The following is a 104900-nucleotide window of genomic DNA, read 5'->3' as shown; positions in this document are numbered from 1 at the left end:
TTATGAACATGACCTTGTAAAAGTTCGTGGCGTTTATAGAATATTTTCTTGTAGACACATTACAATTATCGGATACGAAAATTGTTATTTGACTTTGACGAACAGCTAAATAATTACATATTTTTACTTTAATTGCGTTTATAAGATAGAACTAAGAATTAAGATTTAAGAATATCACCTATCATGACAAAACAATGTAACACTTGAAAAGTTAAGGCGGTGTTGTGTTTCATTGATTCAATTCTGGGTATTTTTAAAAATGGAGCATAATTGAGCAATCCGAAAGATGAAATTAGTTTTGGGAGGGTAATCAAAAGTTAAGTAAGATGCAAGTGACATTTTTATAAACATATATTTCAATGTGTTTGGAAGTACTGCATGCAATTTTCACATAATAACGAGTCACAATGTTTCTTGCAACGTATTTTACGAACGTGAAATTTAAAATCACATTCATAACTTATAACAAAATGAAATTTAACAGAAGAACTGAACATTGTCTGTAACATAAAGTTTATGTAATAATCAAATGCAATCTTCCGTGTTTGGATTTTCTGACCTCCTATGAATAGCAAGTAAGAGTTCTGTTTTCTTTGACATCTTTTGGTAACTTGTATGTGGCTGTTCTGTTTGTTGATGTGAGTGTGGAAGTCATCAATCTAGTCTGCATGTAGTGCTGTGATTGTGTCATCTACGTAGCAGAACCAAAAGGTAGTATATGTTTGTATGTCATGAGCGCCCGTTCCTCTATAGATTGCATTACAATTTCAGCAGCTACATTAGAAACGGGTGAGCCCATTGCTGTTCCATGTAATTGTTTATAGTGTACCTTTGTACTGGAAGTAAGTCGAGGGAGGTATGGGCGCCAAATTGACTTTATTCTAAACTTATTAAATACAAACATACTAAATTATACATGGCAAACTTTATATACTTCTGAGACAAATCTAAAAATATATGCGAAACTTTTCATATACGTTCGAAACTTTGTATCGTATCGTCAAAATTTATAGCGTTCCAATTTTCATATACGGTATGGCGAACTTTTTACATTGTGTTCCAATTTTCATATACGGTATGGTGAACTTTTTACATCGTATTCCAATTTTCATATACGGTATGGTGAACTTTTTACATCGTATTCCAATTTTCATATACGGTATGGCGAACTTTTTACATCGTATGCCAATTTTCATATACGGTATGGCGAACTTTATATCGTATGCCAATTTTCATATACGGTATGGCGAACTTTTACATTGTGTTCCAATTTTCATATACGGTATGGTGAACTTTTTACAAATCGCAATTCATATACGGTATGGCGAACTTTACATCGTGTTCCAATTTTCATATACGGTATGGCGAACTTTTTACATAGCGTTCCAATTTTCATATACGGTATGGCGAACATTTTTTATAGTATTCCAATTTTCATATACGGTATGGCGAACTTTTTATATCGTATTCCAATTTTCCTATACGGTATGGCGAACTTTTTACATCGTGTTGCATAATGCTTTGCGATCCCACTCTGGATTTCATATGAATTTAAATATATTAGTGCCCAGGTCCCAGATTTTTAGAGAAGTGTGTTTTGATTTTGACGCCGCCATATTGACAAATGTTTGCATTCGACATCGTGCTATCTTACGGTGGCCCACAGCGGCAATGCAGATATATAAGTTAGGAATAGAAATCAAAGCATTTTGCATGAAATGTTTTATTATTCATGATATATATTAGTGGAGCAGTAAATATATATTCATTGAGCAGATATATTTATAAAGTACGCAGATATATATTTTCAGTACGCAGATATAATTTCAGCACAGATATATAATTTCAGTACACAGCGTATATATATTATCAGTGCGCAGATATATATTTCAAAAGCATATATTTTGTAGTGCGATATATATCAGATTTTCAGTGCGGATATATATTTAGTACGCAGATATACATTTATGGATAAATTGATATTGTTATAAAATGAAAACATTAAACAAAATGGAAACATTAAACAAAATGAAACATTAAACATTTAACTATGCTCTTATATTCGAATCCTCTAGTAAAATAATATTCAATCAGAGTCTCACTGTTTTACATTGTTTGTATCAGAATCATGCGAAGGAATGTCAACCATATTGGCAATATTTTGTAAATGCAAATTTCTCGCAGTTTCTCTTGTTGCTGAAACGTTTCTTTTTTGTATATATTCACAGTTCACACTATAAATATATGTTTGCGGAGTAAAATATGTGTCTGCTTGTCTGCTTGCCATATAATATATATCCGCACTGAAAATCTGATATATATCTGCGCACTACAAATATATGTCTGCGCACTACAATATATATCTGCGCACTGAAAATATATATCTGCGCACTGATAATATATATCTACGCTGTGTACTGAAATTATATATCTGTGCACTGAAATTATATATCTGCGTACTGAAATATATATCTGCGTACTGGAAAATATATATCTGCGTATTTATAAATATATCTGCTCAATGAATATATATTTACTGCCCACTAATATATATCATGAATAATAAAACATTTCATGCAAAATACTTTGATTTCTATTCCTAACTTATTATCCGCATTGCCGCTGTGGGCCACCGTACTATCTCGACTTTAAACTTAATAATTCAATCAAAATAAACTCTCACTACATGGCTGAAAATACTGGAAACTTTCGGGCTGCTTTATCAAATCTTGCTCAGGAGCGCAATCTTCTGGATAATTTCTGATGATAGAAATACTTGACAATTTCGCTGCTTTAGAAGAATCATATCATTTTACATTTGTTGTTACGTCGTATCTGTTAATTAAAGCATTCAAGATAGCAAAAGCGTTTTGATTGTTGCTTAATAAGTTGTTTTATTTCAATGTATTTACTCGGAAACAAGAGTTTCCAATGTTTCAAATGTATTCCCTAACATAGATGGCAAACTTATTTTTGTTGGCAAACTTAATTTTGTTGTAATAGTCGACATTGTTTGACAAATTGTTGAAATTAGTCCGGCATACTACGTATATTATTACATGAATATTACAGAGCAATCTTACACATAGTTACTGTGTGACTTGATATATACTTCAATTGCATTGACATGCATTATCAGGGCGGATTATTATCTGGGGTGGCAGGAACTTTTCATTTCAAAAGCAATTATATATTTTATACCACCACCATTTTCAATCGAGTATTACCATGTGCGTTTTCATGAAAACATTAAAGTTGAACATTACTAAGTGCATGCTCAGACAAAAATCATACAAATTTTTTTTACAAAGGTAATAACATTTTCTTTATGCAAGTGGTTCACTCTTCTAAAAATTCGTAAAACATTGTTAATGGCATTCACAACATGCATGTACGTGAACTTTGTCAAATAAGTTGTTGTTTTGACTTGCTAAAGCTGCAATATAGGCAAACTGATCTTCAGTTAAATTTAGTGTTGTTTCAGGCAATACAACCACACCAGCTACATTTTCAATTTCATCACGTGCTTCTATTTCATGATTCAACTTCATTGCTTGATAGTACATTGTCTAAAGTTGAGTTGCTGTGGTTGCACATCTTACAATGCTTTCTGACCAAAGTTGCAAAGGCGATAGCCCTCCTTCAGTACTGATTCCATGGTGATTCCATTGATTAACAAACTCGTGTAAGGACTGATTAATGACTGATACAAAACAAGCTGTAGTGCAAGAAGATGTACCTCATTGGCAGGATCAAGAAGACCTGAATGTTCCATCATTTTAAATTGATCAATATAAGCCTTTAGAACACCAGTAGTAACATCTCTATGAAGCCTTTCAACTCGTTGGTTGTGAACTGAAGCACCTGTGATGATACTTCCTGTTTGTTCCACGGCACTCCAACATCATTCGAGCAGCACCCACGTTTTCAAGTCCTTGATCACATCTCACTCTTGAAGGTAATCCATAAACGACATGCATCTTGGAATAATTCTAAAACTGTGTTTGCTTTGTTGTTAGTAGCACAGCTTAAATATGGTATCAACCTGGAGTAGCATCAATGGATGTATGAACCACCATTCGCCAGTGAATCATTTTATGGTTCCCGTCGATGTGCCACAGAGCATTTGCACAACCCACATTGTAATTTCTTCTGCGAATTGCTCCCCGCCAACGAAGTGCTGTTCCAACTGGATCCAATTCACGTATTAATGTCCTCACACGTGACCGTTAGACCCTTATATTTCGGCTCCTCAGTGCACCTACCATACGTGTTTGTCCTATTCCTGGAGTAACACTCATAATCTCTTGCATCGTTTCTCTAAGTTCAATGTCACCTATGGTTGACCAAGATTCTTCTACATAAATTTGAAACTCTACATCGTTGTAATGTTTGTTGAGATACCCAATAATTCGATTCTAGTTCTCCGTTAAAAGTGCAATTCCTTTAGACATTCTACTAATTCTTAGATATTTCGAGTCGCGGTTGACCTCTTGTGCCTGTGTATCTCTATGGCAATTGTAGGTTGGAGTATAAGGTATCTGATTCTGAAGGTCGTTGATAAGGTTCTGAAAGAAACTCTGAAGTCGACTTAAATAGAAGGATAACTGGTGCATGTCATTATAAAACTCGCCATATCAAAATCATCCATAAGATTTAATGCTCTGTTTCAACGTGAATACAGTGTCAAATATGGCGGCGTCAAAATCAAAACAATACACTTTCTAAAACCTGGGACCTGGGCACTAATATATTTAAATCTATATGAAATCCAGAGTGGATCGCAAAGCATATGCAACACGATGAAAAGCGCTATACCGTATAAGGAAATACGATGTCGCAATCCTGTGCATACGTACATGGCCAAGAAAGAATAATGCACGCATTGTACCTATTGTAAATGTTTTCAGCATCATAATTGCGCCTGTCAAATAAACTGAGAAAGAATTTACATACTTCACAAGGATTACACCAAAAATGATTGAAAATAAGAGTAAAATAATGGTCGTTGAAATTGATAAGAGAATTATAGTTTTATTTCATTGTGTATTATAGACACTGCTTCTGCCTACAAGAATGAAGAAGACATCGGAAAAGCTTGAAAACATTGTTACCAAAATATCTTAAGAGATCTGACATATTCATAACTAGCAAGCTTGGTGAGTGTCGAAAATATTGTCAATGATCGAAATATTTCTCTCCATTGGGAAAGAAATACCCTTGACGCGCTGGTCGCTTGTAGCACTTGTGATGTACATATTGCTGTTGTGTGGCGATCTGAGAGACTGAGAATATTAAAATATTCAGAAATCAACCGAAAAATAGGTGTATAATGTTTGTAAGTATTAGGACTATATAATGCGTTATTACTGTGGAGTGTACGGAATACAATCTCAGTATAATGGCTAACTCAGACCGCCACACCCGGACCAGTTTGAGATATTTTTCAGCCTCACATTTTGTTGGTCTGTCTAGGACAATTTGTGATGTCGTGTTTTTTCGTGATACAAAATTTTCAAGGCTTTTTCATTTTGCGAGCGGATGCAGATGTATGAAGTTTTGATATAGCGAATCAGTTGAATTATTTTCTCCTATAGGCAATTTTCAATTTGCATGTTATGTCATAGCAAAACCGCTCTGCATTAAGTCAGTTTTTTGCAGTAATTGGTGAAGAGAGGACACGTATTCCTTAATAGACAAGACAGTAAGCGTAAATAATTGCAGGATCTAGCTACAACAATAATCGTAAAACGGGAAGACGGTTTTTACTTCTGTACGGTAACTGCTCGATGGAAATTCCAATCTGAAGACAGTTTGTTGTAACCATATTTTTATATTTAAAGCTCTAAATGATCAAGGTCTTGATACTGCGTACAGTGCGTGTTTACGAGCAATAAACTTCGGATGAATATTTAGATTTATATCTGATTCATTGGCCTGGAGCAGCGCAACTTAAACGCGAGGATCAATGTTGTAATCAATTAGAAGAATGGTGAAGTGAATATAAAATTTATTCGACCAAATTATCCAGCAAGATCCTGCATACGTACATGGCCAAGAAAGAATAATGCATGCATTGTACCTATTGTAAATGTTTTCAGCATCATAATTGCGCCTGTCAAATAAACTGAGAAAGAATTTACATACTTCACAAGGATTACACCAAAAATGATTGAAAATAAGTAGAGTAAAATAATGGTCGAAATTGAGAGTATTTTATTTCATTGTGTATTATAGACACTGCTTCTGCCTACAAGAATGAAGAAGACATCGGAAAAAGCTTGAAAACATTGTTACGAAAATATACCAAAGATCTGACATATTCATAACTAGCAAGCTTGGTGAGTGTCGAAAATATTGTCAATGATCGAAATATCTCTCCATTGGGAAAGAATGTACCCTGACGCGCTGGTCGCTTGTAGCACTTGTGATGTACATATTGCTGTCGGTGTGGCGATCTGAGAGACTGAGAATATTAAAATATTCAGAAATCAACCGAAAAATAGGTGTATAATGTTTTAAAGGGTTATATCACGAATTTTAGCCCCTTTTTATGAGCTTAATTGAAAATTTGGATTATTTGGAAGAACTATGACATGTCGCTGACTTAAACAGATAAATATAAGGTTAATTTTGCCTCCAAAATCGGGTACTATTTGCGAATTTTTTACGACGCCATATTGATTACTTGTGACGTAGATAGTTGAACACGTCTGTTTCCGTCAATATAATATTATATTATAGAAGGATTTTGTTGTCGTTTTTCTTGTCTTAAAACAAATAATGACAGTTTTTTCAATAAAATATTAAAACAAGTTTTCCGGAAAGTATGGCCTCAAATCAGTGCTCAGATAATTCCATTGATGTCTGAATGCGTATCTGATTGGAGCTCGGAATCCGTGGTTTGTCGAGCATTAAACGACTTCGCATATGACGATGAACCGCAGCGGAGATGGTGATGGTGCATACTCCAGATGATCCCGAATTCTCCCTTACATTAGAACAACGAAGTGATGGCGTAATTCCACTGGTGAATGGTGTTGTTGTTTTCTCTCCTGTTTGTAATATACATATAAAGTTACTTTATAAACCAGAATGCTCACACGTTTGGTGTAATTGTCAATGCTGTCATACCGATTTGTTAGAAGGCGCATTAGAGTACAGATGCTGTAAGGAAATTGGACCAGCTTTGCAGAAAATGACATTCGATGGCAGCATTGAGAAAAATCATGCATAACACAGCATGCCAAATTTGGGCCTTTAGTTCATGAGGCTGTCCTTGAAAACGTCGGGCCACTATTGAGAGATAGGAATGACGTGCTTATCGCCAAGAATCATAAATATGGATTGTAATTGTATGAGAAACAATGTTATAATCAACATTGTTTCATCAACAATAATTAGTCCAACCTTTTATTTACTTCAGGTACTTGAGATGTGGCATACAGATGGTTGATGAGATGGTTTTGTGGGTCATGGGATGGGAGAATACTGGCCTTTACCTGCTTGTGTTTACCACTCTTTATTCGGAAAGCATATCCAAGTGGTAACACAACAGGTTACATACCATCAGAGGGGCAATGATGGAATAGTCTTGTGCACTGTAGAGACTGTTGACCTCTTTGCTGAGTTTGGAATGGTCAGGAAATATGCCTAGATGAAAACCAAATAGGAGATACATGGATGCACTATATAAGTTGACATGCAGTTTAATGGTTTGAAACAGAAAATAAAAACAAATTGGGTGCAACTACTGAGAGGTTAAGCTGAAAGAATTAATGAAAGAATATCTTTTCTTCAATGTCAGTCTGGGAAAAAAGACAAAAGAAAAAAAAAAAAATATATGGAATTAAATCTCAGCATAAATGTAAAATGGAAAATAGCAAGCCGTTCAAATGGCGAATCATTTGCTTCCCAGTGCATACTTAAACATGCTCAGCTTCATCACTAGTAGATGGTAACTTCCTCATTGAGAGAGAACATGTTTCCTTCAGCGATGGCTTATGGATAGTATGTCGAATAATCTACAAACTTATATCGAATTTATATATGACAAAAGAAAAATTAACATAAACAAGCGTAAACTTACTTGTTCGCCGATCGGTTGTCCTGTAATGGTTCAGGAATCAGCCACGTCAATGGTTGGGAAAGCATCTTTCTTCAACCTTGTTTTGAGCTTGACTTACACGCTCAAATTTAGGTCAAAACAAAGAATCTTCAAAATGCGCAGAACACAGACACGAGGTAGAGGAAGCCTCAAACCCAGTCTGTTTACAAAATTTTACCCATTTTCTATGTATTTGCGGCTCTGTTTCTTTTTTAGGAAACAGATGCATCGACATTCCTTCGGTTTTTGAATCATTGGCGCAACTAATTTGATTAGGTCCGCCAGCAACACAATTTCCGCGTTTATAAAGATTACTAGTAGAACACGCCATGTTGACATATGTGTTCAACTTTCTACGTCACATGTCATTAGCATACCGATGAAAAGTTCGCAAAAAATGCTGAAAGTCGTGACTTTGAACGTCCGTAAAATCACTTTCACCAATCCAATTTCAATTATAATTGCAGATTTAAATCACTGAAACAAGGTCTTTCAATTTAGCTAATAAAAAAGGGGCTAAAATTCGTGATATAACCACTTTAAGTATTAGGACTATATAATGCGTTATTACTGTGAAGTGTACGGAATACAATCTCAGTATAATGCTAACTCAGACCACCACACCCGGACCAGTTTGAGATATTTTTCAGCTTCACATTTTGTTGGTCTGTGGCTGACAATTTGTGATGTCGTGTTTTTTTCGTGATACATAATTTTTCAGCAAGGCTTTTTCATTTTGCGAGCGGATGCAGATGTATGAAGTTTTGATATAGCGAATCAGTTGAATTATTTTTCTCCTATAGGCAATTTTCAATTTGCATGTTATGTCATAGCAAAACCGCTCTGCATTAAGTCAGTTTTTTGCAGTAATTGGTGAAGAGAGGACACGTATTCCTTAATAGACAAGACAGTAAGCGTAAATAATTGCAAGGATCTAGCTACAACAATAATCGTAAAACGGGAAGACGGTTTTTTACTTCTGTACGGTAACTGCTCGATGGAAATTCCAATCTGAAGACAGTTTGTTGTAAACCATATTTTATATTTGTTTAAAGCTCCAAAGGATCAAGGTCTTGATACTGCGTACAGTGCGTGTTTAAGAGCAATAGAAAACTTCGGATACGAATATTTAGATTTATATCTGATTCATTGGCCTGGAGCAGCGCAACTTAAACGCGAGGATCAATGTTGTAATCAATTAGAAGAATGGTGAAGTGAATATAAAATTTATTCGACCAAATTATCCAGCAAGATCCTGTGCATACGCATGGCCAAGAAAGAATAATGCATGCATTGTACCTATTGTAAATGTTTTCAGCATCATAATTGCGCCTGTCAAATAAACTGAAAAGAATTTACATACTTCACAAGGATTACACCCAAAATGATTGAAAATAAGTAGAGTAAAATAATGGTCGTTGAAATTGATAAGAGAATTATAGTTTTTATTTCATTGTGTATTATAGACACTGCTTCTGCCTACAAGAATGAAGAAGACATCGGAAAAGCTTGAAAACATTGTTACCAAAATATGGTCTTAAAAGATCTGACATATTCATAACTAGCAAGCTTGGTGAGTGTCGAAAATATTGTCAATGATCGAAATATTTCTCCATTGGGAAAGAAATGTACCCTGACGCGCTGGTCGCTTGTAGCACTTGTGATGCATATTGCCGGTGTGGCGATCTGAGAGACTGAGAATATTAAAATATTCAGAAATCAACCAAAAATAGGTGTATAATGTTTGTAAGTATTAGGACTATATAATGCGTTATTACTGTGGAGTGTATGGAATACAATCGCCAACCCGGACCAGTTTGAGTTCCCAGTTGTCTGTGGTTTTTTTTTTGTGATACAAAATTTTTCAGCAAGGCTTTTTTTCATTTTGCGAGCGGATGCAGATGTATGAAGTTTTGATATAGCGAATCAGTTGAATTATTTTCCTATAGGCAATTTTCAATTTGCGTGTTATGTCATAGCAAAACCGCTCTGCATTAAGTCTGTTTTTGCAGTAATTGGCGAAGAGAGGACACGTATTCCTAATAGACAAGACAGTAAGCGTAAATAATTGTGAAGGATCTACAATAACTGTAAAACGGGAAGACGGTTTTTACTTCTGTACGGTAACTGCTCGATGGAAATTCCAATCTGAAGACAGTTTGTTGTAACCATATTTTTATATTTGTTTAAAGCTCTAAAATGATCAAGGTCTTGATACTGCGTACAGTGCGTGTTTACGAGCAATAGAAAACTTCGGATACGAATATTTAGATTTATATCTGATTCATTGGCCTGGAGCAGCGCAACTTAAACGCGAGGATCAATGTTGTAATCAATTAGAAGAATGGTGAAGTGAATATAAAATTTATTCGACCAAATTATCCAGCAAGATCCTGTGCATACGTACATGGCCAAGAAAGAATAATGCATGCATTGTACCTATTGTAAATGTTTTCTGCATCATAATTGCGCCTGTCAAATAAACTGAGAAAGAATTTACATACTTCACAAGGATTACACCAAAAATGATTGAAAATAAGTAGAGTAAAATAATGGTCGTTGAAATTGATAAGAGAATTATAGTTTTTATTTCATTGTGTATTATAGACACTGCTTCTGCCTACAAGAATGAAGAAGACATCGGAAAAAGCTTGAAAACATTGTTACGAAAATATGGTCTTAAAAGATCTGACATATTCATAACTAGCAAGCTTGGTGAGTGTCGAAAATATTGTCAATGATCGAAATATTTCTCTCTCCATTGGGAAAGAAATGTACCCTGACGCGCTGGTCGCTTGTAGCACTTGTGATGTACATATTGCTGTCGGTGTGGCGATCTGAGAGACTGAGAATATTAAAATATTCAGAAATCAACCGAAAAAATAGGTGTATAATGTTTTAAAGTGGTTATATCAATGAATTTAGCCCCCTTTTATGAGCTTAATTGAAAATTTGGATTATTTGAAGAACTATGACATGTTGCTGGACTTAAACAGATAAATATAAGTTGCTTAATTTTGCCTCCAAAATCGGGTACTATTTATGAATTTTTACGACGCCATATTGATACTTGTGACGCAGATAGTTGAACACGTCTGTTTCCGTCAATATAATATTATATTATAGAAGGTGATTTTGTTGTCGTTTTTCTTGTCTTAAAAACAAATAATGACAGTTTTTTCAATAAAATATTAAAAAACAAGTTTTCCGGAAAGTATGGCCCAAATCAGTGCTCAGATAATTCGAATTCGATGTCTGAATGCGTATCTGATTGGAGCTTCTAATCTGTGGGTTGTTGTCGAGCATTTAAACGACTTCGCATATGACGATGAACCGCTAGCAGGAGATGGTGATGAAGTGCATACTCCAGATGACTCTGAATTCCTCCCCTGCGACATTAGAACAACGAAGTGATGGCGTAATTCCAATTTGGTGAATGGTGTTGTTGTTTTCTCCTGTTTGTAAATATACATAAAGTTACTTATATAAAACCAGAATGCTCATACGTTTAGGTGTAATTGTCAATGCTGTCATACCGATTTGTTAGAAGGCGCATTAGAGTACAGATAAGGAAATTGGACCAGCTTTGCAGAAAGACATTCTGATGGCAGCATTGAGAAAATATCATGCATGTCACAGCATGCCAAATTTGGGCCTTTAGTTCATGAGGCTGTCCTGAAACGTCGGGCCACTATTGAGAATGGACGCGACGCCGCCATACTAAGCAATCATTAAATATGTAAGATTGTAATTGATGAGAAACAATGTTATAATCAACATTGTTTCATCAAAATAATTAGTCCAACCTTTTATTTACTTCAGGTACTTGAGAGCTGTGGCATACAGATGGTTGATGAGATGGTTTTGTGGGTCTATGGGATGGGAGAATACTGGCCTTTACCTGCTTGTGTTTACCACTTTTATTCGGAAAGCATATCCAAGTGGTAACACAACAGGTTACATACCATCAGAGGGCAATGATGAATAGTCTTGTGCACTGTAGAGACTGTTGACCTTCGAGTTTGGAATGGTCAGAAATATGCCTAGATGAAAACCAAATAGGAGATACATGGATGCACTATATAAGTTGACATGCAGTTTAATGGTTTGAAACAAGAGTAAACAATAAAACAAATTGCGCAACTACTGAGAGGTTAAGCTGAAAGAATTAATGAAAGAATATCTTTCTTCAATGTCAGTCTGGGAAAAAAGACAAAAGAAAAAATATATGGAATTAAATCATAGCATAAATGTAAAAATGGAAAATAGCAAGCCGTTCAAATGGCGAATCATTTGCTTCCCCAGTGCATACTTTAAACATGCCTCAGCTTCATCACTAGTAGATGGTACTTCCTCATTGAAAGAGAGAACATGTTTCCTTCAGCGATGGCTTATGGAGAGAATGTCGAATAATCTACAAACTTATATCGAATTTTACATATGACAAAAGAAAGTTTAATATAAAACAATGCGTAAATCTTATGGTCTTCGCTTTCGATCGGTTATTTCTGTCCTGTAATGGTTCAGGAATCCCAGCCACGTCAATGGTTGGGAAAGCATCTTTTCTTCAACCTTGTTTTGAGCTTGACTTACACGCTCAAATTTAGTCAAAACAGAATCTTAAATGCGAACACAGGTAGAGGAAGCCTCAAAACCCGGTCTATGTTTACGCACAAAATTTACCCATTTTCTATGTATTTGCGGCTCTGTTTCTTTTTAGGAAACAGATGCATCGACATCTTTCGGTTTTTGAATCATTGGCGCAACTAATTTGATTAGGTCCGCCAGCAACACAGCGTTTTCTCCGCGTTTCTATAAAGATTACTATGAACACGCCATGTTGACATATGTGTTCAACTTCTACGTCACAAGTCATTAGCATACCGATGAAAAGTTCGCAAAAATTTCCGCTGAAAGTCGACTTTGAACGTCCGTAAAATCACTTTCACCAATCCAATTTCAATTATAATTGCAGATTTAAAATCACTGAAACAAGGTCTTTCATTTAGCTAATAAAAGGGGCAAATTCGTGATATAACCACTTTAAGTATTAGGACTATATAATGCGTTATTACTGTGAAGTGTACGGAATACAATCTCAGTATAATGGCTAACTCAGACCACCACACCCGGACCAGTTTGAGATATTTTTTCAGCTTCACATTTTGTTGGTCTGTCAAGGACAATTTGTGATGTCGTGTTTTTTTCGTGATACATAATTTTTCAGCAAGGCTTTTTCATTTTGCGAGCGGATGCAGATGTATGAAGTTTTGATATAGCGAATCAGTTGAATTATTTTTTTCTCCTATAGGCAATTTCAATTTGCATGTTATGTCATAGCAAAACCGCTCTGCATTAAGTCAGTTTTTTGCAGTAATTGGCGAAGAGAGGACACGTATTCCTTAATAGACAAGACAGTAAGCGTAAATAATTGCAAGGATCTAGCTACAACAATAATCGTAAAACGGGAAGACGGTTTTTTACTTCTGTACGGTAACTGCTCGATGGAAATTCAATCTGAAGACAGTTTTGTTGTAACCATATTTTTATATTTGTTTAAAGCTCCAAAGGATCAAGGTCTTGATACTGCGTACAGTGCGTGTTTAAGAGCAATAGAAAACTTCGGATACGAATATTTGGATTATATCTGATTCATTGGCCTGAGCAGCGCAACTTAAACGCGAGGATCAATGTTGTAATCAATTAGAAGAAGTGAAGTGAATATAAAATTTATTCGACCAAATTATCCAGCAAGATCCTGTGCATGTACATGGCCAAGAAAGAATAATGCATGCATTGTACTTCTATTGTGTTTTTCGCATCATAATTGCGCCTGTCAAATAAACTGAGAAAGAATTTACATACTTCAAGGATTACACCAAAAATGATTGAAAAATAAGTAGAGTAAAATAATGGTCGTTGAAATTGATAAGAGAATTATAGTTTTTATTTCATTGTGTATTATAGACACTGCTTCTGCCTACAAGAATGAAGAAGACATCGGAAAAAGCTTGAAAACATTGTTACCAATCCATTAAGTAAAATTACCTTTTAAGCATTTCATTTTACCATTAAGTTCATTTTTCGATACTCCTAATAACTCTTTCACATTGTAGTTGGAAAGAAATGCTTTCGTACAAGCTCTATCCAGGTTCACTTTAATTACTGCGACCAGTGGCACGCATATTCATGAAATGAAAACGAAGAACATGGAGACGATCAAGACACTTCTTACCATCGCTCAAACGGATGGTAATTACATCGGGAAGTCTTGGCTCGAGGTAGAGAGAATCATCTTGCTATATATTATGGTTGGTGTCTACGACTGAAAATATGATCGATTGTTTTTTCATCAAAGGAAAAAGTCTAGGTCTTGTCTGTAGTCTTATCTTCACGATATTGCTACAGTCTTTACCTTTCATTTTTCCAAGTGCTTTGTTGACCGTATTTCATACCCTTCATCAGAGAATCGTATCACAAATGTACATCTGTAATAAATATACATAAGAAAATGAAGTTTTTTCTCAAGATATTTTTTATTTGAAGATATTTTCTACGTATGTATTTAACGTTTATGTTCGTCTTGTTGAACACTCGTTTTCGTTGCTCAAATGCTCGTTCCGCTCGGCGCATATTTTACTTTTCCTAAAGTCATTGTTTTCATTCTAGATACTGAAATGCATTTCCCAACTTGAATTGGCTCAACTTATCGGTACTGGTGTGAAAACGCGATACCTTCACACGGCGTCCAGCGGTGTTACTAATTCACCCACAGCATTCATCGCAAACAACAAGACATCTTATGATATAACCTCAGGTTGCTTATAACATTGTTGTGACGCTCGTAAATGTCAAATACTAACGTTGGGTGCTTTTCTTTGTTTGTATTTCTATGAAGGTCGGATGCCTGTTGCCGCTGACTCGAAAAGCGGCTGGCTCACAGGAAGCCATTTGGGAGACCGCTGCACAAAGTGTTGTCGTTGCAGTTGACTGGTAACGTTTACTTTAATGATAGCTATGTGGATTGTCTTTTGTGACCTATCTCCCACCCCAGGGGCGAAGCTAGAACTTTAATGCAGGGGAGAGGTGAATATTCATATATGGTCATACATTCCGCTGTGACCAACTAATTTCTTTTCAAATTAAAATAGCTTTTAAACCAAATCAGTCAAGCAAAACTAAATATTCACCCTCCCATCCAGCGTTCTTGCTTCTTCCCTTCCCCTGCCAGAAATTTAAAATTGTCTTCAAGGTAGAGTTGGGCTTGTAACAGCAAGAAATGTTGATGGATGATTCTCTATGTAGACATGTTCATTATCCGTGTTAGCAGAGTCCTGAGAAGGACTGTTATTGTTATTGTTGACTGACGTTTTGACATCCTTAGCGGTAGTCATCTTCAGGCTTAAGTGAACCAGAGAACCTTGAATATAAACATGAAAATAAATTTTAAAGAACTCCTGCACTGTCTTTGCGTTATGTTCTCTCAGCAGAATATCTTCATCTCAACTTCTTCATTGTGTTTTATTACGTTTAGAGTTTTCACGGGATCAGTGAAACTGGATGGTGATGCTATCGGTAGGTTTGCATGTATACATTAAAATGCATCTTACATAAGATTTTTATACATCTAACTTGACCATAATTCACTGACCATTCTTTATCCCAAGTACCCAATTCCCAAGTACCCAAATTTCTAGTATCCAAATTCCTGTTCCCAAATACCAAATCCCAAGTATCCAAATCCCAAGTATCCCAAATCCCCAGTATCCCAAATCCCCAGTATGCAAATCCCCAGTTCTCAAATCCCAAGTATCGTTATCTCCTGTATCCAAATCTCAAAATGTTTTCGTTTTTCTCCTAAGTCGATTTCGTGGAAGGTTTACGTCAAGTCTCGGAAGTTCAGCTTTCCAATCCTACAATGATACGTATGTTTAGTCTGCAGAAGATCGTAGAGATTGCTTATTACAATATTGTTCGTATTCGGCTGCAATGGTCACGAATATGGGCTGTGTTGGGAGATCATTATAACAAGGTTAGCAATTATTAACGACTAAGACTGTATCTTGATATTATGGTTAATAACATCACGTTGTTATGATGTACTCAGGTATAGTAACAAGATAATCATTGTCTTCAATGTTCTATGAACTACACTATCAGATCAATTGTGAACTATGATGATATTTTAAAACACAGTTCTAGTTTCTTTCATATCTCAAGTATAAAAACAATATAATCAATGCCTTCATCTCCAATGTTCTACCAACTATAGTACTTCTCCATCTTAGATAATTCATGTGTCATTTTAATGTGGTTGTAACTCTAATAAAGAAGTTGCGTTCTTCTTTGCGACAATTATCCATGAAGTTCTTGGAAAAGGGGGAATTGCCAAATTTCCGATTTCAAAAGGATTTTCTCCGACCCTTCGAACACATAATGAAGAAAAACAGGTAAGTTTATGCAGGAGTCAATTCTGTCAGAAAATGTAAATTTTCTTGCAGCTTGAAAATCTTTCTCTCAAATAAACAAAATTTGTGGCAGACTTTGTAGATTCTTTTCCAAGTTATAATTTTACGACGAATTTTACAAAGGACGTCTTTCGATCAATCGCTCTGTCTTGTCTCTTATAATTGGAAGGATTTGATTAAAATTCTTTCTTCAATATCTTTATGAACTTGGCAACAAGGACTGCAATTTTCAGTCTACGATTTGCTTGAATCAACAACTGGATTTTTCACATTTTAGTTCTTCCACAATTCGAGATATGGTCGTACGATGTGTCACACAAATGGTTCATTCGCAAGCCGCAAACATCAAATCTGGTTGGAAAAATGTTTTCTCCGTTTTTCATTTGGCTGCGTCCGATCATGATGAAGGAATCGTGGAACTCGCTTTTCAAACAACAGGTTTGTAGTTTAAGGAAGGAGATTTTTCTTCTAATCTTACCGCCGACCTGTCTGTTGTTCTCTTGGGTGAGGTTCTTGTATCGGTGCAAATTTTAAAATTTTAAAATAAAAATGATTGCATATGTTTGAAGAAATGATGGTGAATCCGTTTCCAAGCATGAACGACTTAGACATCTGTAAAATATTGAATTAAATTCAAATTGAATTTGAATATCGCTTAAGTAAATGTGTTTCTCGGATGTGACGGAGAACTTCGTTTATTTTGCAACAAGAATTTTATGTGTTCGTTCTTTTCCATGGTAATTCAGCCATATTCGTATAAGTTTTCAAGGTAAACTTTTATTTACCATAAAGTCGATGGATTATCTTCTCATGATTCATGAATGATAATTAAACGAGAGTTAATGGAGAAATGAAATAAATGTATGAAACAGTTTTAGTTGATGCAAATTACGTGTCAAAAGGCAAAGTTTTAAACTTTTCTAGCCCTGTTTCTCTACTGTTTCAACGTCACTTGTAAATCAAAGCTTTGACAGATTCATTTATCCCACAAGATTATCAGTGTATAAATTTCACATCCCCATTCTCTCTTTCAGCCACGATTTTGAGAAATATTTCTCCGCGACCATCGACTCTTTCCAAGATGCCGTCAAGTGTCTCTCGGAATTCGCATGCAACGCAAGTTTCCCGGACACGAGTATGGAAGCAATAAGACTGATACGAAATTGCGCCAAATTTCTTTCCGAAAATCCTGTAGTACGACAATTGCAAATCTACTTTCTTTTCACCTTTGAAATTTATTTGAAATTTTGCAAAATCACATCAAAGCTAACCACTTTGGATCAAATCAAATCCTAATTATCTATTTCAATCGCTTTTTCGTGTAGCATTTTTCAATGGCGTCTGTTTTCTTTTCTTATATAAACAGATATTTAAAGACTACGGAGTAGAGAATGCTGGGATATCAGAGCAGGACAGAATCTGTGTGAAAGGCTGGTTTCCAGTCCTTTGAACTTTCGTGTATCATCAACCGATGTAAACTAGATGTCAGAACAAGGTATGGTGGAAATATTGAGTTGTTTGTACTGTATAGATTAGTATGCATTGTATAATTTGAATGTGAGCTATTTTCCATCCATCAACTAGAGGCCTAACCGTGATGTTTGAAATCATGAAAACATACGGGAACACGTTTCTCCAACATTGGTGGCGTGATGTGTTTAAAGTCTTGTTTCGAATTTTCGACAACATGAAACTACCAGACAGACAGATAGATTGGCAGGAGGTTAGAAAACTGTCATTATTTTGCTCTTATTATATGGCAAGCGTCACTTCCGGCTAAATGGCGCGCTTTGATTCGCTGAGAAACATTTTTCCGGTCCATTATTCTCCGAAATCGACCACGTTTCAAAACGCGTAATTTATAATATGTCGTTATTTTGGTCTTATTGTCTATGATTGCCATAAACACACATTATATCGCAAAAAGTCAACTTACATACACGACTATCCAGTTCCACATGGAATAATATTCATTTCATGTGTTCATGTCTATCCACCTTCATTCCTCAATCACTCATCCATTTCAATTGTGTATCCACTCCATTGAACTAAAATACATGGAACGCTACCTGTAATAGAAAACCGTAGTATTTTTTGAAGCCAATTTACACCCAGACACGCGGGTGTAGTTCAATCAATTTTCACTGCGCGAGAGAACTCAAAACACTAAACACGCGTGTGTCTGGATGTAAGATTTGGCTTCAATTATTTGCTTCATGTAGCGTTCCATGTATTTTAGTTCAATGATCCCCTCATATCTTCCTCTATTTCTTATTCACCTTTATCCACTTTCATTCTAGAGTCTCTACTTCATTCTCTATCCATTCTTATCCTCTTGCATTCCCTATTCACACACCGATTTCATTTTGTGTAAACGATTTGTACCAGTATGGAAGTTTTGAAACACTCGTTTGTGAAAGTTACCCACCTGTAAAGAATGCTTTTGCCTTTAAAACCGGAGGGAGTAGTTTTAAACTACGGGAAGGTCGTTTCCTTTACATAGAATAAAGTCCGTGTATAAGGTGTTGTATTTCCTCGTTATAAAATGAGACATCAGCTGAGGTTGTTTTGAAATTTGTGATGTTTCTTTATAGAAATCAGAATGGATGACAACAACTTGTAATCACGCTCAATCTGCTATCATCGATGTTTTACTCAGTATTTTGATATTCTTGCTGAAATTTTTCTTGATGATATGTATGGCCATCTAGAGTGGTGTGTCAAACAAGGTAAGCTTGAAATTACGCAACGTGTTTGTGCTTGGCATATGCCTTGGTGATTGGTTCGTTGTGTCAGAACCAATCACCAAGTGATTGTCCTGCTTTGTTCGTTCATTCAATACATGTCCTGCCTTTCTCGTTCATTCAATATGTCCTGCTTTGCTCGTTAATTGGTGATGTCCTGCTTTGCTCGTTCATTCAATACATGTCTTTAGATAACGAGCAGTTAGCGAGGTCTGGTACCAATTGTTTGGAAAATCTCGTCATATCCATTGGCAACACGTTCTCCGAAGACGTCTGGGAAAAGACATATCAATGTGTAAAAAACGATATTTGAATCAACCGTACCTCACGAACTATTGAAATGGTGGAGTCCACCCACACCTGATGTCACTCCTCCGTCATCACCACTCAAGATAAGTTACACTTAGGGCCTGATTATACGGAGGCGAGCTGGCCCGGATAGCGAGCTAGCCCCGATGATTTCAAGGGATTGAAAAGAGCCAAAACTTCAAGGTTAAAAATTACAAATGTTTGCGAAGCACCACACGTCATTCTGGTTGTAATTCTCAAATTATGGCAAGTTGGTTGTTTTAATTTTAAATGTTTTGCGTAGTTATTAAATCAGAATTTTGTGAAATTGCTTGAGAAAATTTATCTGATAATAAGTATTGAATCGTTTCTTTAAAATTTCACTGTAAAATTTCAGACAAATTTTCATAACTATTCTGTTTGTTTTATGTATTTATTACCTTTAAAATTGACGTATATTGTAGATAATGTTACCTGTTGACCTGGAGGATGATATCGTGCCCAAATATCTGGAAGGTAAATAAAAAGTTTTTGAATTCTTTTAAAGGAAAATGTTGCTTCAATTGTCTCCATGATTGTAGGATTGGAAAATATTTCATGGTAAGCTAAAGCTCGCATATTAAAAAAGCTCATTTGAACCAAAAGCTCATATGAAGCAAATGTTCGCATATTACAATATAGCTCGTGTGAATCTTTAACTCGTATGGACAAACAGCTTGTATTCTTTGAGTAACAAGTGAAAATTTTTCCGTATTATTTTTTAGACGAGGACGAACAAGATGGTCAGCAATCGTCAAAAGGTTTGAATGAAACAGAGGAGGAAATGCCTCAAGAAACAGTTGAAGAAACAAAAGAACAAGACAGCATCAGTTTACATAGTACGCCTAGTTTACGATTTGAACCTGTCGAAGAACACGAACCAGGTAACTATGTGTTAGAAATCGAGATTAATAATTTGTTGTCACAGCCTGCTGCCATTTACGTGTTTAATTTATTTAATTTGTTTAATTTACTTTTATTTTATTTATTTATTTATTTATTTTTGGTTTATTGGAAAGGCGTAGAAAAACGTATAATTGATATATGCGTTTGAAAAACTCAATCTGAAGTAAACAGCGACGTCATGTAACATTTCCTGAAACTGCTTATGTTCTAAAAATTTACATTTTTTGCAATGTTTGAAACAATAATGTTGTTAATTGTTGCTAATAGAACTAATAATGTTACTAATTTGTAATTATTACTACTTCTCCTTTTAACACTTATTTTTCATAAAAAATGGCACTAACTTAAGGAACTCGTTTTTGCTTTATTTTTTGGCATTCGTTGCTTATTTTATTTTATTTTAGAAGACCTCTAATAAGATAAATTAGCCCTTTGTTTGACATATTCAAAGTTCGATTTTTACCGACAAATGAAAAATCGTCTGTGCGTGAATACGGAAATGTTCAACAAACACCCGAGTGTCATTTTTAAATTTTTTCATGTATCTACTTTAACGTCGTAAAATCATCTCATTATTTTAGTTGTGCAGACGGAGAGGATGCTGTTCAATTCATTGATCATTAAGTGTGTCGTTCAATTGGAACTTATCCAAATGATCGACAATGTCGTCTTTTTCCCAAGCACCAGCAAGCGAGAAGATGAAGATACTATGGCTGAATTACAGGTCAGTTATAATTGCGGTCATTGTAGGTAATACTGAGATAAATTGCTTTGTCGTAATGTTGTTATACCAGAGTTCCCCTTGGTGGCATAACAAAGTTCTTAGCTGAAGTACAGAATATGTAATATACAGAAAAGTCACTTGTGTCGGAACCATTGATGTTTTTATCCTCAAGCATATTGTGCCGCGCATATCGACTGGCATTATTCCAGCAAGATTGTTTATTGTTTCCAAACACTAAAATGAACCGACGTCATTTCTTATATTGAAATATTTTAATTTCATTACGAAGTAATGACGTCATGTAATTGTAGTGTTTGGAAACAAATGAAAAACCCTAAATATATCTTGCTGGAATAATGGCGGCCATGAGGACGCAGTGCACACTTGAGGCCCTTCTCTATAATTATTATTCTGTGGTTGTAGGGCTGGGGTGGTCACAAAGTCATATATGCATCTCTTAATCTGTAGAGAACAATTGATTTCACTGGAAGTTAATACAAAAAACATGAGTATATGAACCTCCCTATTTATCGAGTTCACATTTGGTACCTCTTTCTTTAGACACGTAAAAAATTTCAATAACTATCCTCAAGAGACTTTATAGAATAAACGATTTCCTTGGGTTGAATTCCTTAAAGTTCGTTATGTGTTGTATGCAGGCTTGTAAGATCCTCTTTCACCTGATTGGTCAAACTGATTCTCTAAATCACCTACAATGGTGTAATAAATCATCTTTCACTTGATTGGTCAAATTGATTCTCTAAATCACCTACAATGGTGTAATAAATCATCTTTCACTTGATTGGTCAAACTGATTCTCTAAATCACCTACAATGATTTAGTAAATCTTTCACCTGGTTGGTCAAACTGATTCTCTAAATCACCTACAATGGTGTAATAAATCATCTTTCACTTGATTGGTCAAACTGATTCTCTAAATCACCTACAACGGTGTAGTAAATCCTCTTTCACCTGATTGGTCAAACTGATTCTCTAAATCACCTACAATGATTTAGTAAATCCTCTTTTACCTGGTTGGTCAAACTGATTCTCTAAATCACCTACAATGATTTAGTAAATCCTCTTTCACCTGATTGGTCAAACTGATTCTCTAAATCACCTACAATGTTGTAGTAAATCCTCTTTTACCTGGTTGGTCAAACTGATTCTCTAAATCACCTAGAATGATTTAGTAAATCCTCTTTTACCTGATTGGTCAAACTGATTCTCTAAATCACCTACAATGGTGTAGTAAATCCTCTTTTACCTGGTTGGTCAAACTGATTCTCTAAATCACCTACAATGGTGTAGTAAATCCTCTTTCACCTGGTTGGTCAAACTGATTCTCTAAATCACCTACAATGATGTAGTAAATCCTCTTTCACCTGATTTGTCAAACTGATTCACAAAATCGCCGGGATTGATGTAAAAATAGACAAATTGCAATTTTTACGAATTTTACTTTCCTTCGCGAAATACCAAAAGAAATCATAGAACTGAGCTATGTGATCACCGGAGTGCTATCGTGGTGATTACACTATTATATACACAATTGGAGTCGGACTATTTACTTAAAAAATAGCCATTTAAATACCATATGTAGCTACAACCGTGTTTTTCCAGAGAGTGATTGTCAACCATGATCCAATCAAATGCGCTCTTTGAGAGTTTTGCATCTTGGTTTTTGACGTTTATTTAACAAGAGCTGAACTTTCATACAATTTCATGTCTTGACATTGTTATAAGTAGCAACGATACACTGTAGTCAGAGTTGTTTACTTTCAATAATCGTACATGTCTCATTATAATTATTGACTTAGTTTTCATTATTTCAGTGTCTCAACACTCCTCGACGAACCGGTAAACGAAAACACGACGGAATGTTTCCACATCTTACATCTAACCAACTGTTTTTGTTTTGCGAAGTGCTGGAGAACTCGTATAAGTTTGCTAAAGGCTTCAATTTTAACAGCAAGCTGAGGACGGCGCTTTGGAAAGCTGGTAAACGCTTCATTAATATATTGTACCATTTGACACGAGCGACACATTTTTGTACAATTTCTATTCGAATTGGAAATTAATACACGAGTAAAAACATCACATTCAAAACGTTCAAGCAAAAAGGCAAATTTGTGGCTGTCCTTCCTATTAGGGCACTCACTCCAAAAGCTGTACATGTCCGTATACCTAGACACCCACATGCAGCGTGACCAAGTTTGTTTACCAGATTTGGTCGTATAAGCTTAAATTGTCCTCCCCCCCTTTTCTGAATGTTGCATCTACATAAAACAGGAGGAAAATTCTAAGGTCATTAGACTAAGTCTTGTGAAAGTAAGAAACATTTGCTTTTATGGTTTTTTTTCTAATAAATAAAGATAAAAGAGGCAAATTCAAAAGAGGAGAATGAAAAAACTTGATCCAGGTTTTATAGGACAGGGAGTAAAGATGCCTCAGATTTTGCTGGACTTCCATCAAAACTTGAATCAGAATCCTCGGTGTCATAGGCTTGATGAGGACACTTTGATGTTGTCCATGTTTCTTCTCCTTTACGTTTAAGCGGGGTCCTCGATTGCTCGTACTCTGATAGCGTAATAAAAACCAAAGGATAATCCGTTCCCCTTTTATTTGGGGTTCTTCTTATCAAGGCAAAATAATTTGAGCAAATGAAAGTACCTTGTGCACCAGGCTTCGGGTTAAAGTCATCCGCTCTGCTGTTTGCAATTGTTTTCACCAAATTTCAGCAAGTGCTTGATCTTTGGGCCACTTATGAAAACTAAATTTTCTACATGAGACCTCTTAACTTGGTAATAGGGATAGCTTATATCATTATCGCAATATCCAACTGCACAACGCGCATTTTTTACCATTTTGGCTATGACTGCTCACGGCTACTCGGCTAGTTTAGGGTTTAGTTCGTTTGACTTGGCTTATGAGATCCGCACATTTGCGAACCCAAGAACATCGCTCAAACGACGGTCAAGTTGTTCAAAAACAAATGTTTTCTTTAACTTTCCGCTTTTGATTACCACAAAATTGGACTCACGTGTATAAAATTGCAAATAATAGTTTGACTATTAAAATGGATGAGTTTGAGAAATATTTTTGAAAGAAATGGCCAATATGTATATTGTATAAGGGTAATTTTTGCGCATTTATTAGTAATTTATATGGACGCCATGCGTGACCGCGCGCTCGGCGCAATGTTTTTGCACCCCCTGCAACATGGCTGCGATAACCTTGAAAAGGTCTATTATGAAGGATCACGGTGGTCTATTTTTACAATTTGAAGATAAATAAAAAAATCATGTTTCAACTAGGATTTTGTGATTAAATCTTTCAATTTTTTGTTCTCAATGTAAGAGGCCAAGTGCTGCAAGTAAATAGTTGGCTTTCACTCGTTATTTTTTTAAATGGATACTAAAATATTTCAGTTTCTAAAGAAAAATTACAACATAATAATCTATTTTAAAAGCGTTCATTGAATTTCTAAAGAAAAATCTCGCTAAGTAATTGCATGAAGCATAAAAACTTGTGCGATCAACAAAAAAGCAAGAGACACCAAGTAACAGGAGTCAAATTGGAAAAGAAAAATTTTAAACTGCGACGTTATTTCAAACTGAATCAAAGGTTTTACCAAAATCAAAGGAGACCACTCGAACAAAATCTGTATTCTCGTTCAACCATTTTAACCAAAGTTACCGACGTTTGTAGCCCATGCAACTTAACTAACATATATTACTGAAAGTACTTAACAAAAACGGAAAATGCCAAATGAGAAATTAATTTAACCTAGTGCAGAGAAGCCTAACCTCATCAAAGGAGCCTTTGTTAAAAGATATTATATCTTTCTTAAATGAAGTACGATTACTCAATGTTTCCTGTTTCTAGTTTGTTATTTGCATTTTATTTGATGGAGAAACTTTTCCTTTTTGTTTCAATGCAATAAACCATATTTAATCATTAGTACTTTGCTTGAAGTTTTCTCTTGTGCCAAAGAAGACAAGTACCTCTAAAGTTTGAACGCTTCTACCAAGGTATTTATAAAAACAACTAATATTTGAAATACCATCGATCAATTTTCTAAAAGCGATTGTCCCTCAAGTTTAGTCACGCTATGAAAATTTCAGAACTTTATGATCATTTATTTCTTTGGAAACCTATTGTTTTCATTGAGAGTCTTTCACTGATTATCAGAAAGTTTAATAAAATCAATTGTGTTTTTTTAATGTACACCGTGAATGTTTATCGACATCAAAACAATGTTCTAAAGCTATTCATCCGACATCACTATTTACTTAATAAAAACTTAAACAGAGAAAAAACAACTTAAACTGTGTTTGCATTAGCCTGTACAAACGTGCGTATCTGAGCTACATGAATTATATCAATCAAAGATAATTTGCAAATGAATCATGAATACATGTTAGAGAAAAATTTTAAACTTTCTTGAAGTTGTCTGTTTCGCATTACTATTATTTAAAAAGAACTAAAAGATGTTTTTGTGTTTGTACTCGCTTATGTAAACCTTGAGACGTAAGTGAGAACTCTCTAGCTGGTGCAAACTGTCAACTTTCGGTGTAAAGCTTGCACTAACATTGTCTCCAGTTCTACCAAATATCACTTCCGTTTGCTTAACCCTGTACAACAATTAAGCATCTTTTATTTCCAAATCCCATCCTATATTCAGTCTTTACAATCCTCTTGTTTAAATTTTTCGTGGGTGTGCAAGAGGTGAGGTGTGACCTTTCCCTTACTAATTATCAATATACCAACAATTAAATTTTTTATTTTATCTTCCTGTCATCCATTAATATCCATTCATATTATCCATTAATGTCCATTCGTCCTTTATTGCAGAAGCACAGACTGTCGTTGATATATATTTAAATTACGACTGTGAATTCGCTTTGTCGAATATCTTTCAAAGATTGATCAATGATTGGTCTAAAGTTGCCCAAGGATGTCAAGCTCTATTGAATTAGGAGCGACACCAGTAAGTTGATGAATATGTTTCAAACTGTTTAGTTCTCTACATTTTCTTGTTCATATCTATGCCACTCGAAAAGGACTGGAACGTAGTCTATTATGAAAAAAACTGGGACATAGTCTATCAACATGAAAAGGAGTAGAACATGTCTCTAATTTTTTGTGCTGACAATGTTGATTATAATACATCTTTTATCACGTTTTTATATGAATAGTATCAATGTCATCTTGTTTTTATATGATTTTCCAGGTTCAAGAACGCAGTATTTGTATCAAAGGTCTGGAATGTCTCGTTTCTATTCTTAAATGTATGGTAGAATGGAGCAGGGATCTTTACTTTAAACCTGGTTCTCAGGAGGCCGATAATTTTGGTGAGTTTTAACATCTTTATGAAACTGAAGAAACTCGCATGTAGCGAATATAAACTTAATATTGTTATACATTTCGATAACTTATCGCTTTATGATCCATTGTACTTCTCTTTTGATATCGGCTACACTGAAGAATTTTGTCTCCATCAAGATTCCATCTTTCTATACTCTGTATCCCCTATTTATCGAAGGTACTCCATTATTTTCTTATACACACGTTAATGTTCTTAATCATAACTAGTTGTTCGACAATTGTAGTTAACCTCTCAGGATCTAAGTTATCCCTTGGTTATCTTTTTTCCCTTGCTGGTGTCGCTGTGGATCAAGGCTAAATCTTAATGTTTATAGTTACTGATTATTGACTCATGCTACCCTCAATGTTCTAGTCTATCTCTCAATAATCTATACTATCTTCCCGATAATCTAGGCTATCTGTTAATGATCTATGCTAACCTCTTAATGATCCATGCAATCCCTTATTGATCTTCAAATCATCATAGTTATTCCTCAATACTTCTGTTTAATCTCTTCCATATAAATTTCCTGACAGATCTGGTTGATCGTGCACGAACAATTTCTCGAAAAGGAAGCACCAAGGAGAAGAAAACAGGGGGAGCACGGTGATTTATAATCTCAAAAAATGGGGGGTAGTCACTTGTCTCTCAGAAGTACAAAAGCCATCGATAATGCTGAAGAATTTGAGACTCTTAAACAGAAGAGGAGACGAGAGAAAAGGGAATTTAATTGTAAGTTTGGTCAACAATTTGCTTATCTTTTGTACTTTTATTCAATTTTACTATTTACTTTAAGATTTAACAAGAATCCATCAAAAGGTATGGAATTGCTTCAATCTGAAGGTCTCCTTCGTGAGACAGCAACCAAAGTCGCTCAATTCTTACATGCAGATGATACACTAGACAAGGTGATGATCATTTAAGTGTTAATCTATGAACCATGTGTTAATTTTTTTTTTCATTTAACATCAACAATAATTTAGGACAGGTTTTTGACGATTTTCGGTTGACAATGTTGATTATAATACATCTTTTACAGATTTGCAAAGTGAGAAACATCGTCGTATGTTGTATTCTATGGAAATGGAGCAGATGGCGGAAAACGCCAAAAAACAAATGGAAGACGTGAGTCATATTCAGACGGATTTCGTCACTGCGACACAGATTGGTCACGTGAAGACAATGTTCAAGGTACGGGGGGTGGAGTCTGGAGGATAATCTATGTGGTGTATGTAAGGATTGATTAACGAAGCGTGAATTGTGATGTCAACTTATATGGACAGTGCCAAGTACGGGGCGTAGATTTCAAAACATGATGACATTCATCTTAATCTTGTTAAAGAAAAGACTTAGATTTTATGTAATGAATGTTTGCGATGACGAAGAGTAAATCTGTTTGATAATCTAATATATTAACTGAGCAGTGAATGATTTGACTGAATTTTCTTTGAGATAATCCACTACTTAAGCTAAATCTGCTTCTTACAACCTGCCCAGTCCCCATTGTTAACCATTTTGTTTTGTGTGTTTAAGGTTGCATGGAGTCCGTTTCTTGCCGCGTTCAGCTTCAATCTACAAGACAACGACGATTCTTCTGTTGCTTTATTTTGTCTTGATGGAATCCGCTGTGCAATAAGAATATCTTGCATATTCAGCATGCCTGTAAGTTGATAAACATACAAAAATGTTCTTTTTATATATTTGGGTATGAAATAACGACATTAATGTCTCTGCATACCTTTTCATCACCTGGTGACCCTTTCTCGGACATAAATATGTATTCAAAATATGTTGAATGTTGAATTGTTGAAATTTATGAATATATTTACGTAGTTACATACACGTCATGTTCTTTGCGTGTTATATGTTCAAGGTTTAGATTATACTCATATGTATACAATAAAACAGATGTTTGTTTACCTTTGAATTAATTGTCTGTTTGTGTACATATATGGATATATCAGAATGCATGTGAATGTGAAATAATCTTTTCTTAAAAGTTTTTCAATGATTACAGCTAGTTATAATGATGTTAGGGAATATGAATGGAGATTCTTTACCATTAAGTTCATTTTTCGATACTCCTAATAACTCTTTTCACATTGTAGTTGGAAAGAAATGCTTTCGTACAAGCTCTATCCAGGTTCACTTTAATTACTGCGACCAGTGGCACGCATATTCATGAAATGAAAACGAAGAACATGGAGACGATCAAGACACTTCTTACCATCGCTCAAACGGATGGTAATTACATCGGGAAGTCTTGGCTCGAGGTAGAGAGAATCATCTTGCTATATATTATGGTTGGTGTCTACGACTGAAAATATGATCGATTGTTTTTTCATCAAAGGAAAAAGTCTAGGTCTTGTCTGTAGTCTTATCTTCACGATATTGCTACAGTCTTTACCTTTCATTTTTCCAAGTGCTTTGTTGACCGTATTTCATACCCTTCATCAGAGAATCGTATCACAAATGTACTTCTGTAATAAATATACATAAGAAAATGAAGTTTTTTCTCAAGATATTTTTTATTTGAAGATATTTTCTACGTATGTATTTAACGTTTATGTTCGTCTTGTTGAACACTCGTTTTCGTTGCTCAAATGCTCGTTCCGCTCGGCGCATATTTTACTTTTCCCTAAAGTCATTGTTTTCATTCTAGATACTGAAATGCATTTCCCAACTTGAATTGGCTCAACTTATCGGTACTGGTGTGAAAACGCGATACCTTCACACGGCGTCCAGCGGTGTTACTAATTCACCCACAGCATTCATCGCAAACAACAAGACACCTTATGATATAACCTCAGGTTGCTTATAACATTGTTGTGACGCTCGTAAATGTCAAATACTAACGTTGGGTGCTTTTCTTTGTTTGTATTTCTATGAAGGTCGGATGCCTGTTGCCGCTGACTCGAAAGCGGCTGGCTCACAGGAAGCCATTTGGGAGACCGCTGCACAAAGTGTTGTCGTTGCAGTTGACTGGTAACGTTTACTTTAATGATAGCTATGGGGATTGTCTTTGTGACCTATCTCCCACCCCAGGGCGAAGCTAGAACTTTAATGCAGGGGGAGAGGTGAATATTCATATATATGGTCATACATTCCGCTGTGACCAACTAATTTCTTTTCAAATTAAAATAGCTTTTAAACCAAATCAGTCAAGCAAAACTAAATATTCACCCCTCCCATCCAGCGTTCTTGCTTCTTCCCTTCCCCCCTGCCAGAAATCTTTAAAATTGTCTTCAAGGTAGAGTTGGGCTTGTAACAGCAAGAAATGTTGATGGATGATTCTCTATGTAGACATGTTCATTATCCGTGTTAGCAGAGTCCTGAGAAGGACTGTTATTATTGTTGACTGACGTTTTGACATCCTTAGCGGTAGTCATCTTCAGGCTTAAGTGAACCAGAGAACCTTGAATATAAACATGAAAATAAATTTTAAAGAACTCCTGCACTGTCTTTGCGTTATGTTCTCTCAGCAGAATATCTTCATCTCAACTTCTTCATTGTGTTTTATTACGTTTAGAGTTTTCACGGGATCAGTGAAACTGGATGGTGATGCTATCGGTAGGTTTGCATGTATACATTAAAATGCATCTTACATAAGATTTTTATACATCTAACTTGACCATAATTCACTGACCATTGTTTATCCCAAGTACCCAAATTTCTAGTATCCAAATTCCCTGTTCCCAAATACCAAAACCCAAGTATCCAAATCCCAAGTATCCCAAATCCCCAGTATCCCAAATCCCCAGTATGCAAATCCCCAGTTCTCAAATCCCAAGTATCGTTATCTCCTGTATCCAAATCTCAAAATGTTTTCGTTTTTGTCCTAAGTCGATTTCGTGGAAGTTTACGTCAAGTCTCGGAAGTTCAGCTTTCCAATCCTACAATGATACGTATGTTTAGTCTGCAGAAGATCGTAGAGATTGCTTATTACAATATTGTTCGTATTCGGCTGCAATGGTCACGAATATGGGCTGTGTTGGGAGATCATTATAACAAGGTTAGCAATTATTAACGACTAAGACTGTATCTTGATATTATGGTTAATAACATCACGTTGTTATGATGTACTCAGGTATAGTAACAAGATAATCATTGTCTTCAATGTTCTATGAACTACACTATCAGATCAATTGTGAACTATGATGATATTTTAAAACACAGTTCTAGTTTCTTTCATATCTCAAGTATAAAAACAATATAATCAATGCCTTCATCTCCAATGTTCTACCAACTATAGTACTTCTCCATCTTAGATAATTCATGTGTCATTTTAATGTGGTTGTAACTCTAATAAAGAAGTTGCGTTCTTCTTTGCGACAATTATCCATGAAGTTCTTGGAAAAGGGGGAATTGCCAAATTTCCGATTTCAAAAGGATTTTCTCCGACCCTTCGAACACATAATGAAGAAAAACAGGTAAGTTTATGCAGGAGTCAATTCTGTCAGAAAATGTAAATTTTCTTGCAGCTTGAAAATCTTTCTCTCAAATAAACAAAATTTGTGGCAGACTTTGTAGATTCTTTTCCAAGTTATAATTTTACGACGAATTTTACAAAGGACGTCTTTCGATCAATCGCTCTGTCTTGTGTCTTATAATTGGAAGGATTTGATTAAAATTCTTTCTTCGATATCTTTATGAACTTGGCAACAAGGACTGCAATTTTCAGTCTACGATTTGCTTGAATCAACAACTGGATTTTTCACATTTTAGTTCTTCCACAATTCGAGATATGGTCGTACGATGTGTCACACAAATGGTTCATTCGCAAGCCGCAAACATCCAATCTGGTTGGAAAAATGTTTTCTCCGTTTTTCATTTGGCTGCGTCCGATCATTTATATATATATATATATAATATATATATATAATATATATATTATATATTATATATATATCATCGTTATGCCCATTTAATATGCCCATTTATATAATAATAATAATAATATTATATATAATATATAATATATATTATATATTAAGTTTGAAAATTTGTAATCCAGGCATTGAATATATAAAAGATAAACGTTTCTCCGGATTTTTTAAATGATTTTTATTGAGCTTTCGACTCGTTGCTTCGAGCCTTCATCAGAATGAGGATATTCATTTACACGTGCTTTTTAGCTTGGAGACTCGATTGCTGTTGAAATCGAGTATTTGGTCTGTGTGGGTGGTTTTGCTAAAGACGAAGAACACGACAAACAACTTACCTTCCTCGACATCCTACTAACGAGAACAGATGACGGTACACTAAACACACAAGTATACCGCAAAACCACCCACACAGACCAAATACTCGATTTCAACAGCAATCATCCAACACAACACAAAATAAGCTGCATTGGAACACTTTTCAACAGATAAACACTCATTGTAATACGGAAGAAGCCAAAAAAACAGAACGCAAGTACTTATACTCCACACTTATTAAAAACAATTACCCTAGAAACTTCATAAACAAAACTATACACAAAATAAAAAACAAAACACAAACCGACAAAAACAACAAAAAACCGGACGAAACAGTAAAAATCGTCACATTACCATACATAAACGGAACATCAGAAATGACTGCCAGACTTCTTCGACCACATTAACGTCGCCCACAAACCTACACAAAACTCAAATCATATTTCACCAAACATAAAGACAAAACAACTTCATGATAACAACGCGATCTACATGATACCATGTAAAGACTGTTCAAAACAATACATAAGACAAACATCTAAGAAAATTGAAACAAGACTCACAGAACACAAAACGCCATAAACGACGAGATCCGAACTCACTACCGGCAGAACATACCCACGGACACAACCACACATTCGACTGACAGAAACTAAAGTACTCGGACGCGCACAGACTAAACACGCACGCGAATTTAAAGAAGCTTGGTACAGTGAAGACAACGACACAAACAGACATATCGACATACCCATCATATACTCACAACTAAAGAAAAAGGACAAAAAAACTACAAACAACACCAAAACTAAAACACTACATTCTAATATTATTAACACCAACCATATTAACAACACACCAAAACCCATGGCAACGCATTTCACTCCATCCAATCACATTAATCCACCCACTAATCCAATTAGACGCTCTAAACGTCTCCAAGCTAAAAAGCACGTGTAAATGAATATCCTCATTCTGATGAAGGCTCGAAGCAACGAGTCGAAAGCTCAATAAAAATCATTTAAAAAATCCGGAGAAACGTTTATCTTTTATATATTATATATTATATATTATATATTATATATTATATATCTATATATATATCGATATATATATTATATATTATATATATTATTAATGATATCGTTCATCGGAAGAAAAGTCTAGGGTTGTTGATTGATTGTTTCGACAACCTTAGCGGTAGTCGAAACGTCAGTCAACAATAACAACAAAACAGTCCTTCTCAGACTTTATTAACCTGGACGATCATCATTTACAAACATATAACGATACCCCTGGTTCAAACCATTTACTTTATATAATATTATTATTATATATTATATATATATCGTTATGCCCATTTAATAATAAGGGTTTATACTTTCGTTATCTCTTCATTTACACATAACAGCATACGCGCACAAAAATTCGAATACTAACAAACGTAAGTTCAAAATTAAAAAGGAAAAGCCGGCAGTCTATTACTTGACATTGCTTTCCGCTGCTAAACACTACTTTAATGACTTATGGAAGATATCATTCGCAACTATTTTACTAAAAACTACACGTATGATACAATCCTACAGCTATTACAAAATATCATGGAATTCGCATCTCCAGAAGTACTTTGCTGAATAAGCTTAAGCTTTATGGATTGCACCGACGTGGAAATATCGTTGATAAAGACCACGTAAGAAGATGCATTGTTCGAGAACTAGATGGAAGTGGTAAATTGTTCGGCTATAGAGCCATGTGGAGACGATTGCAGTCAAAATATGGCTTGCAAGTTCCTCGTTTGGTTGCTCAAACCACTCTTCAAGAAGTGGATCAAGAGGGATCGAAATGGAGACGAGCTAACCGTCTTCGTAGAAGAGCTTACATGAATCCGGGGCCAAATTATTGCTGGCATGCCGATGGTTACGACAAACTTAAACCGTATGGTTTCCCCATCCATGGGTGTATAGATGGATTTAGCAGGAAAATACTGTGGTTAAATATAGTTCCTTCAAATAATGATCCCCGCGTAGTGGGCAGGCTATTTTACGACTGCATATCTAATATGCAACTCAGTCCTAAAATTCATCAGCCCAGTGTTTCTTACGCCGAGATGGTACGGACACACATTCTGACGTCAATGCTCATCAATATGGATCATCACACAGCAATCAGCGAATAGAAGCATGGTGTTACGTCGCTCGTGGGCCTCGTGGTGGATGAATTTTTTTAAGGATTTGATAGCTAAAGGGGTTTTAGACACAAGCAACGTACTTCAACTTGAGTGTCTATGGTTTTGCTTTAGTCCTGTCTTAAAAAAGGACTCGAATTCATTTCACGAGAAAACATGAGCCCAACAATATTGACCTGCTCACCACTGTGTGACTTCATAGCTCAGTTCAGAAGGGCATTACTAAATATGATGTGGTCTAAAATCTTTAATTTTATACTTTCATCAAAGACAGCTCCAACACATCGATGAAATTATAATCATGATATATCACTTACAAAAAAGCATTGAGGATTTAATTTTCGTTCATAATGATCAATCTATATGTATATATATATACATGCTATTCCCACTGATATTATAATATGGCTTAACATGCGTTTTTTAAACTTAATATTTTGCAGTATTGTTTATGAGCACATTGCAATAAATTGACAAACATTGTATTTTTGGTTTGGGGCAGTGCATTACTTGCTTTTGTTTCCAAAGTTGTAAATGATGTTATTGTTCTTATCATTTTTTCGCTTTTTCTGGCTCTTGGCTAATTTTCCAGTATTCATGAACATGAATTTGTTCAAGAAAATTGAACACATTTGAACAACTATCCCACCGTTACACTTATTTTAATTCATGAAATCGATGCCTAGTCATATATAGGCCGTTGTTTGTGCTGTTGTTTGAAGAACATGATCAAAAAATCCATCATAACAAATCCATCGCTCACATAAGGATTTACTGGAAAATAATGTCGATTAAAAATCACGTGCTTATTCATGAATACAAAATTTTCAAAAAACAATCATATCTCATATCATAGCACATAGGAAGAAACTTTCTATGAATTCTTTCATACGTAAAACTTACGTCGTTTGCAAGGTTGTTGTCCTTGCGTGATAGAGAACTGGAACGGTTTGGGTGAGCTGGAGTCTTTAACAGTTGACATGAGTACACTCTGTCGAGGTGGGTATAATGTTGTTATGGATGATGGGACGTCTGTCGTTGAACTGGGTTCGTTGTCCTGGTGTTTGTTTGGCTTTGAATTAGATCCCAGGTCCTTTTCATTGCTATCCCTTCCAGGTGAAGCACATATACGTAGCTCAACCACAGCTATACCTTCAACCCTAGAAGTGACAGAGGAGAAAGTACGAGCCTTTGACATACATGTATATCACATATAATACATGTATGTACAATCTCATTCCTTATAATCCCTCAAATGCATACTATAAAATAAAAGTACTTAAATAACGTACCCACATTCCAGTCGAAAGGATAAATGTGTAGGTCGTCTGTTCATTCCTCCAACACAAGAGTTGAAGCATGTAAATCTAAACAATTCCTTGCGATATCCGCTATCTGCAAAATAATTTACAGCAAAATTACTAAATACCTGTGTATGTAAAGAAATTAAAGTGCTAAAATAAAATACAAGAACAGTACATATACCATCTGGTTTCACAGCATTCAGCGGTATGAATATAGACAACCTTTTTGTCTTTGGACAACTTTCGTATCTTGTTTGTGGATTATCACATCTCATTACATGCTCAGGATACTCTTTTAAAACAAATAAAGTCAATTCATATTAAAACTCGTTTCATTCTCAAGTTTTAAAAAGTTAGATGAGTCTTACTTTCTGAGCAGGTATTTTTATGATTTGGACAAAGGACAACAATTTCTCCATAATTTTCAGGTTTTTGTACATAAGAATACCACGAATTCCGCTACCAGACGGTGGATTGACTAGATAAAATATTCAACATTACATTCGTCACAAAATTGAGAACAAAATACAATTATGACCATTTACCTTCATTACGACTACGTTGGTTGTCTCTGGACTCGATTTGACACCATTTTGTCAGATGGATTTGTTTGTCCCCACGGTAAATACCATGGGGACAAAGAATACAAAATATTACAGGGATCAAAGTGCCATGCTTCTTCTTGGGTCTAGTGACTTTGGCACAATCTCCATGCTGTGTTTGAACCAGTTCTGGCAGACAAGGTAGATATCCATGGGACGAATTTTGAGACACCGCAGGTAAGTTGTGTGGCAAACGCCACTGACCGTCCTTGACCTCGAACGGACTTATCGCCTTTTGTACCAATTCCTTGCAGAGTTGAATAGTAATAGGAATTTCTTCGCTAGCCTCAATGACGTTAAACAGTAGGGGCATTTCTTCATGAAAAGTTTTAAATCAGTCGAAGGATTGTCTTTGGATTGGCTCCATCAGACATCCTTATCAAGAGGTTCAAAACTTCTTCTTTAGGGGCACAATTGCGCATACTGGTTTGTCAGAAGCCAATGCTGCCAATAACCTTCTGCACGAGTTTGGACAACTAGTGATAAATCCTTGTTTCTCTAACCATTCAAGTAGAGTCCTAAGCCCCTTTGAAGATATCTATAAATACGAGAAATTGTAGTATAAAATGAGCTATGGAGTGGTCATACAAAATTTTGTACTCGTGGGGTAATAAATTCTTCTTACTTCAAATTTTAATTATTGAAATTCGTCCCAACTTAGCTTTGAATCACTGTACTTCTTCAATAAAGCTCGCACATTTCTATTGTTGATGAAATTGCGCATTTCAAACCTAGCATTGGACAAAAGAAAACAGGTTGTTATTTTTATAACTATAAGCTGTGTACAAAAAAAAAGTGAGAGAAGTCACCATCATGCATAAAATGCTTTCTGATACGTAGATGAACACTCGTATTTACTAATTAGCAGACCTGTATATACTATATACTACAGATAAACTTCAAAAATACTTATCTTCCATGTAGCAATCCAGTATCAGACTCTCTTAAATTATTTGGTAAGAAAGTTTTCTGTATTCCAAGAGTTGTTCCATCCATCACCACCTTTTGGGGGAATTCTTCCACATAATTCACAAAAAAAACCATTGTCAAAATCAATATCAAGCAACCTTAATAAGAGAAAATTCAATAACTTAATAAAACAAGCGATCACTATCTCAATGGAATATTCATATTTTACAGCTGAAAATAAAATGATGCTTACCGTATCATGGCAATGATAGCGAGACGAAACTTGGCGTAAGTTATTTCCTTTGGGAAATTAAAATTACCCGAAGACACTTGCCTTTGTACATATGCAACATAATATTTGTACATAGGTAAACTGAACAAGAATAAAAAAGAAAAAACATTCAAAAGAGATAGGGTGAGAAAATTAAATAATGGACAAACGTAGCTTCGGAAAATTTTCATTAAAAAGTACCTCGACGTTATGAAAAGCCGAATGTAATCTTTTAGAACGGCATGAGATATTGCATATGATCCAAACCATACAATCCTGTTTTCAATGCCATCATAATGCTTTTTCGTAGCACAAGAGGAGCAAGGTCTACAATACACTAAATAATTTATTTAAGTCAAATAATTATGAAGTGAAGCGTAACCTATCACAAATCAGAACTTACCCTTCACATCATGGATTGAATAAAAGTACGCAATTGAACACAAGTCTACGTACAACCATTCATCTTGAATAGAACGTTTATCCCACTCTGCACCACAAGAACAAATACCACTTTCAGATGGCGCCAAAATTTTATTACCATTTTTTTCAGGAAGATCAGTAAAATCGCTTGCATCATTCTCATTGCCTAAAATAATTAAATTGTAATATTTACAAAATGCTAGAAAGTGCTAAATACCATACCGATAAAGGAAATAGTATATGTAAAGCCAAAAGGATGTTCACCATTGCAGATTATCTTGCATACCTGTTTCAAATAAAGAAACCTTTTCTTTGCTAAGTGTAGCCAATTCAAAATACTCTCGCATCTCTGGTGTAATTCAAAAGGAAAACTTAAAAAGTGCCAATGGAGAATACATTTCATCCTCTTCAACGATTTGCATGGCTTTTGCAAAAAAGTTATTTTCACATAACAAAATATACTTCTTCAGGTTTCATCTCATGGTAGGAATGATCACTGAAAACAGACTGCATCATAGATGTGGATTCTGCATTCATAAAAGAAATTGGATGAGATAAATATATTGTGTAAATAATCATTCACAAGTTTTAACAATAATTTTGCTTGTAAAGCTGTGCTGGTTAACATCCACATGTAATAAGAACAATGTCGAACAAGGGTCTTGTAAAAAACACAGAAGGATAACTTCACAAGGGTTTGAAAGGTACAATAAACTGATATTTAAGGATGAAGGCATTTCCTCCCATACCTTGTAACGATGTAATTAAGTGGTACATAGGGATGTGCCAGATACCAATATTCAGCATGGATGAATTTACTTGGGGGGGAGAAGGGGTGTCACCTCCCAAAACTTCAGACTTCACCCCTTTAAGTAACATTTAACCCCCCCAATTTTAGCTAAACAAATCATTTCTACAGTTGAACTGAGTTTTTCAGGGTAATATTTCAACTTATAAGTGGATAGTGCATATTAAGTTCATTGACTGACATAGCTCTGAACATATGTGGTAAAGAATATATGTTCATATCTTTACCACTGTGCTTATATATTGTTGTGGCAACATGTATTCATCATCCCAAGACATTTGGTTCTTTTCAGATAATTTTGCTAGTAAATGCATAGTTATAACTTATATTTATAACTGTATTAATTTGCTAGCATCTCCGGTGCAAATTTCTCTTTCGGGCGAGAAAATCATTTTGCATTCTTGTAAGCAAAATAATAGTTTGTTCAATACCTGGCAAAAATTACAGATATCAAACATTGTTGGTAAACATATATTACCAGATATCAAATGCCGTTATTTGGATGCAACATATCCCAAAATTGGCGTTTGACACATTCCTAACCAGAATCCCAAGCAATGTGACCAGACTTGGTAATTTTTAGACAGCCCCACCTGATTAAATAATTCCAACATTTGGAACAGGGGGAAGTATTCTGCACCGATCAACTTGTTTTCGATAATAAATGATTCATGTATGTTCACACTGATCTCTCGTTAATATGGGTGTGTCATAGTTGGCACAGTAGTTAGAACATTAATTGGAGGGGGTGTTTATTCATATATATTCAGTTGACCCGACTGATTTCTTTGGAAACTTGAAAGTAATTAGGCTTTCCGAACTGAATATATGATTAAATACTAGTCAATTAATGTTCTGGCTATGGCCCTGGTCACAGTGTTTATTATCAAAGTTTATTGTTTATGTATTTGTCTGTCAACAATGCATCACATGCCATCCTATAAAAGAATATGTTCAATTGGACCACAGGTCCACATGGCAACATTTAGACTGCAGCATTTCATTATTCCACGTTCAAAAGATATGATCATTAAAGTCACTGTCAGGGAAATAATCTGTTTCGATAAAGTTGACAATTTTAAGAACATTTGAAATTTGTTTTAGAATACAAAAGTTTTATCTTCCCAGACTTTTTGAGCCTCAAAGTTGGCTTTTTTTATTTATTGACAGTGAGGTGCTGTGACCGGGTCTTGTTCACTGGATGTGACGTACATTGGAAAACATGCTGCCTTTTAATGGTGTAGGTTAGATTGAAATTTGTAGCAAAGTCTAGAAATTCATTTTTTATTAAACTTAAGTTATATTGTGAGCTTTGTTATTGAATCACACTGTAGTTCTGCAGCATTGAAAATCAGCATGTTCTCCAATGTACCTCATGTCCAGTGAACTAGACTCAGTCACAGTAACTCACGGTCTAACACAAAAAAAGCCAACTTTAACACCCCAAAAATCAAGGAAGGTCAAATTTTCGTCTTATAAAATATATTGCAAATGTTCTTAAAATAGTCAACTCTATATAAAGAGGTAATTACTCAGAGGGTGATATAGGGACTTTGAGTGAAATAGTCAATAATTGCAACTAAAACAGATGGAGCAAATATGGGTAACAAGGGTCTTGTAAATCCACAGAAGGATGACTTCACAAGGGTTTGAAATGTACAATAAACTGATATTTAAGGATGAAGACATTTCCTCCCATACAACATGAAGAACTTTACATTGAAAAAATAAGCCAAATACAAATTTGAGACATTCACTTCATGCAATGTCAGATTAATATGTAACAAGTTCTCACATCTTTGACAAGGGTCTTCAAACAAATAGTATGTAAGTGTAAGTCAAAATTTGGTGAAGCTGTTCAGACACCTTATATCCTGAAAGAGTAACACACAACACTTACTTTTTTCAATAAAATCTTTGGCTTCAATACCAAACTTTCTATCATACACAACCAGATATTTTTCAATTGCTAATATGTGTATGCAACTGGGATATGGTATATCTGACAAGTACAAAAATGTTGTTTGGCCTGTTTTAATAATTTCATTTCAGTAACATCTATTTTACATACCTTTTTGAGGATCTAATTGTATATTATTAGGTAGGGCTTCAACAAATTGCTTTCTATTTGCATCACATGAGCAGCACAATATCCAACCGTAGCCATCAAGCAATAGGTGGGGATATCGATGAACAAATACAAATGAATTATGCTGAAGAAAAAAATACATGCAGATTATAGCACCAAAAAAAGAGTATTGAGTAATATCATTTAGTTGGGTATATACCCAACATTGAAATTATGGAAATAAAATTTGACATCACCATAATTGTTCTTTTGTCTGCATTATAATCATGAACAACAAAGGATTGCTGATGGATACATTTGATGCAAAGTCAAACTGTAACAATAGCCCAGTATAGTGGCCAGTGGGTGACAAATGACTCTGAAAGAGCAAGTACACAGTAATTATTAATGTTCACTGTTTCAAAAATATCTATTGTAATATATTTTTATGTTTGTTGAGCACATTTCTACGAGATGTTAATAAAGTTTTGCTACACAGTGTCTCATGCATAAGCAATCAACAAGCATATTGTCAATTTATAACACATTAAAAACATGACTAGTGGTAAACAGTATAAAGTATAACTGTATAAGTGAGAACTACTTGACTATGTTGACATGGTTGTTTGGATTCCTCTGTACTAATAGAGATAGATTGCTTGGTAAAAATATCTTCAGAATCCTACAAATAAAGACCATTATTTAATTTAAAATGTGTACAGACTTTTAATAAGTGTTGAAATAATGCTTGCCTTCTTTAAATTACTTCAAAATTTTTTAGTTTTTTCTAGTGAAAGCAGTCCTACCATTTCCAATGACTTTTCATGAGAAACAATATCAATATGTACATTAAAAACCTGTGTTTTGGTGGTTAACTCTTGGTGCTTGTCATAATTTCCAGCAATATCTTCATTTTGTTCATTCTACATATAAATGAAAAAAAACCATAAACATAGCGTATTTTTATATCTACATAGTTTTACAGTATATGTAAACTTACCAAATCCCCAAATTCATTTTCTTGTTCAAAAAATTGAGATTCATATGACACACTGCTATTCTATTAACATACATTGTGATTAAAGGATGTAGAGAATCCAGACTTGAAATTGGAAAATGTGCTCAGAATAATCGTTTTTCCTTACACAACATTGTGGGCATAAATAAATTTGTACACATACTTTTAAAACATTCACACATACTTTTGTTAATATAGCTGTGGTAATAAATATAAATTAATATGAAATTGTGCAACCAGAAACAAAAAAAAGAACACTTTAAAAAGTCCTACCGCATCATCTTTTTGTGTGTTCCTAAGTTCCTTTCCTCTCCACGTTATTGTAAAAGAAGTCCTTTGAGCGTCTGAATTTCTTCCTAAATTGATACATTTTGCAAGTGTACCCAAAAAATAATACCCCGGTTTGTAAAAACCAGTACTGCACGTGTTCTTGGATTGACAAAGTTAGCCTAGAATTAGTCTAAGTACAATTCTCCCAGCCAGACTTCTCCGATAGATATTTAAAAAAGTACTAAGCATAGTATTGAGTGACTGAGCCCTGTTGATCGATTGCCTTGCTTCGAACTTTTGATGTTGCAAACTCCTAAAAAATATGAATACACGAAGAAATATTGTTCTCATACATGAACTTTGAAAAATGTAGTAAATGGAAGCCCTGAAATTTCTTTTTTAAGCTGCACCAGTCGGATGGTTGCATTTGCGGTTGAATATGCCATTTTACGGCAGCGAAACACACCACTGGTTGTCAAGTCAGCGGAAAGACGCGGGCTCATAAAATAATTTTTTTTTCGCCCACCCGGATTTGACAACCACAATTGCGATTATATGAAACATCAATGCCAAGCACAAAAACTTTTAGAAATTTTATCTTTAAAACATGCTACAAACTTGTTTGGTATACGGATGCTGAAGTAATGCCAGAAAAGGAAACATTTCATGACACCGGTAAGCAACGTAAGATTGTTTACCATTTAAAGTGTTCAGTGTTTTGTTTTAAGTCAATACTTGAAGTGTGATGGTATATATTTTGTGAATGTTTTTACTCCTAAGTTATAATTTAAGTTATGTTTATCCAGTCTTATTTGTTCTTTACTTAATCGCTTGCTATACGAGGCAAAGCAACCAATTCTTATCAAGATATGCATATCTTAAAACTCCTTGTTAAGGCATCAAAAGGAAGGAAGGTATGCTGAAAAAGTTCTGGTTTTGTTTTGTTTGTTCTTTTGTTTTACTCAACTTAATTTGCTTTAAAGGACACATGACTTAAAAATTTAACTACTTAAATTATAGTTTCATTTATCATAACTTTGAAGATGACAGTGTATTTTCTAAAACAGTTTGTGAATATCTCTTTTCATTCTCGAAATATTGAAGTTTTTGTAATGTCCGATCTATACAACTTTCTACGTCATTTTGCATAATGAGAATTTGAAATAGCAGGTATATTTGCCGATATATTACCTCAACCGAGCAGAGTTCTCTTATTTTTGAAGAGACAATGGTATAAAAAATTGCATGATCATTTCAACCAAAACTTGACTTGAATATAAAAGATGTTGAAAACTTTACATGAACTCAAAATGACGTAGAAAGTTGTATAGATCGGACATTACAAAAACTTCAATATTTCGAGAATGAAAAGAGATATTCACAAACTGTTTTAAAAAATACACTGTCATTTTCAAAGTTCTGTTAACTATGATTTAAGTAGTAAAATTTTTGAGTCATATACCCTTTAACCATATCTTGTTGATTGCTTTAACACTTTTTATTTTTCGATTCAGCCGTTCATTCAGTACTATAAAGTCCACATAAACTTGGTTTCAAGATTATGTTTTTTCACATCATGCATGTTGCTTTTCTATAGGTTGTGACAAATGCCCAAAATGTTTTGTTTTTCTTTGAAGTTATGCAAACTATGTTTAATTAAAATTGTCTGTTGACATAATGATACACAAAAGGGGTGATCGCAAAACATAAGAGGTACACAGCATTGACAGCAATGTAAAAATAAGTGTTTTCCGTAAGCAAATTTATCGTTAATTATCAAGAAATGTTAAATGAGCTTTGCAAGTTTTAAAAAAATCACTTCACATTATTTTACAAAAATTAAAATTGCTTTGCGATTTGCAAATCGTTTGGACCTTATTGTTATACATTGTTATACATATTGCAAGGTCCGAATTATCGCAAAAAAATTGCTTCGCAACTTTTTTCGAATAAGTTCCTACCGACCCCCCCGATTTACTTTCCTCTCGCAATTTTTACAATGCACATGATTACGCCAATATTTTTTATTAATTTTAAAAACTATAAACTAAAATCCTCGCATTCGTTCTCTTCCAAATCGGAAAGCGTAGCTGCTGCAATATCAACAACGTTTGTAGATGACGCTGACTTTGATTGCCTTTCTGCTGGTTTTGCACCATTTGGGCGTCTAATCTTTTGCTCTAGCCAATATTGGAGAGCTTCCTCCGCATTGAATTCAGCTAGCGGGCATCCTTCTTCACCAATTCTTAGCTGAGCGTCGAGTCGTTGTGTACTCAAACCATTTCGCAGAGTTGTCTTAATTCTGTTCATTCGGCTAAATAAACGCTCCACCTTGGCATTCGTGAATGGTGTTATGAGCAACAATTCAATTATATGCAGTACATTTTTGCACTCTTTTTGCATTATAACATTTTCCCAGATGCTTCGCCATACATTTACATATTTTTCCTTTTTTTCTGCTCCAACAATGTAGCTTTTGACGTGGCACTAGCAGAAGAAATATTCAGTTATCCAACTGTATAATACGAAAGGAAAACGATGCATTTACTATTCAAACCTTCAAACGATTCCATTCTGAGACGACTTTGTCAATGTTGCATCCATTCTGAACAAGTAAAGCCTGGTAAAACTCTTTCAGTTCTAAAATTGCCTTGTCGCCATACCGCTTAAGCGCTTCGTCGTCCTTGGGCCACATTGCAAAGTCCAATATGACTGGCAGATTTTTAAACACCACACTTTCTCGGAACTCTTCAAATCTTCCTTGCACACTCCTAGACACTGCATTAATCATTTTTTCATAAGTTTTCGTTACTTTCCTACGGGACACATTAAACCCTTTTAGCTTTATTTTTTGGTAAGAAACATCTTCAGAAACAGAAAAGGCAATGTTACGACATAAAGTATTACATTTACAAAACACTAATTATAACATTAAAAAGTACCTGCTTCATCTTCATTGTCTTCAAGTTCTTCCACTTGATGCCTGGTAATTTTTTGATGTTTTGTCAAAGGTTGGTGAGGTTCTACTGTGTAAAAAAACATTTCAAGCGTACGTAAAGTCAGGGACTCATTCATCAATTACTTACCGTCGTCGGACGTTGTGGCTTCGCACTCCTTCAAAAACCGTGTAAAATTAATAAGTTTTTCGGAGTCGTCCTGAACGCATTTATTGATCAATTCTTTTAGTTTGACCATAGTCCACTCAAATTCATTAATGCGCTTCACCGCTTTAACAGGGTCGTGAACTTTCTTTTGGAATCCCAGGCTAAGAACCTAAAAATAGAAGTCACAACTCTTAATTTTGCACCAGATTATATATGTTGTGATGAGACAGCAAATCTGAACATTGAAGCGTTATACTAATTACCTTCAAAGGCGTCAAAATGTCAATGTATACTGTCATCAGCATAGGATACTTTGCATACGTCCATTTTGACAAAAAACCCCTTCAATTCTTCTCTTTTTGCTGGCACCGAATCTGTTTGGGACAAAGACTCAATGTGTAGCATGTATGCGCCATAATTGGCAACAAGGGTCTCCATGGCTTTCAACTTGTGGGTGGTCCATCTCGTTCCAAAGGCTTTGGCTGGCTTTGCTATGCTCTTTTCGAAAATCTCGCTGAATCCCTTCAATTCGCGATAGCGCTTTGCCGACTTTTGGAACAAGTAATACAATTTAGTCAGGAGCTTATCCACTTCGTCAAATTTTGATTAAATTAGTAATGTATATATTATGAAATATGAACACATTATTAAGAAATTCAACATCTTAAACAAAAGAAGTGTCTAACTGTTGTGACACCATACCTGTTCCTTTAAATGCGTCTTTAACAGCCAGTTCAAGGCGATGGTTGAAGCAATGAATAGTAAGCAGCCATGGTGAGTCTTTGCGAAGTTTGGCTGCAAGTCCGTTTATGCTACCCAAATTTACCGAAGCTCCATCCACGTTTAGCGCTGCCAGTTGTCTTGGCAAATTGTTCATGTGAAACCGGGAAAAGCAATCTTGTATCATCTTCTTAAGGCCATCTGCACTTGTTGATGTAGGTGATTCAATTGCTAAAAACCTTATTTGAGGGATACCTGTCCATTGAAAAAATAGAAATAACGCATCTAAAGACAAGAATCGAAATAATTCAGTTCAGTGTATTGCATTTACCTTCACTGCTTATAAAAAGGAGATACAAAACTTCCTGTTCACAAACGCCTTTGTCAGTGCTGCCGTCGGTCAACAAAGAAAAATAGCGTGTTTTCTTCAATTCAGACATCAGCTTCTGCTTGAGTTTGTCGGCAATTGAATCAGTGATGTTTGCCATAGCACGCTTTTCGGAATTTGAACTGCGAATCATTCCGTTCATTTCGTTTAACGTAATGATGCCCTCACTATCGCTATAGGGTCTTTCTGAAGTGCCTAAATAGTAGGCAGTGTTGAAACGAGTAATCATTACTTTCCTGTCAATCTCTGCTATTTTCATCAAACCTCTTCCAATTGGAGATCGTTCAACAACTTGTGCGCCAAAAGTTTCGCCCAAGGACTTCTGATCAAAAAGACGTTTTGCATGTTGATGTGCTTTACCTTGGACATGTTTTTTCAAGCTATCTAATTTGACAGATGTTGTCCCATCTATCAATGCTTGCGAAAAAACAGCTATTGAAGAAATTGTTGAGGAGAATTCCACACAGACAGAACATTTTAACGCTTCTACTTTTTTCTTATCTGTACTAAGACTTTTGATCAATTTAACGTTTAAATCTCGCCCCAATTTTCTACAGTCTTTGCTTCGCCATCGTTAACGTATATGGTGTGTATTAGTTTGTGACTTTGTCACTTTGCGTTTTCAGATAATATTGAAAATGTTACGTTTCATATTACAATTGATAGCGACGTTTTTTAAAAAGTTGCGACCATTTTAGGCTAAATTCCTGTTAGTCACATTCCTGAGGCATGATGTAATAGCAACGCTTTGAAATTATGCAAATAGTGCAAGAAATTTGATCATTTGATATTTCTTTTGACGTATTTTAAAACTTAGGAGTGGTCGCAAAAGCATAATAAAAACAACCATCACGCAATATAAAAGAGTGCTTTCAGTAAGCAAATTTACATTAAATAACAAGAAATGCGAAATGAGCTTCGCAATTTTACGAAATTTGCTTCGCAATATTTCGCCAAAATCGAAATCACTTCGCAATTTGCGATTTGCGAAGCGCTAATTCGGACCTTGTATTGTTATGCACTGTTATACATTGTTGTATATTGTTATAAATTTCAATATCTGAACAGGGAATTATAATCCAGATATTTAATAACAACTTGGACATATTGTACTGCCACTTTTAATTACATATGTCATTTTTAATTACATATGCCATTTTTAATTACATAGGCCATTTTTTAATTACATATGTCATTTTTAATTACATATGTCATTTTTAATTACATATGTCATTTTTAATTACATATGCCATTTTTAATTACATATGCCATTTTTAATTACATATGCCATTTTTAATTACATAGGCCATTTTTTATTTACAGAGTGGTGGTAAACCTAACCCAATTGATTTACTTCAGAAACAATTAAATGATAAAGAAGAAGCCTTGAAAGATGGTAACCTGCTTACCAATTTTCTGTTTGAGGACTAGTCATTTTATTTCAAGGAATTAACTATTGTGTTTTTTCATTAGAATATTTAAGAGCAGAAAACTTGTCAGTAAAAGTGAAGGAATTAAGGTAAAGGAAAGTGTGCTTATGAATTATTCACAATAGATAATATGATGGACTTTTTTTGATATAATTGTATTTTAGGGAGAAACTTGGTGAAAAACAGCTTGACGAAGGAACTTAAAGAGACAGTAAAGTCTAAACAAGACAGTGAACATAGGCCTGAGGTGGCAAAAAAAGACCTTGATGTTGCTCTTGCTGAGAAATCAACTTATTTACAGCAAGCAAATACATTGAAATCTGAGTTGGATGAGGAAAAGACAAAGAAATGTGAACTTGAGAAAATGTTTAATGCTCTTGAGCTGAGGATGAAAGAAACATCTGATAATCATGCTCGGGAGAAAGAGGTTCTTACATTTTCTAAAATACTACTTCTGAAGCTCTAAATATGTGTTCAAGCAGAAAGTTTTGTTGTCCTTTTTTTACTTATTATTGCACAATGAAAATCTTATAATATTAGTTATTTGTATGGATAATGTATTAATATTTTGTTTGCTTCAAATAAATATATTTATTTTAAGGATTTCATGAAACAGTTAGAGTCCCATGGAAAGGAAGACTAGGTACAAGTTGTTGAATTACAGGTAAATGCAACAAAGATAATATTGGTTTATGTTGAATTCTGATTAAAACTTGGATGATTATAATTTTAACTTTTTTGGTTGTAAAGTTTCTTCAACCTGGTAGGAATCAATCGTACAATTGTGTTGAAGACTTGTTCGCTCATTAAATTTTCATTTCTATAGAGTATTGTATTGTACTTTACACCAATCATAAACCTGATCGTATAGATAGACAATATTGTGAGAACTCCGTCATTTTGACTACTTGTGCTTTTTTATTTAGATATCCTTTTAAGTTGTGATATTTGGTATTTTTATTTTTCTCCAGAAACAATCAGAGGATACTTTAAAACAACTCGAGGAAATCAAACAGAAATTAAATCAAAGTGAAAAAGATCATGAAAACACAAAGAAAGACTTTGTGAATCAAGGAGCAATTTTGACTAAACAGGAAGCAGAGATTAATGATCTTAAATGTTCCAACAACAGTAAAGATGAGAAAATTGAACTGTTGACAAAAACTTTGAACGAAAGAAAGGAAGAAATTATTGTTGTAAAAAATGATGTATCACAAGAATTGAATTCAGCACCACAAGATGACATAAAGTATGAAATTTTTTATCAATTCATGCCTTTGTTCTGTCATCAATAATTTATGTATTTATCAGAGTTAAAGAACTTGAGAAGGAAATTGAAAAGCTAACTGGTCAACTCAATGAAAAGAAAACGCAAATGCCACCTGGGAGAAGTCGATCGAATCTATGAAAACGAAAAATAATGTAGGGTTTTGATTTATTTGACACTGTTATCGTTACATGTTTTTAGATGTTGACAGTTTTGAGAAGGATTTTTGGTGTTGATGTTGACTGACGTTTCGAAAATCCTAGCGGTAGCCATCTTCATAGCCAAGTGACTACCGCTAAGAGTATCGAAACGTGAATATAATCACCAACACCAGCATTCTTTCTCAGGACTTCGCCATCCTGTGCGATCTTCATCTACAAACATGTAACGATACTCCCGGGTTCAAACATTTTCTTTATTATTGTTATCTTCGCCAATTTCTTGCTTGAATTGTTATTTTTTCACAGGAGTTACGGGAGAAAAACTGGAAAGCAATGGACGCTTTGTCTACTGCGGAAAAACAGCGTGATGTTGACATAAAAAAGGCACTTTCTTCTGTTAAGGTTTGTGAAAACTTAAAAGTCTTGTCATTGTTGACTTTCAACTTCTTTTCTTTTTAGACAATTCACAGCATGCAACCTAAATAAATTTTCCTTTTTATAGGAAGAAAATCAACAGACTGTTAAATCTCTTCATGAAAGCATAAAGGTAGGACGGTTCACTAGATACGTATAAAATTGATGAATATTTTATTCAATCAAATTTAGCATCAATTTTTTATATTTTCTAAGATCTACTTATGTCAAATTCATCCCACTTTATCAGTGGATAAAGATTTAGTAAGAAATTTCATTTTCTTTTCAATTATAAGTAAAAATATTCAAGTAAAGATGTTGTTGCATTGTTAATTTTAGCCTTACGAGAAATTCTTAGAAATTTATCAAAACGAATTAAATGTGAATGAATCCTCATCAAATGACGCTAAGGTAAAATAAAGTTTTGAACCCTCCACATTTTGATAATGACTAAATCGCTCTATGATCATGAATCATGCACTATGACTTCAAATGTTCAAATTATATGAAAATGTTATTCAAAATTTAGGTAAAATATTGGAGGAACATCTCGAGATGTTAAAGGATCGCACAGATGTAGAGTATAATCAGTGTAAAGAAACAATTAAAATCAAGGTTTGTCCACCAAACTTTGTCCATGTTTATGTTAGGAAAGCAAGCTTAACGAAGCTCTTAAACAGAAAGAAGATATTGATAATCAATGTAATAAATACAAAACACTGTTGAGTGCTAGAGTAAGTATTTATTATAGTTTGTTTCGTTAAGCATTTGTTATTCTCCCACTTTATTTTTAGTGATTTCAATATTCATCTTAGGAAACTATGCTGCGTGACCTGGAAGCTAATGTGGAAAAAGAAATAGCCGAGCTTAAAGTTTCAAAAACACCGAGCTTGAAAAGGTTAAAAATTAACTAGGATTGTCTAACCCACCGAAACCAAAATCTCCATGTAAATGTTATTGTATTCAACCAAAGTACATTTTATCTCAATTTTAGAAGAATTCTCTGATTGATGATTTAAAAAACAAATATGAAAAAGCATGTGATGAATCCAAGTCGAAGGATGGTAACATTGCTTCATTGAAAACTGCTTTGGCGAAGAAAGAAGAGTCAGTAGATAAAGACTTAGAAAAGGAAAAGGTGTGAATATCGTAATTATTTATAGAAATGGCTACATTGTTGAATTATTGGTCGTCACAACCCCAAGTATTTGGTAAATTTTTATGCGAATAAATAAATCAACTAAAACTTTGATTTTCAGTGGCAATAGTTATCGTCGACTTTGGAAGAGTTAAAACAAAGTTTAAAGAAGGCAGAAGAAGATGTAAAATCGAAGGAAATCAAGATCGGTGCTCTAGAAAACGATGCTACGAGTAAAGATTCTGATATAAAGAAGGTTTGTTTTTAACCCACAATTATAGTCCTTGGTTGATTTAACGTAACTTTGAAAACTTTGTGTTCAATGGAAAAAGTTTAAAACGGGTTTCATGTGAACAACGAGTGCAAGCTTAAAGATAGCGAAACAAAATCGTTACGACTAGAGTTGTCCACGCTGAAAGTTGCCGCTGAAAATGCAAGTAACGATTCAACGAAGGAGCGCAAACGGTTATTGGATGAAATTGAGGGATTGAAAGCGGAGAGGAAAAGTCTTTTAGAAAAAGTGGAAGTGAAGGAAAGAGAAATGAAAGAAATAACGGAAGAAAATAAGTCGCCAGAATTGGAGAAATACAAAACTGAAGCTAGTGATGCTGCTAAAGTAAATGCTGCTTTGCGTAAGGAACTTGCGGAAGTTCGTCTTCAGAAAAGTGGTTCTGAAACCCCAAAAAAGAAACACGATAAAGAAATGGAAGCCAAAGCAAAGGTATATCACTACACATCAGATGATGTGGGAGAGAATTATAAGTCGATGTATTAGACAAGGGTGGCTTACAAAATGTGTATGACATGACACATGTAATGTTTTTTGGTTTTTTTAATATCAGTCCCTTGAAAATAAGTTGGCACATTCAGTAAAAAGGGAAAGCGAACTACAGGCGCAAATTGCTCATATGGAGGATTCAACATCTATTGATGACGTAAGAATTTACTATAAATGTTCATTATTTGTTATGAAGTCTTTTATTACTGTGAGTAAAGCTGTTTTTCTCTGTTGAGCAGCCATGAATTTCCTTTGCTTTAACTACATCAACAGCAATACTTTATCAAGTTTATCTAAGGCTGTGTAGTTTAAATATGAATAGTTATAATACCATTTATTTATTATTATTGTATTTTTTTAAGGACGTAGCGTCTGATTCAAAAGAGAAGAAGATCAAAGGTAATCAAAGAAAATCAAAGAAAATCAAAGGTAATCAACATCGTAAAGAGACTTTGTTGCATTGTGTGTATTGCTAAAACCATGAAATAGACTAAGTTCTTGAAGAGACCATTAATAATATGATTTATCATGAAGTGAATGATGACAACTGGTGAATGACTTAAAGAAGCAACCCCCACCACAAATTAACAATCGGTAAATTTTTATGATTTCAGTATGAATCGAAATTTCGCGATTTGAACGAAAAGTACGAACACCTGAAGGCAGAAAGTGATGCAAAAACGTCAAAAATTGCGGAGGTTTGTTTGAGAATTTTTTCTCAATATATTTAACGATTTGTTGATGAATGTTAACTAAAGAGACGATCATTTTGCAATTTCATGCAATGATATTTCTTGCAGCTTGAGACGGAGTTGCAAGAACAAGAGAAGAAAAACAATGAACTTACGGTTGATAATAATTGTAGACAAAATTTGTTATGTTTTCTTTGTTAATCTAGGAAATGACGTCATACTTACAGGCTGTCCACAGAGTTTTCAAGTTCAGATTCCATCTTGATCAAAAATATATTGTAAATAAAGCAACTTATTTGATGCACTGTTGATGTGAAAATTGAAAATTAAGCCCGCCGATATTGAGGAGCACGTCACGTGCGTTAGCCAAACTTTCAGGCATACGTAATGTGAAATGTGTAAAACTTTTTAAGTAAAATTTAACATTTACCTTACTCAAACTCTATTTTGTGCTGATACTCTACTTTTTATAACTACTATTCATTATTCATCTTCCTCCCGAGGTACAGTACTCACTACTCACTTGTTTACTGACGCTGCCAATCTTTTTACTTTAGGTGTTTGTTCGGGGAATAACCGGAGTAAGCCGACGGGACGCCGAGAATATTCAGTCGTGCAAAATGACGTCATGTTAGTTTAGAAGTTGTAAAACTGTAGTTGAATATATCTGGAGAAAGGTATGTAGTGTTATTTTCTAAAAGGTGGTAAAGGTTGGCAAAGAGGGCTTTTAAAGTTTCCATAAAATGGGAAAAGAAAAGCTGTCCATTGACGCCGAAAGCAATTAGCAACAGAATAAAAGCCAAGGGTTTGCAAAAATTGAGATGGTATTGTCAAATGTGTCAAAAACAATGTAGAGATGAGGTACATGATTACGTCAAGACTTGTACACTTTCTTCTTTGATTACTTTTGAAAAAAAAAGCGCCAGTGAACATGGTTGATGCTAGGGTGTCAATTGGGCCTGGATTAGTCATAAACTATATCTTTAATTCGAATTTAATGACTGTTCAAACTTCCTATGTCTCGTGTAAAAAGCTCGAGCCACACCGGGTTGAATTGATTGAATTTGTACCTGTCAGATGGTAGAATGCTACTATTCTATTCAAAATGAATTTATTTGCACACTGATGCGTTACACTTGCGAGCGATCAGCGATGATTAAATGTTTCATAAATATATAAAATGTCTTGAATATTACAGATGAAATAAATTGTTTGCATTTTGCTGGCAGGCAGATTTATGCCAAGAGAGGTTTACCATTGTTGCTAGTATTGTCCAAAAGAACTTGACCAAATCTGCCTGCCAGCAAACGTAAACAGTTCTATTCATGTATTATCTGGTGTTGTAGAATGGTTTCAAATGCCACTGCATGTCAGAATCATATCAACGACAGTTGCTGATATTTGCTGATAATCCAAATAGGTTGATTGATTCATTCTCAAAGTAAGGAGAAAAGGACATTTTTGTTTTTGGCCGTTTCGTTATCATAGCTCACACAGGACTACTGACAATCTTAATTTCATCATAGGGAATTTGACGATGATTTTATGTTGCTCCTGAGAAGAAGGTTTGGTAAGACGCAAATAATTTGCAATTTTGGGATTCTGATAAACAACAGTAGCAATTGTTCTAGTCCTGCAAGAATAAACTTAGCTTAAAATTAATGTGGGAATTTTTAAGAATAAACTTAGCTTAAATATACAGCAGTAATTTTTACGTACGACATTGACTTTTTCAATCATTCAGATTGAGCTTACCTTAACATTATTACTATTAATATACTTCAGTGATTTTCTCAGTCAAAAATTTCTAATAATGTACGTATGACAGAGATGATTTTATTCTACAATTAGATAGCAGGTTTTTGTTTACATGAAACTTTATTCTGTACAGTGGCATAGCCAGGATTTTGTGTCAAGAGGGCATTTGAAAGGAAATGGGGCCATAACTGAAGATTGTTAAAACAGTATAATGTAAGTAAAACATATTATTTTATGTTGGCAAGAATTTTGCCTGGGGGGTCTGCCCCATTGGCCCCCCTCCGGCTCGTCACTAATGCTGTAGCTGAACACTAAATACAGTACAGCATTTTGTTTTAATTAAATTAGTTTCTACTTTCAGTTGCGATCATGCAGCCATCATATTTCTTTGTTTTACTGTCTATTTATTTTACAACTGGAGAATTAATTTTAAATGTACAAGATTAGCTCAATCACAATGTATGGAAGTGGCTGAAAACATTTACTTTTTTAAAGGTACACGATGAGTCCATGCCAATATTGTATATCAGGAATATATTAGTGACAGAAATCATCTTCATATGAATTCCACACAGGTCAGTGTGAGAAAATTTTTGTTGAGCTGTTTAGAGTTTCAGAATGTAATTATAAATCAATGTTTTACAAAAAGCCAGCCAAAATCACGGGAATGCTACGTTTTACAATAAATAACATAATATAATAAGTAATATAAAATGTATAACACACTGTGCAAAATAATATACGTACATACGTGTGATGTAAAGTTTGCTTACCTTTCCGCGAAGAGTCTTTTCAGACCCAATGTACAAATAAAACAACAAGACTAAGATTACTTTGTGTGATAAAATGATAGTTTTTTTTCACATTTCTTATGTTAGAAAGATACATGCATACATAAATCCCACCACCCCTCAAATAAGATAAGATGCTCCGCTGTCTCCATAAATATCAAAAAGAAGGTCAACTTCGATAATTTTTCGTAAGCGCTATACGGCAATCATTTCCCCTCAGCCAGTGCTGGAAACTGAAGTAATTACCCCTCCCCCCTCTCCGAAGAAAGCTTTCGAGTTGTAATTTTTGTTTTATCTAGTGGGTAACATTGACAGAGTTTGTGAAATGGTTGGGTCGTGAAGGTAAAGTGCGTTTTATACTCGAATAAATACTTGAATGGATGATTTTGCATATATTGCTCCGTTGGTGACTATTCTGGTTTACATAGAATGGAGCAATGATTTTGCCGTTGTGACTAATCTCAATATTGCCTTGAAAAGCGCAATTGCTATGGTGAAAATAGCATTCAAAACAGTTTAATAAACTTGACAGTTTATCGCCTCCAGGATTTCATAAGGTTTTAAAGTCTTTAATGCAAAACAAACTGAAACTACTGTATACACTGATTTTCATCGTACATTTATGACGCAAAAGCTTTATAACATCAAAGCAACATAAACTGATTTATACCATCCACAAAAACGAAATCATATTTTTCTCAACCTTCCTCGGCTTTCGAGTACATTTAGCTAATGAATAAGTAACCTCACTATGCATACTTAAGCATATTTTGCTACGCGAGCAACCATTTAATTGTATGTATCTCTCACTGATTAGGTAAATGTAAAGTTGACAACACTGAGAAAGGATGGTTTATTACGTATATTGATAGAGATCCTGAGACGCTCGCGAGGCAAAAGGTAAGTCACCCAAGACTTACAAGTAAGTCTTACTTGTAAGTAAGACGCACCAAGTAAGACTAGTTTTCACTACTGACATACGTAAGCACGATAAAGAAAACAAAGCAAAGCATATTCTTCTAAAGTTGGAGGAAACAAAACAAAAGAAATTTTCTTTTCAATTCTCTCTTGTTCTACGTAACTTACGTTTCTGTCAAATTGCTGTGCTTGTGCTTATGCTTATGTTGATGCTTGTGTCAGACATTGCCATCTTTTGTATTTTCTTTTTGTCTTTATTTGTTCTATATTGTGTTCTGCTTATGTCGCTTGTGAAAACCAGGCTGTAAGAACCTCGAGATTCTAAGACCTGAGAGATTTTAGTTAGTACCTGCGAGACTTAGACTTGAAATTGTCGTTTTCGAATATTTATGAAGAAATTTCGAGTGTGAGTCTGGTTGAACTTTTGTAATGCCGAAAAAAATTCGATTGAAAAAAAGTTGAAATTATAAAAAAAAACTGGATTAACATTAAGGAAAATAGAACGAAACAACAAGCTTCAGGTATATACAAGTAAACTTCCTGCCTGACAGCAGGCACTTGGCGCTTAGAAAGTCGGAAGAAAGCAAAAAAAAGTCGTCTTTGCAGCTCTTACAAGTCATTTCTTCATCTACTGCATTTAACAGCAGTAAGTGATGCAAATGATTTCATTAATATTGGTTGAGTGAAAATTTCCACGAGGCTTTTTTGCAGAAAATGTTTTACCGGTATTGTGATCCCGGAAAATAAGATATTTTATTTAGCCCTGCGTTAAGGTAAGGCCCGCCAGACATATTGCAAGACTGTTCGCAGGATATGGTATAACCTGGGAGATTTTAGGTATGACCTACTGGGCAAAACTTAAGACCATAACACTTCAAGCATGATCCGCAAGATTAACGAATTTGAATCTTGAGATCGATGTCAAAGGCGGAAATCTTTTACATAGTTCAAGACGATTTTTGTCCGACTAATTTGTTAAATTTTTCCTTTTCAATCACCAGGCATCAGAAAGTAAGGGAAAGATGGAGATGGACGATGATGAAAAAACAGGTACTTGACACGTGGGAGAGTTTTTTGTTTTTCATTGATCGTTCAATATTTTTTATTAGTGATTCAACAGTTTTTAATTTGCAGCCAAGTTCATTGAAAAACAAATTGAAAGAGAATTAAAATTAGCAAGGAAAAGTGATCAGGTAGTACTACGGGGATTTTTTTTTCATTTGAATGAGAAAATAAAGAATAAATGTAGATTTTGCAGCGCAGTTCATCATAGCATAGCGTCTGAGTTCATTTAATAACCTAATAACCTTACACTGTGCATTTTTATTTTGTCTGTGTTTCAAATCTGGACTTTTGTATAAAGTGAGAGTTACAGTGTCGCATAACAGAGTTGAAATCTTTTTGCACGGATCGTACTTTTCAACTGTATCAAACCGTGACGATAAGGTCCTCGCTACCACCGCAAATATACAGATAACGTCCTACTGAACCCATACTTGCTCCCCAGCGACAGATACTCATGGAGCCTACAGTAAGGACAAATACGATTAAAACGTCATAAAAAGGGAAATTTTGCCTTATAGAAGTGAGGGATTCGGCCTTTGGGGCCGTGCAATTGTTGTGTAAAACGCATTCCCAACTGCAGCTTACAACTCCACGTACATTCACAGCCGTTCACATCGTTATTTATGTGTACATGTGCACTACACCATGAATAGCGCAATAAACCAACTAGTATACGTAGTAAAACTTGTTAAAAACAACTAATATTTCAAGCAAATTTACTGTGAAAGCTAGAAAAAAAGTATGATTACAGGTTGCCACGAAATTCACGAATGCTTACAAATTGGTGTCCATTTTCCTTCTTTAGGATCAAAATTTTCACCACTTTTACTAGCTTCTCTTCTACTCATTCATCCAACAGAATACAAGACTTGATGATCTGACGTTGGTCGACGTTGTTTTGAAACAGGCGTCTTGTTCATTACGTTGCGTAGGCCGGTCAATAGATAAGATCTAAAAATATTAAATATCAATAATTGACGTTTTAAGTCTTTTTGAAAAGTTCATATTGAGTAAATTGGCTGTTAAATCTTCTTGGTCAAATAATCTTACATGCATGATCTGTCCAAAACAATAATTTCCTCTTTTCCAACTCTATCAAAGAGAAATTCTGCCGATAAAAGATCAAATCTCACTTCTTTCATTACATCTTTTGCATGGTCCTATCAAGGAAAAATGTTATGTAAAAAGATTAGATAAAAAAATTTGTAAATAAGAGTTTTAAAGATAGAAAAGTTTTTGAAATTTTTAAAAAACTAGTAAAATAATCTCGACCCACTCCATGGAAACTTACCTGACGATTATCGGGATCAAATTTTATCCAAGCTAGTCAAATTATCATCAGAAATCAACATGTGTAAAAACATATACATGTAAGCATTCTGTCAACCATAGCTTCCATCACCAAAATATATGGAAAGAAAAAAAGGATAATAAAGTAATATTGCGGTAGCATGAAGGTAGTCGAAATGTCAGCCAACACCACAGTTTTTCTTAGGACTCTACTAACCTTGATGTTCTAAATATAAAAACATGTAAATATATCATTCATTCATCATTAAAGACTTACCCAAGCAATTGTCATCACTTAAATTTCGCTTAAAGAATTCACAACAGCCATCAAGCACACTGGAGACTTGAAGCAAGCTTGCAGCAGACAAAAGATTCTGTACATTTTCTTTGTTGATTTTCATTTCAGATGTATAAAAGAACTGAATTATTTGCACGAGACTATTGCCATCTATCTGATGCATAGTAATGCAATTTTTGTCGCATTCCGATAGTCCACCTGAAAAAGTTTTAAAGACATCAAGCTTTTTTACATTTCCTAACATAATTGACCAGATTTACTTCAACTGTGTACTTTGTGCTTCATGATAAAATTTATCAGTGAAGAAGTATTAATTGAATCTAGGACACTAGTTTATAAGGATTTAGTTCACTGTCAAATGTAACATTAAACAACCAATTGGTTGGACTTACACACCTGTAAACATGGCTTTAAAATAGGGACTTGCAGCTGAGAGTATTATTTTATGAGCTTTGATGGTTTTGTCATTCACAAGAAGTGTTATATCACATAGCTCATCATTTTCTCTTAAGCCATGAAACATTTTTCCAAGTTCTTTGAAATGGGCAACATCAGTATAACTGATACTTTCCACAGAAATGGGCATTGGCCTGTCTAACTTGGGAGAATATGAACGTGACATTTCTCTACGAAATCAAATAGGAGAGACATGAGTAAAACAAATGGTAAACTATAATTAATACTAATATCATTTGCCGTTATCAATTGTCATGTACAGCCATTTTGACGTTTCACACCTAGGTGAAAACATTCACATAACAACAATTTTAGTAATTTTCAATGAAATACGAACAGTTTTTGTGTTCGCTTAACATAATTGAGGAGATCAATTGTCTTTTAACTCAATTTGATTTAATGTAAATAAAACTAGTTACAGAATTATTCGAAATTTCCATTCAAATTTTTTGAAGAATGCACAATTTTTGAAAAGCAGCAACAGACGTACAATATCTATCAATCTTGAAAGACCTAACATATTATTGTTACTTCAATGATCATAAGATCAAATCACACAAAACAAACGACAATTTCGATGAGTCGACGACGATTACAAACTAAACAAAACTTAAAAACGCGTAAAAGAAAAAAATGTTACACACCTTTCAACAAACCAACGCGCTTTTCAACGCGCTTTTTTTACGACGCGCTTTTCAACGACGCTATTTGTGCGCGCACGTCCTGGGGCGAGACGCGTCGGCGTGGATTATAGATTTTGACTTAAAGGTCACCTGAAATGCTTGATATAACTTTGCTTCATATGAAAGCTTAGCTAATGATTAGCCTATTCGCCAAATTTGAAAGTCCAATGTTTTATATTTTATGAGATATGGTCTTCTGAATTCATGACATTGACGATTTCCGAAGGCCGAATTCAAATAGCGCGAGCGAATTTGAATTACAAGCTGGGGCGAGTTTGACGTAATAGTTGCCATTGCATGTTTTGCTCAGTGCAGCCAGTAGCAGTAAAATTAAATTTCGCCAATTTTCTTTTGTTGTTGCTGCTACTATTAATGCGTGTTTATCTCGATGTCTTCAACGGAGGAAGAAGTCGAATTTGACATCGAATATATTGCTACGGAGGTCCAGCCTTACATGTTTGAACCGCTAGCTAGTAGCAATAATGTTGAAACTGACGAAGATCTGTCTTCGTCGTCGTCAACGGACAGCTCATCTGACGAATATACTCACAGGATTGGAAATACAAACTGGTGCGTTGCTTTTTCATGATTAACATTTCAGATCGCGTCATAAAATTCTTTTCTTTATTTTAATGGCAGGTGTGAGTGTGGACACTGTGTGGCGATGACAACCGGCCGGGAAAGCATTTGTTGCCATGAGGAACCGAAGACAGACCCTAAAATTCATGGTGACCATTTATGCATCACAGAAGAACAAGAGTTTCACATGGTCTGCATCAACGAAACAGTCGTTAGAACAGCTATGGTTGTATTCGTTCACGATCACGGGGCAATACCAGACGCTCCAGAAACCGAGTCAGTTTCAGCTTTTTTGATATCTCCTCATATATCGACAATAATTTGCTTATGTTTGATTTTGTTTTGTTTCCCAGAACTTTGCGTTACACTGCCTATAGGCAATGGACAGCATGGATACATGGAAAGCTTGGCAAGAAATATCGACTTCCTATACCATCCTGTGCTGTTAAAGAAATAAGGAAAGCATTTCCTTCACCTTCTGGCATATATAAAGGCTTTGAATATGCACAGCATTTATAAATACCTGTGAGTGTTAGACTTCAGTTTAGTTAAGATTGAATCGTGAAGTATGTTGTTGCACTGCTGTTACTTTATCAACTTTTTCAACTCTACTAGTCAGTGGATCTGGTATTTTTTTGTTGTCTTTCTGTTGCAATTGCTTGGTTTAAACTGGAATTAGCATGTCTGCACCTTATCACTTCCTCCATTAGTTGTTTCACATAGTCTGTAAAACAGGGGGAGAAGAATTAAACTGAGAAGTGCAAGAAATGTACCATCAGTAGAACAATTATTTGGCTTTTGAGTGCTAAAACTTGTCCTTACCATAAGTACTATCAATTTTAACACCTTTGATGACTCCACATGACTGTCTTGATTTGGGGTGAGACACTTTCCACATTAATTCCCCATTTTCTTTTTTACGCCTTTGTTCTTTACTTCCATTTTCATTGAAATGGAGAGCAGCAATCAGTAATCTAAAAATTTAATTTTACTTTTTAGTGTGCCACCTTGCAATCATTTTCAGTATGAAAACAACATTGTTTATTGTTTGTTTACCTAGCTTGCATTGCCTTGTAAAAGAAATGTGTATGCTTTGGTGCATATAGTATAACAACTCGATGAAAACCTTCAAGAGCTGATGTTTGTTTCTCATGGCTGAGCTTCCCAATATCTTTCATGAGATACCTGCTTTCAACAATCGATGCCAATTCAGTAAATGCTCTAGATCCTTGGAAAAAAAGATAGAAAATTTTATGGTGCCCATTTATGTCATATGTTGACAAATAACACCACATTGTGGCATTGGCTGGCAATTGAAGTTTGTTGATAAAGAAAGTATCAATTACTGTAAATAACTATTATGTCTTATACCAGAGCATTTAGGATTAATTTGTACCTTTCTTTATCCATAAGCGAGGCTCAAGAGTACCATGCTCACATTTTGGAAATAATTCACTATGACCATCATGAATGTTGCAAATGTGATTCAGCAATGATAGCCATTTAGCCTTAAGTAGTTTCTCATCACCACCACTACTTGCAGCACACCAGTAGACATGGTTAGATATTGACTGTGCCCAATCAAGTAGCAATCTACATCCACTCTTCTTACCGGCTGCCATTACCTTTTTTTTGATACCTGTAGAAAAAAATAGACACTGTACATTGGTTGAAAAATTGTAATGCAAAACATAGCAATAATTGATCAAAATATCATGAAATTAAATGCAATTAGAAAAATTCTAAAACCTCTTAATCACTTGGTAATTTATGATTATAAAGATACTCTTTGATCAAATCAGGAAGTACTTTATTTTAAGACCCATTGCTGTACTTTGAGCAGCTTTTGGTAGACTTAATTTTACCTTTTGCCACATGCCAAACATCAAAATAGTGCTTCACTCCTGGCTGTTGGGTTTTCATGTATTTTTTAACTTGGCAATGCCTGTCTGTGATAAGATGACTCACTTGAAGATTGTGTGACTGAATAAGTTTAAAAGATCTTTTCAGTCCTTCCAATTCCATTGCCCTGAATTTGCAACTTCATTTGACTGTAATAGATATATTAATGTAAATAAAATCATACAGTGTTTGGGATATGTATGTCTGCAAGTATGCATGTATGTTGGTGTATATCACATGATTTAGTTACACACATTGTATTCATGTTGTATAAGTACATATTACACATTTCCTAAAATGTGTTTGCATACAATACTGTTTTGAATACAATACTATAAACTAATGAATTGAGCTAGTTACCTGAACTAATTGTGTGTCTAGAATTTTATTGCTTTCTAAATCCATGCAGCTGTATGAGCAATATTTTGCACAATAGCCTGGTGATAGGAAATCATCATTGTCGTTTTCATCTACGGATAAACTACCTTCCGTTTGAGTGCTTCTTGCATTTGTCGTGATAATTTCGGTTTCTGTCCCTGTGCAACGGAATAACATAATTAAGGAAACACTTTTCAAAATGTTTATTTTCCGCTGAGTTCATGTAAAAAACTAACCTTGAGACGTCACTTGTGCATTCGTTTGAGTGCGTTTGCTTTTTGCTTTGACTGGGATTTTTATATCAGATTGACACTTTACATGTCTGCGTTTCTACATCATCAAGCAACAGTTTAGGCTTTTGCACAAAACAAAACTGCATTGCATTCCCTTACCACTTTGTCAGTTTGTGTTCCATTGTCACTTAGGTTACATTTATCTCTTGAGTCCAGTTGTCCACTCAAAAAAAACGAACATGCTTTTGATGTATTTTCGTCCTCGTCAGGCTGTTCAATATTTTCCACGGAGTTCTCAAGAGCTTCGTTTATTATCTGAATTGTATATGCGTTTTTTTAAAGTAATGCATTATAATTACATTAAAAACTGCTTGGCTACAAGACTTTACCTCTAATTTCCTGCGCTTTGCATACGCGTTTCTAGTTGCCTCCGGTTTCCGTTTATCACCAACTTTCGACCTCGAATAGTCGAAGATCGTTGGTATTGCGTCTTTCTTTAACCTTAACCTGGTTGGTCGCCATCCTAAAGATTTCAGGAGTCCGGGGTTTTGGACAAAACAGCAGGCTTCAAAGTGTGCCGAACAGAGCTTTGACCTTTTCGAAGGATTCCAATCTTTCCTTTTCACCTTATCGACCCATGCTTGGCGTAAAGGATTTTAGCGGGAAACTGAAAACCCAACTTTTTCCGCCTTAGATTGGTTCTTAGAAGAACCGTTTTTGCAGTTAAATGCCACACAGTAAACCATCTTAAAATAGCCGATCAAAATCAAACTTTATTTATGAATTCATATTTGCCGCTTTCTCGCGCGAAATGTCAATGGCAACTATTACGTCACGCCGAGTACTTTCCGACGATAAACCGACGGAATATTTTTTACTTCTATTCAAAAAAAACACAAATTCACACGTTGATATCTCTTGAAATAATCGTGGGATTGTTTTCAAATTTTCTTTGAATAGTCTACGCAATATATACATTTTATATGTCAAATAAACAGAAATATGAATTTTGCATTTCAGGTGACCTTTAAAAAGCATGAAATACCGCTGCTTGCTGAAGCTTTAGGTTTGCCTTACCGATTCAAGTGCAAGCAAGGAACAGTTTGCACTGGATTGGAGGCTCTTTGCATAGCCCTTCGTCGTTTTGTTTATCCTTGCAGATACAGTGACTTGGTACCTCAATTTGGTAGATCTGTGCCTGAACTTAGCATGATTACCAATTCTGTGATAGATTTTATTTATGAAAGGCATGGGGAAAAAATAACAAATTGGAATCACGATCTACTGAGTCCCAATAACTTGAAAATTTATGCTGAAGCAATTCACCAGAAAGGAGGAGCTTTAGACAATTGTTTTGGTTTTATTGATGGCACAGTGAGGCCAATTTGCCGTCCAGATGACATGCAACGTTTACTATACAATGGTCATAAGAGGGTACATGCTATAAAGTTTCAATCGATTACTCTTCCTAATGGAATGATAGCCAATTTGTTTGTACCAGTTGGTAAGCACATCATTTGACTAATATCCTTATGTTTACTTTGAGTTTCATTTATTTTTTTTATTTTATAGAAGGAAAAAGGCACGATTCTGCTATGTTAGCCTCATCAGGGCTACTGCAGGATCTACAATTATATGCCTTTTACAATGATAAACCCATGTGCTTGTATGGTGATCCAGCCTACCCATTACGTATGCACCTACAGGCACCATATAGGAACAGGCAACTTACAGTCCACATGCAAGAATTTAACAAATCAATGAGTGCTGTAAGGATATCAGTTGAGTGGATTTTTGGGGACATAATAAACTATTTTAAGTTTCTTGATTTTAAAAAGATCTAAAAATCAGCCTTAGTTGTGTTGGAAAAATGTATATAGTGGCTTCATTGCTTAGAAATGCTCTGACCTGCTTGCACTCAAATACAACCAGCAAATTTTTTCAACTTGAACCACCTTCACTTCAAATGTACTTTTCCTAATTTTTTAAAAGCTGTTATTTAAAAAAAATTTCAAAAGCTTCATCATGTGATTATAAAGCCTATCGACAATAAATAAATAACTGTTTAAAGAAAACATATTGTCTACAAGTAACAGACATTGTTATCTCATTTCTCAACCAATTTAGCCAAAAGGGAAATCAAAGCTTGCCCTTGTTGTTGTTGTTGTTGTAGCAAAAGCAATTGATTTTGTTGCATTTTTGGTTCTGCTGTCTTTGCATTTCCATAAAACTCTCAAATTGCTTGTTTTGCTTTTCCATAAGTTGCTCCCTGCTTTCTTTTTCTGCTGCTATTTGTTGCCTCTGAAATTCCAGTCTTTCTCTTTCCAAAAGCAAACTGTCCTCTTTTACTTTTCTCTCTTTCTCAGCCTTCTCCTTTAGGAAATCTAAGGTTGAGTCCCCCCCTCTTCTTACTTTTTTCTTAACCGGACCCTCATCATTTTCTTCTCTCTGCTTGGTTTCTGCTAGATGCTCCATGGCTCTTTTTCGCATTTCTTCTGCAGCTAGTTTATCAGCATCAGTTTTCTTCCTTTCAGCAGCATTAGCTTCTGCAGCCACAACATCATTTGCCTCCTCTCTAGCATTAATTTCCTCTAGCAAGTCATCCAGCCCATCATGTTCTGGAGAAATTCCACTTGCAGCTCTTTCTTCTCTCTCCTTTTTACGGTAGTTGGCTATCAATTTTCGCATGCGATCTCTAACTGATCGCTGATCTACTCGAAAGCATAGATGGTCATGAAATTCCAACTTTCTGGCAATGCTGTCCCACAACTTTCCTCTTTCAATAGATTTCTTTCTTGTCTCAAAGATTTGTGACACCACTACCTCTTTGCACAATTCAATGTCATGTTTTGCAGTCCATTTCATCACAAAGCCAATTCTAAACAGAATTTAGACATGATGAGTAGGAATCGAGCAATATACAAAGTCAATTCTCTTAAGTAGAACCTGAATGAAAAGGGTTAAAAGTACTAGTATAATATGCTGACATATCTAATTCAGTATAGATTAGAATTATTTGGATGTATAATATTTCATACATGTTTTATTACTTTGCCGACTTAACAGTTCACAGACTTAAAAGTTAAAGTTCACAGAGTGTCTAATGCACATTAAATACCCAAAACTTTGTAAGGGCTTTATTCCTTCCCATACTTGAAAAAAACAACATGATAGCAGCAAAGAATACATGCTTTGTTATTGATTTGATTAAAATTATCAATATCTACTGATATCCTAGGATTTTATGCCCTTTCTCACCAAAGAAAAAAAGTTTAACTTACGGTGAACTTCTTGAGTGTGATGCTTCAGAAGTCATACTTGAAGTAAGAATTGCCTATTACAAATAAAATTTGAGTTTACAAGATGTCTTTGAGATTATATTTTATTATAAATTTTTTTACCAAATGTGTATGGCTTGGCAGTTAGGCATTTTATCGTTTGACAGAGGGAAAGCACATTTTCACTTACCAGAGAAGCAGAAATAGGACTTTTCAACCTTTTTATTTTCTCCAATTCGCAAGATGGTCTTCCACTCTACGACGACTCCAAAACAAGTAAAAACGCCGCGTCGTACGCGTGCAAAAAAATAAACGACGCTTGCGCATGCGCATTTGTCTTAATTGTACTTCCGTTCGCGTTGTTGACAAGCGCGTCGTGAAATCTTAAGGTCCCTAATATGTGGTGGCAAACATTTAAATCGTGGAAGCAAACATTTAAATCGTGGATGCAAACTTTGAAATGTGGAAGCAAACATTTAAATCGTGGAAGCATACAAAACCATTCAAAACCTACTTAATAAGATATAACCATAGATATAACTATATCTATGGATATAACTATGACTCATATCAAAAATGGCGGACAACTTAAATGAAATAGTTAGGCGTGTTGTGTCGTCTCTTCAAAATTTACCGGACACTGCTTCCAGCAATACCCCAAGCAGAAGCGATGATAGTACTAGTAGCAGGTCCTTTGGCTCAGTTGAAGAAGAAATCGGCCAAAGATTCCAAATTCCTCGTGTGTCGTCGGGAATTGCTAATAGGATTCTGAAATAATCCTAGTGAAAGAGGTCGGTTTATCCCTTACACTACAAAACAAAAAGGGAAATACAAAGCCAAACCTGCTGCAGAGTTGGTTGTAAAAGACGTGTGTCTACTACCTAATCCAGATTGGGATCAAGTCCCTCGGCGACAAGTAAAGGAAAACCTCGTGAAAAGAAGTTTATTTGTTGACGCATGGAGTCTTGATAAATCGTGGTCAGAAGATCAATTACGAGCGGAATTACACAGTATTTTCAAGAAGCATATTACAGGACCAAACACGTAAGCTATTGAAGTATGTAGTATTCAATTTTGTATCTTGCAGTGGAATTGAATGGGTTAAATTACTTAAATACAATTAATTTTTTCCAAGCTTTGAGTTTGTAAAGTCTGTCGGAAATGGCATCGCCCAATTAAAACTGCCACAAGGGCAAGAAGCAAATTTATGCCAAAATAATACGACACATTAGTGGGACTGGACCAATTTATATCCGCTCTCTAGTAAAGATTGACAGTGATGAGGTACTGCAACTCTTCATTATATGCCTTAAGATTACACACTGTCCACATTATGATTGTAGATTAATTGCTAGTTCAGTTAAGCTCTAGCGATTACAAAATCATCCATTTACTATGATGAGTTTTATTCAGGATGATGACATTGTTGAATTGAGTGATAATGTGAATAATTTTGTCAGAAGTAGTGATATAAGATCGTATGTATCACGCAATTTGGAGTCCAATCAAAGGCAAAGCAGTGAGCAATATGTTACTGTTATTCCAACTACCACTCCATCGCTCCCAATTGCTTGTGAGACAGGTGAAACTTCCGATGGCATAAGAAGTTCTTTAAATCTCTGTAGCATTGAAAAGCAGAAACTAGATGAAATGTTCCCAAATTGTCCTGCTGAAGTGTTTGCACAAGCTGTAAATTGTACAACACTTGATCTGGCTGTGGACTATGTTATAAGTCATATACCTTCCAAGTCAGGTAATTATTTCCAGGTAGTTAAGAAAGTTTACATAGTCAACAAATTTGGATAAAGTAATGTAAATTTTCACATTTTTTTCAGATGAACAACAATTTGATGGATCTAAAATTGAGGAGGATGCATGTTTAAAAGACCTATTATACTCTCTACAACCCATCCCTGGGACTCCTACACGCTTGACAGTCAGCAGATCATCAATTTTTGCTGATAGTGTGTCATTTTTCAAACACAGACATTTTGATTTTAAGAAACCATTGAAGGTCACATTTGAAGACGAATCAGCAATTGATGGTGTTGGCTTTAAACGAGAGTTCTTCACTTTACTGTTGCGTGAACTCTCCATCAGCTACTCCTCTTCTTTTTGAAGGAAGAGATGGAATTTTTTTACCAATGCACAATACAGATGCTCTTAGATCAAATCTGTATAAGGTGGCTGGACGGATTATTGCAGCATCAATAGTTCATGGTGGTCCTGGTTTTCCATATTTTCCAAAGGTTTTGTATGCATATTTCCTCAACCCTCAGCCTAATGACGTGGTGGATCACCTCCGTCCAGAGGATGTTGTTGATGCTGAATATGTGGATGTCTTGAAAAAGGTGATTAGAAAAGTAATCAATTTTTTTGTGCTCTTACAACTATGAAAATTAACTTTGGCTTATACTTTTAAAAGCTAGATGCTTTTGAAGAAGAAAACAATGAAACCTTGGCTTCTGAAATTCAACCTTTGTTAGTTGAGTCAGGTTTTCCTCATCCCGTCAACATTGATAATCGTTTTCAAGCTATTATGTCCTTGTGTCTGCATGGAGTCATCTTATCCAGGAAGGCTGAAATTGATCAATTGATGATCGGCTTATGCCCACTTCTTGACGTAATCAGAAGACATCCAGACAAGATGGAAACTTTATTTGTGGCTGGTACTTGCCCACCTTTGACACTCCATGATTTTTTATCTGTTGTTCAGTTTGATAATGTTGAGATTCGCATCAAATAGTTTTTCACTCGGTATCTTTCATCACAAAGTATGTTATATTTTTTTAGAATTTGTACATGTTGTTGTTTTGGCAACATTCTTTAAATCATGATGTTAATATACTTTAATTATTACAGGTTCTAGAATTCCTAGTGTTTTGATGTTTTCAACTGGTTGCAAATCCTTACCTCCAATGGGTTTTCATCCATCGAGTATAACTATTCTTCAAAATACATTCATTTACCCCAATGCTAACACATGTCCATTGGAATTGGAATTACCTGGTGAGGTAAAAAACTATGAAGAGTTTGAAAGAAATATGGTCTCAGCCTTGAATTTCCAAGAAGGTTTTGGAATTGTATAGAGGGTATATAAAACAGAACTAAGTTTTGTTAGATTTGAAACTGTATGTTGACTTTTACACTATTAGTGCTGAACTTAAAAGTTACTATATCTATTGCATTTTAAATGCTTCTTAACAAAGTCTTGTATTGGATATGATCAGCTCAGTCATTTTAGTAGTAAATATATCTAACTATGTTGCTGAATGTTGTCCAATACAACTAAAAAAGCTATCAGTCCATCTTGGTCTCCTGCCCCCCTTAGTCTCTGAGCAATATTATTTAGGTGTTCAACATGATTTTCTGTTAAACATACTGTTGAAGATGGCACTCTAACACGATAATTTGACTGCAATTCTGAAACTGGGCCATCTTCTTCAACTCCATACTCATTCCAATCTATTTGTAACCCATCTCGATGCTAGTCACAGCACTAAAATCACTATTTTGATTAGCAACAATTCCTTGTACCCAAAGCTGCCTTGGGCTAAGATTTCCCTCGGTGCTCAAAGAATGGCAATTCCACAATTCACTTAATTTCTGCAGTGCATTGTTAATGAGTGGGATGTACACCAAATGTAATGCAATCAAATGAATTTCATTATTAGTGTCTAGAATTAGAGTTTCAAGGTATGCAAAAATATTGATAAAACGACTACACACAATTGAGTTAACTTCACGCCAAAGTCGTTCAATGCTGGTTGTGAACAGATGTACCTGTTATGCAGCTGCCTCTATTCAGACCACGATATTGAAGCATAAATCGAGCAACTTCAATATTCTCTAACCCTAAATCAGTACGCACGTGAAGGTAAGTTGTACTGATTAACAGCATCCTAAAGCATTCCATTACAGTAGATGCTTGGTTGTTTGTTGATGCTCTTAAGAAGACAATCATTCTAGAATACCCATCTATGCCACCATGAATTACAATACGATACGGTTGAATAAGTTTGTGATTCCCATCCAAATGCCTACAAAAAATTTTTAACCCTTTTGACATGTGCCAATAAACTAACATGATTTTCAATGACTACAAAAGAAAGATAGAGTTTTATTTTACCACCAGTTTTCCCTTAATGAATATTTCACATACCATACAGGGGCGGATCCAGCTTCTGGGCTGACCGTGGCCCTGTGCCGTAGCGAGCACCTTCCGGTATGAGCCACATAGGGGTCTGGGGCATGCTCCCCAGAAAATTTTGAAATCTAGACTCTTGAAAAAGCGAATTCCGCATTTTTCATAGAATATAACAATATTTTAGTTATAATCTCATCTAACAAAATTCTAATATCGCCATTTTTAATTCTGTTCGGATAGAAAAATAAAAATTTTACTTACCTTGTGGTGTCTGATAAAATCAACGCAGTTTCCATTTTCTGTAATCACAGGATTGTTGCCGCAGGAGTGAGAGAAAGATGAAGCATGTTATTTTTGCAGTGAATAACCAAAAGACAGTTCACTACAAAAATATAATTCCCCATCTTTGTTGCCCCATCAAATGGTCTTTTTCGAAAAGCAGCAAGGATGCCTTTGCTAACAGCCATGGCAAGATTAATAAAAGCAATGTTCAAAGGTGATCTTCTTCCAACAGCAACAAAGATGTTTATCCAACAACCGTAAAGATGGCAAGATTAATAAAAGCAATGTTCAAAGGTGATCTTCTTCCAACAGCAACAAAGATGTTTATCCAACAACCGTAAAGATGGCAAGATTAATAAAAGCAACGTTCAAAGGTGATCTTCTTCCAACAGCAACAAAGATGTTTATCCAACAAACGTAAAGATGGCAAGATTAATAAAAGCAATGTTCAAAGGTGATCTTCTTCCAACAGCAACAAAGATGTTTATTCAACAATGGTAAAGATGGCAAGATTAATAAAAGCAATGTTCAAAGGTGATCTTCTTCCAACAGCAGCAAAGATGTTTATCCAACAATGGTAAAGATGGCAAGATTAATAAAAGCAATGTTCAAAGGTGGTCCTCTAAAAACAAAGTAACAAAATGATTTTTGGTGTATGGGATTTTTTGATCTACCAAATAAGAAGGTGGCATCGCAGCACAATGAAAGATATGGACATAGTCAATTGCACTCCCATAAACAAAATCTCTTGGATATATTGTACAATTGAACATTTTAGCCAACGAATCGCAATTTCCTTTCACTTCAGCATCATTAGTAATGGGGTAGTATGACTGAATAGCACACTGGATTACTGTGGACAAAGCAAACATACACATCAAGGATGAAAAGGTGTAATTATTGGCTGTTTCCACTGCTTCTTGTAAAACTGCTGCAATTTCATTCGCATTTTCTAAAGAGGTTAGAGCTGCATCGGATATACACATGGCAAAGGCATTTTTAAGTGAAGTGAACGCACCATTTTTATGCTGGGACTCGATGACAGGATGGGTAGAATAGTATTTTGCATTTTCAAACATTTCAACACTAGTTAGGAATCTCAAGTAAATAGAGAGAGTCTCATTCCCAACTAATGCAATAGAACATGCATTGAACAGACAATTCCCATTGGCTAAAGTACTAAAAGAAAAATTAGTATTTAAGTATTAAGCTGCTTTGTTATACCAAGCTATACCTGGAAACAAATCTGCTAGACTGACTCTGACATTAGAATGAATAAGGGTAACCAATACAGTTAAAGATAGACTAATATTATAATATTGAAATTGAGAAAGTTATTTTGTCTTTGTGTTAATTTGGTAACATCATGATAAAGTCAAAGTCACAGGCAGGTAGTCTAAGATTTGGAACTAGTCTAGGCATGTCGAACAGGATTCAGACGACTTATTGATTCCATCTACTATAGCATCAATATTCTATATAACCCGTGAAAGAAAGTAACAGTTATTCAAAATGATATGTTAGTTTCTTTAACCAGGGGATAACATAAAATGCCAGGAAAACAAGGATAATACATTATTGATTGGGTTAAATTTTAAAAAGGACTAGCTTTGACTAATATTGAAGTAAAACATTTTTTTTAACAGCCAGTAACAATTAAAATCATTTAGGTCGTACATTAGACAGACTGAGTATGCAAAATAATGACAGCTTTAGACATATATTTTACATGATACACTAAATATGAATAGCTGAAAATTAACGGATTGATCATATATTTCAGGCCAAGATGTCAAACGTAAATAAAAATATAAATTAATACCCCAATACATGTAAATTCTTACCTAACAGGGACATTGGGTCCTGATCTTTCAATTTGGCTTTCAGGGAACTGCATTTTTGAAAATAAACAAGTTCGTAGCATAATATCGCCAGTAGAATTTATACGACGAAGCCTTTCCTCGTTGATTATTGTAACACAGTGTTGTCTCAAGTTAGACAATTCACCAGAAATAATTTCGCAAGCGTTCTCTTGCTGAAAGGTTTGGACGAGCTTTTCAAGAACATCGATCTTTTTAGAAGTTTCCATTGATCCTAATCGCTGAGTAGAACTAGAAGTAGCGTTTTTTCAAGTCGACAAGAACCGAGCTATTGCATATGACTTGTATTTATTGCGCAATCAAAATACCTTCACCGTGGCTCACCGTGGCGCACATGACCAAAACGTTCCCTGTGATTGGCTTGCAACGCTGCACTGTGGCTGAAGGTTACTATATTTAGCAACTATTGCGAAATTTTTGAACGCTGACCGTGGCTCTTCATTCTGAGATTGCAGGTTCGAATCAGTGAACTCGACATTTGAATAACTGGAATGATAACCGAAGCCAAAAATTAAAGCCAAAAAAATATTTGTCGTCATCATTCGTCATTACACGTCAGGCTCTAGTCTCTCGCGTGTTCATTTTAATTTTTTAAATCATTTGTCCCTTGGTAATGGTAGAGTTCGGATCTTGATCAGAGCGTAAAAATAACGAAATTTTTGGAATGAAAAGGTTCACGGAAAGTGAATCAAAGTGACAAATCGAGAAGCAGGGTGAGGTGAACTTAGTCGATCTGCTTTTACGCTGCGGTTTTCCTTTAAAACATATCAAAGTCTTTACGGTAAATGGTTTGAACCCGGGAGTATCGTTACATGTTTGTAAATGTAGATCGTCTAGGTTGGTATAGTCTTGAGAAGGACTGTTTTTGTTGGACAAAGAGAGAAGGACAATCTTAGCGATGACTACTTAGAGTCATTTTTTTGACTCTGAAGATGACTGCCGCTAAGATTGTCGAAACGTCAGTCAACAACAACAAAAACAGTCCTTCTCAGGACTATACCAACCTGGACGATCTACATTTACAAACATGCAAAGTCTTTAAGATATTCAATTATTGATATCGAGATGACAACCATTTAGTATTTTAAGCACTATCAAAATCGATGAAAGATACAATCGCTCTGTAAAAAGTAAAATGCGAGTTATAGACTCAACATTTTTTATGAACCTGGATATTCATGTTTCTTTTTTCTTCGGAAAAACAGATCTTTAAATCCATTGAAACGACAAAAAAAGGCAAACACTGTCTGACACCGTTTGAAAATTTACCTTCCGATGTAAGAAAAATTTTTGCTTGAATATTTTCTCGTCATATTTTCTATTGTATTGTCTTTTTAGCAAACAGTGTAATTTTCAGTTGGCTTTTCCTCGGTACAAGTTGTAAGTTACAACGAACACACTGTAGTAAAGTTTCAGCTGTAAAAAATAACCTTTTGCGAAGAGTTGGCCTCGTGTGTTGTTTGTCGTGATGTTGTTTATATGTTTATGCTTTTGCAATTTGTATTCAAATTTATATTGGCCGTGTATGTTTGGCACTCAGGGGAATGATACTGACGTACAAACCGCGTGAATATTCGACTTTGAAGGACTGGAACTGACGTACAAACCGCGCAAGAGACTAGGACTTTGGCTTCAACTTTTTATCTATAAAATGTATTGTCGTTATCATTCCAGATATATGGAGTTCATAGGTTCGAATTTACGAACATATTCCGAGCATATTCATGGCGTATTCGGCAAGATTCGAGACGCTTTCGGTGATTTTACAGTTCAGAGTTTAACTGGATGATAATACTATTTTAACAAGACGTTTAATTTGAAGTTTTTTTTCTGTTAACACAAATTTTTGAGAAAAAAATTACAAAATTCATTCAATTTTTGCTTTTGATCGAATTTTGCTGTATTTGAGCAAAATTTTTAATCATGAAAAAGTCAACCATGGAAAAACTTAAATGGCAGAATTCTGACCGTGGCTCAAGCCACTTTCGCCATCGTCTAGATCCGCCCCTGCCATAACGCATTTGGACAAGGAACGGAATAGCGAAGTCATTTTTTAAAAATGCGTCGCTAAATATGGCGTTTTTATGTGTCGAAATTTTTAGCGAAAATTTGTTTCAGTGATTGCTTGCCATATTTGTTAATTTAAATTTAATTTTTTTAATAAACAGAAATTGGTCATCTACATGTCGTTGGTTTGGACTTCTGTCTTTATTGGCTTAGGTATGTAAGGTGTGTTTTATGTTTCAAATAGGTTAAGGCAGTTGCGTAACTACGTTAATACTTATCTTGGAAGTCAGTGAGATATACTTAAAAAAGTCGATCTTGAATTGCGACGTTGTGTATATTTCGAATTTACTGCATGACTTGCATTACAGTATAAAGTTGCGCACACATCTGCCTCGGTAAGAAACATTTTACGAGAAATAAAGTGCACTATTACTGTCCGTGAAGAAAGCATTAGTTGTGGAGTGCTTTAGAACAATATGAGAGTCATGTAAGACATCAATTTGTTGACTTTTATGTAATCGTCATGAAATTTCAAATACGAAATGAATGTTCATTCCGCAAACTTGCCAAAAACTGGACTTGTTCATCAATTGATGCAAACTGTACAACGTAAATATTTATCGAACACCGTTGCATTTTACTGCTCGTTGCCTTATTATTTAATTAGGTGGAATTTTGCGCTAAAAAATATCGCAAACAAAGCATTTTATTCTTTCGAACACATGAGCTTCGCATATGTTATAAAGAATCAAAAAATACGACATAACCAAAACAAGGAAAGTTAATCATGAGTGATTTTGTAAATTTTTAAGTTGTATACTGCAAAGTAAAAAAAGAATGTGATGCATGAATGACGAATGTGATTGTGGCGTGCCAAATGTCCTTGTTATGTATACGCTATGTAAGTGCAAATACGAAATTTAGGTTTATTTACGTCTAAGGCTATTCGTCAAGAAACAAACTGCTTTGATAAGCACTTCTCGAAGTGAATTTCAGTTAAGCATTTTTTGAAACGCCAACAGGGGCGGATTTAGGGAGTGGCGCGCCCTCCCTTGCTAGAAAAAAACCCCCCCAAAAATTGAATAATAATAAAAAAAGACAGGATAGTTTCCGTTTTCAATTAAATTCAAAGAGCTCGGCCCTCTTTTTCATAATCTCCTGGATCGCCCCTGTACAAGGTTCGATACTAAGCATTCTTGAAACTAATTTAATTGCCATACTTAGAAACATTTTTTCTGAGAAACTTTGCACTATCCATTAATCTCTACTTCATTTAGTTACAACAAAATTTGCGGACTTTTTCAATATTGCGTTCAAAAGCTTCCAAATGCAAAAAACAGAGAAATTTGCTTTCTTGTTCAATTGAAAAATTACAAACTTAAAGGTTCTTTATTAGAAAATTTTATTCATTAGAGTTTTTCTATCAAAGCAGCATTAGCTTGTTCATTCTGTTAATGTGCGGTAGGCGAGAGCACGGAAAATAACAATTTGAAATATCCCCCCATATCAACTACCTAGGTAACTATGCTAGCATAAATAGTTGCCACGGTAGAATGTGAGGTGTGGGTTGCAATTAATCATTTTAATAACATTCATTGCAAGGCTCTAAATATGGTGGAAGTTAGTCGTTTGTAAAAAACCTATTTGGTATGCACCACACACATTGATTCAAGTTGTAATTGAAATTTTTTAGATTCAAAGATGATATTGAAATCGAAACCAAAAAAAGAATTAAAAAGTCCAGCTATGTTAATATGGATCGTTTCATACACAGGTCATCAAAGACCTGTGGTACACATCAGAACAGTCCCCCATATAAAATTAGAAGCAACAAAAACTTCCAAAGAAATGCAAGGAAAGAATGATGTCTTTTTGAACATCACAACAAAATTTACAACAAAAACAAAAACGCTTGTATTTCTACAAGTGTTTTTGGCTCCACATGAACTACTTATGAATCATGTGACGATACTTCCTTCAGGTAAGTTAGCCTTATCAGGAATTTAAGTTGAATGATTTTGCTGCGAAAATTATGATCTAAAATTATGATCTTTCCTTATCTTTTGATAAGTGCTTTAGGCAATTTACTAAACAGTATAGTTGTTACAATCTATTGATAAAACTTAGAGACGTATTTTGATGCAAATAGTATTAGTAATATTTTTGAAATGCAGGAATTCTTACCTGAATAATTAGAACTTGAGGATACTTTTATATTAGTATTACTTTATTATCTAAATATCTGCACAAATGCAAAATAAACTTACACGTAAACATAGGCCTATAGGAACAGATTTAAATTTTGGAGGGGTGAAAATGAATTAAGTGGCTGACTTGATAAGATGGTCTCTTTCGTCTTCAAGTATAACTCTGTACAAACGCAGCACTTGTAGAAAGTTAAGAAGTGATCTTTATTGTTTAGTTGTATTTCATTACAACTCATTCTATAATTAATGCAACAAGCAAGTGTCGCAACTTATATAAGAAAATAAAAGGTAATTGTAATTCGAGATTGTAAACTTATGAAAGAACGGAAATAGGAACTTATAAAAAAATTTTATTTGTTGTCACATGTTGAAAGTCAGGCTTCTTTTGTCACTGGCTTTGAATGTAAAAGCTTGAAATGTTTATCTGTGATGTAGAATAGTTCTATCGGAAGAGTTATAAGCAAAATTGAAAATTGTGTGTTGACTGTGCATACAAATCGGATAGCATACAGTCCCAAAAACGAATCGGCAGATGCATAACTGCTTTGTGTTAACGCAACATGATTCTAAAGGCGTATAAAACAGGATGGTGGGGTGGTGGGGGTGGTGGTGCAACTGAGAGGCCTATAGCCCCCTAAAATTTAGGTAAACATTGACATAATAAAACGCATCTTAATTTATTGTAACATTTTATTGCAGTTTCTGTCGCAATTCATAAATATTGTATATACTTTCTATCTTATTTGGTTTAATTCTGTAGAAAATAATGTCAGAATAATCACCTAAAGCCTTACGTGATTAAACGGCGAATAATCCCATCCGTTTGGACTAATGATCCGTCTAACAGATCATACGTCTAAGTATAAACACGAGACGAACTTTCTATTAATAAACCACACAAAGTCCAATTCTGCCTTTGGAAGATTTTGGAGCGAGTTAAGAATTATTTTTTCCGTAGTTTGTCCTCATTCCACATTTATATTCACAGAAGGATGATGCGTCAAGTCAAAATACCCATGCAAATTCGTCTAAGTACACAAACTATTCAAATAATTCCTACGCATCTTGATGGACGATCTGTAAGTTTGCGCGTATATACACACAGACGAACTTGAAGACGAACTATGTTTTGCTTGCTCAAATTTGTCCAAATAGATAATCAGTCTTTAGCATAAATCTGGCCAAGCAGTAACTTCTTTACACCACTTTCAGAAAGCCACTGGCCTAATCCGATGATTGACTCTTCAAGAATAAAAACGTACATTATACCTAGGCACAAAACTCAGACAGATTATTTTAATCTTACTAATATTGTTCTAGAATACGTTGCTTGCAATGAGTATCACAAAACGTTCTGGTTATAAAAAGGGTCGAAATACTCTTCAACAATTTAGCCAGCCCCAACTCCCCCCAATTTAAATCTGTTACTAAGAATGTGATTTGATGCAGCTTGCAAATTTTCACTCTCTGAAGAGTTAAAAATGGGCCGATGTCAGCAGTACTCTTAAATTGGTGTAAAGAGGTTCATGAGCTTTGCCGTAAAACATTGACTAAGACGAAAATGTTCATGTTGTTGAAAAACGTGCTAATTCAAGCATTATCGACGTGTTCATAATGTTTAAATTGTGCATGATTTGTTCTTGTTAGCGGTTTTCTGACAGCATTGATATATAGTTATTCTTTTGGGCAATTTCTACTTTATTCTGGGAGTTCCTAAATTTTGTCTGATTGGTAAATTGCATAACAATTTGCTTGCTGTATAGAATCTAAAACAAGTTCTTTAACTTTTCATAACAGCTATACATTTTCTTGGTCAAATCAGAGCTCTAGTTCATTCTCATCAAGGTCTATCAATTCAAATCATTGCTTTTGGGTACAACACTTTTTTCCAAAAGGCATCAAGCACTACAATTCTGAAAGAACCCCTTGTCTCACAACGGTTAATTAGAAAGTATGATTTTGGAGAGCCATTTTAGCCACAAGTCATGCTCCCATATGGGCAAGGCCTTGGGTGATTTTTTCATTATTCTTGGCGACAAAGTTTTAACGAAAAAGATAGGTTGTATACCGACAATTAGACATCTTTTTGAATTTCAACTGCAGCTGCATTGACATGATGAGCCATAAATGCGCTCCGCTGTATGTTTGTCCATGATTCAAGTTATGGAAAGAATATAGGGAATGAGGTGCATTATATTTTATCAATGTTAACCTACACTTTTTCGGGGAGCTAAGCCCCTATATAAATTTTAGGGAGCTAAAGCTCCCTTAGCCCCTCCGCTTCCTACGCCTATACACACATATACACATCTATACACATATAATGGTTATCAACTAAGAAACAGTTTAATTCGTGCATATTATTTATCATATGGGGTTATAATTAAGGGTGCATGCAAATGACTGTTTTACATTTCATTCTCGTTGTATGAAGACAAACTTTTACCTCAGGGAAACTCGAATACAAAGGTTGCTATTTTAGCTAAATACTATTGTACCTATTCTGTTCTTGCTCATTTCACGAATTGTGTCAATACGATGTCTTATTTTGTTGGTCTTGACATCGAGTTGTATTATCATTAACTTTTAAAAAGAAGTCATTGTGGAAAATGATGTTGCGAGTTTCTCTTTGTTTTCTTGCTTAGGTTGGCCTTGATTCAGATGATTTGGAATGCCACACAAGCTATCGTAATCTTCTCACAATACTTCCGGATGGTCCCGAAGTCATAGAGAGAGCTTACGAGGCTGTCGAGAAGAAAGTTGGAGAGGAGGAAAAATATGTTCAAGTGTGGTTACGTTATCAATCCTTGTGGGACATGGAAACTGGTCTCATTTATAGCAAACTTGATAATAGTCTAGAGAGATGGATCATTCTACTGAGGAATATCAGGTACGTAGCTGATTTAGAATAGAACAAATGATATATTGATTTTTAATATGATGTGTTATACGTAAGTTGTAAATTTGTTAATTTCTACTTTTAGAAAGTCCCGTGTTAAATTTGATACACAAGAAACAAGAAAGGAATTTGGACCTATTGTTATTGACTTCCAACAGGTATGTTAAAATTTAAGAAAGAATTCGTGATTCATTGCGACGTTTACTTTGCTTGTAATATAATGCATGGTTTAACTCCTGTTCTTTTAATAATTATCTCTATGGTTCAATTTCTGTTCTACCAATAATTATATTTATGATTTCACAACTGTTTTGTCTGTGATGTTTATGGTTCAACCCTTATTCAGTTAATAATGATATTCATGAATGGTTCAATTCCCTCAACATACCCAATATTGTGTTCACATTTAATTTGTTTGTTGTAAACAATCGTATGTAATTCGACTCCTTACATTTTTTTTTAGGTTCAATCTAAAGTAAATCTTAAGTATGACAGTTGGATCCATGCTTGGCAAGAATATGAATGATTTTTATGGAACAATTACCAAGGGTTTGTACAATTATCTCTAGGAAAGTTTATTATAGACTATACACAGGTTGAATTCTTTGATAAATTATTGTATTGTAAATATTGCTTTATTTTTGATCAACTATACAAACCTCTTATTCATTGTCGACGTCCCTAGCAGTTAGCTTTCTGAAATCAGTTCTGAAAAGGATCGTCTTTTTTTCGCAGAGAATGAAATAAAATTGCGTTTCATCTTCATAGAGCCGTACAGATTTGGAACAACATTCTGTCGAAGTATCATCAACATCAGATACCGTCAGCTTTATTACTTTTGTTCAATCTTTAAAATGTAAACTGAAAAAGTGGGAAAAAGTTATGGAGGCAAGTGGATCTTGTTATTTTATCTTTTTGTTTAGATAATTTCTGGTTAATGAACTCGTTCCACCCCTATTATCTTGTGAAGTCCACCCCTGTTGTCTTGTGAAGTCCACCCCTGTTGTCTTGTGAAGTCCACCCCTGTTATGTTGTTAGTCCACCCCTTTCATCTTGTTAAGTCCCCTCCTTTTATCTTATTTCATAAATAAAGTTGTTTAAAACATTTATTTTCTCTTATCCATTCTACCCATCTCAACAAGTTATGACTTTCTGACTTCATTTCCATGCCACACAAGTGCTTACTTATTCACTCTTAATATTTATTTATATCATGATAGGTTTACAAAAACGGTTAGCTCATTCTAGAAGGGCAAAGATTCCAGTTTCCATCACAATGGTTGTACGACAACGTAGAGGGCGAATGGGGAGCATTCAATGATATCTTTAATCGTAAAGATATATCTATTCAAAAAGAGGTAAAATATGCAATATACATTTATGGCTATTTAAAATACATTATTTTTTGGCCACTGAAGAACAATATGGTGTATTGTATTTGTTGACGATGACACGATTCTCTTTGCCAAAGGTGTCAATGTTGCAAGTGAAGATCATTGCTGAAGATCAAGCTGTTGAAGAAAGAACAACAGAATTGCTGAATGACTGGGATAAAGGCAAACCTATTGAAGGTAGTACTCGACCGGATGCTGCTCTCAAATCTCTTGCTGTTTACGAAGGAAAGCTCAATCGATTGAAAGATGATAGAAGTAATGTTGCAAAAGCTAAGGAAGCCTTAGAGTTAATGGAACAAGGTATGGTTTGTTTCTTTTATGTATTTATAGCATGCTAGAGAAAGTCGTTGAACTTTCTCACTGCATATACTGTCAATAATTAATTCAACGCTGTTTTGGTGCTCAGACTTGGTGAGTAGGTTCAATTGCAAAGTTTGTATTTTATCAGTTTATATCATCTTTGCACTGTATTTTTCCTACTATATCCTCATTATCCTGCATTATGAAATGTGTCATATTTGTACCGTGTTCTTCCTAATAGGTATCTTGCATGACAAAGTCGTAAAAATGCGTAATGTAAATGTTTCATCTATGTCACTATAGTGATTCATATTGTTTAACATCAGGTGTTACAATGATCAGCGATGACCGTGTCCAGGTTTCATTGGAAGAGTTGCAAGATCTTAAAGGAGTTTGGAACGAGTTGTTGAAGATTTGGGAGAAGATTGATGAAATGAAAGAGCAACCTTGGTTGTCAGTACAACCGCGCAAGGTAGATCACTTGCAATATAATATGATTTGAATTTAATGATAATGATTGACTTTGCACTTGTGGTAATGTTGTGCTTTTATGACTTTTTAACGTTTCTACTCCAAATATACGTTTGTAATATTGCATATGTAGATATGTAGATGTTTAATGTATGTTTAAAGTACGCATGCTTTTTCATTTAAATTTAGATACGTCAATCTCTTGATGCTTTGTTGAATCAACTAAAGAATTTCCCTACTCTTCTTAAACAGTATTCATCTTATGAATACGTACAGAAACTACTCAAAGGTTACATGAAGGTATGAGGATTACATTGTTGTTGAATAACATACATCTCGCTGCTTCGCTTGACATGTTTCACATTCGACCTAACATCTTTTAAGGCAAATGTTCACATTGTTGAGTTAAAATCCGAAGCCCTCAAGGAACGTCATTGGAAACATTTGATGAAACAACTTCGTGTAAAATGGATTATCAATGATCTAACTCTTGGTGCTGTTTGGGATGTTGATCTCCTTAAGAATGAAGCTCTACTTAGAGATGTTATGTTAGTTGCTCAAGGAGAGATGGCTTTGGAAGAATTTCTTAAACAGGTTTGTTCAATTGTCCAATCCTATTGCTAAGTGCAAAATATCAAAAAACTCTTACGAGTATTTTGGGATTTATGCAGATAAAAAATAGGTTAATTTGATATATATTAGGATAATTGTGTTTTGTGTTTTCTGTGTACACAAGTGCATTTGTATATTGTATGAAGAATTAGCATAAGAAATGTGTCAATAAATATACATTATATTCAACTAGTTATTTTATTTCAATAACGTTTGAAAATTTCATGGGTGTCATTGTGGTGTAGTTGTTTATTTATTAAACTGCTTAGGTACGCGATGTGTGGCAAACGTTTGAATTGGAATTGATCAACTATCAGAACAAATGTCGAGTTATTGGGATGATCTCTTTACAAAAGTAAAAGAACATTTAAACAGCGTCACCGCTATGAAGTTATCGCCTTATTATAAGGTTTGTTTTGGTATTCAATCGTCATAACTACACATCTTGTTTTCTTACCATTGGTTTATCGTACATTTGAAAGTTTAAACATTTTATTCATTGAATGTGTCATGTTTATAATGCATAAATGATAATTTTTTTCCATTTTTAAAAGGTATTTGAAGAAGACGCTTTGCAATGGGAGGAGAAACTGAATCGTATTCATGATACGTTCGATGTATGGATTGATGTTCAACGTCGTTGGGTCTATCTTGATGGTATTTTTAGTGGAAGTGCTGATATCAAGACATTGTTACCTGTAAAGACACAGAGATTTTCAAGGTACGAAGAAAATAATTTAAGAGAGATTTATGGTTATTATTTATATTTTCATTGTTTTGAGTTACGTTACTGAAGGAAAATCTATGTTTGTTAATGTCGTTGACAAATTAGTAACTTGAGGATAACAATTTTTAAGGATTTGGGAAAAAATTCTTATTTTCACCGTTCGTGTAAGATAGAAAGAACACCTCATTGTTTTATTAGTTTAAAAAAATTGAAATATAACGGATTCTAAGGATTTGGTCATGTAAATATGAAAACATTTTAATGTCTTCGTGTATCTCCAGAAACTCAAGCATCTGACAACAATCATAAGTTAATAGACATGTGCGTTGAAGCATCGTGCAAAACCATCGTCATCTCCTGACATTGTCCAACAGTCAATTTTATGATTATGAGAAATATTTTTTCTGTCCTTTAGAACACGCTGTCCCATTTGTCGTGAAAGTTTTGCTCATAAACTTGAAAAGAAAACTCCATCGAAGAGACGTCACGGTGGAAGACATAAATGACAAGCAGCCATTAGATAGATTTACATTTTGTCCTTCGATCTGTATTTCTATATTGGCTGCTTTTAATTTGATTATAGAAAACGATGATTTGTGTTTTTATGATTTTGTTAAATTCCTCTGGAGATGTGTACATTATTTTGAACAAATTGATATATTTTGTTCCACGTTTAAGATTGTGTGATATTTTTCTTTTAGAATCACATCAGGTACGCGTGCCAAAATTTATATAAAGTTCAATTTTATCTTAATCTATTATTTAACTTGTAAAAGCTCCAGTTTTTCAAATTAGTGAAATAGTTAGTCAATGCACACCTTTTTAATTTGTGCGTAAAAGATAATTTATGTTTCTTATTTCATTTCTTCATATTATATAATAAATGATATAGTTAAGTTAATTGTAAATTTAACATGAATAGATATAGTCATGTATGCATCTTTGGTTTATGGCTATTTATAAATAAGCACAAAAAAAGGCAGCAAAAAAAGGCAGCAATAGCTGTCTATTCATGAATAAAAATTCTAAAGGCAGCAATAGCTGTCTATTCATGAATAAAAATTCTAAAGGCAGCAATAGCTGTCTATTCATGAATAAAAATTCTAAAGGTAGCAATAGCTGTCTATTCATGAATAAAAATTCTAAAGGCAGCAATAGCTGTCTATTCATAAATAAAAATTCTAATGGCAGCAATAGCTGTTTATTCATGAATAAAAATTCTAAAGGCAGCAATAGCTGTCTATTCATGAATAAAAATTCTAAAGGTAGCAATAGCTGTCTATTCATGAACAAAAAAAGTAAAAATTACAAAAGAAATTCCCAGTGAACGACGTGTCATACGCTTGTACGAAATCTTTTTAAAGCAAATTGCTGGAGATGTAATGTTTATCTCAAAAATAGTTTTTGTTCAAAATCGCAATGAACTTGTAACTTTGTTGATTATACTACAGCAGACAGAAAAACATGACGATCATTTCATACGCTTCAGACGAAACTGAAACACCACTACCGTTGAAGCTGTTCTATCGTGTAAAAAGAGGTTTGTCAGAAACCATCAAAAATGAAATCAAGATTATGGCAGCCACCATACAATTGTCTTCTATGTGTGAAAACACATTTATTTCAAGGTAACAGAGGCCGCGCAAGCTCGATAATTGAGGGGGGAGGCAAATGTTCGTATATGCATGTACTACCTTTCTAGCTTCTATTGAAATCAATTGTGGGTATGGATTTAACATAAGATTAAAACATACTAATATATAAATATTTTCTCCTTCAATTATCAATCTTGCGCCCCGTATAAATTGTCACACAATATGAGGTTTTATAGTTTATTACAGTGTTTGTTTTAGCGCCGCATACGGGCGGTGCACGTATAGGAATTAATAAGTGCTGCGGCGTTAAAACGAGAATTTACAGAAAATAAGCTGTGCATAGATGATGTCATAAAAACTATTAAAACCTTCTAATGTATCATGTTTCTACATATTTGATTCCTAATAAATGATGGAGAATATGTAAAGGTTGCAATTATATTTCATAATGTGATATGTAGTAACTGTTTCTCTCCCGTATGTATCCTTACGTGACTTTTTAAGTTACCAAGCATAGTAAATCTATTACCACAATGTTTACATTGATAAGGTTTCTCTCCTGTATGTATCCTTACGTGACGTTTTAAGTTACCAAGCATAGTAAATCTTTTACCACAATGTTTACATTGATAAGGTTTCTCTCCTGTATGTATCCTAATGTGTCCATTCAAGGCACTATTCTGAGTAAATGTTTTACCACAATGTTCACATTGATAAGGTTTCTCTCCTGTATGTATCCTAAGGTGTCTATCCAAGCCATCTTTCTGTGAAAATCTTTTACCACAATGTTTACATTGATAAGGTTTCTCTCCTGTATGTATCCTAATGTGTCCATTCAAGGCACTATTCTGAGTAAATGTTTTACCACAATGTTCACATTGATATGGTTTCTCTCCCGTATGTGTTCTAACATGGCGTTTTAATGAGCCAAGGTCTCTAAATGTTTTACCACAATGTTCACATTGATAAGGTTTCTCTCCTGTATGTATCTTAAGGTGTTTATTCAAATCACAATTCTGTGAAAATGTTTTACCACAATGTTCACATTGATAAGGTTTCTCTCCTGTATGTATCATACCATGACGTTTTAAGTTACCAAGCTGTGTAAATCTTTTACCACAATTTTCACATTGGTAAGGTTTCTCTCCTGTATGTATCATACCATGACGTTTTAAGTTACCAAGCAGTGTAAATCTTTTACCACAATTTTCACATTGGTAAGGTTTGTCTCCAGTATGTATCCTAACATGTTCATTCAATTTAGAAAGCTTTCTAAATGTTTTACCACAATGTTTACATTGATAAGGTTTCTCTCCTGTATGTATCCTAAGGTGTCTATTCAAGCCATCTTTCTGTGAAAATCTTTTACCACAATGTTTACGTTGATAAGGTTTCTCTCCTGTATGTATCCTAATGTGTCCATTTAAGGCACTATTCTGAGTAAATGTTTTACCATAATGTTCACATTGATATGGTTTCTCTCCCGTATGTGTTCTAACATGGCGTTTTAATGAGCCAAGGTCTCTAAATGTTTTACCACAATGTTCACATTGATAAGGTTTTTCTCCAGTATGTATCATACCATGACGTTTTAAGTTACCAAGCAGTGTAAATCTTTTACCACAATTTTCACATTGGTAAGGTTTGTCTCCAGTATGTATCCTAACATGTTCATTCAATTTAGAAAGCTTTCTAAATGTTTTACCACAATGTTTACATTGATAAGGTTTCTCTCCTGTATGTATCCTAAGGTGTCTATTCAAGCCATCTTTCTGTGAAAATCTTTTACCACAATGTTTACGTTGATAAGGTTTCTCTCCTGTATGTATCCTAATGTGTCCATTTAAGGCACTATTCTGAGTAAATGTTTCACCATAATGTTCACATTGATATGGTTTCTCTCCCGTATGTGTTCTAACATGGCGTTTTAATGAGCCAAGGTCTCTAAATGTTTTACCACAATGTTCACATTGATAAGGTTTTTCTCCAGTATGTATCATACCATGACGTTTTAAGTTACCAAGCAGTGTAAATCTTTTACCACAATTTTCACATTGGTAAGGTTTGTCTCCAGTATGTATCCTAACATGTTCATTCAATTTAGAAAGGTGTCTAAATGTTTTACCACAATGTTTGCATTGATAAGGTTTCTCTCTAGTTTGAACCCTCACATGCCGTTTTAATCGTGGCTTTTTTCCGCATTCATTTTTCATGTGAACATTTAGATAGTCTTCACTACTGTACTTTCGACCACAACGTGGACATTCCCAGGGATTCGTACAAACAAGCATTGGACATCGTTTTAAATGTTTCTCTAAATAATCAGGATTAGTATACATCATTCCACAGTGTCTACAGCTGTGACCTCCAACTAAAAAGAAAATTTAGAATTACATCACAGTTTAAAGAACTGAATGATCATACATAACTAAGGCATTTCGCATACGTAAACTAACTAACCTTCAAACTCATGCTTGTCATTATCTTCCTCATCAAGCAACGATATTCCTAACTGTTCAGCATACTCATCTCCATACCAAACAAGCAATTCTTTGTCGGCTTCAATCTCTTTATAAACTCGGTAGTAAATTTCTCCATTATATTGATATGCAATAATATTTTGTTCTTCTTCAAATCGTGCACAATTCACAAATCGCATCCAATTACCTTGAGCAAGATCCTTACCATCAATGCAATATACAATCTTTCCTCCTTGTACAATCTGTAAACACGGACAGATAAATAATTATGACAAAGCATTTATGTTTAATATCTGCATGGTGAAAGTAGAACGGGCAGAAAATATTTTCATAAAAAGAAATTATTCATTTATTTAAATATGTTCACCTCCCACATATACGAAGGATCTCTTCCATCCTCTGCGTCTTTAAGCGAAAGTACCTCTCCTCTGTATGGTCCAAAACGAGTGTCCATTTCAACTTTTTTCTTTGTAAAAACACCCCTGCCTGCGTTGGGGATTGTAGCAGTATTTATATAAAGATCTTGTGGAAGTGTCTTCATAGCATTTGATGTTCCCTTCCATTGATGTACTTCAAAGAAATGAAATTTGTTTGAAAAAGTTCTCCATCGTTAAAACAACTGCATTCTTCACAATTTTCAAGCAAATATCAAATCACAGTAATGAACTGATATTTAAATATTCATGACTGTACACTAACAAAAGTAAAGTACTTACAAATGTTAAGATCATCATCAGGTACATCTTCGCCTGTATAAATCTTTTTGGATGACTTTCTTAATGATCGTCTTAAAGAAGTCTTTTTCAGAGCTTTACAGTTATATTTGATGGATTTTCTTTTAATGATGGATTTAGTTTTTTTGTCATTTACATCTTTGACCTTGGGTTTTGACGTTGACGAATTATCGATTGTTTTAGAAGAAACCTGTAAAAACGTTTGATTGAAATTCATCCAAAAAATGTAAAAATGTTTACTTAGCGCTCATCCTTTCCTTTCATCCATTTTCTAAAACATACCTGTTTATTTGCAAATTTCTTCATGACTTCAGTTTTTAATGTTGTTTTAAAAACTATAAGAAAGCAATTTCATTTTTTAAAAAACTATACTTCTTATAGTCAAAAGTGAAAATTACAAAAGAAATTCCCAGTGAACGACGTGTCATACGCTTGCACGAAATCTTTTTAAAGCAAATTGCTGGAGATGTAATGTTTATCTCAAAAATAGTTTTTGTTCAAAATCGCAATGAACTTGTAACTTTGTTGATTTAAAGATAGAAAATATACAGTATAGATAGAAAATACAAAGTTACCAACCCGCCGAAATTTTGCATACAATTATTAACTGCTTTTGAAACAAACAAAAGTTCTTAATCAATACTTCATGTTGTTAGAGGAAAACTCGCGATATAAATCTTGTCATACGAAACTCGTAGGACGAATACTTGAAACATGTGAAGTACTTTGGAAAGGGCTTCTTTCAAGGTTCCTGAGTCTGTTAATCAGTATCCAAGTAGGTGGGGTTATATTTATGAATTAGACGAAGGTCAGTGAGTATATATCCTGCACAGCATGCGTTTATCTTTCCCAATCTGCGCACTTTGAAACTGTTGCCTCGTCACCTCTAAAATCCTTACTCTTCTTAATTAATTTACTTTCGCGAAAGCTTTGGATTTATAAGCACTCTATATTTTAATTTCAAATTATTTCTTACCAACATTGCACGTTTTCATAGTTTATTACATTAGAGTCCCGAGTGTATCAAACATTCCTCGGATGTAAAATATAAAATTAAACTTATATATTATAAAAAGTATAATATTTTTCTAATAATCTAAAGAACTACTTGCAGTTAAAGAAAAGAAAAGCAGTTACTTGCATGGTTTTTGAATTTATGAATTGGTTCTAATAATCTCCTCTTATAATGTGGTAAAAGTTTACTGAGATTTGATTATTCTTCAATAGGGAAATCTATAGTTACGGTGGCTCACAAGGGCCACCACACAAAATAAAAATATTACTACACACACAAAATAAAAATACACACACAAAATACATTATACACACACAAAATAAAAATACACACAAAATTACGTATGCACACACACAAAATAAAATACACACACAAATAAAATACACACACAAAATATGATTGCGGGCGCTTGCAGTGTCGGATTGTCGGACTATCATATTATCAGTTTGTAATTGTTGTAAGTGTCATGTTATGTTGTGTAGTGTTAAATATACGCATGATAAATTGTAAAATGTTTGTCATATATTACTAGACAAATAGGAAAATACGTATATAGTTATTAAACTGTAGAAATCAGTAGAAATCCTGTACGTAATGCCACATTGGGTAGAAAAAGTGTACAAGTATTTTGAATTTGCATACAGGACCACTGAAACCACAGTTTAATAACTATATCTAATATATGATAAACGATACAATTTATCATACATATCACTACAACATAACATATTTATTGTAATAGCATCAATCTATTATGTGTTCCCCAACCCGCACAATGTATTTGTGTATTCCTCGGCCTATTTTATTATTATTATATTTCCCAATTTATTGTATTTTATTATTGTCAGCATTATTGTGTGTATCCCCTATTTTGTGTGTGTATTTTATTTTTTATTTTGTGTGGTGGCCCTTGGCGAGGCCACCGTATATAGTGACATAAGCAAGCAACTCTTGATGTTTTATAGTTGGACGTTTCTTCAAAACCAAGCAATTTCAAGTGGAATTTAATTTATATTGGCATTGCATCATTCGTATTTTGAAAAACATTGTCCGTTTTATACTTATCACATAGAAAGTTTTCTTCTCAAAGATATGATACTAAAAGAAATGTATATGGTGATAGACTTTGACGCTGTTTAAAAATAGCTCTTTTAAACGATCTGAGATCGACGTAGTGCATAGCATATAATATCAGGAAATATTTATGTTCAGAAAAAATTTAATTGTAAATGTACAGCAACTTTATGTCATGCCTTGATCATTATAACAGGAATTGTTATATGTGTATGCTTTTTCTTTTATTCTAGAAACAGATAAAATGCTTGCAGTAATGCTTTGTATGAAGTTAAAAGTCCTGGTTGTGAAAATACTTGTATGGACTAAAATACCTTGTAACCAGTGGCGTGCGGTCATGCAAGCGTAGGCAAGCGCCGCTTGCCTAAGCATTTTACGGAACAAAAATTTTTTGGATCAATCTCTCAGCAAAATCAGTTTAAATTTTTCTGTTCTAAACAATGTCAATGTAAACTTTTGTCTAAATTGTCTTTACAGTTGAAATGCTTGCTATTTATACGCGATTTACTGTCGTGGTTTTCGGTTTCACTTTGCTACACTTGTAAGATTAGTCAAGTGGATTAAATACACCTTAAAAATTTCTTATTTATTAACCAAGCAAGCGCTTGCCTTCGAGCTCAATTTGAACATTTGCGCATGCGTTAATCTGGATTTGGAGGCTTCTTATTCGAGGAATATCGAGAAAAGGCAAGCGGCGCTTCTAAGGGCGCCGCTTGATAGCGATTGGTCAACAGTCTTGTACGCTCGCAATTTTAAACACATATCAGCGCACGAATAATATTTGTATATTCAACACATTGGACACCCGAATTATTCACGCCGTTAATGTCATCGTTTATTAAAAGATGGCTGAGAGCGAAAGGTAATGTTCTGATTTCTAATTCAAAGTAGTAGGTGCTTTACTGGTTATTTTATTATTTTCTGCGCACAATGTGTGTAAACAAGCAGGGGCCGCAGTCTGCAGAGATATCGAAATGCACGCAAACGTGTGTTGTGGTAAAGTATGACTAGCATTATGACCAAAACACTATGCTCTTGTCAGTCTTGTGTCGTTGAATTCGTAAATTAATGACTAAAAATAAAAGTTACAAGATACTAAATAATAAACACGACTCTCCGATATTCTGAAACGTACGAGTTCAGTGCCAGACACATTTTAAAGAACGGGAGAACACGTTGCCATGACGTCATTATACCAAAATATAACGCCATGGCCTCAGTTTGTAACACACCGTGCCAATTTTGTGCGCGAAACTGGCTGTTCTTAATTGTTATAATCACGACTGCTACAATACATTTCGCGCCTATTGTCTTGCAATTTATGTATGTAGAAGATATCTGTAGCATGTAATACAAGATTATGATATTGACAAGAGCTTCCTTTTGCGTAGTAGTTTTGATATTTGTCTCCGGTGGATTTTAGCGTTATATATAAGTCTTTCGTATGAGCTCTGAGTTCAATGTACTAGAACGCTATTAAATTTTGTGATTACTTTATTCACTAGCAAGAAGTTATTTACAACAGTCGTGAGTGTTCTATGTGTTAGAATTTATTTACAGGCTTTTTATATATTTGGTTAAAGTGGTAAAACTGAACGTTAAAAAATCATCGATTTTAGCATTCAATAGTTTAAACACATATCAATTATTGCTTTCGTAAAATTTAAGCAAAAATAATAGTATAACGAGGGAGTTATGAACATTTGAAAGGTCTAATTTTCATGTCCGCCATTAAAATCGGCCATTTTGAATATTTGCAATCAGCAAAGGTCTGTGACGTCATAGTCTTAACACGGCAAGAAGCGCACATTGGAAAGTATACAAAGTAATACATAAATAGAGCAAAAAAATGTCAAATTCATCGAGTCTAGCTCGCTTTCTGAGTCTTCGATCGAGACAAACGCATCGATTTCTTCATCGGAATTCATGACGGCAAATTCGGACGAATCTAATTCGGAAATTTTGCCATTTGCCGATAATATTGAACCGCTTGCTTCGCCCGATGAAATTGCTGAGTACGAAGCTGCAGTCGCAGAAGAACAGCAGGTTGAGAACATGCTGCAAGATCGTTTTGATGCCCGTGTTGATGTTACTTCATGGTAAGATGTCATTCTTAGTGTGTTACTTTGATCTGAATCGTCTGCCGTTAGCTATGATAACTTTATGGAAACATACAATTTGGCCAATATTAAAGGTGTGAATGTGGCCATTGTTCGTTGGATCTTGTTGTCAACCCTCAAGAGTGCCGATGCTGCATGGAATTAGAGCAATGCCGTGGCAAAATGAATCAGTTCGAAGTCGATGAAAGGAAATGCATTTTGGATCAGCCTGGCTTTAACGAAGTTTGCCTGAACGAATTTGTTCTTCAAGCAGCTTCGTTAGGTTTAAAGACCAAAGGTCATCGCAGTTATGCGACCGTTTTTCAAGATGGTCAAAAGACCAGAGAGGAGTAAGCCTTTTTCTTTGTGAAAATTCTAAAAATATTATTTTGTGCGCCTGCGTCTATGTTTACTTTTTGAAATTTATAGGTTCTTTCGAGCAGTATCGTACAGACAACTTGTGCGTCTTGTATGGGACTTTACAGGCAGCTCCAGACATTTGCCACTGCCTTGTTGTTGTTACAACAAAATACGGACGACATTTCCGAACAATAAGTGTCTTCCTTACAAAGGATTCGAAGAGGATGAGGACACATAGCAATGTAAAAAGGTGATGGAAAAAGCTATTATAGGTGGTATATTTACAAGATTTACAAATATACATTTATATTATTGACAACTGCCCTTCTTGTGACCTTTCATAGGCTTTGCACATTTCTTGCACAATGGTGCAAGAGCATCGGGCGTGATCTGTTGGTCCTGTAAGAATATTGAGGAATAGTTGTTTTACGAAGTGCACGTATGTGTGAAGAGCAATTGTTGGCTTTACGTATGCATCATTCTCAGATTGGTCTGGAATTTCAGTTGTGCCTTTTTCTTCTTGAAAATAGCACGAATCTTCTTTCTTCATGCATGATACAGACACTTCATTTTGTATTTCCTTTAAAACCTTAGTATAAATGTATATTATATATTGAAAGTTTGCCTGGATGTATTATTGGTTCTCTCAAATTGTGAAAATTTATCATCTGCAATATGTGTAAGTATATAATAGTTGTAACTTGTGCTAACCTGACGCCGCTCTCTTGACGTTGTTGGTGTTGGCGATTTCTTCCAAATAGTAGGTACGGCACCAGGTTTGAGCCGTCTAGTCATACCACCCAAATGGAAAAACGCTCAAAACAATCATCCGAGAAGTGATTCGAACAAATCATAAATCGAATTTCGCGCGAACTCGGATTAAAGTTTGCGCGCTTCGTCTCAACAAATTTAACCCAAATTCTTCTTAAAGACTCGTCGTTTGGGCTTTTATGTAATGAAATGCCTGTACTTCTATCAGACGTATTACTGCAATCTTGCACGACACAGCGTGTTGAAGGCATGTTAAAAAATTGAGTTATACAACCTTTTATATCTCTATTTGTATATAGTGTTATATAGTAAACAGCCGCGAGTTAAGACTATGACGTCACAAGCACCTTCCTTCTCGAAAATTCAAATATGGCGCATTTTAATGGCGGCTCTTAAAGTACAAGTTTTATCGCTACGTAACTCGAGCAGCATTAAATACATTGCGCTAAAATTTCGCCAGAAGAGATTTTTTTACATACACTATTAATCTATGAAAAAAAAACGGGAGGCAAAATTTTCGTTGTAGTAGTTTTTTGAGTAGTTTTACGTAATTATAAAGTTAAGTGCTCACCCCCCCAGCGCTTGCCTATTAAATTCGGTCACCGCACGCCACTGCTTGTAACGTGTTACGTGAAATGAGTAAAAATGCGGTTGACAAATATTTTTGCAATTGTTGACCTTTCACCTTTTTGACTAGAATTACATGTAATGCAGTGAATGTCACCTAAATGACGTATGCTCAAATTTCATAACAAGAACTTCCCGTAAAAATGTGCACAAAATACAACTCAAACTTTTGACTATTTCTCTTAGCGGCTAGCACTCGGTATACATCAGTATTCTATAGTTGTAATACAACAAAAGCTTTCGGTAAAAATTCGTCACTTTATCTGCTGTTTGTATAAGATTTGTACGTTTTTGCCGTATATGCAAGCTGTGCATATAAAAATTTATGTGGGCAGGAAATTTAGACAAAAGAATGGTTGCAAATTTAAATTATAAGTAACTATGCAAACTGGGCTTTAAAAATAGTATTATAACACTAAACGCACAGAAAAAAAACAAAAGATTAACAAATGTTTTAGTGACAACAACTCAAAAACTACAATTTCAAGGTTGTTGTTGTAAATTGTCATGTTATGTTATGTTACTTATGTAGTGTGTGACTGTGTCATATTTTTGATATAACGGATATTATGTTGATGTAAAATAGTATAGTCATGGTGAGAGAACACTTCCTCACCGCAATGCGTCATTGGCAAAGTTGTGCGTCATATGTAGACGCAGTTCTAGGATTGACGGTTGTCCGTAAACTTAACGAGATCAAATTTAATCATTCCGTATCGCAAAGAACCAACGCTTGGAACGTAAAATCGTGCACAACACTGTAAATATCTTATTGAAGTGTTAAAATTATATATTCAAAATACAGTCCCATCGTTAGTGTGAAGTTTTAGAACAGTGAACCAGCACTTCGCGCAGATTGTGCGAAATTTGTAGAACTTACTGAAAATAATTCAAGGCCAACTGGCCAACTGAACAACTATATCGTGTCAAAGATAGTTTGATAAAAGACTATTCAGCTCAAACTAAGCAAAAACGCGGCGAAATTGATAAAACATGTTTTAATTAAAATACAAAGAAAAAGAGACCTTACTTTCTACTTTCGGTAACTCCTCCAAGATCTTGTTTCCAAATAATGGCAACAAAGAAGTAGCTACTGATAAATTATGAAAGTCAATATTTACTTTACACTTGATACATTCATTTGTGAGACGGGAAGTTGAAGTTTCAGACGTTTTCGTGACTTTTATAGAATATTTCTTCTTTAATAGCAATCAACGTTTTTCGCTTTGACAAACAAACATACAGGAGCTGTCAACAGCGTAAGATAAAACTTAATAATTATATCATTTTTTAAGTTGGCAAAAATAAGATCTATTTTCTGGTTTATTTTAATTTATTTTCATTCTATAGCAGAGAAAACGGCTGTTAACAACAGATAACGTTGTTTTTGTTGCTCAAAAATTGTACAAAATTATCAAAGATATCTGACAATCCCAAACACCTTGGAAATTTTCTTACCCCAACAGGCGGCACGAGTTTGCAATAGTAACATGATAGGTCTAATGTGCTCTTTACAAAATGTTTTCATTCTATAGCAGAGAAAACGGCTGTTAACAACAGATAACGTTGTTTTTGTTGCTCAAAAATTTTGTAGAATATAATTGTCACGTCAATTTGAGACGTCAAGACTTTAAACCTCAAGTTATGAAACATTAGAAATAGCTTTGTCGAAAAAAATTTGGCAATACTTCTTCTTAGAAACGCCCCAATTTCGTTATCTCAAGTTGTGTATAAGCTAGAATAGTTTTGCTAAATATCAGTTAATTCGTATAGATTCCATCACAAAGAACATGTAGAGCGATAGATCTTTAATTTTATATGCAAACTTAGGGAAACAAAAGTAATTTTTGACTAAAAAACTTAAATTTGATGTCTGTTATATATCTGCTAGTTAAGCTCAGATATGATATCTATAATGTGGGTGACTAGCGGGCATTAGGCGACTAGCCAAATTGTTATCTTAGGCCCAGTTCAAACGTCGCATTTTACATGCGCCGAATCAAATGCAAGAATTATGTGCATGTAAAATGCGACGTTTGAATCAATTAATTTCGACAGATTTTAATTTAATTCAACTTTAGTCGCATATTCGATTGAGTCAGTCGAATATGCGACGAAAAATTCGATGTTGATTCAAACGTCGCATTTTACATGAGCCGAATTTAATGCATAATTTATTTTAAGATATTTCTAAGCAAAAACAATTATTTCCATGCAAAATGCCATGCGCAAAGTTGTAAAAACATGGCGGCGACGAGTGATGCTAATGCATAGATATAGTAGGACCATTGAGTTCTATAATAACTGGAGCGGCTATCTCAAGCGCGGCCTTAGATATCTGATGATGCCAAAAAAATGGCGGATTTCGTCCGTTGCCGCTGAGATTTACCGAAATTGACCGCTTTTCCGAAAATTTCACAATTTCCCACTCCCTCCTAAGGAAAGAGTGAGGAAAATGTATATGTGTATTTGGGATTCGGCAAGCAATTTATTGTTGAAAATCAAGGTAAAAACCTTAAATTCATATATATCTGGTCAGACTACGAAAGAAATAATGGAATTAAAGAACGAAATAAGAGATGATGAGCAAAATCTTTCTACAGTGACCAAAGAAATTAAAGAAATGAAAGCTACCATGTTTCAAGTCAATAGAGACATTGAATATAAAACAGTTTCCTTTGACATGGAAGATATTTCCCACATATTTTCCTTATCAATATTGCCGTCATCAAACTATTGTTTATAAACAACAAATCCTTTTCATTTGGAGGAGACATTGCTGGTAAAGGGAAATCAGATTTTATCAGTGAAATAAAGATTACAGGTACAACATCTTATGTTTTAAAAGAGTTGTGTCATATGCCTGAACCACGGGATGACCATGGAGCTGTTGTTGTTGATGATAAAGCTCTTATTTTTGGAGTACAGTTAAGAAAAGACAATTTTTTTCAAATATTTAGGAGTTTGATCTAAGGACTCTTATATTTAAGGAAATGCCTCCATTACCTCATCAATTGGCTGACATGGCAAAAGTTCGATGGAGAGATCAAGTTGTTCTTCTTGGAGGTCATGATGATGGATGAAAAATGTTAAACAGTGGTATCATGTATGCACTAAGACAGGTAAAATTACAGTCTTACCATCCATGTTGGAAAAGAGAAAGTGGTTTCTAAATAAAAGCTTTGAATTTTTCAGACAAGTTTTTACCGAAGAGGAAACACAACCAGATCCAAACATGTGGAAGATTTGCAAAATGCACCAACGCCTAAGAATATTCATGATGTAAGAAGTTTGTTGGGCATGGCGAATTATAGTAGTCAATACATCGCAAATTTTGCTACAATAACAACACCGTTGCACGAGTTAACAAAGAAGAATACAAAATTTCAATGGCTAGATGTGCACCAAAAGGCATTTCATATTCTCACATCAGCATTATCAGCAAACGAATGTATGGCATACTTCGATACTCAAAAAGACACTTACATTACCGTGGATGGGCATATTTCGATAATCAAAAAGACATTTACATCACCGTGGATGGGCATACTTCGATACTCAAAAAGACATTTACATCACCGTGGATGGGCATACTTCGATACTCAAAAAGACATTTACATCACCGTGGATGGGCATACTTCGATACTCAAAAGACATTTACATCACCGTGGATGGGCATACTTCGATACTCAAAAAGACATTTACATCACCGTGGATGGGCATACTTCGATACTCAAAAAGACATTTACATCACCGTGGATGGGCATACTTCGATACTCAAAAAGACATTTACATCACCGTGGATGGGCATACTTCGATACTCAAAAAGACATTTACATCACCGTGGATGGCATACTTCGATACTCAAAAAGACATTTACATCACCGTGGATGGGCATACTTCGATACTCAAAAAGACATTTACATCACCGTGGATGGCATACTTCGATAATCAAAAAGACATTTACATCACCGTGGATGGGCATACTTCGATACTCAAAAAGACATTTACATTACCGTGGATGGGCATACTTCGATACTCAGAAAGACACTTACATCACCGTGGATGGCATACTTCGATACTCAAAAAGACGCTCGCATCACCGTGTATGCAAGTCCTGTAGGTTTATCTGCTATTCTTTCCCAAGCAACAGCTGGCAAGAATGATAAAAAAGTTGTAGCTTATGCAAGTCGCGCTCTGACTGACGCTGAAAAACGACATGCTCAAACAGATCGTGAAGTTCTCGCAATCGTCTGGGGAGTAGAACATTTTCATTAATTTGTATATGATAAAGAGTTTACTTTAATAACAGACCATAAGCCTCTCGAGGTTATCTATGGCAATCGGAATGCAAAATCATCTACTAACCCTGCTGATTATCTATCCAGACATCAGGTCCAAATGAACCACAAACAACAGCAAATCACCAAAGAATATGTAAACTTCTTTGCATTTAACAGCGTTCCAAAAGCGATGACAATTGAAGAAATCGTAAAAGCGTCTGATGAAGATCAAGTCTTAAAAGGAGTTTGAGCTTCAGTTAAATAGAACCAGTGGGACTCTGATATAGTTAAACAATTCAAGCAAATCAAAGACGAGCTGTCCGTTACAATAAAAGTAGTAATACTCAGAGGTACCAGAATTGTCATCCCAAAAAGTCTTTAGCAGAAATCTATTGATATCGCACATGATTGTCATTTGGGCCTAACCAAAACTAAAGCACTCCTGAGAGAAAAAGTATGGTTCCCTAGTATGGATCAATTGGTAAAAGAAAAACTTGGAGTAAAGCATTCCGTGTCAAGCAGTGGGAAAATCACAACCACCCGAACCAATGAATGTGAAAAATATGCCCAAAGGCCCGTGGGAAACTATTCATGCTTATTTTTTGTTCCCTTACCTTCCGGGGAGTATCTGCTGGTCGTGAATGACAGATACTGTAGGTACCCCGAAATAGAATTAGTGCCATCAACAAAAGCTGCTGCGGTTATTCCGAAACTAGATAAAAATTCGCAATACACGGAATCCATCAACATATTTTATAATTCTTCAGGATTTAGATATGATAATACTGATGCCTAATGAGGCCCACAAATCTTGTACCAATCACAATTTTCTTTGTTCCGGGCTTCCAACGCAATGTCTAGATTTAGGTATACGTATTTGTTACTGCTCTCCTGAAGAACCTTATGTGCTAAAAAATAATTTGTTTTGTTTTTTTTTGTCGTAAAAAAAGACCAGCACTCCTGAATCACCATTGCAAAGAAAAATATCATCGCTTTTAACTTTTATTGCATTCTCAAAATAAATCTTTCCGCCATGACACATAAATGATCTGGATTTTCAATTGATCCTGTTTTATTCTGCAAGTGTGTAGTGACTTCAGCTTCTCATTTTTTCACTTGTCTCTATACTTGCTTCCGTTTTCGTTTTTGAAGACATGCAATGTTTATATCAACAAGACTGCAATCAAGATTGTCCTCATTAATAACTCTGCCGTTCACTCTGGTGCTCATTATTTCTTTGTCAAGAGCGTTTGACTGTAGCTACACTTCATCAAGCGCGTGTTATAAATAATATGATTTCTAAGTGAAAGATCAACTGCGACTACGCTATTCGTGATTGCAAAGAATTTGTAAATGTCGAAGATCTTGAACGACATGTTGAAAATTAAGATTTTGCTCCAGTGTTGTGTTCTAATGAACGTTATGGCAAGGAGATAAACAAACGAGACAAGATTAAACATGAAACTGAGTTATGTGAATACAGAAAGATTGCTTTTTGCGACTTTAAAGAGATTGGAGAAATGTTTCAACGAAGTTTAGAACAAGTGAAAATGCTGATGCTTAAAATAAATGAAAAAATGGATCAAGATAGAACTGAAATAAATATAAAAATTAATGATGCATCTGGTCGGGCTACGAAAGAAATAATGGCATTAAAGAACGAAATAAAAGATGTTCATCAAAACCTTTCTACAATGACAAAAAAGTTAAAGAAATGAAAGCCATCATCTTTCAAGTCAATGGAGGCATTGAATTTAAAACAGTTTCCGTTGACATGGAAGATATTTACCACAGCACTTCCTTATCAATGTTGGCGTCATGAAACTTTTTTTTGTAAACAACAAATCCTTTTCATTGGAGGATATATTAGTGGTAAAAGAAAATCAGATTTGATCAGTGAAATAAAGATTACCGGTTCAGCATGTTATGCTTTGAAAGAGTTGTGTCATATGCCTGAATCACATTTGGGCCATGGAGCTGTTGTTGTAGATGATAAAGCTCTTATTTTTGTAGGACAGGGAAGAAAAGAAAAATATTTTTCAAATGTTTTGAGTTTGATCTAAGGACTCTTACATTTATGGAAATGCCTCCATTACCTCATCCATTGGCTGACATGGCAAAAGTTCGATGGAGATATCAAGTTGTTCTTCTTGGAGGTTATGATGATGGAAGAAAAATGTTAAGCAGTGTTATCATGTATGACACTAAGACAGGAAAGATTGCAGTCTTACCATCCATGTTAGAAGAGAGATTGAAGGGTTGTGCAGTTTTAACAGGTGATACAATCGTTGTCATGGGAGGTAGGGATAATGAAGGTGCTAATCTTATATCAGTGGAGTGTTTTAAAGTGGGAAGCAGTTCTTCATGGACATATCTTCCTTTAATGAATGAACCATGATTGGAAGATTGCACAAAAGTATGTATAAGCAAGAGAATGCTCTTTAAATAATCAGAACATTATAAGTAAAACTTGTCTGTATTTATTTATACAATAAATATTTAAAGTTAAATACGTAAACCTCCAGTCTTCATACAACCTTTGATTATGATAACAAATTACTGGCGACATAAATGAATTTAATGTTTTACTACGAGTCAAAAGAAAATTTAAAGCTTTTCGTTTTTGTTCAGAATCTTCAAATTACACTGTAAGGGTTTTACAACTTACAATTACTTCCTACCAAAGCCCTAAACACAATTTCAGTCTTCAAAGTATTAATTCATAAATTATTCGACACTTACTCAATAGTTAGCAGCCAAAGAAAAATGAATCAAGGTTTGACGCAGCGTCTCATATAGTTGTACAAGGATATTTTATTGTATAAGGTTTCATTGCAAAGTGTCATTGCTTCTTTGCGCTGTGAATCTATTTTTATTGAGCTTCAGGTTTTATCTTGATTGCAGTATTACGCTACAGTCTTAGTACATCTTTTGTCGTTGAGAACGGAAAAAAAGTTCATTAAAACCAAAGGCGTTTCAGAAACAACAAACTCGTAGTAATGTTTGCAAATTGCAAAACAATGTACTATATATCTGACTGACAGTATCTGTGGTACTATAACGTTTGGCCAGTCATCATCCAGTGTTTTGATGTTTTGTGAGCTGGGGTGGGCTCAAGGAAAATGGCTCATTGGTATTTTCTAAATGTCATTAGTATTCTCAACATACGCAGATGGAATACTAATTTAGATATTGTGTTATTATTGTCCATTTAAAAATAAATATTAATTAAGTTAAATTGACACCCTCGTGGCTTTGGCCATGTTCTAAGACGGTTAGAGCATGATCACTTGTGTTCCATGGAATTTAGGGGCTGTTCACATGAACCTGGCAGCCGGGATTCAACGAAGCGTTAAATCATTTTGGAAAAAGGAAAAGATTATATATTCCTCAACAAAAAACTTAGTCGAGAAATTTCTCTATGCTCTTACTTCGCAATTCACAAAACCTGTTAAATGAAAAAAAATAATTTAGCCTGATTAGAAATTTACAACTAAAATGACTTTTGACGCTTAAGAAGGGTTGTAGATTTAGCGCTTTAAGTTTTTCCTCCTTTCAATGAATCAAAATCATTTCTAGTTACAAGGCTCATGTGCATGAACAGCCTCTTAGAGTTTCTTGCACTAGATAAAAACTCGCTCAAACCTACAAATTCCATAGAACACTAGTGATCATGTGCTCTTACCCTTACGTTTTTGATTCATTTTAAGCCTAAACTTAAGTTCGTTATCCTCACAAGACTATCATTAGCCACATTGATAGATATTGATAGATATGCATGAAATGTTAGAACTCAAATCACAGATCACAAGAAGAAGGCTAATTAACAATCAAACAAAAACTTTTTCCTCCACAAAAACTATAAACCTGGTGAACGTCAAATTTATCAACGAGAGCAATTACATTGTGATTTGTGAATGAAACCATATAAACAGTATATATATTAAATACTATTTTATATAGTCCACTATATACCATACATATAGTGCTTTCGATAGTTATGTACGTGTGATTGCACGTGCATGTGCAAATATATAAACGAGATTGCTGGTCATAAATAAGTTGCCGCAGTTGATATCAATGTATCGTGCATTCTATTGATGAGCTTAGATATTATGATGCGTCTTAGTGGTAACTTATTTGTTTTTTTGCAGTCCACCTTCCAATGTGTTATCTTCGATGCTTGCCCAAGCCATGAGATCAGTATTAAATGCCTTTCCAATGTTGCCATTACAGTCAATAGCAATTACTCCTCCATCTCCACTCAGTCTAGTTTCAAGTAAGTTCACAGCATTCTCCGCTGCTTCCTTCAATAAAGAAATAAAATACGTTTGCCGTGTTTGCACAGGTTTATGCAAATTGTGTAGACCTCAGGAAGAACTTTAACACTGATAAATGAATCACACATCATGGGATGACTCAAAACTGTTTGAAACCCATCAATTGAAATAATTTCCAAAGAAAAACATGAAAATCGATTTACTCTTACTTATCCTACCTGAGCATTTTTTCCTGCTTCCATGTCAAATACAACTTGCCTTGCTAAAGTCAATTTTATCAACTTCTCTCCATGACCAGTTGTTGCAGCTGCTCCTTTATCATTTACATATCCACCACAACCAACAAATGGCACGTCGCCAACACGACCTTTCATTTTTTTCCAAATGCCTCCTAAATTATTTAAGGTATATTTATTAAAATGATTTAAATTATGTAATAAAGAATGACGCTGAAGAAATGCTAATGGTTTTTTTGCTCATTGAAAATGACAAGTTACAAAACCAGTTTTTACCTGATGACAAAGCGCATGCCAAGTGGCCTTTTGAATCAATTGCAACGGCACACACAGAATCTCTTGGCTCGCCATGTCCACGATAGCATCTATCTATAAATTGCTCAAATTCTGAAGTATCCCTGCCATAGCTTACAATCTTCAAATCTTTTGGCTGGCAACAAGGTAAATTGTTACTAAGAGCAAAATTCAAAGCACCATCACCACTTAGAGCACAATGTGGTGTTTTTTCCATTATTTGCCGAGAAACACGAACTGGATTTTTGAAATGTCGACCCGAGATTACTGCACCTATAATAACAGAACAATAGTTAAAGGCTTTTTACTAATAACTTATTTGGAAAAGAGTTCAAAAATTCATTTTCGTGTCTTTTTTTTATTATATACAATTCTCCCTTACAACATACGTTACTTATGACGGCCACCAGATGCAGTAAATTATGGTGTGATAGTACATTTTTGGTTAAAATATCATCATGCGCACCAATGATTTTAACCTTATTCTAAGGTGTATCCATCCATAATCATTGCATCACATTCAACTTCCATCTCTTCATTCACCACAGATCCATATCCTGCTTGGAAAAACTCACTGTCTTCCAAAACACGAACTGCCTTTTCAACAGCTTCAACAGCAGTACCATTATACTTGGATGAAAAAAAACATGCATTGGCATTTATATTAGCCCATAGCGTTCTGTTTGTACGAATTAAAAAATTTGTGAAAATTTTGCTTTAGGTCTTCTACCAAACAATACTTACCTTTAATATATTATATCCTGTAATAGCTGATTCGTTTAATTTGCTACGATATTCATCACAACTTAAAGTTCCTATTAGCATGTTGCTGTAATCTCCTCCTTGAACAATGATAGCAGGGCTGAAATCGCCATCTTACAAAAAAATAATTATTACCCATTATCAAATAATTGTAAATAATTCTGTACATAAATGCTGGTACATAAATTTTTTGAAAATAATTCAATTAAATATATGTAATCCAGTGCTGGAAATTCAAGTGGAGGTTGAGTTGTCGCTTTGTTGAAATATTCTGAAATACTTCATTTGCAAGTTCCAATGAAAGATTATAAAATTTCAAAGAGTTCGGAACATTTCCACGAACCAAAATTAAAGGTAAGGGGTTATAATCCCAGTTACGACATTTCGTCTAGACAAAACATTTTCAATATTAAAACTTATCAAATACGATGTCTTAAAGAATAATTTTTTTTGAAAAATAATGTTCTTATTATATAAACTATTCTCTTTGCTTATAAGCATACTTTAGTGCAAAAAGTAAAACTTCAGCAATGGCTCCCAATCGTGGTTTATTCCATTGAAGGGCATATACATGAAGAGCTGCTTCCCATTTTAAAAACACTCCACTGAATTAAGATTGTCACCTTTCATTATCCTTACCTCCCATGAAAACAATTGGTATCACCCTGTTAAAACAGCACAGCACTTCAATCCTCTTCTAACATGGATGGTAAGACTGTAATTTTGTTTTGCTGTCATACATAGTAACACTGTTCAAATTTTTTCTTCCATCATAACCTCCAAGAAGAACAACTTCTGATCTCTCCATTGAACTGTTGCCATTCCACTCAATGGATCGAGGTAATGGAGGCATTTCTATTAAATGTAAGAGTCCTTGGATCAAATTCCAAATCACTGGATAAAACTTCCTCATGTCATTTCCATCCTCCAAAAATAAGAACTTTATCATCAAGTATCTCAGCTCCATGTACACATAGCGGTTCAAGCATATGACACAACTCTTTTAAAACATAAGACATGGTACCAGTAATCTTTATTTCACTAATTTGATTCAATGTTATACTTTATCGTAATCATATCCTCCAATGTGAAAGATTTGTTGTTTATAAACAACAGTTTGATGACCACCAAATTCATAAGGAAGCTCTGTGGGAAATGTCTTCCATGTCAAAGGTGACTGTTTTATATTCAATGTCTCCATTGACTTGGAAATATTCCTCTCCAAGAACAAACAAATAATCAATTTAAATAAATGATGAAGCATTCCAGTGTTCATTTCGCGATTCTTGAATTCTAAACCCATTTCTCTTCTTTTCCATGAAAGATCTTGCTTATAGGAAACCAAAACCTCCAGCCATCAAAATATCACCTCTTACTGTGTTCATAACCATTTTAGTTGATGATGTCAATGTTTGAACATGTTGTCATTTTATATTTCATCTTTTGCTGCTTACTTGGAAACATTATGGCTTTCATTTCCTTGATTTCTTTGGTCACTGTAGAAAGATTTTGTTGAAAATATTTCATTTCTTTCTTTAATTCTATTATTTCTTTCATAGACTGACCACATACAACATAAAACTTTTGATTAATTTTTCTACTTATTTCAGTCAGTTGCATTTTCTCTTGTTCCTCATGATCAAAACTTCGTTGGAACACTTTTCTAATCTCTTCAAATTGGTGAGAAGGAATCCTTCTGTATTCACATAACTCAGTTTCATGTTTTATCTTGTCTCTGCTTGTTTATTTATCTCCTTTGTCACAACGTTCGTTAGACCACACACTGGAGCAAAGCGATAATTTTCAACTTGTCTTTCAAGATCTTCAACATTGATAATTTTTGATAACCACGATTAGCGAAGTCACAGTTTATTCTCAAACTTTGAAATTAAGTTGTTTACAAACGCGCTGGAAAAAGTTTGGGTACAGTCAATCTTTCT

General features: G+C 34.7%; 16 protein-coding genes, 7 long non-coding RNA genes and 1 pseudogene across 33 annotated transcripts; 14 read left to right on the top strand and 10 right to left on the bottom strand.

The window, feature by feature from the left end:
* Positions 1-9505: 9505 nt before the first annotated feature.
* LOC124459337 lies at positions 9506-14137 on the top strand. The gene is made up of 3 exons (XR_006953571.1): positions 9506-9680; positions 10715-10822; positions 14075-14137. It is a non-coding gene; the product is annotated as an uncharacterized LOC124459337 (long non-coding RNA).
* Positions 14138-14228: 91 nt separating this feature from the next.
* LOC124459341 (brefeldin A-inhibited guanine nucleotide-exchange protein 2-like) lies at positions 14229-14950 on the top strand. The gene is made up of 2 exons (XM_047008826.1): positions 14229-14388; positions 14777-14950. The coding sequence occupies exons 1-2, from the start codon at positions 14302-14304 to the stop codon at positions 14933-14935; spliced, it is 246 nt and encodes an 81-aa protein (XP_046864782.1). The 5' UTR covers positions 14229-14301; the 3' UTR covers positions 14936-14950.
* A 49-nt stretch (positions 14951-14999) lies between these two features.
* On the top strand, positions 15000-19849 carry LOC124459328 (annotated as a pseudogene).
* On the top strand, positions 19722-23385 carry LOC124459340 (brefeldin A-inhibited guanine nucleotide-exchange protein 1-like). 2 transcript variants are annotated; one of them, XM_047008825.1, is made up of 5 exons: positions 19722-19811; positions 20072-20123; positions 20372-20530; positions 21134-21276; positions 23112-23385. In XM_047008825.1, exons 2-5 carry the CDS (start codon positions 20075-20077, stop codon positions 23355-23357), a joined length of 597 nt encoding a protein of 198 aa, XP_046864781.1. In that variant the 5' UTR covers positions 19722-19811; positions 20072-20074; the 3' UTR covers positions 23358-23385. The 2 variants fall into 2 exon arrangements, with proteins under 2 accessions (XP_046864781.1, XP_046864780.1); XM_047008824.1 differs by having other exon boundaries at positions 19749-19874.
* Positions 23386-29570: 6185 nt separating this feature from the next.
* LOC124459332 lies at positions 29571-31462 on the top strand. The gene is made up of 5 exons (XR_006953564.1): positions 29571-29632; positions 30177-30217; positions 30491-30659; positions 30916-31077; positions 31373-31462. It is a non-coding gene; the product is annotated as an uncharacterized LOC124459332 (long non-coding RNA).
* On the bottom strand, positions 30419-36180 carry LOC124459331 (cellular tumor antigen p53-like). 2 transcript variants are annotated; one of them, XM_047008820.1, is made up of 6 exons: positions 35880-36180; positions 35703-35812; positions 35516-35626; positions 35323-35425; positions 34934-35190; positions 30419-30540 (listed from the first exon to the last, which is right to left on the bottom strand). In XM_047008820.1, exons 3-6 carry the CDS (start codon positions 35607-35609, stop codon positions 30527-30529), a joined length of 468 nt encoding a protein of 155 aa, XP_046864776.1. In that variant the 5' UTR covers positions 35610-35626; positions 35703-35812; positions 35880-36180; the 3' UTR covers positions 30419-30526. The 2 variants fall into 2 exon arrangements, with proteins under 2 accessions (XP_046864776.1, XP_046864775.1); XM_047008819.1 differs by lacking the exon at positions 30419-30540 and adding an exon at positions 34311-34804.
* A 552-nt stretch (positions 36181-36732) lies between these two features.
* LOC124459329 lies at positions 36733-42148 on the bottom strand. Of its 5 annotated transcripts, XM_047008815.1 has the most exons (11): positions 41707-42148; positions 41416-41475; positions 41273-41338; positions 41020-41097; positions 40673-40794; positions 40419-40560; positions 40248-40349; positions 37520-37705; positions 37318-37453; positions 37099-37218; positions 36733-37003 (listed from the first exon to the last, which is right to left on the bottom strand). In XM_047008815.1, exons 5-11 carry the CDS (start codon positions 40673-40675, stop codon positions 36886-36888), a joined length of 807 nt encoding a protein of 268 aa, XP_046864771.1. In that variant the 5' UTR covers positions 40676-40794; positions 41020-41097; positions 41273-41338; positions 41416-41475; positions 41707-42148; the 3' UTR covers positions 36733-36885. The 5 variants fall into 5 exon arrangements, with proteins under 5 accessions (XP_046864771.1, XP_046864770.1, XP_046864773.1 ...); XM_047008814.1 differs by having other exon boundaries at positions 40673-41097; XM_047008817.1 differs by having other exon boundaries at positions 36733-36952; positions 40673-41097.
* A 9343-nt stretch (positions 42149-51491) lies between these two features.
* LOC124459333 lies at positions 51492-52455 on the top strand. Of its 3 annotated transcripts, XR_006953567.1 has the most exons (5): positions 51492-51532; positions 51718-51801; positions 51904-51951; positions 52023-52073; positions 52353-52455. It is a non-coding gene; the product is annotated as an uncharacterized LOC124459333 (long non-coding RNA). The 3 variants fall into 3 exon arrangements; XR_006953568.1 differs by lacking the exon at positions 52023-52073; XR_006953566.1 differs by having other exon boundaries at positions 51904-52073.
* A 106-nt stretch (positions 52456-52561) lies between these two features.
* LOC124459354 (DNA/RNA-binding protein KIN17-like) lies at positions 52562-57902 on the top strand. Its single transcript, XM_047008834.1, is given in 9 exon segments — positions 52562-52656; positions 53142-53236; positions 53322-53365; positions 54049-54128; positions 54644-54686; positions 55162-55244; positions 56264-56312; positions 56397-56455; positions 57133-57902. Coding segments are annotated over 9 exon segments (507 nt in total). The 5' UTR covers positions 52562-52629; the 3' UTR covers positions 57160-57902.
* LOC124459355 lies at positions 56511-57682 on the bottom strand. The gene is made up of 4 exons (XR_006953580.1): positions 57619-57682; positions 57378-57487; positions 57106-57278; positions 56511-56788 (listed from the first exon to the last, which is right to left on the bottom strand). It is a non-coding gene; the product is annotated as an uncharacterized LOC124459355 (long non-coding RNA).
* On the bottom strand, positions 57830-58537 carry LOC124459327 (kelch-like protein diablo). Its single transcript, XM_047008813.1, has 3 exons — positions 58312-58537; positions 57895-58113; positions 57830-57843 (listed from the first exon to the last, which is right to left on the bottom strand). Exons 1-3 carry the CDS (start codon positions 58535-58537, stop codon positions 57830-57832), a joined length of 459 nt encoding a protein of 152 aa, XP_046864769.1.
* Positions 58538-59406: 869 nt separating this feature from the next.
* On the top strand, positions 59407-61389 carry LOC124459348 (P2X purinoceptor 7-like). The gene is made up of 4 exons (XM_047008831.1): positions 59407-59624; positions 59694-59909; positions 59987-60158; positions 60694-61389. Exons 1-3 carry the CDS (start codon positions 59443-59445, stop codon positions 60150-60152), a joined length of 564 nt encoding a protein of 187 aa, XP_046864787.1. The 5' UTR covers positions 59407-59442; the 3' UTR covers positions 60153-60158; positions 60694-61389.
* On the bottom strand, positions 60570-61255 carry LOC124459349. The gene is made up of 2 exons (XM_047008832.1): positions 61030-61255; positions 60570-60861 (listed from the first exon to the last, which is right to left on the bottom strand). The coding sequence occupies exons 1-2, from the start codon at positions 61253-61255 to the stop codon at positions 60686-60688; spliced, it is 402 nt and encodes a 133-aa protein (XP_046864788.1). The 3' UTR covers positions 60570-60685.
* A 2649-nt stretch (positions 61390-64038) lies between the features above and the next one.
* Positions 64039-65472, bottom strand: LOC124459326 (stress response protein NST1-like). Its single transcript, XM_047008812.1, has 3 exons — positions 65428-65472; positions 64365-65024; positions 64039-64123 (listed from the first exon to the last, which is right to left on the bottom strand). The coding sequence occupies exons 1-3, from the start codon at positions 65460-65462 to the stop codon at positions 64039-64041; spliced, it is 780 nt and encodes a 259-aa protein (XP_046864768.1). The 5' UTR covers positions 65463-65472.
* Positions 65473-65828: 356 nt separating this feature from the next.
* On the top strand, positions 65829-67762 carry LOC124459335. Of its 2 annotated transcripts, XM_047008822.1 has the most exons (4): positions 65829-66468; positions 66560-66708; positions 67050-67177; positions 67260-67762. In XM_047008822.1, exons 2-4 carry the CDS (start codon positions 66704-66706, stop codon positions 67541-67543), a joined length of 417 nt encoding a protein of 138 aa, XP_046864778.1. In that variant the 5' UTR covers positions 65829-66468; positions 66560-66703; the 3' UTR covers positions 67544-67762. The 2 variants fall into 2 exon arrangements, with proteins under 2 accessions (XP_046864778.1, XP_046864777.1); XM_047008821.1 differs by lacking the exons at positions 65829-66468; positions 66560-66708 and having other exon boundaries at positions 66718-67177.
* An 89-nt stretch (positions 67763-67851) lies between these two features.
* Positions 67852-68645, top strand: LOC124459356. The gene is made up of 2 exons (XR_006953581.1): positions 67852-68198; positions 68287-68645. It is a non-coding gene; the product is annotated as an uncharacterized LOC124459356 (long non-coding RNA).
* LOC124459357 lies at positions 68185-69289 on the bottom strand. The gene is made up of 2 exons (XR_006953582.1): positions 69208-69289; positions 68185-68430 (listed from the first exon to the last, which is right to left on the bottom strand). It is a non-coding gene; the product is annotated as an uncharacterized LOC124459357 (long non-coding RNA).
* Positions 69290-69793: 504 nt separating this feature from the next.
* Positions 69794-72014, bottom strand: LOC124459325. The gene is made up of 3 exons (XM_047008811.1): positions 71698-72014; positions 70528-71032; positions 69794-69799 (listed from the first exon to the last, which is right to left on the bottom strand). Exons 1-3 carry the CDS (start codon positions 71940-71942, stop codon positions 69794-69796), a joined length of 756 nt encoding a protein of 251 aa, XP_046864767.1. The 5' UTR covers positions 71943-72014.
* A 6581-nt stretch (positions 72015-78595) lies between these two features.
* On the top strand, positions 78596-79385 carry LOC124459358. Its single transcript, XR_006953583.1, has 3 exons — positions 78596-78837; positions 78932-79004; positions 79310-79385. It is a non-coding gene; the product is annotated as an uncharacterized LOC124459358 (long non-coding RNA).
* Positions 79386-79728: 343 nt separating this feature from the next.
* On the top strand, positions 79729-83194 carry LOC124459323 (cytoplasmic dynein 1 heavy chain 1-like). The gene is given in 10 exon segments (XM_047008810.1): positions 79729-79734; positions 80085-80204; positions 80318-80540; positions 80867-81012; positions 81201-81311; positions 81396-81605; positions 81893-81953; positions 81956-82032; positions 82178-82344; positions 82766-83194. Coding segments are annotated over 10 exon segments (1212 nt in total). The 3' UTR covers positions 82857-83194.
* Positions 83195-84168: 974 nt separating this feature from the next.
* Positions 84169-86918, bottom strand: LOC124459322 (zinc finger protein 271-like; the record flags this gene model as incomplete). The annotated part of the gene is made up of 3 exons (XM_047008809.1): positions 84169-86316; positions 86406-86667; positions 86793-86918. Coding segments are annotated over 3 exons (2316 nt in total), but the record flags the coding sequence as incomplete, so codon positions are not given.
* Positions 86919-91110: 4192 nt separating this feature from the next.
* On the top strand, positions 91111-92332 carry LOC124459360. 2 transcript variants are annotated; one of them, XM_047008838.1, is made up of 4 exons: positions 91111-91347; positions 91443-91697; positions 91777-91957; positions 92052-92332. In XM_047008838.1, the coding sequence occupies exons 1-3, from the start codon at positions 91175-91177 to the stop codon at positions 91943-91945; spliced, it is 597 nt and encodes a 198-aa protein (XP_046864794.1). In that variant the 5' UTR covers positions 91111-91174; the 3' UTR covers positions 91946-91957; positions 92052-92332. The 2 variants fall into 2 exon arrangements, with proteins under 2 accessions (XP_046864794.1, XP_046864793.1); XM_047008837.1 differs by having other exon boundaries at positions 91777-92332.
* Positions 92333-95892: 3560 nt separating this feature from the next.
* Positions 95893-98180, top strand: LOC124459339. Its single transcript, XM_047008823.1, has 2 exons — positions 95893-96227; positions 96301-98180. The coding sequence occupies exons 1-2, from the start codon at positions 96192-96194 to the stop codon at positions 97054-97056; spliced, it is 792 nt and encodes a 263-aa protein (XP_046864779.1). The 5' UTR covers positions 95893-96191; the 3' UTR covers positions 97057-98180.
* A 2983-nt stretch (positions 98181-101163) lies between these two features.
* On the bottom strand, positions 101164-103079 carry LOC124459350 (isoaspartyl peptidase/L-asparaginase-like). Its single transcript, XM_047008833.1, has 5 exons — positions 102943-103079; positions 102682-102828; positions 102181-102475; positions 101887-102059; positions 101164-101695 (listed from the first exon to the last, which is right to left on the bottom strand). The coding sequence occupies exons 1-5, from the start codon at positions 103021-103023 to the stop codon at positions 101525-101527; spliced, it is 867 nt and encodes a 288-aa protein (XP_046864789.1). The 5' UTR covers positions 103024-103079; the 3' UTR covers positions 101164-101524.
* Positions 103080-104900: the final 1821 nt, after the last annotated feature.

Source organism: Xenia sp. Carnegie-2017, unplaced genomic scaffold (assembly GCF_021976095.1).
Source record: "Xenia sp. Carnegie-2017 unplaced genomic scaffold, XeniaSp_v1 HiC_scaffold_8, whole genome shotgun sequence".
NCBI classification, from domain to species: domain Eukaryota; kingdom Metazoa; phylum Cnidaria; class Anthozoa; order Malacalcyonacea; family Xeniidae; genus Xenia; species Xenia sp. Carnegie-2017.
This window is presented reverse-complemented; position numbering and strand designations above follow the sequence as displayed.

What these genes read in the sequence shown, in the direction of transcription:
- LOC124459341 (XM_047008826.1), top strand. Translation starts at nt 14,302, where the DNA reads ATGAAAACGAAGAACATGGAGACGATCAAGACACTTCTTACCATCGCT. An exon ending in TCGGGAAGTCTTGGCTCGAG is followed by an intron (nt 14,389 to 14,776) that starts GTAGAGAGAATC and finishes TTTTCATTCTAG; the next exon opens with ATACTGAAATGCATTTCCCA.
- LOC124459340 (XM_047008824.1), top strand. An exon ending in TGTCGAAGAACACGAACCAG is followed by an intron (nt 20,531 to 21,133) that starts GTAACTATGTGT and finishes TCATTATTTTAG; the next exon opens with TTGTGCAGACGGAGAGGATG. An exon ending in ATACTATGGCTGAATTACAG is followed by an intron (nt 21,277 to 23,111) that starts GTCAGTTATAAT and finishes TCATTATTTCAG; the next exon opens with TGTCTCAACACTCCTCGACG.
- LOC124459331 (XM_047008819.1), bottom strand. Translation starts at nt 35,609, where the DNA reads ATGAGATGTGATAATCCACAAACAAGATACGAAAGTTGTCCAAAGACA. An exon ending in GAATGCTGTGAAACCAGATG is followed by an intron (nt 35,426 to 35,515) that starts GTATATGTACTG and finishes ATTATTTTGCAG; the next exon opens with ATAGCGGATATCGCAAGGAA. An exon ending in TCCTTTCGACTGGAATGTGG is followed by an intron (nt 35,191 to 35,322) that starts GTACGTTATTTA and finishes TGTCACTTCTAG; the next exon opens with GGTTGAAGGTATAGCTGTGG.
- LOC124459329 (XM_047008814.1), bottom strand. An exon ending in ACAATTAGATCCTCAAAAAG is followed by an intron (nt 40,350 to 40,418) that starts GTATGTAAAATA and finishes TGTACTTGTCAG; the next exon opens with ATATACCATATCCCAGTTGC. An exon ending in CGGCTTTTCATAACGTCGAG is followed by an intron (nt 37,219 to 37,317) that starts GTACTTTTTAAT and finishes ATTCTTGTTCAG; the next exon opens with TTTACCTATGTACAAATATT.
- LOC124459327 (XM_047008813.1), bottom strand. Translation starts at nt 58,537, where the DNA reads ATGTCACGTTCATATTCTCCCAAGTTAGACAGGCCAATGCCCATTTCT. An exon ending in TTTTAAAGCCATGTTTACAG is followed by an intron (nt 58,114 to 58,311) that starts GTGTGTAAGTCC and finishes AAACTTTTTCAG; the next exon opens with GTGGACTATCGGAATGCGAC.
- LOC124459348 (XM_047008831.1), top strand. Translation starts at nt 59,443, where the DNA reads ATGTCTTCAACGGAGGAAGAAGTCGAATTTGACATCGAATATATTGCT. An exon ending in AGGATTGGAAATACAAACTG is followed by an intron (nt 59,625 to 59,693) that starts GTGCGTTGCTTT and finishes TTTTAATGGCAG; the next exon opens with GTGTGAGTGTGGACACTGTG. An exon ending in CCAGACGCTCCAGAAACCGA is followed by an intron (nt 59,910 to 59,986) that starts GTCAGTTTCAGC and finishes TTTGTTTCCCAG; the next exon opens with AACTTTGCGTTACACTGCCT.
- LOC124459349 (XM_047008832.1), bottom strand. Translation starts at nt 61,255, where the DNA reads ATGGCAGCCGGTAAGAAGAGTGGATGTAGATTGCTACTTGATTGGGCA. An exon ending in TCGCTTATGGATAAAGAAAG is followed by an intron (nt 60,862 to 61,029) that starts GTACAAATTAAT and finishes TTTTTTTCCAAG; the next exon opens with GATCTAGAGCATTTACTGAA.
- LOC124459326 (XM_047008812.1), bottom strand. Translation starts at nt 65,462, where the DNA reads ATGACTTCTGAAGCATCACACTCAAGAAGTTCACC. An exon ending in TCACACTCAAGAAGTTCACC is followed by an intron (nt 65,025 to 65,427) that starts GTAAGTTAAACT and finishes AATTCTGTTTAG; the next exon opens with AATTGGCTTTGTGATGAAAT. An exon ending in TTTGAGAGTTTTATGGAAAT is followed by an intron (nt 64,124 to 64,364) that starts GCAAAGACAGCA and finishes TTAAAAAATTAG; the next exon opens with GAAAAGTACATTTGAAGTGA.
- LOC124459335 (XM_047008821.1), top strand. Translation starts at nt 66,820, where the DNA reads ATGATGAGTTTTATTCAGGATGATGACATTGTTGAATTGAGTGATAAT. An exon ending in TCATATACCTTCCAAGTCAG is followed by an intron (nt 67,178 to 67,259) that starts GTAATTATTTCC and finishes CATTTTTTTCAG; the next exon opens with ATGAACAACAATTTGATGGA.
- LOC124459325 (XM_047008811.1), bottom strand. Translation starts at nt 71,942, where the DNA reads ATGGAAACTTCTAAAAAGATCGATGTTCTTGAAAAGCTCGTCCAAACC. An exon ending in GGACCCAATGTCCCTGTTAG is followed by an intron (nt 71,033 to 71,697) that starts GTAAGAATTTAC and finishes TTTTTCTTTTAG; the next exon opens with TACTTTAGCCAATGGGAATT.
- LOC124459360 (XM_047008838.1), top strand. Translation starts at nt 91,175, where the DNA reads ATGACGGCAAATTCGGACGAATCTAATTCGGAAATTTTGCCATTTGCC. An exon ending in CGTGTTGATGTTACTTCATG is followed by an intron (nt 91,348 to 91,442) that starts GTAAGATGTCAT and finishes CCAATATTAAAG; the next exon opens with GTGTGAATGTGGCCATTGTT. An exon ending in GGTCAAAAGACCAGAGAGGA is followed by an intron (nt 91,698 to 91,776) that starts GTAAGCCTTTTT and finishes TGAAATTTATAG; the next exon opens with GTTCTTTCGAGCAGTATCGT.
- LOC124459339 (XM_047008823.1), top strand. Translation starts at nt 96,192, where the DNA reads ATGTTAAACAGTGGTATCATGTATGCACTAAGACAG. An exon ending in TCATGTATGCACTAAGACAG is followed by an intron (nt 96,228 to 96,300) that starts GTAAAATTACAG and finishes TGAATTTTTCAG; the next exon opens with ACAAGTTTTTACCGAAGAGG.
- LOC124459350 (XM_047008833.1), bottom strand. Translation starts at nt 103,023, where the DNA reads ATGCTAATAGGAACTTTAAGTTGTGATGAATATCGTAGCAAATTAAAC. An exon ending in TGGATGGATACACCTTAGAA is followed by an intron (nt 102,476 to 102,681) that starts TAAGGTTAAAAT and finishes TGTTCTGTTATT; the next exon opens with ATAGGTGCAGTAATCTCGGG. An exon ending in AAGCAGGAAAAAATGCTCAG is followed by an intron (nt 101,696 to 101,886) that starts GTAGGATAAGTA and finishes TCTTTATTGAAG; the next exon opens with GAAGCAGCGGAGAATGCTGT.